Source organism: Musca autumnalis, unplaced genomic scaffold, assembly GCF_047663935.1.
Source record: "Musca autumnalis isolate F117 unplaced genomic scaffold, ASM4766393v1 scaffold_4, whole genome shotgun sequence".
Taxonomy (NCBI): Eukaryota; Metazoa; Arthropoda; class Insecta; order Diptera; family Muscidae; genus Musca; species Musca autumnalis.
The window spans coordinates 154,145,254-154,289,432 of NW_027411977.1; the positions used below are offsets into that span (position 1 = coordinate 154,145,254).

The window sequence follows — 144,179 nt, forward strand, 5'->3', positions numbered from 1 at the left end:
GTCTGGAGTCGTGAAAAAAAGCTCGACTCCGACTCCGGGCAAAATGTTTTTTTTTTACATTTATCAAACGAGTTTTTATTATACCCTACACCACTATGTGGTAAGGGGTATTATGTGTTAGTGCATTTGTATGTAACATACAAAAGGAAGCGAGATAGACCCATAGTTCCTTCTAGGGATATACATAGAATCACTTTCTGAGTCGATTTATGCATGTCCGTCCGTCCGTCCGTCCGTCCGTCCGTCCGTTCGCATTTGTTGACCGATTTCGCTGAAAATTGGGGAATACCATTTTTTTAGCCGTCGGAAGATCAAGTTCGAAGATGGGCTATATCGGTCCAAGTTTTTGTATAGCCCCCATATAACGGTACCCCCCGATTTGCGGTATTTTGACGTTTTTAGCTACATTTTCAGACCGATGTAGCTATAATTTGACAGTTAGGGTTCTTAAATGTCAATAAACTTATATAACAAAAGTTGTGGACATAGGTCCACGTTTTGGTATAGCCCCCATATAACGCTACCCCCCGATTTACGGTATTTTGAAGGTTTTAGCTACATTTTCAGACCGATTTAGCTATAATTTGACATTTAGGGTTCTTAAGTATCAGTAAACTTATATAACAAAAGTTGTGGACATAGGTCCACGTTTTGGTATAGCCCCCATAAAACCCCCGATTTACGGTATTTGGACGTTTTTAGCTACATTTTCAGACCGATGTAGCTATAATTTGACATTTAAAGTTCTTAAATGTTAATAAACTTATATGACAAAACTTGTGGACATAGGTCCACGTTTTGGTATAGCCCCCATATAACGGTACCCCCCGATTTACTGTATTTTGACTTTTTAGCTACATTTTCAGACCGATTTAGCTATAATTTGACATTTAGGGTTCTTAAGTATCAATAAACTTATATAACAAAAGTTGTGGACATAGGTCCACGTTTTGGTATAGCCCCCATAGAACGGTACCCCCCGATTTACGGTATTTCGACGTTTTTATCTACATTTTCAGACCGATTTAGCTATAAATTGACATTTAGGGTTCTTAAGTGTCAATAAACTTATATAACTAGTGGACATAGGTCCATGTTTTGGAATAACCCTCATGTAACGTTACCGCCCGATTTCAGGTATTTTGACGTTTTAAGTCACATTTCTAGACCGAATTAGTTATAATATTACCGATTTTCGGTATTTTGAGGATTCTAGCTAAAATTTTTAACTGAATTAGGAGTTATTTGACATTAAAGGCCTAAAAACTGTCAACATAGGCCCATGTTTTATTATAACACCTATATAACGGTACCTCCCAATTTCTAGCCCACCAAAAATTGTCAACATACATAGTTAGATATAGGCACCATAAAAGAGGGTCTTCCGAATGAAGCATTTTATGTACATTATCTGACATTTTAACGTACCCACTTAAAGTTGGGAACAGGAATGAAAACTAATTATTCCATTTTAGTTCAGAATATTTTATGGTGGAGGGTATGAAAAGTTCGGCCCGGCCGAACTTAATGCTTTTTTACTTGTTTTTTTATGATAGAGAGATTAACTTTATTAACATTTTGATAAATCGTTTATTCATTTTATAGGAAATCTATGAGTAAACTTGTAAGCAAAGGATTTATTATATTTAGTAATGTTCCATGACAAAAGAATTATAATTGCATCTTTCAATATGAATCGATTTCTTAATATACCATCACATTTATGACAAAACTTATATACACTCTGGAATACTAGTTTTAGATCTCGCATATTTATACTTCACAATATAATGTGGAAAAAGTATTATAAGTTTATTTTGTCCACAATTAATTAATCTACCATTTTTTTCCAAAAGATATTGTTTTCATCTGATTTATAATACCTTGAGCTACTTTCAGATTTTTTTTTTTTTTGAAAAATATTGCCACCTACGAAACACTGTTTTTACTAAAGCAGTTTGCGGTGACCACTGAAGCTCGAAAACGAATAAACCGATCAGCATATGTTTTTGTGGGATCATTAAGAACATAATAATCGTGTATTTAAGCGAAACGAATTAAAAAATATGCATTTAAAAAAAGGGAACTGTAGAAGTCAAAATTTCGCTTTCGTAAGATCTGTAAGTAACAAATTACTGTTGGCATACCCATCTTCATATTTCGACAAAATAAAACGAAAAATATATGTGACCCGTCCCACAGAGGGGAAATTTGTGTTAAAAGTTGATCAAAAGTCCTAGAAAGCTCATTTATACTTCGATTGATATAATATTTTGCACAAAGCATATCTTCTGCACAAGGATTAATCCTATAGAAAATAATGAAAATCGGTCCAGATTTGAATGCAGCTTCCATATATATTCGCATCTGATATGAGATAAAAATGCACCAAAATCACTGAAATTTGACACATGCAACCTGAACTAGCCTTAAAAAACATTGAGCCAATTTTCAAACAAATCAGTACAGATGTATATGAGGAAAAGTCAAAATTTTTTAGTTTCCATGAAGCCACTATTATAATACGCGAACTATTGTAGTTTACCAGTAACTATGACTATTGCTGGATTAATTTAGATGTTTTTGTACAAAGCTCAAAAATTTAGCAAAAAAATTTAATTTACGTGGTAGTTACGACCGCGTAAAGGAAAAAACATAGGTAAAAACACGTTGACGCTAAACAGGTTTTTTACATTGCTATTCGATTTCTGATTAAACCATTCAAATGACGGACATCTGTCCAAAGTAAAAGTAGGAGAATACAAAATGAAGATTACACTTCTAATATATCACTTTCCAAAATTTCCATTGCATCCACCTTATATGGATGCTGACATTTTGAAGCCGGATTTCAGGTGTTTTTTTATTTTTTATGTAACTGGGACGCGCATTCGGATATTACGAAAAACCAATTATAAGATTAAAGAACTCGCGATTTCTCATAATCTGATATGTATATTGAGTATGTAGCCCACACAGCAGCAGAGTAAACTACTGCTAAAGGCCAAAATTTAGTGCGATATTTTTTCTAAAAAACCTATTTTTTGGGTACAGTATTTACAATATCGTTTTGAGTGTGCTGGTACCCCGCGATTTTTTAGTTTTTCGACGATCCGGATCATATGAATCACAGATCGTAAAAACCATCTACTAGAACGGCGGAAATGGCTACTGCAAAAATTGAAAAATTTGCGAAAAATGTTTTTCAAAATATCGCTGACTAATTCGCGTTTTATGTGGATCGTTTCCATTTCAATGAAGAAAGTGAATCATCACTCGCGTTTATGCGAAAACAGCGGTTTGAAAAAATACTGTGTGATGCTACATCCACGGTTCTTGATGGATTTTATTGAAATATGTTTAGATCGATGTATTTTTTCACGGTTAATAGTGAAATCGGATGCGCATAAAAAGTATATGCACTTTGTGCAAAATATAAGCGTTATACAATTCGTTGCACACTAAACTGCAGACGATGCTACATCTTAGCGGCCAAAGTAAATCCTGGCAAATGTGTACAAATTAAAAGAGAAGAATTCGCTGTATTGGTAAACCGAATGCGCACCAAGTGATTTTGAGGAATTCGCGATTTACACGCATTTCAAAATGAACATTACCCGATACAATTTTATTTCAAGATTATACCCCATTTAAAGGAACCCAACATTTATTTGAAAGATATCCATATCTTCTGCTAGATGTTAGCGTGTTTTCGAGAAGTGATTAGAATAAAAAATGTGATTTATTGCGTGAAATTTAACTAAAATAGAATAAAAACTCCGACCTATTTTTCTTAAATTTTGTTCAACTAACTCACAAAATAAATTTTAATAAATATTTTCTCTTACAAACATTTTATAAATTTCCTCAATATATTTTTTGTTTTTTGCTATAATATGCAAACTGCTAAACGGATTTGTATAGTTTTGGTTTCATTTGAATCTTCGCGATGTTTAGATTACGTACTAATTTTTTATATATTTTTCAGATGCATAAACAGCTTGAATTTTATTAGAACAAGTTGTAAACTACCAATTGTTTTGAATGCTTTCCTAATTTCCGCGAAAACTTACAACTTTTTCACTAAAGTTATGGGACCTCAGTAAACATATAGTATGTAGGGAGCCCCTAATTAACAGAGTTTCTCAATATAATGATTAGAGTCTTTTAAAGACTTTTTCTTTTTATCAGAATTGAAACCGCCATAACTTTTGCGCGCAACAACCAAAATTAGTATCTCGAACAGATTTAAGAATGGGATTTTTTTCCCAATCTATGTACCAAAAATCGTTCATGTAGCTTAAAAAAAATGTTTAATTTTTTTTTATGGAAAACTAAAAAATTTTGTCTTTTCTTCATATATAGTCCCATATACATACATATATTTCATTCCAAATTTTATTTTTTGAAATTTACTTAAATAAAATTTTTCTCAATTCCCATTAAAAAAGCCGTGAATGTTTCTGAATAATGCAAACATATTTGATAGGTGTTGGTTTAGTTTGATAAATTAGAGCCCCGGTTATAACGCGGAGCAAAATTTAGTGTGAGTAAACCTTTCAATTCCATATGAAAATATTTCATATTTTAGTTGAGAAAAATTAGATTTTTTCGGAATGGCGCAAATATGTGCAATTTTTTATAATTGAATCTGATATTTGAGGCTCAATCGCATAAAACATTAGAAGAAACTATGGTCGGAAAACGACGGGGAAATAGACTTTTTCACTATTGAAATTGTAGTCATCTTAAAAATGATCATAAACAATTTTCATAAGGAGGATATGTATTACCATTATTAACGAGCAAAGATATAAAATCAATCTGAAAATTTTAAACGCTAATCTTGTTCGGAGACTTTACAAAAACAATAAATCTTGAAAAATATTAGTTTTCGCGAAAATAATGTAATTTTAATGTTCACCTAATTTAGTTAGTTTTCGAAAATTTACTTTTTGTTTTCAGTAAGGCTGAGTTCAATCGACTGCTGCATTGGATTGGTTAATCTTACAAAGTCGAGGATGGTTATAGCAAATGTAGAAAAGAGTCTGGTTGCCGTTTATCAACATTTTTTCATAAAAAAACGATTTTCATATTTTGAGTTTTGAGCAACTTTATGCCTATGCTTCCCCTCTGTGCGTCCGTACAAAAAAAAAATTAATCAAACTCGTCAGTTCTACTTGTTTTTGTTTTAAATTGATAATCGGAGGGTATACTCGTACATATATTTCGACAAAATCTACTGAAACTTTCTAAATTCTTTCTGTTGTCGTTGTTCTTTTTGATATAAGATACAGCAGATTAAATACGGAACATCAATTTTACATCGCATTGCATTACAAATTGTCTTAGAGAAAAGAACACATAAGCATATAGGGTCCTAGTATAGGAAAAGTTGAAAAATTTAGCAAATTTTATTAATTTTTAGTGGTATAGAAAATTACCCTCGGAGTCGACTCGGGAGTCGGAGTCGTGACAAAAAACTGGCCTGGAGTCGGAGTCGGAGTCGAAGGAAAAATGGCTCGACTCCGAAACCCTGGTATGAATATAGAAATGCCATTCCTATACCAGGCTCCGACTTCTGACGGGTATTAACATTTTTCCCCTATTAGACCCGACGAATCTTAATTTATTAAAGATATTTTTTTGGTTTTGTTTATTAATAATTTTGTGTAAAAATATTAGAGACCTTTTTCCGAGATATGTGTTAAAGGTACAACCATAAATTGAGTTGGGAAAAGGTGAAACGTGTAGTGATTTCTTTAAGCTGTAAACGTACCGTGTAATGATGTTGAATGCAATGTATATTTTGCGCTGGCTTAATGCATACCTGTTGGCAAAAAGCTCACAGCAATATATTAGTCCTGGAACTAGATAAGTTTTAGCTAAAAGTAATCGTATATTAAAAGAGGTGAAAGAATGTGTACACCATAGTGCGCTTTTTTTCTTCTGTTTTTGTTCATTCTGCTCTTCATTGTCAAATAATCGTCGAAAAATCAGTTCTACCATTTTTTCCCGAAGAAATTTGTCTGGTAGCCTGTGGTAGAAGAGAAAGGCATTTCTGACCTCTCTCTTAAAAATTACTTCAAGTTTTACCACTTTTTGGGGTTAAGGAACGCTTTGCAGGTTAAAAATGGTACAAATGGTAACCTCAGGCAAGTAAAGGAACACAACTAAAGTAAATCTTGTTTTCTTATGAATTACTAAGCACTTGGATTATTGAGGATTTAACAGTAATCCGTTTGCAGTGGCCCAGTTGAATACTTTGGAAAGGTCTTCATTAAGTTTAGTAATATAATTGTGAACATTTTCAATATAATCACTGAGAAACATTTGGATATCATCCGCATACATTACAATATTATTGTGGATTAATTGAGAGGGTAAATCGTTAGCGTACAAAAACGGTCTATTTTGTGTTAAAGATCGAAATTTAGATTTTAAATGCTCACACTTTTTTTTAAATTGTTGTTTTTAAAATTCCCCCGTTTAGAGGCAAGATTATTAAGTAGTTTATAAGCCACAAAAATATATGATGATCGGTCCATTCGTTTTCGAGCTTTAGTCGTCACCGCAAAACGCTTTGTTTAAAAAGGGGATAACCACTTAATGAGATCGTCACTGAAAAAGATAAATAAAATGTTTGTCTGCAAATAGTTGAAGCTGGCACCTTTAAACAGTTGAAGTACTCACTTTTCACAACTCAAACACCAAATAATATCGATATATTTACACTTTTATACAAGTTTTTCAACTTTAACTAAGTACTACAGGCCTGGGTAACTGTAAACACCATATGATCACTATTTACTTTCAAACATATGTGAAGCCATGTTTATTACATCCAAAGCAACATAAAAAATCAGTCTTACGATGATGTTCTTGTCGATTCATCATTAATAGATAAAATGCTTACACTTAGTATTATAAATGTCAATGTCGACCCAAAATTCATAAGGATAATACTTTCCGAACTGTTACGCTATTATATATATTTCTTCAATATAATTCTGACTTTTAGCATTTACCCTACCATATGGAAGCACGCCATGATTTTTCCGGTTCCCAAATCAAACTTGGATTTTCGGCCCATCTCCATACTTTATTACCTCTCAAAAGTCTTTGAGAAAATATTGCATATGCAAATGTCGGAATATCTGCACTGGGAATCATTGCTGTCTGATAGGCAATCAGGTTTTCGTAGCAACCACAGTTGCATCACTGCTCTAGCTGAAGTAACTGAATTACTGAGGAAAGATATTGATAACAATAATGTTGGGTTTCTTGTGCTCTTAGACCATTCTAAAGCGTTCGACTAAGTGGATCATCAACATTTGAGCATGAAACTAAGGGGTAGTTTACACTATATGTAAATGTAATATGACATGAACTTTTCCATCGTTATATATTCGCTAATATGTGTAATATTGGAGATTTTCCTTACGCCATTTACTCTGTGCGTCCACACCAGCAAAAATATAAAAAAACGACGTCTCCACATTGCCTCCGTGGGTAAATATGGAATGTTTTTATTTCGTGTCATATGACATTGATAGATAGTGTAAACTACCTCTAAGATATTTTTTTAACTTCTCATCAACTGCTACTAACTTGATTACGTCGTATCTCAATAACAGGCTACAATCTGTACATATGGGAGGGAAGAAGTCAATGCCAATAATTCTTCCTAAAGGCGTACCCCAGGGTTCAATTATTGGTCCATTACTTTTTTCACTCTACTCTAACGATCTCCCCCAACAGTTAAGACATAGCCAAATCATGATGTATACAGATGATGTACAAATTTACTTGAGTGGCCCCGTTAATAACATCAACAATTCTATCGACAAACTCAACACTGATCTCACACGCGTGTATACATGGGCAATCGCAAACGGCTTAGTATTAAATCCCAAGAAGTCGAAATGCATCATAAACCACAGAAATAAACATTTTCGCGTTCAGACTCCTTCAATTCATCAACAACAAATCTTGGAGTCGTTTTTAACAGCCAGCAAAATTTGAAGGAAGGGATTCTATGCGATGACGTGATTTCATGGCATATTTTGCATTGGTTCAAAGCAAGTCATGAAAGATCCGATCTTTTCATTAGCATTTAAACCAATGCAAAGGAAGTCGTGAAAGATCCGATCTTTTCATCGGCATTTGAATCATTTGTACAGATCACTATAAACAAACAAGTCGATTTGTACATCCCTAGAAGTAGCGACATCAAAACAAAAGAGTATACATTTGCAAAATTTTTGTTATAAAATTACAAAATTACAAATTAAATGTAGGTTCACGAACTAGAAATTCTTAATGGAGTGCTGTTGGAGTCCATGTCGACATCTGAACTGGTGATGAGAAGATAATAGAAAAGCTTTTGTAAGATGAAACAAAATCAGTGGCTGAGCGTGGACGAAGTAAACTCTGTTGCGGTGCAGCGGCGGTGATTAAATTGAAATTTTGGGTGTAAACTTTATGCTGATAAATTAGTTCTAGTTATTTCATGAATTAGTTTGAATTAATAAAGAGTTTGGTTTGTCATGAAAATCATATTTCAATACAGAATTTTCCATTTTCCAAACAAGACATGAAAATGTCATGCCAAAGGGTTGGTGAAAATGACATGTTAAAGCATTGGTCAAAATGACATGCTTAGGATCCGACAATGAATGTCATCTTAAGATCCGAAAATGAACGTCATCTTATGGTGGTCACGCTCATATAAAATTCATGAGTGAAAATGCTAAAAAGATGACATGCCAGATCACTGGCACTCATGATTCAATAGCATCCTTGGCATAGAACATTTTGCTGGGAGCTCGTTGAGTTGGTCTGATCACGTCAACTCAGCCTGCGGCCAAACTTATGCAAAACTAAGAGCTTTGTGGATAACTCATTCCTATACACCGACTAATATTCGCATCCTCTTAGCGAAAACATTGTTAGTACTAGGTCTAATTTATGGTTGCGAACTATTCGCCAACTGCGACTCAATGAGTTTGCGAAAGTTAAGCGTCACCTTTAATAACATTATTCGTTATGTATATGGCCTTAACAGAAGACAACATATCGCACAATTGGCAAATTCTCTCTACGGTTGTAGCTTCATAAATCTCCTCAAATGTAGGGCTTTAATTTTTTTTGCACAAAGTTATTGTTAGTCGAAAACCTAAATATTTATTTGATAAATTAACGTTTACACGTTCACACAGAGGAAGAAAATTGGTACCATTTAGGCGACGAAGCCTCGGGTCCAAATGGCAATTTTTTATATGCACTATATGTCTGTGGAACACTCTACCAAACGAACTCCAAAGCATCATTCCTAGAATCTTCATATGTTCTAAAAAGTTGTTTATTGAAATCTTAGGTACATTTTTGTGGTTGACGGTATCCTTAATTTTTGAGCGGTTGCGTATCTTTGGACCAGAGTCGGAGAAAAAAGTATAAAAATTGGATATTTTCAAAAGATTTTTGCTATTTTATTGCTAGAACCGTTCATAGACATTTCGCATATTCCACAAAGTTGTTTATTGAAGCCTTTGCTACACTATTGTGTTTGATTGTTTTCTTGAATTTTGAACGGTTTAATATCTATGGAGCAGAAGCCGAGAAAAGAGGATAAAAATCGCAATTGTTTTGCTATTTTGACCATTAAGACCTGTTCCTTCAGGGTTCGTATATTCTAGAAAGATGTTTATTGAGATCTGAGGTACATTTTTGTAGTTGGTTGTTTGCTTCAAATTAGATCGGTTTGATATCTGTATAACAAAACTTGAGAAAAAATTTTAAAAGAAATTTGACCATGGCGAATTTGACCTTGCAGATGAAGTTTGGTGGGTTATATGTGTTCACATTTTTTGTTATTTAAGACAAGAGCTACAACTTTGCCTCTGAGATAAATTCAAATTTCCTAATGGTTTGGAAGATATAGTCCTGACTAAATGACCCTTTTTACATCAAAGCCTCAAACCTTTGGAGGCCTATAACCGCGAAAGTTGATGAGATAGGAAAAAACGGCGAGACACGTGTCTTCTCATTTTTGGCGTTCTATCACACTGTGGAGTCAGAATATGGTTAATAAAACATGACTCAAAAATTTACACACAGTGTCTCCGAGGTACTTGGTTTGACCATTTTTGGCCGCTGTCGTGACACTGTGCGGCCTATATTTTACATATTATGCATAGCATAGGGTGCCACCGTGGTGCAATGTTATGCACACCCGCCTTGCACGCAGAAGGTCGTGGGTTCGATTCCCCGGCCAGGCAACATCAACAATTTTCAACGGTGGCAAAATACTCCTCAGTAATGTTGGCGACATTTCTGAGTATTTCACCTACGTAAAACTTCTCTACAAAAGTGGTGTCTTAAGACACGCCGTTCGGACTGGGCGATAAACAGTAAGTCCCATATCATTGAGCTAATATAAATCGGCGTGCACTCAATTGATATGAGAGAAGTCTCCCTTGTCCCGTATGGGATGTTTGTGGAACAATTATAGTGGTCATAAAACTTATACACTAAAAATTTTCAACATAGGTTCATCCTTTGATATAGCTCCCACATTATGGTATAGTCCGATTGAAGAAATTTTTAGATAATTTTTTTGAAGGTGACTGGTTTTGGTCAGAATATTTTATGTTGGAGGATATACTTACTTACTGATTTTTTTACTTGTTTTGATTTCTACGGTATTTCTGCAGAACTAAAATAAAAATCGAAAAATCTCAAATCAGGGGGACCATTATAAGGGAACCTATACATGGAAACATTAGCTTCGTTCCTTTACTTTTTTAATGGTAAAAGTGGTAAAAGAGACAAGTGTCAAAATTGTTCAAAATTGCTCTCTCTTGAACATTTTTACCAGCAAAGTAAAGGAACGGAAAAATAGTAGATCTGGTAGCAATGTCAAAAAGAAACATAACAAATCAATTTTCTTCTTTTATTTCACAGTTTTTAATTTTGTTTTGTCAACGTTCGACTTTTTCTTCTGTTTTTCGTTAATTTTTTTCTTCATTGTGAAATAATCGCCAAACAAATGTCGAAAAATCAGTTCTATAATTTTTTACCTGCAGAAATTTGTCTGGCAGCCTGTGGTAGAAGAGAAAGATGTGGTAAATATTTATGGGTAAAAACGATGAATGTAAGCTACGAAATGTCACCTGGGATAAGTCAAGTAGTAAGGTCCTGTATTAAAAATGTTGTTAGAAACTGGTAGGGATAAGATTCAAAAATACCAGTAACTAGTCCATTTTGTTATTTTCAACAACATTTTACATGCAAAATTAATAAAAGTTTATTATTTCCGGTTATAACTTAAGTGTATCTATTATTATGAAAAGCAAATCTGCGGCCCTTAGTTTAAACATTACCTAAACTTAATCCATTTTAAATGAAACTTACGTTGGTTATCGATTTCTATACTTGTATGACATTGGGGTATAAGAAAAAGAATATTTTCAATTTCTTTCAATAAATATAACCTTTCTATTGAACGTTCAAGAAAAATGTACTAGGTGTATTTATTATTTTGAGCAGATGTGTACTTTAGCCTGGACCCATGTGCATAATTTTTCACAGGAATATCTGTTACCCCATCAAAACCCAAATGTCGAATGGTAGACATTTTTTGAGGAATGTGGCTAAGACCACGGTGTATCTATCTATATATGGGGATTTGTCAAAGCATGGTCCTATATTGAAAATTTGCCAATGGTTTTAAACCCCAAGTCTGTCGTTGTTTAACTTTACTACTAGCCAGACGTGTTACTGCTTAAAACGGCAATATTTCGTTAACAACAATTTCATAAAAAATTGCAACGGTTTATATCTTTTTTTGTTCTATAATTTTAACAAACAAAAAGACAGTGCACTTTCTTGCAGTGCTCCCACTTTTTGCATGCCTGCATTAGTTGAATTGCTAGCAAAACCTGAATTGACCACAACACAACAAATAATAATAATACACAAATATCTGCAATGAATCCCTGTAGGAAATGTCAATAGTGAATCTATACTGACTTACTACTGACATTGTCAACAGTACTACTGACAAACTGTAGACAACTAATGTAATTTCCTATAGACATTTTGTATGAACGTGTCATTCGAAAGTCAGTACTGACAATGGAACTAGTAAGTCAATAGTAAGTCAGTAGTTCCTGAGGAACCATGTGTTGACATTGGAGGTAGTGAGTCAGTATAGACGTTGGAGGTAGTAAGTCAGTATAGACATTGGAGGTAGTAAGTCAGTATAGACATTGGAGGTAGTAAGTCAGTATAGACATTGGAGGTAGTGAGTCAGTATAGACATTAGAGGTAGTGGGTCAGTATAGACAATGGAGGTAGTGAGTCAGTATAGACATTGGAGGTAGTGAGTCAGTATAGACATTAGAAATGACATTTGAAATGCAATATATTTAGTAAATTTACTTACTATACGATAATATAGGTACGCAATAAGGACTATTAGACAAAAAACTTTTGTTTAAATTTTATATTTTATTAAAGAAAAAACATATAATCTTGAAAAGTCTTAAAAGGTACAAATTGCGTATTACAGTCTTTTTTATCTTTATAAAGGGCAAGGCAAATATTCTCACATAAGCACAAAAAAGCCAATATTTTTAAGGCTGGCTAAACCTTTTAACATTTTAATAATAAATTTTTAAATAATAAGTTAATTTTCATTGTCAGAATTATCATCGTGTTTTTGGTTTTCTTTGTTGCGACTTGTCTGTTTAAAAAATTTCTTTTTCTGCCGTTGGAAAGCTGATCTTAAAGTCTTATCAGCTGATTCACTGAATGTTGATATAACATCTAGGAATTGAAAAGAAGAAACATGTACTTATAAACAAAAAAACCATAAATTTGCTTACCTATTATAGCTGTATAGACATTGGAAAAATCACGCAATCTATTTTTGCCAAATAATCCTTCAACATTGTAACTCATTATTATATCATGTCCAAATATCAGATGTAAGTTTCGTTCAGCATTGCCAGCAAGAAGTGTTTTCATCTGTCGTTTCTATAAAATAAAAAACAGAAGATAAATTTTGTTCATTGTCTTGGTACTACAGTAAAGATAAATACTAACATATGGGTCTGCTTGAGTCGATAATATAGTATCAAATTCCTTCAGTTTTTCTTCGGTGTTGATTGGGAAAATGCTCATCATATTGGAAGTGATCGCGTTTAAGTTAGCTATGCGATCCAATAAAACTTTATGTTCTGCCAATATTTCGACTATGGTGTTGTATTGTTTTTGAGTAGCATCTAAAAACATACATATATAAATAAATCAAGAATTTTTACGGACATTGTAAACAAACCTTTATATAAATCGACCTTTTTTGACAATTCTTCACATCCTTGACATTTGGAGTTACCTTGTTTTTTTGAATTATCTTGGAAGAATAGATGTTTGTCATTAGTATGCACTAAACTTTGAGAAAGTAATGTTAAAAATTACCTGGTGGAGAAAAATATTTCAGTTTTCCTTTGGAATGTTGGGGTTGTTCGTTCGACATTTTTGTGGAAGGCAACTGTGGAGAATTGGTATTATTATAAAGTTGGTAGAGAAAGGCAAGCATACATATTTGTACTGGACATCAGACAATAAAAATGTCTCCTTTTCACCAACAGCAAATTAGTTTTAAAAATGCCTAGATCACAGGATTGTAAAGGTTCTTGAAAAAAACTCTCCATGTCCAACAAACGCCGCCCTTCCACATAGACGTGGTCTTCCTTTATTATTCCTTCAATTTTTATAGAAATATCCGATTTCACAGAACACAAATTATTAGGTTCTTTGCAAGAAATTAAGCAATCGTTAACAAAGGCTTCTACAATTATATCTCCTTTGTACTTAAATTTGTCTGTTTGGGTTTCTACATATACTTCGTGTTTCTCTCTTTGTACAATTTGTTGAAGAATGGATGATGGCTTTCGGACATGTTTTTTTAAAGTTTGAAGCTTATTTTCAAAATCATAGGCCGAAAATGACGTGAGAGGTCCATACATCTCGGCACAAGATGCTAAGTGCAATAAATTGTGTACATTGAAAGAAACGCTGTTCGCACCAAATACAATAGGGAAATTTTGAACAAATAACTCCAGAAGTTCGTGAGCTGTGTTTACATTACTGCAAATATGTCTCGGACTACTAAGTAGCCTATATGCGCAATGTAAAATCAAAAATTCATAGTAAATATCGGTATGTACGTTGTTGAAAAGAGCAATTATGCCTGCATAGGCGAGGAATTGATGAAATTCAGTGGCCTTCCAATGGTGAATTTCATCGAAAGATCTAGGTTTCCGTGGGAACTCCTTTGGAAAACAAAATTTTAATTTCACAAGTTCTGACGATATTTTTGAGATATTTTCTTTTGAAGTTTTTTCCTGAGTTTTATTATTGATGATTCGAATCAGCATTTTCTTTGTTACTCCTAGATCGATAAGGTGCATACTGTCTAATGGGGTTTGTGTTACCATATTAAAACCAATTTCTTCCAGTGGAGATTTCTCATATTTAAAAATTTGGCTGTGGTGCTTTGGATATTTACGACATGTAAAGTCTTCATCAGAAATTAAAGTACCACTAGAAGTACTATATGTAAGCACATTGTCAATTTTCTTAGAAACTTGTGTACACCTAGTGCAACCGTGAGCTGAAGTGTTGGATATAAAAAACTACTTGTTATTCAAATAATTTTCAATCATGTCTTCATTGAAAACTTTTGTCAACATATTAGCTTTTGTGAATTATAATTTGTCATGAATATTCATTCTGTTTACGTTTACTTTTGAATAAAGACTAATTGTGATTTTGTAACTTATTTTGGAATTTCTGGGATTCAACATTTGGCGACGAGGATATAAAGAAAAATTCAAGAAACAATGGATATAAACTCTCTTTCGCAGATATTGGTTCAACTACAAGAATCCAATCAATCATTTATGGCACAAATGATGGCTCAAAATAAAGCTGTTTTAGAGGAGGTTTTCACAAGGAACCAGAAACCTTCCGTGATTCCTTCATTTAAGAGCTTCATTCCTGGAACAGATCAATGGTCAACATATCGATTTCAATTGGACCAACATATGGAAGCAAGTTCTGCCACGTGTGAAGACACGAAACGTTCCTGTTTTCTTAGCTGGGTCGGATCTGACATGTTGGAGTTATTGCAAAAACTTTTTGATGGAAAAGCTCAAGAAAAAACATACAAGGAATTGGTTTCCGCATTGGACACACATTTTGTAAGTAAACAGCATATTTTGGCAGCCCGATTTAAATTTTATAATCAGACGAGAATGAAGGAGAATCAGAAGTATGCGGATTGGGTTGCAGATTTAAGGGGAGTTGCTAGAGAGTGTAACTTCGCGTGTGAGAATGAAGACTGCAAACAATCGTACGTCGATAATAAGATAAGGGATATGATTGTTTTATACACACCACATGAAAAAGTTCGAACAGCATGTTTGCAAAAATCGAATCCATCCTTAGAAGAGGTCTTGCAAATTTGTTCCATTTTTGAAGCAACTGTGAAGGCGTCTAGCGAAATCGAAGATGCAACGGAACCGGCCAATGAAGTTCATGCTGTAAAGCGTTACAGCATTCCAGATAATAAGTCAAACAGAAATATTACGTCAAGCAAATTACAGTCTTGTCCTGGTTGTGGAAAGAGTCACCAAAGAGAAGAATGCTATCATTTCAAGAACAAAACCAAATGCAATAGGTGTTCAAAGTTTGGGCACATATCGAAAGTATGTAAGTCACCAGAAAAACTTGGTAACATTCGTCAAATTCAGGCAACGACAGTAGAAGAATCATCAATAAGTCACATTGAAGCAATCGACACTATCAACAACGGGAAAAATGGAAAACTGATGATCAATATCAAGGTAAATAATGAGAAATTGTCATTTCAATTAGACACTGGAGCTTCATGCTCATTGATTGGGCTTGACGTCTATAGAAAATTAAACCAACCTTTGTGTAGTCCTAGTAATAAAACTCTAAAATCCTATGGAGGAGCTACGTTGCCTCTGAAAGGAATGATTAACGTCGATGTTAAGATTGACAATCAAATACGACATTTGCCGCTTTACGTAGTTGATTTGGAAAATGTCACCAGCATATTTGGGTGCGATTGGCTAAAAGAATTCAGTTTTGAGATGAAATGTCCATACAATAATCTGTTGAAAGAAAACTGCTTTCAAGTTTTGAGTGATAATCTTACAGATTTGGAACGTAAATTAGAGAAAGTATTGAAAGATTTCCATGTAGTGTTTTCTGAAGGACTTGGACATTGCTCAACTTTTAAAGCAGATATTAATCTTAAACCAAATTCAGTTCCAAAATTCATGAAACCATATAATATACCATTCGCGTTACACGAAAAAGTAAGACAGGAAGTCGATCGCCTGGTGTCCAATGGCGTTATAGAGCCAATAAATTCAAGTGAGTGGGCCTCACCAATTGTCGTGGTTCAAAAACCCAACGGTTGCATTAGAATATGCGCAGACTTTAAGGCTACTTTGAATCCTCAAATCGAAATTGAAAGATATCCAATACCAAGAATAGAAGAACTTTTTCACAAACTGCAAAGAGGTCAGTATTTTTCAAAAATTGACTTGAGTGGAGCATATCTGCAGATTGAACTTTCCGAAGCAGCACAAAGGATTATGGTTATCAATACCCCATTTGGTCTATATCAGTATAAACGAATGCCTTTTGGGATCTCAAGTGCCCCTGCAATTTTTCAGAGATTCATGGAGGAAATATTAGGAGATATTCCTGGATGCGCCATTTACCTCGATGATGTAATTGTAACAGGCCAGACTAACGAAGAACACATAAAAAACCTGATTAAGGTACTAGAGAAACTGAAGAACTATGGACTTAAATGTAAAGCTGAGAAATGTGAAATTGCGAAATCTTCGGTAGAATATGTGGGACATATTATTGATTGTGATGGTATAAGACCTTCAGGAAAAAGATTAGAAGCCATTCAGCTTATGCCAAGACCGTCAAATATAAAGGAATTAGAGGCATTTATAGGGAAAATAAATTATTACAACAAATTCATTCTTAACTTTTCGAAAACAGCAGCGCCATTAAACGAACTTCGAAAAACAAATGCAAAATTTGCTTGGACTGATCGACAAGAATCGGCTTTCAAAACATTAAAAGAAGATATAATGAATGCAACTAAATTAGTCCATTATGATGACAAATATCCAATCATTCTCGCAACTGACGCATCAAACCGCGGAGTAGGTGCAGTGCTGTCGCACAGATTTCCGGATGGCACTGAAAAACCGATATGTTTTGCTTCGAAAACACTAAATGCTTCTCAAGTTAATTATTCCCAAATAGAGAAGGAAGCTCTTGCCATAATTTTCGGAATCACTAAATTTCATCAATATCTCTATGGCAGACACTTTGAATTAGTAACAGATCATCAAGCTCTCACGACTATATTCCATCCATTCAAAAAACTTCCGGTTATGACACTGCATCGACTTCAACGTTGGGCCATTACATTGCAAGCCTACGATTATTCTATAAAGTATAAAGCAACATCTCATCATGCAAACGCTGACACATTATCAAGACTGCCAATGGGTGAAGACAATGAATTCGATAAAACTGAATCAGAGGTATTACAATATATTGACGAAGTATACAACATTGTATTGCAAGACTGTCCTATAGATTCTGAGACGGTATCGTTGCACACGAAAGAAGACAAAACACTACAAATTATCGTAAATTATGTGAAAAATGGTTGGCCGGAAAAGAACATATTAGGTCCTACTTTAAACCCGTATTTTTCAAGAAAACATTCCATTTCAATAAAAAATGGCGTACTCCTTCTGCATAATGAACATTCGCGTGTAATAGTTCCAAAATCACTTCGTTCAAAAGTTCTGAGTACGCTACATGACGGACATTGGGGCGCATGTAGAATGAAGCAAGTAGCTAGAAGGTATGTATGGTTCCCGAACATCGACAAAGAAAGTGAGGATATGTCAAAGAAATGTTGTGTTTGTCAAGAAAATGGTGTTAGTCCAAGACAAGTATTCTCGGCATGGCCCGATGCTGAACATCCGTGGGAGAGGATACACGTCGATTTTGCTGGTCCGTACTTAAACAAGATGTGGCTTATTGCGGTAGATTCATATTCTAAATTTCCTTTCGTAAGGCCAGTATCGGTGGCCAGTATGAAGGCTTACCACGCACCATTGTAAGTGACAATGGTACACAATTCACGTCAGCGGAATTCAAAAGATTTTGTGAAGCAAACGCTATTGAACATTTGACGACAGCTCCGTTTCACCCAGCTTCGAATGGATTAGCTGAGCGTTTTGTTCGAACATTTAAGACAGCTTTCAACAAGAGCAGCCGAACCAGGAAAAGGCATTATACAAGTATTTGGTGACATACAGATCAACGCCAAACCCACAAACAGGCAAGTCCCCTGCTGAATTACTTCACGGTCGACAGCCTCGTACAATCTTAACTGCAATGTTTCCGGTAAGGAATCAAACATCAAATATTTCGTCGAAATTTTCTACTGGTCAAAAGGTTTATGTACGTAACTTTTCTGGTAAGAAGCGCTGGATAGAAGGAGAAGTAAAAGGAAGAATGGGAAATCTTATGTATTTGGTAAATACAGCGCAGGGAGAAATCAGACGGCATCAAAATCAAATAAAACGCAGAATGGAAGTCAGCTCTGATAACAACTTAAATCAACAATTCCATTTACCACGTAATTATGACGATATTGACATAATAATTCCAGATATGCAAGCAGGTCGAAATTCAAGAGAAGAAACGGGCCATAGTCGCTCACCACCATTCGCACCACCCAACATTGCAAACCCTTCCACAAGTATAGAACTATATAATCACGCTTTAATTCCAACGGCATCAGTGGAAACACATCGAAATTCCCAAAACTCTCAACCGGCTATGCAAAGAACTAACGAACCATTTGAACATGAAAATAGTTTCATAATACGACGCAACGAAAAACGTAGACAGCAGTTTACCCCAAGAAGATCTGAAAGAATTCGTAAAAAATTTAAAGGAGAAGAAAATTAGGAGCGAGGGAATGTTGGATATAAAAAACTACTTGTTATTCAAATAATTTTCAATCATGTCTTCATTGAAAACTTTTGTCAACATATTAGCTTTTGTGAATTATAATTTGTCATGAATATTCATTCTGTTTACGTTTACTTTTGAATAAAGACTAATTGTGATTTTGTAACTTATTTTGGAATTTCTGGGATTCAACATGAAGTATGACCTGGGACACCGCAAATGAAGGCTTTAGCTGGCGTGTCGCATGATAAACAGCGGAACACAACGTTAATTTTCTTTTCGTTCAAAATTAATCCGTTTTTCAGCAAAAGAGCTTCCTGGATAAAGTCTTTACAAAACTCTTTCACACATGTCGGCTTGGTATGACCCACATTTATTCCTACAGGAAATGGTTTCACTTTCTCCGCAGAATTAACTATTTTCAACAGAATTGGCCACAGTTGGATTCTGGAACTTTTGAATAATGGAATTCCATCAATGTTTATGTCCAGTTGAATTTCGTCATACTTTTTTATGACGTTTTCAACTTTTTTCAGTTGATTCTCAATGCCAATATGGCAATAACTACCAGGAAACACTTTTCTAATAGAAACCTGTGTTTTTTTGCCCACTAAAGCTGCTGCTGAAAGCGGAACCTCTAAACCTTCCTCATGCAATATTGCTAGCAACCGCTCCAAGCATTTTCTGGAAGGCGCGGTTTCTATATACCAATTTTTTAATTTTTCCCGCAAAGTTAATTTCGGTGTCAACAAATTTTCAAAGGACGGAACAATATTTTCATGAGACTCCACAATATTGTCGACATCTTCCACAAAATCTCTAATTGTCGATGTTTCACCACATACAGTATCGGCAAAAACTAAAGCACCCCCTCAGTAAATTTTTTTGAAATGATAATTTTTTATGAAAACTAAATTATAAATTTATTTTTTATTTTTCTTTTTATTTATTTATATCTTTATAATTGAAAAATACAAAAATAAGGAGATCAGAATTTAATAAACAAAAGTTAACATTCAAAAAATATTTTAGGTCGCAAATATAAGTGGACAAAACTAAAGCACCCCCCCCCCCCCCTTATCCTCTATTCTGGATGACACAATCACATCTTTTAGGCATAAAGGATACTAAATTATAAATTATTGCAGGCGAAATAATCGGTTTTCGGAAAATTTAGCTTAAATCCTCAAAATACTGAAAATCGGAAGTTACCGTTATATGGGGGCTACACCCAAACGTGAACCCAGGTCCACGATTTTTGGTGGATATGTTTTGTGACCACTAAGAACCCTAAGTACCAAATTACAGCTAATTTAGTAGGAAAATGTGGCTTAAATATCCGAAATACCGAAGATCGGAAGGTACCGCTATAAGGGGGCTATACCAAAACATTAGCCGATATTGTTCATATTCATCCAAAAAAGATGCTACAGCATTCTCTGGTCAAATACTAAATCCCTTAGGTTTAAAAAAAAGCAAAAGAACGAATTGCAAAAGAACGGTAGACGCCGGCTTATTCAGTCGACGACCAGCAAAAAACCTTCTGCCTCCATGTTTTACAGCGTCTTTGCAATATTTAGGATTTAACGGTTGCCCATTTAGTCTAACCATCTGAATACTTTAAATTAAACATAGATTCATCGGAAAACAGTTCAAGTGGGTCTTGGCGAATGCCAGTCTGGCTCCTTCATTTTTAGTAGATATGAAGGGTTTTTTTGCTGGTCGTCGACTGAATAAGGCGTCGTCTATCGTTCTTCTGCAATTCGTTCTTTTGCTATTTTTTAAACGTTAGGGTATTGTATTTGACTAGTAGATGATGTAGCATCATTTTTGGATGAATATGAACAATATCGGCTAATGTTTTGGTATAGCCCCCTTATAGCGGTACCTTCCGATCTTCGGTATTTCGGATATTTAAGCCACATTTTCCTACTAAATTAGCTGTAATTTTGTACTTAGGGTTCTTAGTGGTCACAAAACATATCCACCAAAAATCGTGGACCTGGGTTCACGTTTGGGTGTAGCCCCCATATAACGGTAACTTCCGATTTTCAGTATTTTGAGGATTTAAGCTAAATTTTCCGAAAACCGATTATTTCGCCTGCAATAATTTATAATTTAGTATCCTTTATGCCTAAAAGATGTGATTGTGTCATCCAGAATAGAGGATAAGCAACGAAATATTAATTTCAATAGTTTTTGCCGTACCTCAAATGGGGGGGGGGGGTGCTTTAGTTTTGTCCACTTATATTTGCGACCTAAAATATTTTTTGAATGTTAACTTTTGTTTATTAAATTCTGATCTCCTTATTTTTGTATTTTTCAATTATAAAGATATAAATAAATAAAAAGAAAAATAAAAAATAAATTTATAATTTAGTTTTCATAAAAAATTATCATTTCAAAAAAATTTACTGAGGGGGTGCTTTAGTTTTGGCCGATACTGTATGTTTTCAGCCGTCTCACAATTTCTAATTTGATATAAAATTGCCTGTTTTTTCACTTGTCTTTTATAATTTCTTTTGCTCATACTTGTTGGTATTGAAAATATATATTTTTATTTAAACACTCGGTATTTTACGATTTTTTTTATTGATTTTTCACAAGAACACTTTTTACAAACCACCAAACAATTAAGAAAATGAAAAAATAAAAAGACGCTTTGTTGGGTTATCAGCTGTCAATGTTAAGAATGCTTCTTCTTATTAAGGTAAAAGTATCAATTGTTGACAACATGTTGACAAAGTGTTGACAGAGTCACCATATTAGTAGACAAAGTGGGGACATGTCAACACATGCCCCCAGGCTTCCTACAGGGATGTTACAACAAAAAGTAATGTAACTGATTGCATTGATGATCAAGAAGAAAAGTGGCAAGAAGTGTCAACTAAAAGAAAAATACCTGTGTCCACTCCTTTAGGTAATTCGCCAAAAAGGAAGCAAGCGGTTGATGACAACCAACCGTCTACATCAAACCGATTTAGTGTATTATCATCTAAGGAAAATGAAAACAACATCGATGAAGCAGATCAAGCAGAACCGAATCAAACTGTACCAAAAGCACCACCAATTTTTATTTTTGACGTCAAGCATGTTTCTAAAATGTTGGATAGCATAAATAAAATTATTCCAGTTGAAGATTTTAGTTCTAAATCTCTTCTAAAAGGTGAAGTTCGCCTCATGATAAGAAATGTTGATTCGTACAGAAAAGTAATTAAGTACTTTAAAAGCCTTTTTAATGAGCAAGGTTCACGACGTAAGGAGCGTCCGTAACATTATCAGCAGAAAAACCAAGGAGCCTTTCCCATGTTCTTCGTTGACTTGCATCCCAAAAGCAACAATAAAGAGATTTATAATATTACTGGAATATTCAATAACATTGTTAGTATTGAACACCCAAGAAAATTTGACTACAATGTTTTAGATGTCAAGAATTTGGACACACAAAGACATTCAAGACGAAACGAAACTTATGATTATAACAACGCCATGCCCAGCCAATCTTCAGATAACTTTGGGTCGTATGCCAATTCTCTTAAAAGGTCAAAAACGGGAGAAATAAATTTGTTAAGTAAGATAGAATCATTGCTAACAAAACAAATAGAATTGCTAACAAAACAAATTCTTTAATACATGTATATGATGACGTTGCTAATGTCATAACCATGCAAGTAGATTTGGTCATTTCTGAGTGGAATGCCAATGGCATTTCAAACCATAGAAATGAAATAGAATTATTTCTTCATAAAAATTTTATAGATATTCTTCTGATTTCTGAAACTCATTTTACAAGCAAGTCATATTTCAGAAGAAAATATTATGACACTATAACAGCGAATGATCCAGATAACCGAGCCCATGCAGGTGCAGCTATATTTATTAAATCTAAAATTATATACGAAGAAGCGGAGCCAATATTAGAAACATTTATGCATGCAGCTGGTGTTAGTATAATATGCGACAATTCAAAAGTATCTACTTACTCCGTTTACCTTCCGCTTCGATTTAATTTAAAATGTATACAATATGAAAATTTCTTCAAAAATCTTGGAAATTTCTTCTAACGGTATAAAATGTGTTTTTGATATCACAAAAGGTAAAGAAGATATCCCAAAAAATACCTACCATAATTATTTTTCCCAATACCCTGAAAACACAAAACCGCGTGCATCCGCTATCATACCTATGACACAACTGCCAACTTTTGGGAGATGATAGATCTTCATTAAACTCACAATTTTGCTTTTAACGGATTTTTTCTAGCACTTGTATTTTGCGAGAAAATCGGCGATGGCGTAGCTTCGATCTCCATCACAAGGAGAGTGTAATCCTCTTTCTCCTTCTCGTAGAAGACCACCCATCTCTTCACTGCTAAGGTCTCATCTCGCACTTCAACATACACCGTACCCTTAAAGTACACCGACGCTTTCGTCAGTTGAGAATTTCCTCACCAGCTTCAGTCTACCATCCTCCCAAGGAGTTACCGAGAACTGCAGAGTTTGTGTGTGAGTCCAGGTGGTACAAAAGATAGTTCCCCTTGAGATCACTGTTCTCGATTTTTATTGAGACACGCCCTTGCATGATTTGTTCCAATATTTTGTCGTTGATCGATTTCTGCCATATGGTTTTTAGGTTGCCTTCCAGACCCTTTGGAGGTATCGATCACCGCATAGGGCAGCTCGTCCCTATATACGAATTTATTGTCAACAAAACAAAGAACAGTTGGTGGTGCATATGTAAGCGTTTAAACAACCCTTAAAGCATAGCGGAACACACTGATCAACAAAACTGACAGTCATCGAGGTCTATTTCGTTAATATCAAAGCCTAGCTTATTAACTACTTTCCTAATCTTTAAATAATACTTCATATATTGTATTTCAAACGTTTTTAGCTAGACATAAGTTTTTGTTTGCCAGAAAATTGCCCTAAAAGTACGTTGACTGACAATTTTGAATGATTGTGTGTACCCCGCTTAATGTTCGTACGCGTGACACAGTGATAACATCAACTGCTACAAACCTTTTTTATTCTCCAATTATTGGTATGATTGTTTGGAATCCGGATATCAAGTGGATACTCTCTATACTGATCTTAAAAAAGCTTTTGATAAAGTTCAACATAACATTCTTTTAAAAAACTTTATAAATTGGGAATTCATTCAATCCTTATCCATATCAAATCTCCAGGAAGTAATTCAAAACATCTTTACTACAACAGGAAAGGGTTTTATAGTATTAACGTATGAGTACTCAAATGTTTCTAAAAATTGGCAATACGATTGACATACTTAAGAAAGGGTCTTATGGCTAAAATATGTACTCAGGGTCGGGGAAACGGACACGTTCGTAAGTTTTTCATATATGGCGCATTTAAAAAGTAGGGCACAGGGGATAACCCGCTCCTCCGAAATTCAACAAAATATATAGCCTATTTCCACCAGGGAATCCCTGCATACATATCATCTGAAAATGACGTGGAAATGGGTTCAAAAGTTTTGGAGATATAACATATTTAAAATGTGCCTGGTCGGGTTTTTAGGTCCCAAATAAGACCTATGGTAGGGACACAACCACCATTGCAAATTCATTTTCAAACCGATACGTTCGCAAGATTTACAAAAATTACGTTTGTAAGAAATAGGGCCCAGTGGTGGTGCCCCGGCCCCTCCGAAATTCAACTAAATATTTAACCTATTTTCACCACTGACACCTTTTTGCTTGCTTTTATTGCCTTGTATACATAGATATGCGACCATAAAACAAGGATAACCTTCGTTGATGCAAGAAATCCTGGCGCTAATCGTTATTCGTTCATATGGGAACAAAGTCCTGTGCAAACAATAGCGCTGAAACCAAATAGAGTTTACATACAACATGAATTTTTGAAAACATACATGATTATTTTTTTCGTTTTTTTGTTTTTCAAAATAGTCGGACTTAATCCCATAGTCGTTGTTTAGTATTTTATTAAAACCACTTTAATTTATTAGTAGGAAAAAATTGGTGATGTTTACCAAGAGGTAAGGCAGGGAAGACTACAGTTTCAGATCTCGCCACAGAACTTCATCAGTTCCCTTGTTTCTTGTTTTTCAACAAGAAACTTTTTATATCCAAGTGTCAATTGCTCACTCAAATAGATACGTATCCAATGAAACACTCTGATCGAGAATTTCTCTAGCACGACCTAAACTCGAACAACTGCACTTGTAAACAAAACCAAATCTTTATCACTGCTATGCGTTCGTTGAGTCTCAACGAAAAAAACACATAACTAGTTTGTCGGTATTGCTAACAGCAATAAACCAAACTTTCGACGGTGCCTGGTCTCACAATTCATATAATTTGGCGATGTTTTTCTAGACCAAATTGCGCATATATTTTCCTAGTTGATACGCCCAAAAAGGGCCACAAAATCTGAAACCCCTTTTCACTTTAATTTATTAGTGGGAAAAAATTGGCGATGTTTACCAAGGGGTAAGGCAGGGAAGACTACAGTTTCAGATCTCGCCACAGAACTTCATCAGTTCCCTTGTTTCTTGTTTTCAACAAGATATTTTTTATGCGCTAAGGTCAATTGCTGGCTCAAATAGATACGTATCCAATGAAACACTCTGATCGAGAATTTCCTTAGCACGACCTAAACTCGAACAACTGCACTTGTAAACAAAACCAAATCTTTCCCACTGTTATGCGTTCGTTGAATCTCAACGAAAAAAACACATAACTAGTTTGTTGGTATTGCTAACAAAGCAATAAACCAAACTTTCGACGGTGCCTGGTCTCACAATTCATATAATTTGGCGATGTTTTTTCTAGACCAAATTGCGCATATACTTTCCTAGTTCAAAAATCTGAAACCCCCTTAATACATAATTATTGGGGAAAACAATTTTAGTTGCGTAGCAGGTCTTCGATTCTGTATTGACCATAAAGAAAGTTTCAACACACAGACTGAGGGTATATCTCTGTTGTCAAAGCCGACTGATTCTTCACTTGTTTTTCAATATAAATATAGACATGCATTTGTGTTTTTACAAAATACCCGCTACTTCGTATGCGGAAAAGGAATAACATTCAAATAAACAATGTTTTATATTGTGAACACTGAAATTTTTTATGTACTAATACCTATTTGAATTGATATTTTTTTTCTTTCAAGTACTGTTCGTATACATTTTGTTCGAATCTCAAAAAAGAAAAGACCTCTACACTTCAACAGCGGCATACATTTTAAATTTCAGTCCATGTTTTATTAGAACGATATGGGTATTTTGAAAATTTTATCCAATTTTCCAACCGAATTTGAATTTGTGATATCAAAATGTAGAAAACCGATCGATTCCCCGGTCAGGCAACATCAAATTTTCAACGGTGGCAGAATACCCCTCAGTAATGTTGGCGACGTTTCTTGAGTATTTCAGCAATGTAAAACTTCTCTACAAGTGGTGTCGTGAGGCACGCCGTTCGGACTGGAGATAAACAGTAGGTCCCATATCATTGAGCCAATGTGAAGCGAGGTGCACTCATTGATATGAGAGAAGCCTCCCTTACATTATTTAGGAACCGAATTCGTGTTATCATAGAAACAATAGTACATTATTCAGTACAATATTTAGAATCCAGAACCTTAGCTCACATGTTACAGTTTAAGCTTTACTTGTCCACCCAATGCCAATGGTTTTACATGTAGAAACCTTTCATACATTTAAAGGTGGATTTTAATAAACATTCTGATGCAATCTCAACAGTGATCCTTACAACAAATTTCATTTATCGATTCACTCAATACCGGTGCTCCAATATTTAGTATTACTGTAAATAATATACCAGAAATCCACTTATATTCCTTAGCCCAATACCAAATTTATTGCAATTTTGTACTTTTCACACACTAATTATATAATCCCAGCTTCATTGCTACACCATTTAGTACATTTCGTATTTCTCAATAAGTCAGCCAGCCCTCAGCCTAATTTCAGAATTTGTATGCATTTCGAAAAAACCTTTTCTAAACGACAACACAAACCCTCATACAACAATTCGAAATTCCACCTTTATCGCTTCAAGCAACGCCAAACTGGTACAAAATTCAGTTCTTATAATATGTATAAGTTAAAAAACTACTGCCTTTTATCCAAAACTAAATCCCAACCGCAAATGTACCAAATTTAGTACCGAATTTCACAATTTCAGCTCTACTAATTTACACAATAACAATTTGAACCAAATTCTGTGCCATTTAGTAATTTTCGTACACTTATTGTACGTATATCCACAACCACATCCATATCTCAACCCTACACATCAAGAGAGTCTATAATACCAAATTTCCGAATTCTATCTCTATTCATAATACCTTTAATACTTTTCGTATGAAAGTACGAATTTCAATAACTATCTTCAACAGTAATTCCAAATTTCAAGATTCCATCCTATCCGTCCACCCAAAACTAAATTGTACCAAATTTAGTACCATTTAGTACTTTTCGTAACCATAAGAACGAACTTCCAAAACTACCTTAGTCCTACACTCCAACAGCAATCTTAGTTCCAAATTCCAGGATTCCAGCTCTATCCGTTCACCCAAATCTAAATTGCACCAAATTTAGTACCACTTAGTACTTTCCGTACCCATACGTACGAATTTCATAAGTAATCTTAATTATAAATTTCAGGATTCCAGCTCTATCTGTTCACCCAAATCTAAAATGTACCAAACATAGTACCATTTAGTACTTTCCGTACCCATAAGTACGAACTTCCGAAACTACCTCAATCCTTCACTCCATAAGTAATCCCTATTCCAAATTTCAGGATTCCAGCTCTATCGGTCCACCTAAATTTAAATTGTACCAAATTTAGTACCATTTAGTACTTTCCGTACCCATAAGTACGAATTTCCAAGATTAACTCAATCCTACAGTCCAACAGTAATCTTAATTCCAAATTTCAGGATTCCAGCTCTATTCGTTCCTCCAAATACAAATTGTACCAAATTTAGTACTTTCCGTACCCATAAGTACGAATTTCCAAAACTACCTCAATCCTTCACTCCATCAGTAGCCTTAATTCTAGATTTCAGGATTCCAGCTCTATCCGTTCGCCCAAATCCAAATTGAGTACCATTTAGTACTTTTCGTACCCCCTAAGTACGAATTTCCAAAACTTGCTCAATCCTACGCCCCAATAGTAATCTTAATTCGAAATTTCAGGATTCCAGCTCTATCCGTTCACCCGAATCTAAATTGTACCAAATTTAGTACCATGTAGTACTTTCCGTACACATAAGTACGAATTTCAAAAACTACACTCCAAAAGTAATCTTAATTTCAGGATTCCAGCTTTATCCGTTCACCCAAATCCAAATTGTGCCAAATTTAGTACCATTTATTACTCATTTCCAAAACTACCGTTTAGTACTTTTCGTACCCGTAAATACGAATTTCCAAAATTACCTCAGTCCTTCACTCCATCAGTAATCTTAACTCCAAATTTCAGGTTTCCAGGTCTATCCAAATACAAATTTTACCAAATTAAGTACCATTAAGTACTTTTCGTACACATACGTATGAATTTCCAAAACTACCCCCATATTTCATTTCGACTGTAATCAAAATTCCAAATTTCAGGTTTTCAGCTCTATCCGTTCACCCATTTATTACTTCTCGTACACATAAGTACGAACTTCCAAAATCATTTCCTTATATTAACACCACTTCCCAACGTTGATTCCCATACCAAATTTGAAGATTTTAGCTATATCCGCTCAAAATATACAATTGGTACCAAATTTAGTAAATTGCTGCGCTTTTCGCACACTTATAGGTGGAATTTCCAAAAACCATACCAAAGGGTTCTCTCTCTAACTCTCCATCAATGATCCACGTTCCAAATTTCAGAATTCTATCTCTGCCCGTTACCATGGGTACCATAATTAGTACGAAATAAGTACGAAATTGCTGGGTTCCAGCTCTATTCGTTCAACCAAATCCAAATTTTACCAAATGTACCCGGCGTTTACAAATGCCAGTATTGGCAAGACAATAACAAAAATACAAACCTTTTTCACAAATACATTTATAAATTTTTAAATATGTATAGAGGAAAGTATGAATGTATTGGTGAGAATGGTTTGTAACTTTGTTATTGTCTTGCCAAAACTGTCTGTGTGTAAACGCCTAGTTAGTACCATTTAGTACTTTTCGTAAACATATGTACTAAAACTACCCCATATATCAATCGTACACTTCAACAGTTATGTTAATTCGAAATTTCAAGTTTCCAACTCTATCCGTTCACCAAAATCCAAGTTGTACAAAATTTAGTACCATTTAGAACTTGTCGTACCCATATGTACAAATTTCGAAAACTACCTCCATATCGCAATCCTATACTCCGTCAGTAATCTTAACTCCAAATTCCAGGTTTCTAGCTCTATCCGTTCATCCAAATCCAAGTTGTACTACATTTAGTACTTTTCGTACACATAAGTACGAATTTCCAAAACTACTCCTATATCTCAATTCTATACTCCGTCAGTAATCTTAACTCCAAATTTCAGATTTTCAGCTCTATCCTTTCACCCAAATCCAAATTGTACTAAATTTAGTACTATTTAGTACTTTTCGTACACACCACTTCACAACCTTCATTTCCATCCCAAATTCCCAGTTTCTAGCTAAATCCGTTCAAAATATACAATTTGTACTAAATTTAGTACTTTTCGTACACTTAGAGGTCGAATTTCCCAAAACCCTTTGGTGCATCTTTCTATCTCTCCATCAGTTACCCTCATTGCCTAATACAAAGGATACCATATTTAGTACCTTTTAGTACCTTTCGTACACTTCTAGTTCGAATTTCCAAAAAACCCAGAAAGCTGTGTGTTGCTTTCGGTGTGTAGGGGTGAGATAAGACCCCTACACACCGACAGCAACACACAACTTTCTAGCTTCAGCGGTTTCGTCTGGGCGATGATATACATGTCACTCACTCACTCAGTCATCACTAAGCTCTTTTATATACATATATAGATTAGTAACAATGTGTTAAGAAAGTTTAAAATTATTGAAAGTTGAAGAATAAAAAGGTGATATAAACGAAAAATGAAATCTTTTTAACTAACAAAGGAAACCAAAGTCTCCAATATTAGCTCGATACTTTTTGCGAATTTTTTTATTGTCTCGGTTTGCTCCTTAGTTGCTTTTGTTTGTGATTCAACGGCATCCGACAATCTTTTTAATGTATTTACATTTTCCTTTGCTGTTGTCGCATTCGAATTTATTTGCGCTTCTACAGCATCCGACAATCTTTTTACCGTTCTGGTATTGTTTTCAGCTATTTCCAGCTGCCGCTTTATCAGACTGATTTGGTCTGTATATGTGGGTTTTCAATATTTTCAGAAATCTTCAGTTTTCAATTACACTGTGAACCGAAATTTTGGTTCAGAGAAAATTCGTTTTGGGGATGAAAGCCTTTAGTAAGTATTTTAAGAATCCCGAAGGACAGATCCGCCGTGAGTCAAACTTCTTTATGGGATGACATATCTTCAGTCAAATCGAATGAGGATTATTTTCGTACAGCATTTCGACCTTCAAACCCGTTTCCTTCAATGTCCTTTTGCCCTGAATTTTTTGTAGTCTGCACGACATTTTTCCGATTTGCATAAATTTTTTTAACAACCTTGCTTCTATATATTGATGTTATACCATTTTCCATTCTCCAAGAGAGCGCGTTGGGGGTCCAAACGAATTCAAATTTTGGCAAATCTTTGCCCATTCCTCATCAGATCCAAAAATCGGAATGCCTCTCGCCAGGCAAGGGTTTTCTTCCATGCACCGTACCAAATGATTCAATTGCTCCATGGTTGACTTCCTTGGACTGAAAATAATATACAACATATACAACTCAAATCTTATTATAGATTTTAAGTTTTAAGGCCTCGACCATGGCAGAACTACCAGGTAGTGGTATCACACCAGCTGATCGAATATGAAAAGTCAAATCCCTTTATAAAAAAATAACAACATAAAGAAAGTTTTGACATAACATATTCAAAATTTTACGATGCCACTACCTGGGTAATTGTGCCATGGCCTCGACACATAAGAAGCATGGCATTCTTGCTTAAGTCATATCTGGTAAATGACTAAAGAGCAATTCAAAAGTGATTCTAAAATATTTTTATTAGGTCGAACTTGGTCTTAAGTCTTTATTAGATATGACTTCAGCAAGAATGCCATGCTTCTTATGTGTCGAGGCCTTTACTCACCAGTTTCCTTCTATTTTCACTTCTTATTTTAATTTTCCGTTGTTAAAATATTTTGTTTTTTTTTTTTCAAACGATAACACAATATCAAGTGACTGATTTTGATAGTTACGTTCGCAGTGTTGACAATCCTTTCGAAATACGTGAACTGAATTTTGTAGAGAAGTTACGTTTGCCTTACGTTTTCATGCGACCTATTCTTCTAGTCAATATTATTAAACAAAGCGTTTAGAGAAACCAAAACAGCGTTTGCAAAAGAATGAAAGCTTTCATTCGCTATCCAGAAACAGGCTGTCAGTTACAGTGTTTTATTTATAAATGCACTTAAAACTAGAAAATAATTTTTAATGATGGAATCTTTCAAATACAACGGTTGCCGTTTAATATTGTCACAATTTTTAATTCAAATGCAAGCTTTTCATTTGAGAGATTACATTATGAAAAATTATTTCCTAGTCATGGTGCTCTTGAGTCAAATTTAAATGGAAGGTGCTTACACCTCGGAAGTTTTTGCGGATTCTGAAACTACAATGTTCATTGATGAGAAAAATCAAAAAACAAAAAAAAATCGCCGGAGCGCTTTTTAAATAAATCGCGATTCAAGTTGACATTTTTAGGGGTTGTTTAGGTTTTTGCGATTTTCCTTGGAAAACGCAAGTCCTATCAAAATGGGAATAAAGAAAATGTTGTAGCTATCAAAATTCTCTACAAGATTGACCTTAATGATATTTTCGTAGGTTTTACAACTTTTGAGATATAGAAGTTTAAATTGGGACAATTCAAATTCAATTCTGTATCGTCTCCTTATAAAACAATGTCATGACTGCAATTTCCCAACTTAAACTTATATATCTCAAAACTGGTACAACTTAGGAAAAATTACATAAGCCAGTCTAGTAGAAAATTTTCACAGCTATAAGATTTTCTTAGGTCCCATGCCGATAAGACTTGCCGTATTCAAGCAAAAATCGCGAAACCCTAACAAAAAAAAACCTAAAAGTGTAAACTGAGCTTCTTTATCTCAAAAATTTTACAGCCTGAGAACAAATCATAAACGTCAATCCTGTAGAGAATTTTCACAGCTATAACATTTTCTTTAGCTCCAGTTCGATTTTACTTGCGGTTTCCAAGCAAAATCGTAAAAACCTAAAAAACACCTAAAAATGGGAATTTTGACCGCGATTTATTTAAAAATCCCTACAGTGATTTTTTCTTGTTTTTGGATTTTTCTCATCCATGAACATTGCTGTTTCAAAATTCACAAAAACTTCCCCTGTGTAAGCGGTTTTCATTAAAAGTTAGTTAAGGCGCACCCTTCATGACATTGTTTTATAAGGGGGCGATACAGTCAGTGCATTGTCCCAATTTGAACTTCAATATCTCAAAAATAGTAATACCTACGAAAATACAGTAAAGGTTAATCTTGTAGAGAATTTTCATAGCTACAACATTTTCTGCAGTCTGATTTTGATAGGACTTGCGGTGTCTAAGCAAAATCGTGAAAACCTAAACAACCCCTAAAAATGTCCACTTGAATCGCGATTTATTCAAAAAGCGCTCCGGCGATTTTTTGTTTTTTGATTTTACTCATCTATGAACATTGTAGTTTCAGAATCCGCAAAAACTTCCCAGGTGTAAGCACCTTCCATTTAAATTTGATTCAAGAGCACCGTGTAGTTTTAAGTGCATTTATAAATAAAACACTGTAGCTTAATTTTTTTTGTAATTATTTTTTTTTTTAGCTTTTCAGTAATTATTTTTTTACCACTAAGAACCTAATAACAATCATATCCAATTTAGGCCGAAAATGTAGATAAAAACTTTAAAATGACTGCAATCGTGTGGTAGGTACCGTTATATAAGGGCAATACTAAAACCTGGACTTATGTCCATAATTTTTTGTGGGAATGTTTCTGTACCTTTGGGAACTCCAAATGCCAAATTACAGCCAATTCGGCCTAAAAATGAAGATAAAATCCTTAAAATACGTTAAATCGGGTGGTACCCTATATGGGGGCTATAAGAAAAAAATGACCCATATTGGTTTTGGTTTCATATTCATGTATTGTCATCCATGTCTGCAAAGTTTTAGTTTGATTGGTCAACTGCAACTGTGTGGAAAATGAGTTACTAGATTTGAACTAAACGGGCACCAAAGCAAGTTAAATAAAACACTGTACAAAGTTAAACTTAATTGGCTTCTATTTTACTCTAGACACAGTGTGATATACTATATGTGTGTATACTTCGTATCTTTTTTATGCGGCACTGCATAGAACAGATTCGAAATGCATTTATTAAATATGGAATATGTGTTCTGGTTTGGTTTAAAAAAGTTAAAAACCAACTGATTGCAACTTACACCTTGTTTATTGCACCATGGACATAACAGTTTCAGCACAGATGCCAAAATAACAATTTTGTTTTCGACTCTCTTGAATAACATTTTTCAAACATGCTGAACATCAAAGGGATTTCACCAACATGAATGAGAGTACATATCGAATATCGTATTGAGCTCTTGAACAATTGAATTTTAACTTGTGGCACTTAATTTAGATAGGTACATACATTGTACATGTATGTATGAATGTATTTATTATGGAAAACTACCCAGTCGTTCGGGTAACTAGGGAATAACTAGCAATTTTGCTGGCTACTGGTAAACACAACTAGTTACCACCCAATCTACTCGCAATGCTATATACTGCTGATATTAACATGGGGATGTCATAGGAATGGGTCTATTGCCCCCTCACTGCATTACCAGTAACCACCCAATTCGATAGTCATGTGAAAGCAAATGTCTCTTCATTGCATTACCAGTAACCAGTCAATTCGATAGTCTTAGGAAACCCAATTGTCCCTTCATTGCATTACCAGTAACCAGTCAATTCGATAGTCAGAAATGATAGCCAAAATAAGTAGTAACTTGAGTAGTAACATTTTATTTTATTACATAGAGTGCAAAAATTTTACATAGGATAAGAATATAATCTTGTATACATATGGGTTTGATAGGTTCATCTTGATCCTTGATGCTGGAAATTGTGTGTGACTAGTTAATACAGCGACTTATGTTTATTTGCTCCTTGAAATGTTTCTCTCGTGTGTTCTTCAGAGCATTCAAAAGTTCCGGAAATAAAATGTATAGAAGTTTAATGAAATGAAGCGATAGTTAATTGTGTTAAGATCAGAGTTCGAAAATAAACAGTACACTAACATAGTGTACCGCTCCGAGAACAGTATCACTAAAATATTTTTAGCGTTAGTGTTCCGGAGCACAAACACTAAAAAATATTTTAGTGATACTGTTCCGGAGCACAACGAAAAACGTAGTGTACCACATTTTGGTACACTAAAAACGTTGGGTACCGCAGTCGGAACACTAAAAATCGTTGTGCTCCGCAGTCGGAGCACTAAAAATCGTAGTGCTCCGCAGTCGGAACACTAAAAATCGTAGTGCTCCGCAGTCGGAGCACTAAAAATCGTAGGGTTCCGCAGTCGGAACACTAAAAAATAACGTAATGATACTGTACCACACACGAGTTTATTATGATTTGCGAGGAAAATTAAATATTTATATTTTATTAATTTTCTCGTTTAGAGTTAAGCTTAATGATCTGAAATTATTTGCAAGTGAAAAAGGAAAGCCATGGACTCGAACCCACATAGTCACCAAATTACGTTACCTGGTTTCATTGGTGGTAAAGCAAATCTTCGGACGTATCGACTATGTAATGGCTTCTCTGTCCTAGAACTTATCGTTTTTCAAATGCAAATGTGTTTTTATACATTAACGGATATTTGGCCGTTTTGAAATGTATTTTCTTCACAACAACCGCTTTTTGCGATGCCTTTGAAGTTATGAGTTTTGGCTTTGAACGCTAACACGCCGTGACAACATTTTTTTGATATGTTTTCAAGGACGTGGGTTCAAATCCCAGCCGGGCTCAGCCTATTTTTTATTTTTTGAAATTTTGCCTGTTAGGGCGAAGATCATTTTTTTAATGATTTTATTAATTTTCTCGTTTAGAGTTAAGCTTAATGATCTGAAATTATTTGCAAGTGAAAAAGGAAAGCCATGGACTCGAACCCACATAGTCACCAAATTACGTTACCTGGTTTCATTGGTGGTAAAGCAAATCTTCGGACGTATCGACTATGTAATGGCTTCTCTGTCCTAGAACTTATCGTTTTTCAAATGCAAATGTGTTTTTATACATTAACGGATATTTGGCCGTTTTGAAATGTATTTTCTTCACAACAACCGCTTTTTGCGATGCCTTTGAAGTTATGAGTTTTGGCTTTGAACGCTAACACGCCGTGACAACATTTTTTTGATATGTTTTCAAGGACGTGGGTTCAAATCCCAGCCGGGCTCAGCCTATTTTTTATTTTTTGAAATTTTGCCTGTTAGGGCGAAGATCATTTTTTTAATGATTTTATTAATTTTCTCGTTTAGAGTTAAGCTTAATGATCTGAAATTATTTGCAAGTGAAAAAGGAAAGCCATGGACTCGAACCCACATAGTCACCAAATTACGTTACCTGGTTTCATTGGTGGTAAAGCAAATCTTCGGACGTATCGACTATGTAATGGCTTCTCTGTCCTAGAACTTATCGTTTTTCAAATGCAAATGTGTTTTTATACATTAACGGATATTTGGCCGTTTTGAAATGTATTTTCTTCACAACAACCGCTTTTTGCGATGCCTTTGAAGTTATGAGTTTTGGCTTTGAACGCTAACACGCCGTGACAACATTTTTTTGATATGTTTTCAAGGACGTGGGTTCAAATCCCAGCCGGGCTCAGCCTATTTTTTATTTTTTGAAATTTTGCCTGTTAGGGCGAAGATCATTTTTTTAATGATTTTATTAATTTTCTCGTTTAGAGTTAAGCTTAATGATCTGAAATTATTTGCAAGTGAAAAAGGAAAGCCATGGACTCGAACCCACATAGTCACCAAATTACGTTACCTGGTTTCATTGCAAATAATTTCAGATCATTAAGCTTAACTCTAAACGAGAAAATTAATAAAATCATTAAAAAAATGATCTTCGCCCTAACAGGCAAAATTTCAAAAAATAAAAAATAGGCTGAGCCCGGCTGGGATTTGAACCCACGTCCTTGAAAACATATCAAAAAAATGTTGTCACGGCGTGTTAGCGTTCAAAGCCAAAACTCATAACTTCAAAGGCATCGCAAAAAGCGGTTGTTGTGAAGAAAATACATTTCAAAACGGCCAAATATCCGTTAAGGTATAAAAACACATTTGCATTTGAAAAACGATAAGTTCTAGGACAGAGAAGCCATTACATAGTCGATACGTCCGAAGATTTGCTTTACCACCAATGAAACCAGGTAACGTAATTTGGTGACTATGTGGGTTCGAGTCCATGGCTTTCCTTTTTCACTTGCAAATAATTTCAGATCATTAAGCTTAACTCTAAACGAGAAAATTAATAAAATCATTAAAAAAATGATCTTCGCCCTAACAGGCAAAATTTCAAAAAATTAAATATTTATAATTTTTGAGATAAGCACAAATTAGGATATAAAAACTCAGATACACCTCTTAAATCCATGTGTGTATACATATTAATGAATAACGTTGAGAACTTAAGTAGAAAATATGAAAAACATTGATTCGGTTGTTGTACAATGGCGCACTACAAATTGTAGTGTTCTGACTGTGGATACATGAGTTTATTATGATTTGTGAGGAAAATTAAATATTTTATAATTTTTTTAATAATTACAAATTAAAAAATGAATTTTAATAGAACACGTGAAAAACGCCTGATTTGATTTTTGGACAATGGATCAATAAAAATCGTAGTGTTCGGCTGCGGAGCACTAAAAATCGTAGTGTTCCGACTGCCGGATCACTAAAAATTTTAGTGTTCCGACTCCCGGATCTCTAAAAATCGACTGCCGGATCACTAAAAATTTTAGTGTTCCGACTGCCGGATCTCTAAAAATCGAAACAATGGAACAATAAAAATCGTAGTGTTCGGTTGCGGAGTACTAAAAATCGTAGTGTTCCGACTGCCGGATCACTAAAAATCGTAGTGTTCCGACTGCCGGATCACTAAAAATTTTAGTGTTCCGACTGCCGGATCTCTAAAAATCGAAACAATGGAACAATAAAAATCGTAGTGTTCGGCTGCGGAGTACTAAAAATCGTAGTGTTCCGACTGCCGGATCACTAAAAATCGTAGTGTTCCGACTGCCGGATCACTAAAAATTTTAGTGTTCCGACTGCCGGATCTCTAAAAATCGAAACAATGGAACAATAAAAATCGTAGTGTTCGGCTGCGGAATACTAAAAATCGTAGTGTTCCGACTGACGGATCACTAAAAATCGTAGTGTTCCGACTGCCGGATCTCTAAAAATCGAAACAATGGAACAATAAAAATCGTAGTTTTCGGCTGCGGAGCACTAAAGATCGAAGTGTTCCGACTGCCGGATCACTAAAAATCGTAGTGTTCCGACTGTCGGATCTCTAAAAATCGAAACAATAGAGCAATAAAAATCGTAGTGTTCAGCTGCGGAGCACTAAAAATCGTAGTGTTCCGACTGCGGGTCTCTAAAAATCGGAACGCTGTTAATTATAATTTCTGAGGAAAATTAAATATGTTATGGGTTGTGGGACGAGAAAAAATTAAAAATAAAAATTAATAAATAAAATGCACGTGTTTTAAATTAGTTACAAACGTTGAAAGCTTTAGTAGAAAATTAGAAAAAAAATCATCATCATTAATTGATGAATATTGTTTCTTGTACAAATGACAACAGGTACAATTTCCCCAAAATAATAAGTGTGTGGTTGTATTTATCCCGAAATCATAATGTTGACTTTAAATGTACAATCCTACTTGCGGAAAATCAGCACATTCTCATTGAGTGATATTGTTTGTTGTACAAATATCAACAGGTACAATTTCCCCAAAATAATAAGTGTCTTCAAACGTACAAGTCTACTTGGGAAAATCCACATACTTTCTTAAACTGCATTCACTGAGGAATTTTGTTTTTGGTACAAAAAGTTACAGGTACAATTTCCGCAAACATTGGGTTGTTATCAATATTTTCCGTTCCTTATTTCTTTTGTTCACATTAAAAAAATTAAGTAATTCATGAAGATCAGGAATACAAATAATCTTTATGACACTAAGTATTGTTATTCTGATACGTATATATTGAGCGTCTAAATGTGCAACCACAGTAACGTGTAATATTTTAGATTATATGTAACAAAAAATGTAAAAAATAGTATTTTATAAAAATTTGTACCGCATACATCTTGTCATATTTTCTACTAACGTTCTCAAATTTTGTAACTAATTTTATGTACATGGATATAACATGCTCATCTTAATTTGTATTTATTAATTTTTACTTGACCCAAAAGCCATCAAATATTTAATTTTCCTCATAAATCATAATAAACAGATGATTACCTAAACGTCGAACAGTAAAATTGTTACTGCTCCATTGTCCAAAAACCAGTCAGATGTTTTTCACATTTCCTACTAATTTTCATTTCTTAATTTGTATTTATTAAAAAAAAAAAACATAAAATATTAAATTTTCCTCACGAATTATAATAAACTCACGTGTGGTACATTACCTTATTGTATTGCACGTGGTACACTACGATTATTAGTTATCCGGCAGTCGGCACACTACGATTTTTAGTGATCCGGCAGTAGGAACACTAAGATTTTTAGTGCTCCACAGTCGAATACTACGATTTAGTGCTCCATTGTCCAAAAATCAAATCAGATATTTTACACATTTACTTCTAATTTTTATTTATTAATATGTATTTATTTATCCTAAAAACATAAAATATTTAATAAACACATAATAAACAGACGATTATCCTAACATTATTATTAGTGTTTCGGCTCGTGGTACGCTACGATTTTTAGTGCTCCATTGTCCAAAAACCAAATCAAACATGCATGTAACATTTCAGCTTCATTTTTATTAATCAAATTTAACAAAATATTTCATTTTCCTAAGAAAACATAAGTCCTTTGTTATTTTTTAGTGTTCCAACACGTGGTACACTACGATTTTTAGTGATCCCGCAGTCGGAACACTAAAATTGTTAGTGTTCCGGCAGTAGGAACACTACGATTTGTAGTGCTCTACAGTCGAACACTACGATTTTTGGTGCTCCATTGTCTAAAATCAGATGTTTTACACATTTTCTTCTAATTTTTGTTTATTAAATAATAATTTAATAAATAATTTATTAAATAATAATCGTGGTACGCTACGATTTTTAGTGCTCCGACAGTCGGAACACTACGATTTTTAGTGCTCCATTGTCCAAAAACCAAATCAGAGCACTAACATTTTTAGTGCTCCACAGTCGAATAATACAATTTAGTGCTCCATTGTCTAAAAATCAAATCAGATGTTTTTCACATTTACTTATAATATTTATTTATTAATATGTAATTATTTACCCTAAAAACATAAAATATTTAATTTCCCTCATAAATCATAATAAACAGACGATTACCTCAACGTTATTTTTAGCGTTTCGGCTCGTGGTACGCTAGGATTTTTAGTGCTCCGAAAGTCGGAACACTACGATTTTTAGTGTTCCGCAGACGAACACTACGATTTTTAGTGCTCCATTGTCCAAAAACCAAATGAGATGTTTTTCACATTTTCTTTTAATTTTTATTTATTGAATATATATATATATATATATATACCTTATAGTTTCAAAACGGGGTACAAAACGATTTTTAGTGGTCCGGCAGTCGGAACACGACGATTTTTGTGCTTTATTCCACAAGAACTAAATATTATTTTATTTTCATATTTTTGACCAAATTTTGTAACGTGTTTAACTAATGTAAACATATATGGATGTAACAGTTTGTCTTAATTTTTATTTGATCAAATTTAACCAAATATTTAATTTTCCTAAGAAAAAATAATACATTTATTATTTTTTAGTGTTCCAACACGTGGTGCACTATGATTTTTAGTGATCCGGCAGTCGGAACACTAAAACTTTTAGTGCTCCGCAGTCGGAACACTAAAATTGTTAGTGCTCCACAGTCGGAACACTACGATTTTTAGTGCTCCATTGTCCAAAAATCAAATCAGATATTTTACACATTTACTTATAATTTTTATTTATTAATATGTATTTATTTACCCTAAAACATAAAATATTTAATTTCCCTCTTAAATTATAATAAACAGACGATTACCTTAACGTTATTTTTAGCATTTTGGCTCGTGGTACGCTACGATTTTTAGTGTTCCGACAGTCGGAACACTACGATTTTTAGTGCTCCATTGTCCAAAAATCAAATCAGATATTTTACACATTTACTTATAATTTTTATTTATGTATATGTATTTATTTATCCTAAAAAGATAAAATATTTAATTTCCCTCATAAATTATAATAAACAGACGATTACCTTAACGTTATTTTTAGCATTTTGGCTCGTGGTACGCTACGATTTTTAGTCACACTACGATTTTTAGTGTTCCATTGTCCAAAAACCAAATCAGATGTTTTTCACATTTTCTTTTAATTTTTATTTATTGAATATATATATATATATATATATATATATATATATATATATATATATATATATATATATATATATATATATACCTTATAGTTTCAAAACGGGGTACAAAACGATTTTTAGTGGTCCGGCAGTCGGAACACGACGATTTTTGTGCTTTATTCCACAAGAACTAAATATTATTTTATTTTCATATTTTTGACCAAATTTTGTAACGTGTTTAACTAATGTAAACATATATGGATGTAACAGTTTATCTTAATTTTTTTTCATCAAATTTAACCAAATATTTCATTTTCCTAAGAAAATATAATTCTTTTGTTATTTTTTAGTGTTCCAACACGTGGTGCACTAAAATTTTTAGTGCTCCGCAGTCGGAACACTACGATCTTTAGTGCTCCGCAGTCGGAACACTACGATTTTTAGTGCTCCGGCATGCGGTACACTACGGTTATCGTTGTGTTCCGGTACAGTATCACTAAAATATTTTTTAGGGTTTGTGCTCCGGAGCGGTACACTATCGTACGATTTGTAGTGCTCTACAGTCGAACACTACGATTTTTGGTGCTCCATTGTCTAAAATCAGATGTTTTACACATTTTCTTCTAATTTTTGTTTATTAAATAATAATTTAATAAATAATTTATTAAATAATAAATAAATACATATTTATTTATTCTAAAAACATAAAATATTTAATAAACACATAATAAACAGACGATTATCTTAACATTATTATTAGTGTTTCGGCTCGTGGTACGCTACGATTTTTAGTGCTCCGACAGTCGGAACACTACGATTTTTAGTGCTCCATTGTCCAAAAACCAAATCAGAGCACTAACATTTTTAGTGCTCCACAGTCGAATAATACAATTTAGTGCTCCATTGTCTAAAAATCAAATCAGATGTTTTTCACATTTACTTATAATATTTATTTATTAATATGTAATTATTTACCCTAAAAACATAAAATATTTAATTATCCTCATAAATCATAATAAACAGACGATTACCTCAACGTTATTTTTAGCGTTTCGGCTCGTGGTACGCTAGGATTTTTAGTGCTCCGAAAGTCGGAACACTACGATTTTTAGTGTTCCGCAGACGAACACTACGATTTTTAGTGCTCCATTGTCCAAAAACCAAATGAGATGTTTTTCACATTTTCTTTTAATTTTTATTTATTACAAAAATATATATAAATATTCAATTTCCTCCGAAATCATAAAAAATTCATGTATGGTTCATTACCTTATAGTTTCAAAACGTGGTACAAAACGATTTTTAGTGCTCCGGCACGACGATCTTTATGCTTCATTCCACAAAAAACTAAATATTGTTTTTCATAATTTTGACCAAATTTCGCAATGTGTTTAACTAATTTAAACATACATGGATGTAACAGTTTGTCTTAATTTTTATTTGATCAAATTTAACCAAATATTTAATTTTCCTAAGAAAAAATAATACATTTATTATTTTTTAGTGTTCCAACACGTGGTGCACTATGATTTTTAGTGATCCGGCAGTCGGAACACTAAAACTTTTAGTGCTCCGCAGTCGGAACACTAAAATTGTTAGTGCTCCACAGTCGGAACACTACGATTTTTAGTGCTCCATTGTCCAAAAATCAAATCAGATATTTTACACATTTACTTATAATTTTTATTTATTAATATGTATTTATTTACCCTAAAACATAAAATATTTAATTTCCCTCTTAAATTATAATAAACAGACGATTACCTTAACGTTATTTTTAGCATTTTGGCTCGTGGTACGCTACGATTTTTAGTGTTCCGACAGTCGGAACACTACGATTTTTAGTGCTCCATTGTCCAAAAATCAAATCAGATATTTTACACATTTACTTATAATTTTTATTTATGTATATGTATTTATTTATCCTAAAAAGATAAAATATTTAATTTCCCTCATAAATTATAATAAACAGACGATTACCTTAACGTTATTTTTAGCATTTTGGCTCGTGGTACGCTACGATTTTTAGTCACACTACGATTTTTAGTGTTCCATTGTCCAAAAACCAAATCAGATGTTTTTCACATTTTCTTTTAATTTTTATTTATTGAATATATATATATATATATATATATATATATATATATATATATATATATATATATATACCTTATAGTTTCAAAACGGGGTACAAAACGATTTTTAGTGGTCCGGCAGTCGGAACACGACGATTTTTGTGCTTTATTCCACAAGAACTAAATATTATTTTATTTTCATATTTTTGACCAAATTTTGTAACGTGTTTAACTAATGTAAACATATATGGATGTAACAGTTTATCTTAATTTTTTTTCATCAAATTTAACCAAATATTTCATTTTCCTAAGAAAATATAATTCTTTTGTTATTTTTTAGTGTTCCAACACGTGGTGCACTAAAATTTTTAGTGCTCCGCAGTCGGAACACTACGATCTTTAGTGCTCCGCAGTCGGAACACTACGATTTTTAGTGCTCCGGCATGCGGTACACTACGGTTATCGTTGTGTTCCGGTACAGTATCACTAAAATATTTTTTAGGGTTTGTGCTCCGGAGCGGTACACTATCGTAGTGTACCTATCCACCATGGTACGGTACAGAACGGTACGGTACGATAGTATAGTGTTTATTTTCGAACACTGGTTAAGATATGTATCAATACCACCGATTTATTAAAAATATTCTTCTTAAATTATTAATCCTTTTTATACCCTCCACCATAGGATGAGGGTATATTAAGTTTGTCACTACGTTTGTAACTACTCGAAATAATCATTGTAGACCCCACAAAGTATATATATTCTTGATCAGCGTGCAATTCTACATCGATATAGCCATGTCCGTCCGTCTGTCCGTCTGTCCGTCTGTGGAAATCACTCTAGCGTCCGAACGGATTGACGTAGGTTGATGAAATTTTGGGAAAATATGTTATATTTACGTAGGACTTTTGGTATTGAAAGCGGGCTATGTAGGCCCACGCTTTCGTATAGCCCCCATACAAAATGACGCGTGACGCGTCGTCGTTTTAAGGAATTCTTAAGATATTTGGCCCATTTTACCACTGAATTGGTTGTAATTTGGTACTTTGTGTCTCCAGAGGCCAAAAAATATTCCTACCAAAGTTGGGTTATATAGGTCCACGTTTTGGTATAGTCCCCACATAAGACCCCTTATAAAGTACGCGTCATTTTAATATATTTTGAATGTATTAGACCCATTTGATCAAAGAATCGGTTGTAACTTTGTATTTTGTGTTTCCAGAGGCTAAGAAACATTTCTACCATAAAATGTTTATATAGGTCCACGTGTTGATATAGCCCCCATAATACAATATCTCCCGATTTTCGATGTTTTAAACGTTTTAGCCTCATTATCACACCGATATGGCTGAAATTTGGTATTTAGTCTTCTTTAGGCGTATAAAACTTTCCCCCAGAAATTTGTAGGTAAAGGTCCACGCCATCATATAGCCCCCATAGAACGGTACCTTCCGAATTTCGGTATTTTGAAGGTAGTGGCCACATTAATCCACCGAAAATTTGTGGTGGAGGGTATAAAAAGTTTGGCCCGACCGAACTTAACGCTTTTCTTACTTGTTATGATTTAGTTCGTAACACGTTCTCTTTTTACATCTTCAATTTTTGCACAACAAACGCATCAAAATACGTTTTTAATTATGAATAAACAATTTTTTATTAAGAAAAGAAATAATGTTGAAAAGAGATTACAAGAAACATTGTTGATTACACTATCCATCGGTAGTCTATAAAATAGTCAATATATTACACGTCGCATTACCTGTAACTAGTGAATTGACATGATAGGCAGGGAAGCCCATTTGCAGTGACAAAAGCAGGCTATAGGCTCTTTTGTGTGCCATTTTTGGGTGTAAAGTAACTAGGATCAATGAGTAACTAGTTAGATAACTTTGTCAAAGTAGACAATGGCTATTTCTTGAACAACTGGGTACAATGCAGATACTTATGTATTTTTATTCGAAGTATTAACAATCGACGATTGAATGGTTACGAATAGGTAACCGGCTAAGCATTTCGTCGGTGTCATGCTTAAGTGTTCCATACGCCATTTTTGACATTTTGAGATATATATACCTTACAAGGTTTTGAAACATGCTCTTTCAGATTTTTTTAGTCGGTTATCCTCTATCTCTTATAAATTCTGAGATATTCAGATGCCAATATGTTCCATATCCGCCTTGCGACACCGAAAAATTTATCAATTTGTTCCATATCCATAAAGCATGGCGTATGGAACAAAACAACTTTGAACTTCTTAGTTCCATATCGTTTGCCTTATGGAACAAAAAGAGACAAAAACGAATTGTTCCGCAGCAAAAATGATAGCGTTTGGAACAAAAAATTGCCCAATTTTTTCAAGTTGCGAATAATGTGTCTTATAGAACAAATTGTTTTAAAGGACTTGGTTTAAAAACTGAAGAATAATAGTTTTTAAAATCTAAATATTTTTAAATATTGTACTGTTATATGCAACTAAATTTATTTTCGCTTAATTTTAACCCCTCGTTCTAACACAAAACATATACATTAAACTAAACAAAAAATCGCGATTCTTCAAAGTGACAATAAATAAATGTAAAGGAAACATTTAAAAAAAATATCCAATGTATTTCTTTCTCATACCACTGTTTTATTTAACCCCCTGAATTTCCAGTTCTCAGTAACAATTGACAAAAAGTTGGTTTGGTGAAATGTGACATAACGTGTTCCATTTGAAGCAAACTGCCAAAAACACGAAAAAAGAACCCATGGAACAAATCAGCAATTTTTTGCAATTGTAAAAATTGGCCATAACTTCTAGACTATAACAGATATCTTACTAAAATCAACTTCTGATATATTCTTTGAGTTTAGTTAATTAGAATTGTGCTTTTAAAGTATTGAATTATTGCACCACTTTTAGAATTTATAGACTCAAACATTAACTTGAGTTTTTCTCGAATCAGGCAAATGGCGTATGGAACACTTAAGCATGACACCGACAATTTGTCAGGAGGTGCATATTTTATAATTTGCACTACGTCACAACGTAGCGCATAAAAGTAATTCGAACACGTACATCAGTTTTATTCATTTACTTCTGTTAAGCGAATACCAACAACAACGACGACGACAAACTAGCCATTCTCCCTTTGTTGAATAATTCGTACACGCTACATCCGTCCTTACGGAGATATGTATGTTACTAAATGTACATACTCGTACAAAGTTACAATATAAACGTGTGTATGTACAATGCTTGTAATTCACTAAACGTTCCCATTCATAGTTTTGTAGGAATTTGAAACGTGTGTACATTGTATGTAACTGTGGACATACATATGTATGTATGTATGTATATATGGTGGGTCAGTCGAAAATAAACAGTCTGGATTTTCGATATTTGTTTGTGCGGAACCTTCATATGTTGTGCTGACACTCTTGGCTCTCTGTATCGAAGTCAAAACAGTATTTGCCACTATCGATCGAACTACAATCTCTGTTTCTTTTTTCCCTGCGCCACCGCACGACCGCCACCACCTCATTGTCTCTCCCCGTAAAAACGCTTCCATTTGAGTATTTTGAAACTTGCTGTAGCTGTCGTCTGTCGCAGTAGCTGTGTCTTACCTGCTTTTGCCTTTGTTAACTTCTTATACTCGTTTGCCATTTAAAAAACACCATGCATCGAACTGTTAGCCACGACGTCAGCGTCGACGGCGACATCAGGTTTACTTATGTGTTTCTGCGGATCAGATGTCGGTGCGAAAAATACCATCTTTAGTCGCAGATTGACTTGTTGTTCGATTGGTTTGTCGGTTATATTTGTTTGCAGATTCGTAAATCCGTATTTCGGCCAGAAGTGATTTGAGTAAAGTAAGCAATCGAAGCGAAGTTTTGCGCTTTAACTCCCCGTGAAATCCGTATCAGTGGCGAATGTCACAATTATTTTTAATTTACTGCGATTTATATCTTTTTTCCAATTTTCTTTATACGGTCGAAACATTTTCCTTGCCCGTTGGTTTTGCGCACTTCCACAGTATCCGACTGGAAAGATTGTGCAATTAAAAATGAAGAAAAAACCTCTTGTTACTTGTGTTTGCATCGAATGCGTTTAATTCGTTCCATTGTTCACGAATGTTGATCTGGATGATGAGTCCATGTTTGCAAAATGAAGAACGGGTTGTGTTTGTATTTCCTCAAGGCCCAGTAGTTGTGTAGAATAAACTTGTGGTGGCAGTCTAAAAGGCTCGCATACAAATTGCTAAATGAATCGCGCTCTAGACCTGTTGAATGCTGAGCAGATGCAAATTCTTTCCATAAAATCATTCATATCACAGAAATTAAAAGAAATAAAATCAACAACAAAAGAGAAAAACAAACAAGTTTATTTACGAAATGTTAAATAATACAGCATAAAAATGTATTTACAGTGTTGTGCAAAAATAATCAACTACCTATAATTTTGAAAAATTATTACATGAATACGAGTAAAAATGTTTATACTGCTAACTACCATAAAAAAGAATTTACGAGAAGATTGTCATAATTGTAATTTGTGAACAGTAATAAGGTCATAATTAATGACAATTTGTTTCAGTGACACATTTATAAAGATGCTGCCAACAAATCAAGCACATAATAGTATAAACATTAATAATATACATACATAAATTAGTTCCCATGAACATCTACGGAGTAAAGAGTGGAGAATTCGCTGATATCAACCGGTGTGGCTAACATTTTGCCCGGGCGGAATTCCCACAGCTGACAATGTGATGTTTTGTTTGAACCACCGTCATTTTTTGAGCGAGACGCGCGGTGCAGCAGGAAATATAAACGTATTTTACGATAATGATAGAAAAGTCCATTATAATTTCACTAAACAAGTGAGATGTATTTAATTTCTTGTCGCTACAAAAAAGTAAATTTAATAAATGAAATCCAAAGTTGATGCAAAGTACCTGCTCAAGATGTTTTAATATACAGTATGCAAAGTTCATATTCGTACACCCCTAAAAAAATAATAAAATCGTTATTTATTCAACATTTTTTATGCAAATATAAAACAATTGATGGAATTACTGTGAAGAAGAAAGATTTAAAAATATCAAAACTAAGTTTTTATTTATTCCGTCATTTAGGTATGGACGGCGCTGGATGCAAAGTTCGTATTCTTACACCTAGAATCACTCTATATATGTGGTATTTAAGGAATTTTTAAGCAAAATATCAATAATTTTTGTTCTTTTCGCCTTTTGGAATGTCTGTGATATAAAAAAATGTAAAAATAACGATATTTTTATTGAAAATTCTGCATGAATAAAAGGTCGGACGAACATTGAAAACAATGATTATCGAGGAAATTTTCATCCTTAATAATTTGTTATTCCTCGTTATTTCCGATATGTCTTGACATAACATGATTTTCAAAACTGTATTTTAAAATTACAATAAATTTTAGACCAAATTTACAACGAAATTTGCGATTTTTACGACTTAGAAACCAAATACGAGTATGTCTTTACGTTGCCTTAGCCCGAATTGCGTTTCGTTGCATTTCCAAACGTTGGCAACATTTATTTGCATATGAGACCTCGAATATTGTTGCGGAAGAACTGCAAGTGGCTATTTTCGTCCAAAATTCGGGAAAAAATGCCATAGTTAATCATATCTATCACATTTTTCTTAAGTATTTCGAATGTTTGTCCGACTTTTTATTCATGCAATTTTTTCAATAAAAATATCGTTATTTTTACATTTTTCTACAGAAGAAGCATTCTGAGAGACGAAAAAAACAAAATAAAGTGGTATTACGCTTAAAAAATCCTTAAATACTACATATATATAGTTCTTCAAGGTGTACGAATACGAACTTTGCCACCCACGTTGGCGCCATCTATCTATACCTTAAAAATTAGTTTTGATATTTTTAAATCTTGTTTCTTTGTAGTAATTTCCATCAATTTCTTCAGATGAGCATTTTAATAACGATTTTATTCATTTTCTAGAGGTGTACGAATATGAACTTTGCATACTGTATGTATGTCATGTTATTCATGGAATTACACCATGGAGTGTGATCGAAAGTCCTCAATGGTGGTGACATGCCTGAGTGTTTCTATCATGTAAATCTCTCGACGATAAGAAGGAAGTCAAAAATCCTTGAGCCTTACACAGAGTAAAGGCCTCGGTACATACGGTCCGCTGAGAACCGCAACAACCACATGAAAACTTCAAGAAACAACTAGGCATCACTTACATTTTTTTCATGTGGTTGTTGTTTTTGATGTTGATTTTGCGTTAAACGACACTCAACGGACCGAATGTATTTGGCCCCTAAGGCTACACAATTTTTGATATTGGGGAAGACGTCCCTTGTCCCTTCTGGGATATTCGCAAGAACACTGATCAAGGATTCCGATTGTAGGTAGCTTTAATTGTCGAAGTCTTCCTTACATAATAAAAGAGGGCAAATAACGCCAATCGAGGCTTTGTTTTTTAGAGACGGCTCTAATTGTGCTTGACACTGTTTCCGAACATTTTTTTTAACGTGCAAGCCGCGAGTATGATTTGTATGCATGTGAGTAAGTCTACATATATACTCATACATACATATACATATGGATGAATTGAAGTGACTATAAAACAGTGCAGAACGGTGATACACTCATAATGGTTGAGTTAATTATTTCTGCCTTGCCATCCACCCACCACAGTCCCCTTCCCAGTCTTCGTCGATTCAATCGCAATTATTACCACACAATAAATGGTAACAAGTCAAAATCAATTCTCTACCAACTAAATTTGAATTCACAGTGGTTATCACCTACACAAGTGTTTTTTTAATAGTTAGGTCGCTGCACACTATGAGTGCCTAACAAGTAGACAACAAATATTCGTTTCTAAAACGAATCACTTTCTAATAAAGTCTGTTGGTTGTTAAATTTTTCCACTTGTTCGTAGATTTTCCGCTCGAGAGGGTGTTGAGTGTTAAAGAGTTCCCACATGCCTCACCTACCCTAAGCATAGAAAAGGTATTAAAAAAATTGTCATAGGGGTTTTTGTAGCCTCCACCATAAGATAGAGGGTATAATAACTTTATCATTCCGTTTTTAACACATTGAAATATTCATCGGAGACCCTATTAATTGTATACAGTATATACAACTAAATGTTTGCAAAAAACTCAAACATGTATACATTTTCATATTAATTGTTGTGCAAATCTTTGACAGAATATTGTTTTGAGGATCAATAGCAAGAGATCTTCAAAACAATATTCTGTCAAAATATACCAAGTTTTTTCCGATTTATATATTTATTATGATACCCTACACTACTGTGAATAGATAAAATCTATATGGGAGCTAAATCCAAATGTGAACAGATTACGATATAATTTGGCAAATATATTTCTAGACCAAACACCGTCACACATTCCAAATTTCATCATAATTAGACATACATAGCGTCTTTGGTGCATCAAATACCTTAAATCGGGCGAAAATATATATGGGAGCTATATACAAATCCGAACCGATTTCGATAAAATTTGGCACACTTATTTCTGGACCAAATTCCGTAACTCATTCCATATTTCATTGCGATCGGACTTATGTAACGTACAAATCTGAACCGATTTTGATATAATTTGGCACACTTATTTCTAGACCAAATTCCGTCACACATTCCAAATTTCATTGAGATCGGACATTTATAACGCCTTTCGTGCACCAAATACCAAAAATCGCCCGAAATTTATATGGGAGCTATATCCAAATCTGAACCGATTTTGATATAATTTGGCACATTTATTTATAGACCTAATTCCGTAACACATTCCAAATTCATCAACATTGGACAGATACAGCGAGTTTGGTGCATCAAATACTTCAAATCGGCCGAAAATATATATGGAAGCTATATCCAAATCTGAACCGATTTGCAATAGCGTTCTTCATTAGGCTAAAAACAAAATTTTCCCCAATTTTGAGCCAAATCGAACAATAAATGCGACCTGTACGTTGCGAACGGACGGACATGCATAAATCGACTCAGAAAGTGATTCTATGCATATCCCTAGAAGGAGCTATGGGTCTATCTCTTTTCCTTAGGCATGTTACATACAAATGTACTAACACATAATACCTTTACCACAGGGTGGGTGACAAATAAATGATTGTAAATATTATCAAATTTATGGTTTATTGGAGAATTACCAAAGTTATGTTCCTTAATGAGTTGTCTATCCAGTTTGGACATTCATTGGACCTTTAATGAGCTTAGTTAACCCAAAATTAAAACTCGACATGTTACACTTTAATGGTAATGGTTCGCCAATTTTTAATTTTTACGAATTATCGAGAATTTCGATTTAGCGGGTTTGAAATGCGAAGGAAATGGATTCAAGGGACCTGCAGTTTGTTATGAATTATTGAAGATTACGAATTATCTAGGTACGAATTATCGCGACTCTACTGTAATTGTGCGAAATCGGGTTCACGCAGATAATAATGACTATGTAGACATATTTAAAAGTAGGAAATATTTAAATGTAATTATTATTATAGGATGTAGTACCCAAACATATGGTATTCCAGCTTCTCCAGTAGATATTTAATTTAATGTGTAACAGGTTTTATGGTATTTTACACATTTTTGGGGACTTATTATGATAGTAGAAGGTGCATACTTTTTGTGGCCGATTCGTCCTTGTTAATTGTTAATATGGCCTCATATTTGTTATTCGTATGTACACCTTTCATGACAGCGTTTTATAACTGCATTTTATCATATTCAATACTGGTAGGCCATCATTAACGGCAAAAGTCGCAAAAATGGACAATAGCATTCAAACATTTATTTGTCACCCAAACAGCAGTAGGTAATTCTTAAACTTTTGTATAAACCAGGGGCTGGATTCTCGTTCTATGAACATTTGAAATGAAAAATATTTCCTTTATATTTTTTTCATTTGACATTTATTTCCTTTATAAAATGTTTCATTTCACATTTTCTATAATCAGAATTGAGGCCCAGTATACATTTTACATAATTTGTTGTCATAAATTAACAATTAAAATAAAAAAAATTAGAATTTTGGCTTGCAAATATTTAGTTATCTAACAGTATGTATACTCTGATCAGCATAATTCGATAAAACGATGTCCGTTTGCCCTTTCGTCCGTCTGTTTGTTTAAATCAAGATATAGCTAGCAATAGTTAAGATAGTTTCTATGTTTGGTATTGAAAATGGGTCCACGATTTAATATAGCCCCCATACAACTGTACCTATCGATTTTTGGTATTTTGAATGTTTTAGCATTATTATCTCCACGAAATGGTTAAAATTTGGCATTTTGTCTCCGTTGAACATAATTGTCGGTATAGGTCCACGTTTTCATATAGCGGCACCTCCCGATTTTTGAGATTTTTTAAGGTTTTAGCACAAATGGCTGAAATTTTGTATTTACAGTTTGACAACAAATGTATTGCAAAGGCCAAAATTGTAAAAAAAAAATCATATTAATTGTTCGCTTATGGCAACAAATTATGTAAAAACTATACGGTTTTCTGTTCACAACTCTTGCTGTTGGTGATCCGTCGAAATATACAATTGCAATTTATAACAATTACGGACTAAAATAAGAATTACCTACTACTTTGACGTGACAATAAATGTATTGCATAGGGAAAAGCACTACCACAGTTTATACAGTTGGACACTAAGCCCACCTGATTGATATGTTTGTTGTCAAAAACATTATTGTGATTTAATTCATCCACATCCAAAAGTACAAAGAAACTCAAATCACAATAATGTATAATCTATTATGTTTGTTGTCAAAAGTTGTTAACAGAACTCTGAATGGCCGACCTTCTATAGGCCTTGAGCAGTACTATAAAACTTTAGTCGATAGCCTTAGATGCTAGTGCTATTTTTTTATATAATTTTATTGTAATTTTTTATTATAATAAATATTTGAAATAAATAAAATACTATAAAACTAATCATTCTAGAAAATTTTTGTAGTCATTATGTATTTTTATGACTTTTGCAGCTAATAATGGACTAACAGTATTGAATAAGATAAAGTTCAGTGATAATAAAATCCGTCGTGGAGGGTCTTCAGACATGTAAAAACCGTATAAGACCATATTGACAATAAACAATGACGAGAATTACCAAAGTTATGTTCCTTAATGAGTTGTCTATCCAGTTTTGACATTCATTGGACCTTTAATGAGCTTACTTAACCCAAAATTAAAGCTCGACATGTTACACTTTAATGGTAATACTTAGCCAATTTTTAGTAAATCTTGATCTGTCGTTGGAGGATCTTTTTCGAGTTTTTTTTTTTCTTAAAATGGACCCAAAAATGATATAAGGATTGATATTAGGATTTTGGCCAGAAGTTTTTATCAGTATATTTTTGTTATTGAACTTTTTGATATTTCTGTATCCTTTAGCAAATACAGTAGAATCTCGATAATTCGTAATCCAACGGACCGGCCATTTTATACGAATTATCGAGAATTTCGATTTAGCGGGTTTAAAATGCGAAGGAAATGGATTCAAGGGACCGGCAGTTTGTTACGAATTATTGAAGATTACGAATTATCGAGAGACGAATTATCGCGACTCTACTGTAATTGTGCGAAATCGGGTTCACGCAGATAGTAATGACTATGTAGAAATATTTAAAAGTAGGAAATATTTAAAAGCAATTATTATTATAGAATGTAGTACCCAAACATACGGTATTCCAGCTTCTCCAGTAGAGATTTAATTTCATGTTTAATATGTTTTATGGTATTTTAAACATTTTTGGGGATTTATTATGATTATAGAAGGTGCCTACTTTTTGTGGCCTATTCGTCCTTGTTTATTGTTAATATGGCCTCAATTTTTTATCGGTATGTACACCTTTCATGACGGCTTTTTATAACTGCACTTTATCATATTCAATACTGGTAGATCATCATTAACGGCAAAAGTCACAAAAATGCACAATATCAAAAAAAATTCAAAAATTATTAGGATTTCAGTACTATTCATCCACATCCAAACATTTTTTTGTCACCCAAACAGCAGTAGGTAATTCTTAAACTTTTTTATAAACCAGTATACATTTTACATAATTTGTTGTCATAAATTAACAATTAAAATGAAAAATTTTAGAATTTTGGCTTGCAAACATTTAGTTATCTAACAGTATGTATACTCTGATCAGCATAATTCGATAAAACGATGTCCGTCTGCCCGTTCGTCCGTCTGTTTGTTTAAATCAAGATATATCTAGCAATAGTTAAAATATAGCCCCCATACAACTGTACCTATCGATTTTTGGTATTTTGAATGTTTTAGCATTATTATCCCCACGAAATGGTTAAAATTTGGCATTTTGTCTCCGTTGAACATAATTGTCGGTATAGGTCACGTTTTCATATAGCGGTACCTCCCGATTTTGGGAGGTACAGCAAAAATTGCTGAAAATTTGTATTTATATATAATTTGACAAAGAAGTTTCTAACTACCATCATACATACATATGTTCCCATACAAATCCCGGAAGGGACACGAGAGACATCTCTCATATCAATGAGTGCACGCCGATTCATATTAGATCAATGATGTGGGACCAACTTTTCATCGCCGAGTCTGAACGGCGTGTCTTACGACACCACTTACCGAAAAGTTTTACATGGCTGGAATACTCAGGAAATGTCGAACACATTACGCTGAGGGGTATGTTGCCACCGTTGAAAAGTATGATGTTTTTGTCCGCCCTGGGATTCGAGTCGCAGACCTGATGGGTTCAAGGCAGACGTGCTTACCATTGCAACACGGTCGCACCCAACTGTTTAAATTTCAGCCACAACATCTAACATCATCATAATTTATGGTGGAGGGTAGTCAAATTTTGGGCAGATCAAACTTAAGTCCGTTTTTATTTGTTTTGTTCCATTTTCGCACTAAGGAGTACCCAGCTAGTCACGTTTTGTAGGTACATTATCTTCATTATCTAAGTAATACTTACGTACTTTGTTATTGAAAATAAATGTTAATAAAAAATAATTAAAAAAGTAAGTTTCAGTGTTTTATTTATAAATGCACTTAAAACTAGAAAATAATTTGTCGCTCAGCCTCAATAAGTATATTCGTTCTCATGATGAAACCTCACAAATAAAACGATTGTCGTTTAATTTTGCCACCATTTTTTAATTTAAATGCAAGCGGTTTATTTGAGAGATTCCATCATGAGGAAGAATATACTTATTGAGGCTAAGCGACAAATTACTTTCTAGTTTTAAGTGCATTTTTAAATAAAACACTTAATTTTTTAATTATTTTTTTTTTAACTTTTTACTAATACATTTTTGACTACTGAGAAGTTCATAACCAAATTACATTCAATTTAGGCCGAAAATGTAGAAAAAACTTTAAATTGGAAATTTGGAGTTACAGCAAATTCGGAATAAAAATGAAGACAAAATCCTCAAAACACCTGAAATCGGGTGGTACCGCTATAGGGGGCTATAGGAAAAAATGGACCCATATTGGTTTTGGTTTCATATTCATGTTTTGTCATCCAAGTCTGAAAAGTGTGCAAAGTTTCGATTGGTCAACTGCAACTGTGTTAAAAATTAATTACTAGATTTGAACTAAACGGACACCAAAGCAAGTTAAATAAAACAGTGCAAAACAGAATGGCCTTTAATTTGATGTATAACATAGATTTAGCACTTCTAGAGAGAGATTTTCAAAACTTCGAGGCCCAAGTGGTGCGCACAATAACTCTCGAGCGGATCGACTAATTCGAACCAAATTTTGCACTTCGTCATATATTGTCCAACCTTATTTTCTATTCGAAGATGGGTCATATCGTTCCACCCCTTCGCGTACCTCCCCTACAAAAACTCAACATTTTTCTGTAAAATGGTGAGCACGATAAATCTCGAAGGCAGCAATCGATTCGGTCCAACCTTCCCACATCGTATCATTCCTTGCAGATATAGATCGAGTTCGAAATTCGGAAAAAGTTAAGTTTAAGAGCTCCTCTTGGACGGTTTTGAATTTTTTCAAGAGGTTGTTCATACTTTCTGTGATAATGGTTTAAAAGCTCCAAGAAAACCTGACGCGGAGAATCTCGCGGGGAGTTCTGATTGGTCCAAACATTGCTCATCGTATTATTTCATCCAGTCATGTATCAGGTTGGAATATGGGGTAATTGGTCCCGTCCTTTGGGTACCTCCCACACAAAATTTGGGAAAAGAAAGAGGAAAGAGATAATGGCCCAAAATAACACTGTCGGCACATACAGTGCTGCTCAAAACATTTGCAACTCAGATGCCTATTTCACATTTGGACTATTTTTAAGGACATTTTATGTTTTGAAATATATTTATTTTTACAATTTGATTCTTTATTGACCCAGCTTTCAAGATTTTAAAATGATTATTCAGTTCTTAACACTTATGTTAGAGAAATGTGTGAAATGTCGGAGGATCACGTGTTTTAGCCTGCTCAAAACATATGCAACTCCGTGGTATTGTTTGGCATAAGATGGTTTTTAATCAGAACAAGGGGGCAAAAAGCTTTCATGAGAAATACATTCTATGCCGCCTATGTTTAATTTTAACAGAGAAGTATGCGGAAAACAAGACATTTCTAATTTTTTAATAAAAACAAAAGTTATGGTCCGAAATTTGTATCAAAGATATGAAAAATGTTTATTTCTGAAAATTGTGGATCCAACCCAGTCCAGAAATAAATATAAAAACATGACAATATTTAAAATTGAGCTGTATACCGCGTAAAAAGTACTAAAATTGCGATAAGATGGGAAGGAGGTGAATGTGCAACTAGATCTACTGCAGGGGATAATCAAATAATGATGCGAATTATTAATCAGATCCCTCAGAGGACATCAACAGACGTTAAATAAAGGGTTTACACCGATAAATCTATACAAAACACTCTGATACATACCATAGATACCGGTGTACCAATATGGGCAAATTTTAGGAAAACATTAATTTCTAAGAAAAGTTCAATTTTCCATATAAAGTTTGCAAAAAATGTTTGGAATTGATTTTGGAGTTGTAAAATCGAGTATTTTTCATCGACTTAAATCAATATTTGAGTTATATGACTTGAAAAAATGTACTTGATCACCAAGTCGAATATTAATCAAATTTGTCCCCTTATAAAAAAGTTGACCCAAAACGAAGATGGTGTTTTATATTGACCTGGAGGTATTTTTATGGACAGATATGGTACTAGAGGCATGAGGTCGATATTATAATTATATTGGATTTAAAAACTAACCAGACATATAATATGTCGAAATCGGACCGCGTACACACCACAGATGTCATATAAGAGAGGTTTTTGGGATAATACCGCCACTAAACGTATGTATAACCACGTAACACTAGCAATTTTTTGCAAATATTTTTTGTGTTCTTATCGGACCCGACCAGCTTAAGTGACCTGAATTCATATAAAAGGTTCCGGGACCCTAAAATGGACTCTACACTATTAAATATCTAATAAAACTTTTGTATTTAATAATTATCCTTAGAGACAGGATCAAAAGGATATATTAATTTATTTAGTTACCTGAATACCTTTATGATATGTCCAGATAATAAATAAAAGGCTAAACTCACAATATCACACAATATCAAATTTTCTAAGTTGCAAATGTTTTGAGCAGGACCAAAAGTGAGTCCGAGCTTTGTTTCGTGTATTTTTGTAAAATAAGTACAATTTTTGCCAATTCTTTTTTAAATCTTTAAAAAGGGGTCAATAAACAATCAACCTACAAAAATATTTGCATTTCAAATCCATAAATTACCTCAGAACTACATAAAAAGTGAAATAGTCATTCCAGTTGCAAATGTTTTGAGCAGCACTGTACTTACATCACTAGTGTGCAAGTGTGTAACTCTCAAACTTTGACAAACATTTCTTCCAAACTTAGTTTAACGTAATTTAATGTGTACATACCCCCGATGAATAGATGTGCCCGGCGTTATATGGCCGATATTAGTTCGCTTTTAGATGGCATTAACCGTCTGGTGATAGGGACTTCAATGCTCATCATGAGCTTTGGCATTCCGTCCCAGAGGGGTACAGCGCTGGACGAGCAAATTGATAGCTCCACGTTTTGCACGGTGAATTAAGACCCTCCTACGAGGATTAGAAGAGATTGCCACAGCTCGCCAGATATCACGTGGAATCTGTAGGTACCGTAATGGTGGTCTATACCAAATCTTTGATTCCAGAGTTTTTTATAAATCAAAGATTTGGTACAGGCCACCATTATTCATATAAAACTCGAAGTATTAAATTATGTTAAACTAAGTTTGGAAGAAATGTTTGAATAGTTTCAAACCAGAGTTGTATTACTCAACTTAATAAAAATGGGTTTAGTCAGCGGACCTAAGTTGTATAGCCCTTTGATGGTGTATATACAACCCATGTCCCCTGGCGACATACCAAGCCATGTGATCAATGAAACTACCCAGCGAAAATTCGGATCCGTTGGTCATTATTTAAACCATTACAAAGTAATGTATCAAGCCAAAACTACTTACCACACTCCTTACAAGTAAAGTGTACGGTGACACATAGCGTGTGTGTCCGACTACGAATCCTAGGGTTGTGTGTTCCACGCTCAGCGTCGGCGCGTAGCACAGTGCGTAGTGTGTTCGGCTACAAATAAGAAGTCCGCATGATCAAATCCAGCAAAAAGCAAAACAAAATAAAACTGAAATATTAAGTGGGTTGAAATTGAAAACAAATTCCACCTCAACTGTTCTAAAAAAATAACAAATTATTTTTAGCTTATTTTTCAACTTCTATTGGCCACAGAATAACTAGTTATTTTAGTGGTTATAAAATAACTAGTTATTCAGTGCGGTAATGATTGGTAATTGGTAATGATTCTTTATTTTTCTTTTGCTGGGTATCCACATACGATATACGTACTTCAATATTTGTACTTAAAACAATTATTACATCATTGCTACAAACCAATTAATTATATCATGTTTGGTGTTTACTCCATATTGACGCTTATTGTATGTGCATACCATATCATCTGTCTTTAATATTTGCAGTGTTGAGATGTGCAAATGTCTGTATGTTGAATACTCCAAGTACCTTTGAAAAAATACCTACATATCATTTTATTGTGAAGCATTGATAAACAACACAATCAACAGATACCATACATATGTACTGAATTTTATACGAAAACCATCAACCAACGTCGCCGTAAACTTCAGTTATCATTCGCAAGTGTCATCATTACCGGTTGTAGCAGCACGTTAACACCTATTCATCCAAATAACAACAATATCAATACATTCCAAATTGTCTGCCGACAACAAACATCCAACACTAACTACATACTTCACTGCCATTTATTCGCTAGTCAGTCAGCCAGCCATCCATTCAGCAGTCTACTTGCCTTGCCTGTTGTAAATAAAAGCAGAGCAGCCAGTGAATTATAATTTTTGGTGGTTTAATTATGCATCGATTCAAACAAAACTATCTGAAGGTAAGTTAGAGACAGACTCATAGTACCACACATACACACAAAGAATACCCAATGAATTATTTAAACATGAAGATTTTTATAACACATTCAGACTTGTATACATGTGCACTACGGGCGATATCATATTTGGAGGAATGAATGTGTACAAAAATATTTGCAATTATTGTTATTTCTCTTCACCAGTTACAACAAACACACTCTGTTGGAAGTAATATTGCATGAGATCCAAAATACATAAATATACACATAGTATACATTGGCATGTGGATGAACATATTTAAGTGTACATCATAAAATGCATATGTCTGTACATACAAATGTACGTTCTATTTGTTAATATGTAGTATACATATGTATGTGAAACAGGTTTTAATGAATAAAGTTGGCTTACATTCGCAGAGGAAATTCAGGGTTAGAAAAAAATTTAAAGAATTGAAGAAAACTAGAAGTTACTATATACATACATATCAAGTTACAGTTCAGTTGGCACCATATAAGGCTGTACATAATGTTCAAAAGCAATTATAATAGTGGTCAAATAATCCCTTACAGTGGATAAATAAAGTAATCCGACAAGAATATCTGTTATAGCTACGGTGATCAAAATATTCGGGTCCATTTGTGGCCCTATGCTCCTCATTGGAGTAAAAAGGAATAAATATAAATATTGTCATGCTGAAAATTTTAAATTTATCCACAGGTTTTATCTGTAATCTCTCTTATATTAAATTGTTGAAATCGAATTCTTCTGCTTATTGAGACGTACTCGTATACATATATTTTTCGTTTTTCATTGTTGATGGACAGATCTACGCTTTTTGTACCATCATTTAATCCCGTGTAGACGTTGTTTTATTTCCCGATACTATTTGTACAAAAAAACGTTTTGGATTTCGATTCTATAATGCTTTATTGACTTTATCCACGCAGGACTTTATTTCTCTACTAAGCACAAAGCTTATATCTAGTAAGCACACAGCTTTACTCTATTCAATTTTTTCTTTACTTAGCTTACACTGACGTCTTTAAGTCGCGGTCTGAATTACAACTTCATCGCCCACCCACTACGCCCCGTATTTATACTTGCTTCCGTATGCATAGACTGTTCTAGCATCCTTCATCTGGAAGGTTCTCCAATGTTAATGGGGCATAGGAAATAAATAAGAAGGATTAGGAGGGGTTACAATGAATGACGTCACAATGTAGAAGCATAACTGAATAGTCAAAATTAATGAGAGAGAGTAAAAAGTGCAAATTAAGACTAGGCGATAATTTCATGATTGCAGTAAACTCCATACAGTAGCTGTTGAAAAACTCTTAGAAATAGACTAAATGCTTAATAAAAATGTATGTTACATTCCAAATTCTTAAATTAGCAAAAATTCATCTAAATTTAAATTTAAAGGGCACAGGGAGGGGCACCTCCTTCGAAATTTATAAAAATATATTGATAAATAAAAATAATATGGGATAATTTTCAACATTATCTGCAAATTTCATAAAAATCCGTTGAGTATATAACTACTGAACGGATATAAGATATAACATATAAGTAGTAAGGTAGGAGGCACAAACACCATTGTCTCGCAAATTAATTTTCGTAATTTTTGCTAATAAATTGTTTTTAAAAAATAGGGCATAGGGCAGGTTCCCCACCACCCCCGAAATTCAACAAAGCATATAGCCCATTTTCAATGGCGTGCAACCCTTTACATTCCTTGAAAATTTCAGGATATTTAAAAAAGTGGGCGTGGTCAATTTTTTTTAAGTTGAACTATGACGAACATTTCATAAAAAAAATCAAATCGGTCCAGCTGTTATCATCTGATGGAATTACCAACGAAAGACATTTGATTTTCTTTAATAAGATTTTCTTCAATTACAGGAGTTTGGTAGTAATTCAAACGAATGTGGTTTCGAATCGTCTTACATAGGCCCAAACTTGCTCAAAACTCAAAATACGAAAATAGTTTTTTTTTTTTTTGTGAAAAACTGTTGGTTAACTAACACCAACCTCTTTCCCCATTCGACATAACACTGTGCAACATTTGTAAGGTGATCTTGTGCAAACAATTCGAACTGAGGATTTTTTGAAAGTACAGACCCAAACGACAATAAACCCTAGTTGGGTTTTGTTGTGTCAGATCCAGCTCGGATTTTATGGCCCTATCTAAACATGGTTAAATATTGAGTTTTTAAAGAAATTCGGTGTTATATCTCTGAAACCAATGTGAATCTTCTTCTGACTTCTGAAGCAAATTTGTAGAAAAGTACAGGAATAAAATATTTGGAGAAATAATGAACTAGAATAATGAAAACTACATTTATTGCCTTAAATTTCAAAATATATGCAAAAATTCCACAATTTTTATACATTTCGCACCGTATCTCCAAAACCGTTAATTTTTTCTGAATACTTTCTTTTGGAAAAATATTCCCTAGAATGTAGTACCCAAATCTTCAGAACATGTCATTGTTGTAAAATGTCTCTATGCCGTTGTTTTCAGTACATTTTTCAACGACGATTTAATAAAAATGTAAATAATGTAGTGAAATCCGAAATGCGAGAATAAACTGTTGGTGTGAACTGTGTTTGAAATACGTGTTGTAAATGATACGATACAAAATACCGCTGAAACAACATGAAGTAAGCATTTAAGAGTTTGAGAATGTTCTGAACAATTGCTGAGAACTGTATTTGGAAGATTTTTGCGAAAGGTTACTTGGTTCAACTCCCAATAGTTTAGCTGATACGGACCAGAATTTCAGCAATTATGTAAAATTTTCTATATTTTATCGATTTTTATGCTCTAGATGGAGTTTTTCTTTTATGGTCTGTTCAAAAGATAAGTTCTACTAGTTTAGGACTACGAAGACAGCAAGGCCAAATTCCAAACCGTTTTCCAGATTAAGGCCCGATAAATGCAAAAAACTCTAGTTTTAGTCCGGTTTAGATGAGGCCATAAAATCCGAACTGGATCTGACAGGACAAAACCCTACTAGGGTTTCTGTGTCTCAATATGTACTTTCAAAAAATTCGCATTAGAAGTTGTTTGCATTTTCAGTGTTGCATAGTTTAATCATCCGCAACTTACTAATGTTAACCAATCCAACGCATCCGTCGATTTAACTCTGCCATACTGAAAGCAAAAAAGTACATGTTCGAACACTAAGAAATTTTATATTTTTCAAAATTTATTGTATTTATATACATACATATGTATTCTCTGACCAAGATTAGCCCTTCAAATGTTCACTTTTTGCATCTTCACTCTTTAATAGCTTATTTTTATGATAAATTTCAAAATTGATAAAGACTATCAGGGCAATCATGAATCGGAATTTTCCACACGGAAAATAATTTTGAAAAGTGAAATTCTTATAAAATCAATATTTTAAAACGTCGAAAACTGCTACCCAGCAAAAATTCGGATCCATTAGTCATTATGTAACCCATTACAAAGTAATGTAAATAAAAATTACTTAAATTACTCCTTATTAAGTTATGAGTACAGTGGCACAGAGCTAGTGTGTCCGACTACAAATCAGAGTGTTGTATGTTCAACGTTAAAAAAAAACAATGAACACTTGGTGGTGCATATGTTAACATTGAAACAACACTTAATGTTCGTGTGCGTGGCCTAGTATGTAGTGTGTTCGGCTACAAAGCAGAAGTTCGTGTGTTCAAATCCAGTAAGGGGCGAAATAAAATAAAACAAGTAAAAAAGTATCAGTCGGTTTGCCGACTTAGATATACCCTCAGCCTGTGTGGATTGAAATACTTTTTTCTCAAAAAAAAACTTATGTTTTCAAAATTTTGGGCGTATGAATCGACGAAGGTATGGATAGGATTAAAGCTCAAAAAGTTGCGGGGATTTCGATAGATAGAGCCTTTTTATCACACTAGCCTTCGAAAAACATAATATCGCTGTAAACAGGGTCACTATGAAAACCTTCGGTGAAAATGTCCAAAGGATCCTCGAAAAGACCCTTAACCACACAAACATGTTGAACATTTGTGTGGGTGGTACCACAAGGATTGTACAGATAGGGCCCAAATTCCAAATTTGAACATAAACTAAGTTTCGACAATATTTAGAGATCCAAATTTTGGACCAAATCGGTTGCTACGTCTATGAGAAATCGCATTTTATCGAATATTTTCGATCTTTTGTGGGGGGTACCGGAAGGAGTGGACCTATAAGCACCACCTTCGAATTTCATCTAATATTCGAAGAAATATTACAATATCCAAAGGGTGGACGAACGCAGTATTCGGTTCTCCAGCCACTACATATGGTGCCAAAAGCGTTTTTACAACTTTCGGGCTGTTTCCTAAAGAAGTATGGACTTGCCCCTGAAAAAATTGTACTGTCTTAATTGAGGCAGCGAATGCACGTTGCTTCAACAAAAACTAAAGTGATTCTATAGCAGGTCTTAAAGTGAATTTATCCAACATTTTGTGTGGGAGGTACCCGAAGGAGTGGACCGATTGAGTCCATATTGGAACATCATCTAAGTCTGGTAGAAATTTCAAATCGGTTAATTCCTTCAAGAGTTATCGTGCGCACAAATTTTCCGAACATTTCCGAACTTTTGTGAGGAAGGCACCGGAAAGAGTGGACCGATATAACCCATCTTCGAACTTAAACTAAGTTTGGAAAATATTACGAAAGCCAAATTTTGGACCGAATCGGTTTATCCCTTCAAGAGTTATCGTGCGCTCCAACCAGACAGACGGACGGACATGGTTAAATCAACTCAAAATTGTCTGAAACACATTTCGTCCAAACATACTTGGGGTCTAAAACCATTATTTCGATGAGGAACATTTTGCCCGTATGAAAGTGTATATACCCTCGTTAGCATAAATGCTGAGGGTATAAATATGAAGTGTGTTGAAATTGAAAACAAATTCCTCCACCTAAACTGTTCTAAAAATAAAAAAATATTTTTTTTTATCAAATAGCTTATTTTTCAACTTCCAGTGGCCGTAGAATAACTAGTTATTCTAGTGGTCATAGAATAATTAGTAATTCATGTCGAACATCAGATTCAATCATAAAAAGTTGCGCATGTTTGCGCCACTCAAAAACAAAAACTAAGTTTTCTCAACTAAGCCTCAAAATATTCATCATTAAAATATAAATTGTTTAATATATTTTTGAGCCATTCAGAAAAAATCACAATTTTTTCTCAAATAGAATGCATGGTACAATAATACAGGTAGCATTATCACGCCAGCTGATTGTAACATAATGTGTCAATTGCATGGAATTGATGTCAAATTTTGACATCTTATGTTACCAACAATTGCCGATGCGGCTACCTGTGTATTTGTACCATGATAGAATGTGAATAATTTCAAATTTTTTTTTTGGCAACGGTTTAAATGAATGTTTATACTTTATCTGTCAAAAATAAATACATATTTGCATATAACTTCTTCTTTTGCACACATGGGATGGATGGGAACTTTCAGGACATTGCTTCCTTCTAATGGCAAAATCTAGCTCTCCACCAAAACGCAGCTTTGTGGGAATTTTTGCTATTTCCCGCTATATATACGCATGTCTATTTTGACTGGACTATAAAATAATGGCGTTTGTAAGGAAATACACTTACGAAGAACTGTTTGTTTAATTCAAACACTTTGGGAAGAAAATTTCAGGAACATACAAAATACTTTTTGTGAGATCGCTATTACAAACAAGAACAAGCCGTGGATGACCTGAAATTTATGAAGATAATGCGAAAATTTGGAAAATATGTAATATTTGTACATTTCTGGAGAAAAAATAGCTATTTCTCGCAAACTATAACATATATTGTGTTCATTCTTTAAGATTACACAAAGCAAGCTATAGTTTTTTTCAGGTACTAAATTTTAGAGAAGTACTAACTTCAGTGGACTAGAACTTTTAGGGAGCAACATGGAACAACGTTTCATTTTCGCAAAAAGATGCCTGAAAGTCTCCTCTTTCAGCCTAAATAAACTTTTGTTCCCATCCGGTTCAGTCCGTTTAACACATTTTTAAATATATTGAAATTATATGGATAAAAATATGTATTTTTTACACAATTGAACATTTGTTTGAAATAAATGAGTTTTTATGTTTTTATGAATTTAACAATAAATTTTTGAATTTTGATTGATTGAAACATACATAAAAAACACTTATATTTTGATGCAAAATATGAAAAATTATTAAGGTTAACCTCTAACTCCTCTGCAACTACCCGACCGAATATTATAGCTTTTGATCCACCGGCAAGCTATTTGTGTTATCTGTCAAACAAAAAAATTGTGAATATATCTCCTTCCGTTCAGAAGTTACGGAGTTTTGACTAGGAAAAACGATTCTGAACCACTGTGAGCCGTAGGATACTTTTCCCATCACACAGTTGTCGAAATTATTGATCTAGCGGCGCGAAATTAATAACTTGCAAACGAATTGAGATATGTTTCTGAAATTTTGCACAAACTCAGTCTGGGCCGAACATGAACAATATTGACTAATATTTTGGTAAAGCCCCCATATAACGGTACCTCCCGATTTTCGGTATTTTGAGGATTTCAGCCCTATTTTCCTAGCACATTAGCTGTAATTTGGTACTTAGGGTTCCTAGTCACAAAACTTTTCCACCAAATGGATCTACGTTGGGATATATCCTCCATATAACGGTACTCTCGATTCTCAGTATTTTGAGGATTTAAGCTACATTTTTCGACCATATTAGGTTAATTTGGCATTTGGTGTTCCCAGTAGTCACAAAATTTCTCCACCAAAAATAGTGTACATAGGTCTACGTTTTGATATTGCACCCATACAACGGTACTTATATTCGGTATTGGACTAATCATTACGAATTGGACTAATTCATCTAAAATATATTACACTTAAAAACACAATAATAATGATCATTTCCGAAAAATTTTTGGAAAAATAGTTTTTTTTTTTAATTTTAACAACAATTTTTTTTAAATCGTATGCAGCAAAGTTTCTTGCATTTGGTAGTGAATAACTGAGTGATTATTTACAACAACAAAAAGTAAAAATACAATTTTAGTCAGCAGAATATCTGTAATCGTTACAATGAAAAACATTTCGCAATTTCATAGTTTGATTCTTTTACTTTTGTCCTGCTAGATTAGTGATTTCAACAGTGTGCAGCGTCTGGGTCTTCTAGTTACTGAACGGTTATTTCCTATTTAACTGTACATCACGTATGAGCTGTGAGGGTATACCAAAATCAGAAATAGCTTGGAACACCTTGGACCGTATATGACTGCCGACAAAAAGATACTAAGCATCGATCTACTTGTTTTTAAACTTCCAGGACTTGATATATAAATTGTACCACCATCGAATAGGGTGGATTAGCATTGCCTAAAACCATATTGACATGGGGCAACAATTATTTTAGTCTATATTGTATGTGATGCGGGAGTCTACTCCCAAACTCAATACTTATCCCTCTCAATGTAAGTAAAATATGCAATATTGAATGACCTCAGCAAAACTTCGGATTCGTTAGTCATTATGTAACACATTACAAAGTAATGTAAACAAAAATAATCAATACTAAGTATTGATTACGGTGGCACAGAGCGTGTGTGTCCAACTACAAATCAGAGGGTTGTGTGTTCAACTTCCAGTGGGCATAGAATAACTAGTAATTCTAATGGTTACATAATAACTAGTTATTCAGTGCGACATGCCCTTGTTAAATAATGGGTTAGTAGGGGGTTTTGTAAGGGGTTACGACTACCAAAAAGTACTATAAAACCCATTATTTAGTAAAGATTTTTTTTGCAGAGACCGTAACAAATCCAGTTAAGATATATTCATTTATGTCAATTTCAAGGGTTCATTCCGTAAATGTCACCAAAGCAGGAGTTACTCCCATCATTGTATTATTTTGGACAACGCCAAATCGTGCATGTAAAAGCTCATATGACACATATATTTTCCCCTGGACTTTAGCCGTAAACCTCTCACGTATTTTCACTCACAATATAAGCAACCAATGGCTACGTAATTTATGTTAAAAGTTCTATGTTTTACAAAGTTCGATATGGGTTTTCTATATTTTTAAAAATATACATATATTCACACAAATATTTCAAAGGCTCTTTAAATGGAGCGCACAACATCTTCTGTATGAATTCATAACGAAAAACCATCAATAAGATATCTATAGTGTCCAATCACAACGACAATCTGCGTAAAATTTTTAAAATATGGTCGTAAACCCTATATCACAAACAAGGGCTGCTAAAAATTTTATATGTTATGGTTACAGATTTCTTTAATTCAGAAACTCATAGTGAAATTTAATTGGTAAAAATTTTTTTTTAATAAAACCCCCAAAAATTTAAGGTGTGTGCTAGATTTTGATCAAGTATGAATTTATGTAAAGATAACAGTCCAAAATTGAAACAAATAATTTCATCCTAAAATGCATAAATTTGTAATCTAATTTTCTTAAGAAAATAGTATACATAGATAAATGGTTTGTTTGTTCCGAAACTCATAGTAAAATTTTGTGTATATTTTTTCTTCTTTTGACACTTCTCACCTAGAACCAAGTTTTATATTACTTTCATGTGTCAATTCGAAAAAAGGATCGAAAAAAATTACATAAAAAAATTGGGAAATATGTTCATGTTTTTCAGCAAAATTGATACTCATATTTTCATGATATGTAATGTAAATAGTAATAACTGTTCCACAAACATCCCAGATGGGACAAGGCAGACTTCTCTCATATCAATGAGTGCACCCCGATTCATATTAGCTCAATGATATGGGACCTACTGTTTATTGCCGAGTTCGAACGGCGTGTCCTAAGACACCACTTGTAGAGAAGTTTTACAAGGCTGAAATGGTCAGGAAATGTCGCCAACATCACTGAGGGGTATTTTGCCACCGTTGAAAATTTTATGTTGCCTGGCCTGGGAATCGAACCCACGACCTTCAGCGTGCAAAGCGGGTGGCACCCGATAAAACGTGTTTTTCATTTTTAGGGATTCCTGGCAATTAAATAAGATTTACAGATTTGGTTTGTCTAGGACCTATAGTAAAATTTTATTACGAAAAATTTTGCAGAATATTTGGATTTGATATGATCACATTCTGAAAGATTTTCGAAAAAAGGACCAAAAAGACCCGCATGAGGGTTAACATAAATATTTCGCACATCCTCCTCTGTAAAGTTACCAAAGACACTATATATCTAAAATGCCAAGATTCCAGAATATGTTAACTCGAATCTTTCGAAAAAAACTAGAAATGGCAGAACTTGCCCGCCTACTATGGTTACTGCCCGATGTAAACATAAAAAACGCCCATACACGTGTCTCATTTTTTTAGCGCTACTTTCATAATCTACTCGGTTTTCCTATAATTTTGAAAAAAATTTAATTTTGTTGCACAGTGTAATGAAATGTACTTACAAAAAATAAATTCAACAAAAAAATAAAAAAATAAAAATTCTTAGAGAAATAAAATTTTATGAATCACTGGGGCCTCGAAGTTTCCATAGTAATGTGTACGGACCAAAGGTAATTTTTCGCGAAATTGCCCTGCTGACCACATTTTATGTCCAATAGATGAAAAAATGTTACCAGTTCTTTGTTGTGGCTAAAAAACTAATCCTACAAAAAATTGTGAAAATCAGCTCGGATTTTAATATTATTGGACCCATAGAAACTTAGAAGCCCCAGTGGCACGTGTTAACATATTCCGATTGTGCTCAATTTTTGGCAATCTTCAAATCTAACAAAGCTTAACACTTTAGGGGTGTGCCGCCTAAAAATCCGACATCGATTTTTTAAAAACACCCTATTGTGCACAAACCAATGTGCGTTTGATTGAGACCTTTGTAAAATTTCTATATTCGAATTGCTCGCCATTTCCCACTATTCGATACCATATGAGGCGCTCAGCGCCAAAACGACATGGTCAAAAAAAAAACAAACTGACTATAAAGATCGAATCAGAATCTTTTGAAATAAATACTAACAAAACTCCCTATTGCAATATAAAACACTAGGTTATTCTACCTCCTAAAACAATGCAATATGGATTTTTTTGTATTAATTTCAAAAGGTTCCGGTATTATTTCAAAAGGTTTGATCTTTATAGTCACTTTGATTTTTAACATGTGGGTTAGGCCGTTTTGGCCCTGAGCACCTCATATGACAATACAGGCTTCGAAACAGTTTTGTAGAGACGGTCTTTATTTTCCAAACTTAGTTGAGATTTTGGATAAATTAACCAAAGCATCTTTGTAGTTTTAATGTCGACCTCCTTTCTTCCTGATAGAATGTGTTTTTCTATGTTAAGCGTCGATCAATCCGGAATGAAAGAAACTGCAGACAGTTAGAAGTAGAAATTGCAGCTCCATTAAGAGTGAGGTAAGAAGAAATTTTTTTCCTCAGAGTGTAGGTGACATATGTACGTAGACTTGTTAGGGTTGACTTTAAAAAAATTGGCATTCAGTTTTTTTATTTTTGGCCAATGGCTGGAACGTAATGTTGCAATTACCGTTTTATACCAAAAAGTGGCAAGTGCAGAACATTATTTGCTCTGAGGCACTTACATTATAAAAGACAGAAATAACAAAGCCAACGGTTCAAGTTTTGCTAGTTTTTTAGTACGATAACTGTTATTTACAACACTATGCACCAAGGCTTTTGGGGTAATGGAATATTCCTGGCGATGGTGAGTATATTAAGAACATACAATGAAATTTTCGCCATATGTCGTAAATATTTCATATATTGGACAATAAATTCGGTCTGTACAGCGATTTCGAGAAAATGTTTCTTTGGCCCCTTACAAATTACTATGGAAACAAAAATCGACCAGCGAGCAAGTGTTAAAGTTAACCGATCGCTATACAATTGCATATTTAAGGTTTTTGGAAAAAAAATTAATAAAAGAATAGTTTTTTTTACGGTCTACAGTGCATGGTTTTCTCCTCAGTCTGCATAGTATTTTTTCCTAAATGATAATAAATTACATTTCACAATATGTTCTGCTATTTGAAGACAATCTAGTTGGTACAGGATTTATACAAAACTGTAAACATTTTAAGGTCAAATATTTTTATAATTGTGTGCTATATATAATTAGACAAAGACGAAGATGGGCCTACCCTTCATTCACACAACGAAAGTATTTTATTACAGAAATAACAAAAATACGAACCAAATTGTTGTGTAATGACTGTGGGGGGGCTTACATAACCGTAAATACACCGCATACATATTACCAAAAATTTGGTGTGCGGCATTAACCTTGAATGTGCGAGTATCGCAATTTGACCATCATTAGTTTTTTTTAATCGCTACAAAGTGCATCATCGAAGGGAATTGAATTTCCAAGCTTGTACCCAATGAATATTAGACACGCGTGCGTGCGTTGGCATAAGCATAATGATGTTAGTCCACAACAATATGGACATTTTCGATGACATGGCGAGATCAAAATTAGTTTTATCTTGTTCATATGTATGTATGTACTGTGTAGAATATGTAATGCCCTTGCTCTGATTTCGCATTGTCAAACATCAGGATTGTGTGTGTGAGTACCTCAACGGACTCGACTATCCTTTTGTTTTTTATTCTTCTGCTGCCTGCTTTAGCTCCTCTTAATTCAAACATCTCTTTCAAAGTTCAATTCTTCGTTAAATGAATCAAATCTAGTTTATCGAACTAAGTACGTACATATGTCTTATTTCGGAGCACACTAAACAGACTGAATATCCGTAATACTATTGTAAATGGTTATTACTGCAGCTTGTCGAAAACTATTCGAAACAACGCTAAATAGGCATTTTGTAACAGCGGAAATAGGTATCTTGTTGTTTAATGTTCGACCTTGACCGAAAACAAAATGGTTTTAGGTCAAATGACAACAAAAATGCAGTTGATGGAATACGGTTTTCCTAATATCGTAACAATAAATCAAAGCCCATTCATTATGTGCTCAGATCAATGTCTCTTTTCTCAGCCTCATATTTATATCAACAACAACGACGGTATTCCATAAAACCATTAATCAGTCCAAATGACTAGTGTGAATGAAGATATCATCAGCATTTACTCGCATTAATCAGACTTCGAGAATCAATCAAAAGTGTTTTCCATTAACAATAATACATATGTAGTAAGAAATTTAGTCAGCATAAAAATAAAGCCATATGCATAAAAAACATACAAACATATGTGTATTAGGGTTATGAATTTTTGACCTTTTTTCAAAAACTATTTCTTGTATCAAGAATGAATGAACTTTTGCCTAATAATGTCTAAAATAAAGCTTATTCTATTTGAGTAATAACAAGTAAGAAAGGCGTTAAGTTCGGCCGGGCCAAACTTTTTATACCCTCCACCACGTACTGTATTGAAGTGAATAGGAACAATTAGTTTAATTTCGTTTATGAAAGTTCTAAACTCTTCCTTTTATTGCAGGAGTAGTACATACAGTGTCGGACAAAACATTTGCAACTGACACTTAAAATTTTGTTTTATAGCTATAATATTTGTAAAAAAAAAACAACTTTTTGTTCAGTTTTTCAGCATAAAAATGTTCTTTATACTCCGAACAAAACACCCACAATTAGTTGTTGTACCTTATAACGGTGTACCACTTTGAATAGCGTACTTAAAAAAATATGCAATTTTTGAGCTAGACAAAACAATTGCAACTCACTCCGTCGCTATATATATAAGGCTCAAAATTATCAGGTTTGTGATGGAAAACGATTCGACCCGTTTTGCCATAAATCGAAATCGTATATCTCTAATTTTGGTGAATATTTTAATGAAATTGAAATTTTAAAAATATTATTCAAATAAGGGGCTTTTGCAAAGCAAAACTATATATATCATCAATGACTCTCCGATTATATACCATTTCGATTCTGCAAATCGAGTCGATTCGTTTTTCATCACATACCCGTATGACTTTTTACATACATTCCAAGTGTCATTATATAATCGTAATATTTTTTTCTAAGGTTAATTCCGATAAAAAAAACTAACATTTTTCACTTCTGTCGTTTTAAAGAACCTCCATTAATGGGCTGGTATGGGGCCGTTATTCACAGCAGACACTCCTTTTATAGACTTAAGCAGACTAACCACTCAAAAACGTGAAAAAATGCATTATATTTATGTTGTATGGGCTTCATATTCAACTATAAGCTATTTTTTCATTATTTATTATTATTTATTTATTGATTCAAAAATACCAGTATTCTTAAGGATGATCCTAGATTTTATTATCCCGTTATACGATTTCCCAGGCCTTTTCCAAACTTTTCAAGTGCTTAATAATAATTAAATTTAAATATTCTGTTCCTATTTATAATGTAACTTTTCCAGCTTTATATATTGATTAGGCCGGGGCGATTTGAAAACCTTAATGGGCCCTTCGCGTTTCTTACTCCTGGGATTGATCTGAGCATAAAAGTCCACTAGACCATAGGTCTACGGTGAAAATCGAGCCTCCCGATTTTGAGTTTAAGTTTTTTATCCACGTTTTTTGGACATTTTGGCATATAACAGCCAAACCATTGAGATTTTCGATCCAACACAAGGACAAAAATTGTAGCCAAGACAGTAGTTTATAACTAGACTAGTTCTATGACGGCATGTTTTGATGCAGTTCAAACGAAGTCGTGAAAAAGGCACTCAAATTCCTTACATATTAACAGCATTTGGATGCGATCCAACGATTGACATTCATTTCTCACATTTAAATAGCATCCGGATGCAGTTCAAGGGAGTCGTAAAAAGGCACTCCGTTCGATACATTTTACAAGCAGTTGCTTAGTGATCCCTAGCAAGCAAGCCAATTTGTAGATACCTACAACTACAGAATTTTTTCAAAGATAGTAAAAGTGTGCATCAATTTCTAAAATGTTTATATAAAATAAAAAATACAACCAAAATTTGGGAACATTTTTAAGGTTACTCTCACGAGAAGAAAAAAGGAACCCCTTTAGCAGATGAAGCAAAAACATTTCAGCTTTTATTAAATTGAGAGCGGATGAGGAAATTTCATAATCGGTGTTAATGTAATAAAGTTCTTATTATTCTTGTTTTACGCAAACAATAAATTCTTTTTATTATTTTGGGATAGTTTGCAATTGCTTGCATTTTTATTGCATCGTTGAGCTGCATAGAAACACATTCCGAAGAGTGCTTTTAAATGCAATCCAAAGCACGGCATCAAAACACATGCTTTGGATGCAAATTGCACTGCATCCTATTCTACCCTAAAGGGTTAGTTAAAATGCGATTCCAAAGGGATAGTTAAAATGGAGTGCCGAAGGGTTAGTTAAAATGCAGTGCTAATGGAGTGCATCTTTCAGTAGTCACGCTCTTGTAAAAATCTTGAGTGAAAATGCATAATTTGATGCACTTCCAGATCACTTGAACCTATGATTTAACTGCATCTTTGGAGGCAAACATTTTACTGGGATGTGATACGATCTGTTACCCCTGTATATAGTTGAGGGGTCTAAATTTATTATTTCGGGTAGTGACAAATTTAATACCCCCAGTAGTATGGTGAAGGGTATAAAAAAGGTCACACAGAAGCCACTTTAAAAAAATTTCTTTTTGACAAAATTGTCTGAAATAAAAAAGACAACAACAGGTTATGCTATTTTGGTTATATTCTGCTTATAGTGACTTCGAAAGTTTGTCAAAAAGCTCATACAGAAAAAGTTTAAAATGATTTCGTGCGTGCGCTTTTTTGTACTGAATCACCTTATAATTAAGATTTTATCTACTCTTAGGTAAAAACTCATCAGAATACGATACAGGGATTCGAGGTTTTAAAAAAGTCATAACCCTAATGTACATACATACTTGTGTGCGTATGTATGTAAATGTGATAACCGATCATACTTAAGTCATTAATTTGATTTTATTATACCCTACACCACTATGTGGGGAGGGTATTATACGAGTAAGTTGGTTTTGGCCAAAAAGTTTGTAACGCATCGAAATAATTGTCGTAGACCCATACTTATACAGTATCGGCCAAAACTAAAGCACCCCCTCAGTAAATTTTTTTGAAATGATAATTTTTTTATGAAAACTAAATTATAAATTTATTTCTTATTTTTCTTTTTATTTATTTATATCTTTATAATTGAAAAATACAAAAATAAGGAGATCAGAATTTAATAAACAAAAGTTAAAATTCAAAAAACATTTTAGGTCGCAAATATAAGCGGACAAAACAAAAGCAAAAACTATTGAAATCAATATTTCGTTGCTTATCCTCTATTCTGGATGACACAATCACATCTTTTAGGCATAAAGGATACTAAATTATTAATTATTGCAGGCGAAATAATCGGTTTTCGGAAAATTTAGCTTAAATCCTCAAAATACTGAAAATCGGAAGGTACCGTTATATGGAGGCTATACCCAAACGTGGACCCAGGTCCACGATTTTTGGTGGATATGTTTTGTGACCACTAAGAACCCTAAGTACCAAATTACAGCTAATTTAGTAGGAAAATGTGACTTAAATATCCGAAATACCGAAGATCGGAAGGTACCGCTATAAGGGGGCTATACCAAAACATTAGCCGATATTGTTCATATTCATCCAAAAATGATGCTACAGCATCCACTAGTCAAATACAATACGCTAATGTTTAAAAATTAGCAAAAGAAAGAATTGCAGAAGAACGATAGACGCCGGCTTATTCAGTCGACGACCAACAAAAAACCTTCCGCCTCCATGTTTTACAGCGTCTTTGCAATATTTAGGATTTAACGGTTGCCCATTTGGTCCAAGCCTTTTACCATCTAAATACTTTAAATTAAACATAGATTCATCGGAAAACAGTTCAAATCGGTCTTGGCGAATGCCAGTCTGGCTCCTTCATTTTTAGTCGATATGAAAGTTTTTTTTTGCTGGTCGTCGACTGAATAAGCCGGCGTCTATCGTTCTTCTGCAATTCTTTCTTTTGCTAATTTTTAAACGTTAGCGTATTGTATTTGACTAGTGGATGCTGTAGCATCATTTTTGGATGAATATGAACAATATCGGCTAATGTTTTGGTATAGCCCCCTTATAGCGGTACCTTCCGATCTTCGGTATTTCGGATATTTAAGTCACATTTTCCTACTAAATTAGCTGTAATTTGGTACTTAGGGTTCTTAGTGGTCACAAAACATATCCACCAAAAATCGTGGACCTGGGTCCACGTTTGGGTATAGCCTCCATATAACGGTACCTTCCGATTTTCAGTATTTTGAGGATTTAAGCTAAATTTTCCGAAAACCGATTATTTCGCCTGCAATAATTAATAATTTAGTATCCTTTATGCCTAAAAGATGTGATTGTGTCATCCAGAATAGAGGATAAGCAACGAAATATTAATTTCAATAGTTTTTGCCGTACCTCAAATGGGGGGGGGGGGTGCTTTAGTTTTGTCCACTTATATTTGCGACCTAAAATATTTTTTGAATGTTAACTTTTGTTTATTAAATTCTGATCTCCTTATTTTTGTATTTTTCAATTATAAAGATATAAATAAATAAAAAGAAAAATAAAAAATAAATTTATAATTTAGTTTTCATAAAAAATTATCATTTCAAAAAAATTTACTGAGGGGGTGCTTTAGTTTTGGCCGATACTGTATATACCATAATGAATGCCTCGACGAGCTGAGTCGATCTGGCTATGTGTGTCCGTCCGTCCTTGTAATCACGCTACAGGTCGCAATTTTGATCGGATCGTCACGAAATTTTGGATGTTGATGGGGGCCCCACAGAGGAAGAAGCCTATTGATTTTGGTGATAGTCGGATAATATTTAGGGGTCGGAATGCGGAAACACTCATTTGGAGACAAATTCAAAGTTTTATTCTTTGTGAATATGTCGGCTTCTAGTAAGGGTATTCCAACGGATTATATTCCCTAAAAGAAACGTTTACCAGTGAAAAGCTTATGCACAGGGGTAGTGGTGTAGGGTATCACATGGTCGGCCCCGACTATAGACTTTGCTCACTTGTTTTTATGATTGCATTACTTCTAAAGGGGGTATGAAGAATTAATTCGAGTTAGACAGATCGAAAACAATCATTTTGACAGGTTGACATGAAAATAAAGATTTATGCGAAGGTTGTTTATCCAGTGAGGGAAATAGAGATAATGTGGTTGACATGCACTGTTTTTACTGAAGTGTGAATTTAATGAACTTTTTGAGAATATACATACATTAGATGTGTTCGTTTACGCAATAAATTGTAGGAATTGTTACTGAGTGCTCTTTGTTACACAAATATCCAAAAACCGAGAACATATAGAGAGCACTTTTTACAGTGGTATGATTGACAACTTACAAATACTTGCTGGGAAAAATTGACAATTAAGAACTAGTAAGTTCTACCAGCATCTGTTCATTAACAAGTTACCAGTTGTAAACAAATTTAATTTTGTATACCCTCCACCATAATATGGAGGGTATAATTAAATTTGTCATTCCGTTTGTAACACATCGAAATATTCTGTATATATTCTTGATCACGATAAAATTCGAAATAGCCACGTCCGTCCGTCTGTCTGTTGAAATCAATATACAGGTTGCAATTTTGGAGATAATTGTTATAATTTTGTATAGAATTTTCTTTTAATCCTAGGATGTTTAGTATTGAAAATGGGCTATATCGGTCGTTTTGATATAGCTCCCATAGAACGGTACAGTACGATATTCGGTATTTTGAAGGTTTTAGCCTCATTATAACACCGAAATGGCTGAAATTCGGTACTTAGACTTCGTTGGGGGTATAAAACTTTCCCCATAGAACGGTACCTCCCGATTTTCGATATTTTGAGGTTGTGACCTCATTATCCTACCGAAATTCGAAATTGGTATTATGTATTCATTGGGGTATAAAACTTTCCACCTGAAATTTGTCCGTATAGGTCCACGTCTTTTCATAGCCCCCATAGAACGGTACCTCCTGATTTTCGGTATTTTCAAGGTTTTAACCCCAATATTCCACCGAAATGGCTGAAATTTCGTCTTCCTTGGGGAACTAACTTTTCCACCTGAAATTTGTCGGTATAGGTCCACGTCTTCATATAGCCTTCATATAGGTTTTTTCAAATGGCTGAAATTTGGTATTTAGTTCTCGTTGGGGGTATACAACTTTCCAACTGAAGTTTGTCTATATAGTCTATATAGATCGGTACCTCCCGATTTCGTATTTTGAAGGTTCCACCGAAATGGGTGAAAGTTTGTGTTTAGTCTTCGTTGTTGTATACATTTCGTAATGGAGGGTATAAAAAGTACGGTTCGGCTAAACTTTATACTTTTTTGATTTTTGATTTAACTACTTTAACATTTTGTGAATTCAATGTTGTTTTTTTAGTGCATTAGCTAAACTATGGTTGAGTGCCAAAACGGTCTAACCCACATGACCCAAAAAATCAATCTGACTATAAAGATCTAACCGGAACCTTTTGAAATAAATTCTAAAAAACTCCATACTGCATTGTATAACACTACCTGCTAAAATAATGCAATTTTAAGTTTTTTAGTTTTTATTTGAAGTGGTTCCGGTTAAATCTTTATAGTCAGTTTGATTTTTTTGCGCATATGGGTTAGGCCGTTTTGGCACTGAGCGCCTCATATATACATATGTTAAGGTGACTCAAAAAAAGAAAAGAAAAAAATCAAAACCTACCCCCTACATTTTTCCATTTGATCCAAAAACCCTTATATAATTTTATGGCGATCGGTTAACGCTAACCCGTGCCAGAGTGATCTTTATTTCCATAGTAATTTGCATGAGGGCAAAGGTGCATCGATGAAGAAACTGTACCAGTTCGTTGTTGTGAATAAAAAAACTGTTTCTACAAAAATTTATTATGGCCGATTAACGTTAATCCGTGTCCCCTGGCCTATTTTTATTTCTATAGACGAATTTTTACGAAATCGCTCTACAGGACACATTTATTGTCCAATCGCTGAAAATATGTTAACAGTTCGTCAACGTTAATCGATCGCCATAAAATTTCATAATTAAGGTTTTTGGATCAAATGGAAAAAAATTCGGGGGTAGGCCTTTCAAAAAAATAGTTTTCTCCTTTCGCACGGAGGATAAAAAACGCCTCTCTAAAAGCTGAAACACATACAACGTTTGGGTAAAGTTTTGTGTCGTTTTGGCCGTTTTTACACTGTTGGGCATGATGCCGAAAAATTCAAATTCATTTGAAATATATGCCGACAAACAGATAAACGCTGGACTTTGGTGTCGTCGTCGCCCTGTTGTTGTTGTTTTTTTCTCGACGCCCAACGCAAAACTTTAATCAAACGTTGTATCTGTTTTCAGCTTCACATATGTTTGGGTGCAACCAAATTATGTGTTTGGGGTCAAACAAATTATATATTTAGGTGCAAACAAATTATATGTTCGGTTGCAAACAAATACAAACCCAAAAGCCACAAAAAAACAAACATATGCACCAGTGGAGTGGGCGCTTTCTGAGACAAAGGGAACGTAAATTTCAATGCGAAACACATTGAAATGTATGCTCACTTGCTCTCAGCGCTCACTGGCTATCTCAAACATATACACACATTTAGAAATGGTGGTGATTTATTGAAAAGCATAGAAAAAAAGCGAAAGCAACAACAGACACATATGTACATAAAAAATTCCAAAGAAATACATAAAGACTTTAATAAAAGAAAAACTGAATGAATTAATTTATAAAAAACCGCTCTTTTAAAAAGAAAAAAATATATAGAAACATCGTTGAACGCTTCTCCATAGTTGTGAAATAAAACACATTTTCCTCAAAGTTGAAATCATCAGCGGGAAATCGGCATCCGGAATCAAATGATTATATAATGTAATAGATAGGTGCATCCATATTTCAAATATACATATCTATGTATATGAAAAATGTATTGATGTAATTACCAATATTAAATGCGCCTTTTTGATTCAATTATAAAATGTATCGAGCATTTAATTTACTAAAAAGTAAAATTTCTTTAAGAAAAGACAAAACACTCACTTCACACTTTCACACACTTCACACTTTCTCAACGACCATTTTTTCTTTTCCTCTTCGCTTGCTACGTTGGTTAACAACAACAAAGCCCGAAACACACGTGTTCTATCGCATACACGCCACCAAAGATTCTACGTCTCCTATTACAAAATCCTTTCTCCAGCAATTAAAAATATGTTCTAACATAAAAAATATGTTGGCACCCAAACAAATAAAATTGAGATATGTTACATAATCTTGCAAACATATATTTGTTTGGATCCAAACATATATTTGTTTGCAATCAGTCCCAAACAAATATTTGTTTGGATCCAAACATATTTCTAACATATATTTTTCTTCTTTCGATCACTCAAATCTTATTTAAATATCTGAGAATCGTTTTATTTGGTGAAATAGAAGTGTTCTTATCCATTATCAGCTAAAATACTGGAATAACAGATATTTGTTGTAACTGAGAAGCTTTTAATATTCTTGGGACACAGCAAATCCAGTTTCAATTGTTATTTATTTTGCGTTATTACGAAAGTTCGTTGTAACCTCCACAAAATTCACAGAATTTCGCTATCGTTAATTTGCGCCAAACTTGTTATTTTATCAATCAGCTGTTTGTTATCTTACTAGTAGTTTGCTAGATGCTGTTCATTTATATAATTGTTCCACATCATAGTAAAATGACCTAAAAATTAGACATCCATACAAGAAGGTTATACCCTTCTGGGATGTTTGTGGAACAATTACACCGGCTTCAAAATGTCATTTCGAGAAAAACGAGTTTTAAGTTGCGCTTCTACACACAAAACACAATGGGTTCTTCAATTTGAACGGTCATATCTCAGCCAATTTTGCTCCGATCGACTTGAAATTTTTTGCTACCAGTAGTGGAATTCTGTAACTCATTTTTCTGTAACTCTTTTTTTTGAGTTACCGACAAAAATCGGTAAAATTAAAATGCTTATATTTTTATTTTTGCCTTATTAAGGCGAAGGTATTCGGTATTAAACGAAATTTTTCGTTAAGTTAACAACCAAAATAAAGCTGTCGCTAAGTCCTACCGATAGCAACAGTGTTGTCAACTTTTATTAATACTTTTCATTCTTTATTTTGCGTTTTAATTTTACCGATTTTTGTCGGTAACTCAAAAAAAAAGAGTTACAGAATTCCACTACTGTACTTCACAATAAGTCAATAAAACTTTTTTCGTTTTCCTGAAAGTGATAAGTAGGAGTAACTCCTTAAAACGATTCCGCACAAACCACTTTCAAATCATATATTTGAGAGCAAATACTACGAAATGAAAAAAATCTCAACAAATGATTTCCTGTTGCACGAATGAATGGCCTTTTACCTATTAATGACTAAAATAATTTTAATTCCATTTAAATATAAACAAAACTACCGAAGTGAATCTCAAAATAATAATTTAAACAAATATTTAAGCTATATTCAGCAAAACATACCTGCAATTCTTCAATATACGCAATATACCTATTAGACTGTCCCAAAACAAATATGGAACTCCCACTCCCTAAATTTGTTTCCATTTGATCCAAAAACCTTATAAATATATGAAATTTTATGGCGATTGCTTAACGTAAATCCGTGCCACACGAGCGATCTTTGTTTCCAAAGTAATTTGTATAGGGCCAAAGGTGCACGAAAATTCTCTAAAAGCCGCATTTATGGTCCAATCGATGAAAATTTGTTACCAGTGGCTAAAAAACGAATCGAACAAATGGAAAAAATTAGGGGGCAGGAGTTCAAAAAAATTATTTTTGGGTCAGTCTAATATCTGCTACTTCAAAAGCCTTGGCAAAACATTGGAAACTTCCATAAGCCTTCTAAAGTACTTACGGTTAAAGGTTATTTTCCAACGTCCATTTTCAATACAGAATCAATGTCCCATTCTCTCCTACATGTTATACTTTCATGGCATAGGAGTATAGTATATCCCATGAAATAATAGCATATGGGCCATTGATTCTGTATTAATAAGGCAAAGGACGTTGGAAAAATAACCTTTAACCATAAGTACTGGAGAAGACTTATTTTGTTCTTCAATAAACCCTCATTTTCTTGTATCCTTTAAGATGATATTGGGAAAACTTAAGTTTTACACAACGATTTTTAATAATATAAAAATTAGCCAATATGGGACATCATTTGTTAGAAATAATTTAAAAAAGATTATAAAAAAATTATTATAATTTAAAAAAATTGTTACGATGTTTGGCGTACAGAGAACAAATGCACCTCAAAATTATAATGGCGACATATGAGACAAATTTGGACAAAAATTATTTGAGTCCAAAATCATTCAAAATGCCAAATTTTTATTTAGGCTGTTAGTAAATAATCCTTTTGACAGTTGTGGAAAATTAATATACATACACTCCCGCTCTCTTGAATAGAACCCCCCTGCAAAATTTGTTTCAACCTCCATTTTTTCTGAATTATACAAGATATAAAGTTTTGAAGTTTTATTATATTTTGCTTCATGTGTTTGGAGTATTCTTAGTCATTCATTTGAATTCAAATCCAATTTGTATAAGAATTATACAAGAAAAACCAAATAAAGTCAAAAATTGAAGTACAAAATTTGGCTCATTTGAATAGAACCCCCCTTTAAAACTTGGGAATGCAGAAAGATTGTATTAGAATATCGATGCATATTCACTCTATATTGAAAACGAAGTACTTTGAGTAATATTCAGTAAAAGTATATCCCTCCTGATTATGGATACAGGCGTATATCCTGCTTTGGCAAGGATTCTTTAAATAATCAGGTGTAATGCCCAACAAAGCTTGCTTTTTTCTTTCAACAAGTTTATTTTTGGAAGCGTTCTGTCTCCTTTAGTCGTATATTTTACGCATAAGTCATTCCCATACTTTTTAGAGAATATTTACCACTGTAGAATATGACGGCCCCTCCAGGATATCGGCATTTCTTGTCAAAAATGTAAGTTTTAATGACTCGAAGTGTACAAAGGTTTATAAAATCGTGGTGAAATTTCCACTCGGGATATCCGAAAATGCTTCTCACTACTGGAAATGTCTGTTTTAGAACTCCTTTGTAAATTGTCGTGCGGATTTAGGGCGAAATAAATTGACGTCCAAGTCCTTCATAATAAGTAATGCGTTCCAGCACCATAAAAACACATTCATCGCTACAGAAACAATTTAGAAGATGGTCTTCCCTTCAATAGACGCGAAAACAATTGTTATATAGTTATGCAATTGTTTACTTAATGAGGAGAGTCCTTTATAATTATGAAGGATTTGGGCGTCAATTTATTTCACCCTAAATGCGCACGACAATTTAAAAAGGTGTTCTAAAACAGGCATTTCCAGTAGTGAGAAGCATTTTCAGATATCCCGAGTGACAATCTCATCACGATTTTATAAACTTTTGTACTCTTCGTGTCATCAAAACTTACATTTTTGACAAGAAATGCCGATATCCTGGAGGGGCCGTCATATTCTACAGTGGTAAATATTCTCTAAAAAGTATGGGAATGACTTATGCGTAAAATATACGACTAAAGGAGACATTACGCTTCCAAAAATAAACTTGTTGAAAGAAAAAAGCAAGCTTTGTTGGGCATTACACCTGATTAATTAAAGAATCCTTGCCAAAGCAGGATATACGCCTGTATCCATAATCAGGAGGGATATATGTACTTTTACTGAATATTACTGAAAGTACTTCATTTTCAATATAGAGTGAATATGCATCGATATTCTAATACAATCTTTCTGCATTCCCAAGTTTTAAAGGGGGGTTCTATTCAAATGAGCCAAATTTTGTACTTCAATTTTTAACTTTATTTGGTTTTTCTTGTATAATTCGTATACAAATTGGATTTGAATGCAAATGAATGATTAAGTTTACTCCAAACACATGAAGCAAAATATAGTACATAAAACTTCAAAACTTCATATCATGTATAATTCAGAAAAAATGGAGGTTGAAACAAATTTTGCAGGGGGGTTCTATTCAAGTGAGCGGGAGTGTATAATAAAAATGTTACGGGCCGAAGAATTGGACCTTGACTTTAAAAGTAACTTCAGACAAAGAAACCATAGATGTCCTAAAAATTGCATATGTATTTTGTATAAATATAATTTATAATAAATTATAATTTATAATAATTTATAATAAATTATAATTCATAATAATTTATGAAATTATTTACATGTTTGAATAATTTTTGGAAATTATGCCATATAAAGGTCAATCTTCTATATTATGTACATATTAAATTTTTTTCTAAAAACATCCTAAGGAACACTAGAAAATGTGGATTTCTTGAAAAACGCAATTCAAAGAGAGAATGGTCCATTGATTCAACTCTGACTTTGTTCTGTATTTATAATGTAAAAAAGGTGGGAAAATAACTTTTAATACTTTAGTGGGCTTACAAAAGTTTCCATTGTTTTGCCATGGCTTTTGAAGTAAAGGATATTTTTCAAAAAACATTGTTAAGTATAGTGTGCTTTGCAAAGCGTACATATTTATTAAATTTATATTTGTCTTGCATTAAATTTAATTTAACCCTTTGAGGGTTACGTCTTTGGGCATTTCTGGTGACGAGGGTATTTTCAGAATGTGGCCCTGTTTGGACATTTGAACTTGAGGATTAAAATTGAAGTTCAAAAGTGTTGCGGAGGAGGTACTTGATGGAATAGACCGACATAGTCCATTATGGAAGTGGATCTTATTTTGGGAGTCATATCTTTACGATAGATACCGCGCCCACTAGCCATTTCAGTGGGTCAACGTATAACTTTTGGACCATTATGCCAGGAAGCATGGATTAGCCCACGGAAACCATAATATCGCTATAAACGGGACCACAACGAACAGCATCGGTGTACATTTCCAAACGACCTTCGAACAGACCCTAAACTGCACTTACACACAAATGTTGAACTTTTTACCCTAAGGAGGAGACCGATATGGGCCATTTTAGAAGTTAAATTAAATTTGGACGAAATATTAGGAGATCCAGAGTTTGGACCAAAATATTACGAAACACAAATTTTGGACCGAATCTTTAGATGCGTTCGAGAGTTATCGTGCGCTCCAGCCAGCCATACAGACGGACGGATATGGCTATATCAACTCCAAATTGTCTGAAACGGATTTCTTCCAAACATACTTGGGGTCGAAGAACATTATTTGGAAGAGGAACATTTTGACCGTGTGAAAGTGTATATATGTACATTAGGGCTATAACTAAAATAACGAAAACGCGTATTTTAGATCGATTCGGTGAAAAAAGTTTCCGCACCGATTGCGATTACTAACGCCCTTTTGATATTTTTTTCAATTTAAAAATTTAAACGTCCTTTGTTTGAATAAATATTTATTGAAAATAAATACGATTCTCACAGGCAGAGTCATTAAAAAGCAGTCTGTAACATTCGCGAATTCGTTGCAAATGACCACAAATTCTCTTGTACGATAGGTACAATAAAATTAAACATATAATTCGCGAGTTTATGAAGAAAAACAAAAAATTGCGAAATTGTCAAGTTATACATTAAATGCTCTGAAATATCGCGATTTGATAACAAATTGGTCCAGAATGGATTGATATTGATTTTAAATTAGGTTAAAACTATTAATAAGTTATTACAAAAGGCGTATATGCCATTATAAGAAATAAAACTAAATAATGCATTACTAAACTTCAATGCATTTGGTGCGGAAACTTTTTTCGCGATAAAAACCATAGTGGTTTTTAATGCTCTAAACGGCTATGCGGTGGTATATTTGATATTTGCAAAAAATGCAAAAAAGTTATAACCCTAATGTACAAACCTTCGTTAGCATAAATGCTGAGGATATAAAAATTAAAACGTTTTAGTTACATTAGTTTTATATTTGGGTTTTTAATTAAAGCTGAATTGCTTCGAATTACTTCTAAAAATGGTGAAGTAGATTCTTGCAGGTTCTGGAACCGAGCAAGTATGGTCATATAATGTGAACTAAACGGAATAGGTTCTTACATAAAAAATACCAAGCCAGATGAACTGGAGTATATATATTATATATTCTTTTTATACCCTCCACTATACTAGGGGGGTATATTAAGTTTGTCACTCCGTTTGTACTCGAAATAATCATTTTTAGACCCCACAAACTATATATTCTGGCGTGCAGAAATAAGGCCCCATGAAATAATACCCCAAATTGAAAAAGAAAATAGGCCCAAACAGGTATATGGAAAATAACAACAAAACTTTTGGGTCCATTTTTCATTCAGCTGTTGTTTGTCTTCATAACAAGTAAATCGAAAATTTTAAAATGAAATTTTAATATTGGGGTCTAATTGCATTTTCCATTGAGGCCGTTTTGCACATGTTTAGGACGCAAATGCAATCCAGTGTTTAACAGAAAAAACAAATTGGGGTAAATTTTCGAAAGTTATTATGAAGAAAACGAACAAAAATTAGGGTGTCATTTCATAAATTTTATTAAGAACAAAAAAACTGTGCCCGGATATAACTCCCAAAATTCGTTGAGAGTTATATCCGTGAAGCAAAGCGGACATAACTACAAAAAAATAATGCGGACATAATTCCCAACGTTTTTTTTTTTTCTTCTTAATGTCAAAGTTATTTTTTTTTTTTGCTTTTCGAAATTTTCCATTATTTTCTATTGATCAATGAACTGTTATAAATTTTAGAGAATAAGTTAGAATAGAAGCGGAATTGTACATATGGCAAGGCTAAAGTGCCAAACAATACCGAAGTCTCCACAAAATCTTCCAGATTTCATAAAAGTATTTAAATATTAAATTATATCTAAATTTGTCTTTTCGTATATACGAGTTTATTTATTATTTAAATTACAAAATAATTAAATCGCGTAATTTTTTATGTGTTTGCATTTTTTACAAAACCTCTCTACTTTTTTTAAATAGCAAACATATTTTTGTAAAAAATCGCGCGATTTTTTTCAAAAATAGTTTCCCCTACTTCGCTTTTCGGTTTTATAATAGTATTTTCAATTTTTTAGAAAAACTTTGTATTTTCTAAAATTGTGAAATATTTTTGTACAAAAGCGCTCGATTTTTCAAAAATATTTAAAAAAAAATATTTTTAATATATATTTTTCCTCTGCTACTCTCCAAATCAATTCGAACAGAATTAGAAAAATTAGAGAGTAGAAGTAGTTTCAATATGTTAAAATTATAAAACAAGTATAGCCATTAATTAGTTAGTTACAGTAGAAGCTCGATAATTCGTAACCCATGGGACCGGCAATTTTATACGAATTATCAATGATTTCGAAATAGCGAGGTTAAAATGCGAAGGAAATAGTTTCAAGGGGCCGGCAGCTTATACGAATTATCGCGATTCTACTGTACTACAAACTATTGTATGAATATCTTTAAAAATCCTTTTTGCAAATACACCCCAAATTTGTTGCTTGATTTACACCCCAAATTTAAGTGAATAAATATTTTGGGGCGTAAATGGATAGTCTGGGCCTAATTGTATTTTCGGTGTTTGGGGTGATATTGCATTTGCCAAATGCAATTTAAAAAATGCATTTTGGCCCCAATGAAATTTTGGGGCATAAATGTATTATTTTTTTGGAGCAAAATTTCCTAGTTTGGGGCCCTTTTTATATTGGTGCCATTTTTCAAATTGAAAAAACACCCAAAAATTGGAGACCATTTTCATTTCCGTTTAGGGTGTTTTTTTTTCTACATCGATATAGTCATGTCCGTCCGTCTGTGAAAATTACTCTAGCGTCCGAACGGTTTGAAGTAGGTTGATGAAATTTTGGTAAAATCTATTGTATTTACGTAGGCATTGAAAACGGGGCGGGCGGGTCCACGTTTTGGTATAGCCCCCATAATTTAGTATTTTCTGTTTCCAGAGGCTAAGAAACATTACTACCAGAAATTGTTTATACAGGTCCACGTTTTTCTATGGCCGTATAGCGCCCAATTTGTAGTACGTGTCATTTAAGGATATATTGAATGTATTAGTCCCTTTTGACCACCGAATCGGTTGTTATTTTGTATTTTGTGTTTCCCGAGGCTAAGAAACATTTCTACCAAAAAATGTTTATATTTAATATATCCCCCATAGGACGATATCTCCCGATTTTCGGTATTTTGAAGGTTTAAGCTATATTATCCAACCAAAATGAATGAAATTTTGTATTTAGTCCCCCTTTGAGCTACACAACTTTTCCACGGCAATTTTTGAAAGCCTCAATATACCACTAAAATGGCTGGAATTTGGTATTTAGTCTTCGTTTGAGGTATAAAACTTTCTACCTGAATTTTTCGGTATAGGTTAACGTCTTCATATAGCCCCCATAACACAGTGGTGGCACTTACATGGGAAGGTGTGACAAAAATACTTCTAGATGGTATATCGAACTGAAATTTTTATCAATTGGTCCTCGTGAGCTACAAACACTCCAACAAAAATATTGGAGACCTAGGCCCATTTAAGAAAGGATAATAAAAATAATTTAAAAAATTAAAAAATATAAATACAGGTGCAACGCTTCAATTTGGTACTAGTGGCCATTCTTGCGTATTTTTGGAAAGTGACTAAAACTTTAAGGAAATCCATACATCTATATTAAATAATTTCATTTTTACCAATATTATAACCAAAATATTTGGCAACCCTTGCAATTTAGAGGCATTTTCATAACTAGAAACATGAAGCTTAGGCAATTTACTAACTGATTCAACTTAAGTTAAGGCGTTAAAAATAGTCCTTTTTTTCATAAATTCGCATAGAATATAACTATTTTTTCTCATTTTTAAATACAATTTTTTCTTCAAAATTATTCATGTTTGTGAGGCTTTTTCTCCTTAAGAACCACGAAAAATGGAAACAATAAGTAGAGTTTCGAAAAATTTGGAATGTTTTAAAGCGATTTGCATCTTTAAATTTTTAAAATGACGATATGAATTTTTTGATTTTTGTCGTTAGGCGCATCCACAGTACATAGAACGGTACCTTCCGATTTTCGGTATTTTCAAGGTTTTAGCCTCAATATGCCACTAAAATGACTGAAATTTGGTATTTAGTCTCCGTTAGGGGTACACAATTTTCCACCTTAAATTTGTTGGTATAGGTTAACGTCTTCATATAGCCCCCTTAGAACAATACCTCACGATTTTCGGTAGTTTGAAGGTATTAGCCTCAATATACCACTGAAATGGTTGGAATTTTGTATTTGGTCTTCGTTGGGGCTAAAAACGTTCCACCTGAAATTTGTCGGTATGGGTCAACGTCTTAATATAGCTCCCATAGAACTATACCCCCCAATTTTCTGTATTTTGAAGAATTTAGCCTAAATATCCCACCAAATGCCTGAAATTTGGCGTTTGTTGGTATAGGTTCACGTCTTCATATATCCACCTTAGAACAGTACCTCCCGATTTTCGGTATTTTGAAGGTATTACCCTCAATATACCACTGAAATGGCTGGAATTTTGTATTTAGTATCTTTGGGGCTAAAAAACTTTCCGCCAGAAATTTCTCCGTACTGGTCTTTATATAGTCCCTAAGAACGAAACTCTCGAATTTTCGACATTTTGAAAGTTTTAAAACATTTTAATATGTCCACGTTTTGCCAAAGGCCCCATGTAAGGGTACCACCCAATTTAAGATTTTTTTGAAGATTTTCCTATCGGATTGGAATTTTGTGTTCCCAGAAAATACAAAATTTACTCGCAAAAACTACCCATTCACATATGTACATATATGTAGGATAAGTCTAATCTTCATGGACCGGTATTGTCCAATTTTATGTATATAGAGGGGTTTTTGTCAAATTTGCGAACAGAGATTGCTGTAATTTGGCATTGTGTTTAGTCAGAAGATAGAAGAACAACGACCAGCTCTTTTAATGAGTGTTGCTACAGTTTCCTTCTTAAGTGGATGTAACTTGGTATTTTTTGATCTCACTGGGTAGAAAAGAAAAAAAAAACTGGGTAGAAAAACCCCACACAGAAAATTATCTGTATAAAGTGATTATTTAACGTAAAGAAAGAGCTTAGTAGTTACTAGTTGTTTATATTTACTTCAATACAGTGGTGGTGGAGGGTATAAAAAGTTCGACCCGGCCAAACTTAGCGCCTTTCATACTTGTTTTGATTCAGTTTAATCCACATTAGAATTAAAAAACCAGTAAGGAAAGGATCAAAGTCGGGCGGGGCCGACTATATAATACCCTGCACCACTGTGAATATGTAAAATATATATGGGAGCTAAATCCAAATCAGAACAGATTTTGATATAATTTTTCACATTTATTAGTAGACCAAATTCCGTCACATAGTCCAAATTTCATCAAAATTGGACATAATAGCGTGCTTGGAGCACCAAATACCTCAAATCGGTCGAAAAGATATATGGGAGCTATATCCAAATCTGAACCGATTTCGATATGATTTGCCACAGTTGTTTTCATACTAACCACCGAATTTCATTGAAATCGGACAAATATAGCGTGTTTCGTGCATCAAATACCTCAAATCTGCCTAAAATATATATGAGAGCTATATCCAAATCTGAACCGATTTCGATATAATTTAGCACACTTACTTCTAGGCCAAATCCCGGCAAGCATTCCAAATTTTACTGAAATCGTACATATATAGCGCGTTTCGTGCATCAAATACCTAAAATCGGCCGAAAATATATATAGGAGCTATAGCCAAATTTCAACCGATTTCTATATAATTTGGCACACTTATTTCTAGACTAAATACCGTCGGACATTCCAATTTTAATTGAATTCGGGCATATATAGCGTGTTTCGTGCACCAAATTCCTTAAATCGGGCGAAAATATATATGGGGGCTATATCCAAATCTGAACCGATTTTTACCAAAATAAATAGCGTTCGTCCTTTACTGTACGACCAGTACTTTGTTTACAAAAATACATGGACAGACGGACAGACGGTCAGACGGACAGACAGACGGACATGCGTAAATCGACTCAGAAAGTGATTCTATGTATATCCCTAAAAGGAACTATGGGTCTATCTCGTTTCCTTTTGCATGTTACAAACTAATGCACAAAGACATAATACCCCTTACCACAAGGTGGTGTAGGGTATACGGCAAGTGTTAATGTTTTCCTGATCAAAAGTGTGCCGGTTCTCATTGACCTAAAAAAACATACCAAAATACTTGCGTACATAGTATGTCCGCTAGTTTTGATTTCTAATGAGGTCTAGTCTAAAACAGCTTACTTATACAATTTCCAAAATAACGACGTCGAAGTATATGTAAATGCATAAATACATTCATATGTTCATTTGTTTTTCATTTCAGGTGCACGTCTGACGACGAAAATGCCACTCTCTCCCTTGTAAAATAAACGCACTTCTGTAATTGGCAACAAACACACCGAATTTGTCCACCACCACGAATTTGTCCACCACTCAATGGCATATACGACGTCCACGACTGCGACCCTGAATTAACAACTCAACAGTGAGAGTGATTGGCTGACAAACGCCCAGAAAGCAAAATAAAAACGCGCGCAAGCGTTAAATTCAAACAAAATCTGACGAAGGTCTGTGCAGTGAAAAAAATCTATGGACTAAAATGGATTACAGTTATCGACTTTTATGGCTCTTTTGCATTTCATTCGGTAAGTGATGGTTGTTAGTTAAAGAGCGACTTTATTACTCACCCAAAACGTACATTTTTAAGTACAATCGAATACATACAAATGTACATATGTATGAACTATCATACATTTGTTTTCAAATATACAGTGTGTAGCATGACACATTAATATACACGATCTACTAACCTAAAAACATAGATCGAGCCGAACAAACGTTTCAATTAGTATTCAGCACAATAACACAGTACATACATAAGTATGTATGTACATATGTATATATATATACGAATATAGGTATAAGATACGGCGGTGGTCACATAATTAACTACTCTATTTTTTATTTATATTTGCTCCAATTCACACCAAATTTTTAAAGAAGTAAGTAAGATTACACCTACATGCATATGCGAAGGAAAGACCTTCACACGTACACTTTACTTGATTTATCCAAAACCAATGCTACATTATGCGTTGTTGCATGACACAACAGTGCATGAAATTACCCAGTAAGAATAACTCATTCTCAGGAATAAAGTTGTATAATTCATGAACGAACTAGTTCAATTGAACGATTCTTTGAGAAGAGCGTATGAACTAGATCAGTCGATATAGTTCATTATAGTTCAATAGCTCAATGAGCGCCGACCGAAAGATCCACGAAGAATGATCAACGAACAATCTAGTTCAGCATGTCATTCACACATGTATAAAGTGACGTCGTCATCTGTGCTAAGTGATGCCATCGTGATGTAATGAGTTTTGTCTATGTTTTGGATCAATGTGAAGTGTAAAAAAGTAACTTCTAAATAAAGAACATTTTTAACATAACACATCTCAATATATCGAATCCATTACTATTTAATGTGACTTGTTTTGGATAGAAAAAAGGAAAAAATAAAAAGAAACATACTCTTGTGCCAGACATTGAAAACAACACATGAAAATATTTTAGCTTTTAGAGGAGATCGGATTTGAAGGCGCTCCCTGCAAAGTTAATCTTTCTTTATTAATGGAATAAAAATATCTAAATATAATATTATTGTAGTTTAATTGTACTATTCTAATGTTTGTTCCTATTTGGTGTACGTGTTTTCATCAAGCGAACGATTAAGAGCCCGTGCACGATTCTGATCCGAATGATTGAACTGGATAGTGAACTATGAACTAGATTACTGAACTAGTTCAGCTGAAAGAGCTGAGCTAATGAACTAGATCATTCAAATGAACTAGATTGTACAACTCTTCTTAGGAACTTCTTTCCACAAAGGAAGCGAGTTTTTACTTTCTTTCGCAAACATATTTGTAAACGTAAACATGTTAGCTTAGGCCATGTTAGCTCGATTAATCCAATTAATTAATTAAAAACTCTCATAAATAATGACCTTCGTCCTAAAAAGACAATAATAAATAAAAAATCTTCACAGCAGAGCCCGGCTGCCCTGGCTGAGGTTTGAACCTGGGTCCTCTCCAACAAACAGACAATGTTGTGGAGATCTCAGCGTTCTAAGCCACTGCCAATGTATCATATCAACAAACTAGTCGACATGATGCCAATGTATCATATCAACAAACTAGTCGACATGATATCCAAAACTTCAAAAACTGAAGGCATTACAATTCATGAAGGAAACCCCTCTTCGATTGTATATGTGTATGTATTGAGAAAATGATTCCTAGACAAGACACTAGGGTGACTTGATAAAGAAAAAGACTTCAATAAATACTTCATAATTACAAATTTGTAAAAATGTTTGTATAAATAGAAGTTATCAAAATCAGCCTTTGTCTTCTAGCCATTAGCATTCAAATACGCCTGATAAGCCTGGCTTAAACCACCAGGCGAAACGATCGTAGCGTAATGGTTGAGTGTGTGGTATTTCGCTAGAATTCATTTTTCAATACAAAACTCCTTAGGCCATGTTAGCTCGATTAATCCAATTAATTAATTGTAAACAGCAGTAATTTGCAAGAATTCAACCGTGATGCAAAAATGGCACGAAACAATGCAACAAGAAAGAAGTTCGGCTGGGCCTAACATTTTACACCGTCCTCAAGGAATTGTATTGAAGTAGAGTGGAACGATATGGAAGTCATATAGTCATACCATCTTTACAATACGTGCACAACCTCACATCGGGCGGTATCGCGGTAGCGTTCTATGGTGGCTGTATCCAAACGTAGATCTATATAGAATATATACTTAAATACCGAAATTTGGGAGGTATCTTCTATGGGGACAAATCAAAACGTGGGTCTATACCGACCAAAAAAAAAAAAAAAAAAAAAACATTGTTCCACAACATCCCATACGGGACAAGGGAGACTTCTCTTATATCAATGAGTGCACCCCGATTCATATTTAGCTCTATGATATGGGACCTACTGTTTATCGCCGAGTCCGAACGGCGTGTCTTAAGACACCACTTATGGAGAAGTTTTTCAAGGCTGAAATACTCAGGAAATGCCGCCAACATTACTGAGGGGTATTTTGCCATCGTTGAAAAATGTTTGATGTTGCTTGGCCGGGGAATCGAACCCCCGACCTTCTGCGTGCAAGGCGGGCGTGCATACCATTGCACCACGGTGGCACCCAATACCGACCATTCCCAGCGAAAATGCTTTGCTACCCCATGGGAACCTAAATTCCAATAATAATATGAAAAATACCGAAAACCGGAGGTACTATAGGACTGATATAGCGTATTTTCAATATCAAACATCCTAGCGATAAAAGAAACATCTGTACCAAATATATAGTTCTATCTCAAATATCCCCCATATACAGTCTGTCGCAAAAATTAGTATACACCGTTGAAACCAAAATGTATTAGGGATAAATATCACTATAACTTATTGAAAACAACAAACAATTAGTTTTATTAAATAGACAAGAAGGTTGTCTTCCGTAATAACAATTAAAAGTGCGCAATATTTGCATACATTAGCAAATGTACGGTTCGAATCCCAAAAAGACCAAAATTTATGTCGCAAAAGTTAGTATACAACGGAGAATCCTCGTGGAACTGTTTAAAAAATTCTTGATATTTTTGAACAAAATGAAACTAAATCAGTACTTAAGATCATAAAGAGTATATTAATTGGTTTTAATGGCAGTTATAGTACTTATAGTGACAAGTCCAACGTACACTGGATCGTAAAATCCACAAAAATTGGTCATCTACAAATACAACAACTGTAGCGGCAAAATTCCGAGTGTTATGTCCTGTTTATGAATTCTAAAGCCATGAAATGCTCAGAAAAGCTCTAAAGTTTCAATTTGGGGTGATCTTGATCGAGTTTCGACTTGCCCTGTTTGAAAAAACGGAAATTTCTTGAATGAAATCCATACTTTTGAGGCCATTGTCATTTTGAAACATGTAATAATCCTTAATCCTTACACAAAAAAACTTTCCTTTTGAGTCAATTTTCTCACAAATATTGCCCCTTTTCATATTCCCACCAAAAGTAAATAGTAGGAGAACCTCAAGGTCCGTTGTAAACCCTACAGTTATACTGTCCTACCGGCCTTTCAGCAGTATCGGGCATGCTTCTCGTATCTCTTGTGTATAATTTACTACTAATGTCTAATGAACTACTTCTAACTGATCCATTTAGTTGTATTTTGATCCTAAGTGAAGCGAACACAGCTTTTCAGAACGTTTTTGCACAATCCATGCGTTATAACAGCAGAGAAAGCTCTGTATTAAAATTTTAAATCAGGTATCATATCCTTCTGTGGTGGTGGAGTATCACTGTAGAGCTTACACCAGAACTTGAGGTTCTCCTACTATTTATTTTTGGTGGGAATGTGAAAAGGCACATAATTTGTGAGAAAATTAACTGAAAACGAAAGTCCTTTTGAGTAAGGATTAAGGATTATTACATGTTTCAAAAGGACAACGGCCTCAAACGTATGGGTTTCCTTCAAGAAATTCCCGTTTCTTCAAAAGGGACAAGTCGAAACTCGATCAAGATCACCCCATATTGAAACTTTAGAGCCTTTCTGAGCATTTCATGGCTTTAAAATTCATAAACAAGACATAACATCCGGAATTTTGTCGCTAAAGTTGTTATATTTGTAGATGACCAATTTTTGTGAATTTTACGATCCAGTGTACGTTGGACTTGTTACTAAAACTACTATAACTGGCATTAAATCCAATTAATATGCTCTTTATGATCTTAGGTACAGATTTAGTTTCATTTTGTTCAAAAATATCAATAATTTTTTACACAGTTCCACGAGGATTCTCCGTTGTATACTAATTTTTGCGACATAAATTTTGGTCTTTTTGGGATTCGAACCGTACATTTCCTAATGTATGCAAATATTGGGCACTTTTAATTGTTATTACGGAAGACAACCTTCTTGTCTATCAAATAAAACTAATTGTTTGTTGTTTTCAATAAGTTATAGTGATATTTAACCCTAATACATTTTGATTTCAACGGTGTATACTAACTTTTGCGACAGACTGTATGTATATCTCAAATATTGCGAGCTGTAATTTGTAATTTCCAATTTAGTTGCAATTAATATTTTTCATGCACTTATAGTACGAATTTATAAAAACCTCCTCCTTTTTTCATTCCTGTACAACAATAGTGACCTTAATACCTCTCCCAATACCAATATTAAAACCAATTTAGACTTTACGTGCACAAACAGATCTGATTTCAAATCCACTTATATACAGTGGTTGACACTGAAAATGATGCAACGTGAACTAAAAAATGTAAACGTTGATAACTTCGAAAGGAGTTGAGATTTTTTAACAATTAAAAAAAACAACAAGATACCGAATATTTTTCCAAACAACCCACGATGGGGCCAATAGCAGGTTTTCGAGGCAAAAAGTCAATTTGTGGAGTGAACAATTTGAAAAAAATAATAACGGATTTCGATTGCCAACACTCTGAATCACTAAAAATTAAAAAAAAAAAAATCAATCTGGTAACATCACATAGCGACATACTGATCTGGCAATGGTGACATATTTTCTTGTGCATCATTTTCCGACATTCATTATAAATAAGTAGTGAAAGCATTTTAGGCGCCAAAAAGAACATTTCAACAATTTTATATTTTTTAAACATGGAAAGCTCTTCAATGGGTATGTAAAATAAGATAGTGTTAACAAATAATAAAAATGTTATGTGTGGTAAATGTATTTTTGAGTTAAGATGTTATGTCTTTTTTGGAGTATTTTGCTTTGTTATCCATGTGTTCTCTGGAGTATAACTTTTGAGATCTAGGATACTATGTATATGTGGTGAAAGGTATTAATGTGTACTATCATTTTGTGAAAAAATTAGCTGCGCCCAGCTGCGCCTTTTCATAAAAATCTGATTTCAGATGTCGTAATAGTTAAAAATATGGACATTTTTATGTTTTGGTTGGAGAATAATCGGAAACCCATTAATGTTATCAATTGGATTTCGAAAAAATTTAATAAATGTATATAATAATAATATATAATTTCTAAGATATCGCAGACAAACTTTGGCTTTTGTGGCGGAATCTTAGCCGATTTTTACTAAATTTGGAACCTTGTTTTATTAACTTATAACAAACCACAGACAAAACCATGAAATTTGAACATATGTATATAGGGGAGCTATTTCTATACCTGAACCGATTTCAATATAACTAGAAAAACTTATTTGTAGTCCGAATTCCGTAACATTTTCCAAATTTTATTGTAATTTGATGGAATTTGCATGCTTGGTCAATCATTTGCCTGAAATCGGGCGAACATATATATGGGAGCTATATCCAATTCTGAACCGATTTCAATATGATTTCCCAAAAATGTTTCTATACCAAAATCCGTCACACATTTCAAATTTCATCAAGATTGGACATACATAGTGGGATTGGTGACCAAATACCTAAAATCGGGCGAAAATATATATGGGAGCAATATAAAAATCTGAACCGATTTCAATATAACTTGGCAAACTTATTTGTAGTCCTAATTCCGTGGTATTTCCCAAATCGCATAAAAATTGGGCAGAATTTACGTGTTTGGTCCATCAATTGCTTGAAATCGGACGAACATATATACGGGAGCTATATGCATGTATGAACCGATATGAACCAAATTTGGCATATTAGTTTCTAAGCCCATTATAAAACTCTGTATAAAATTTGGAAGGTCTAGCTTGCCCCAGTGATTTGTTGCCTCGAAAACCTATCATTGGCCCCATCGTGCAACCTAGGAATGGACCTAATTCTTCCCATTTCTTCCCAACAGAGGATGATCACATGAAGAACTTTCTCCCGAACATTATATACAACAACAAAATTTTCAAATTCGTCTGGCTATTGCGGTACGACAATAAATAAAATGGAAGGTTGAATATGGCTATGTTTGAAAACGAATGATTTTCATATGAATAACTAACTATACGTCGCACAGTGTTGGCGCTTCCTATAAAAGTGGACAAAAATAGAAGGCGTTGACCTAGGTTGATGAATTTTTGCGCAAGTACTTATGAGGGCACAGAAATGAAAAATATCAACTTTGGTCCTATCGGTTCAGATTTGGATATAGCCCCCATATATATATTTTTTCCCGACTTTGCTAGAACTCGTTCAATTTTAATGGAATAGCCTTAAAATTTAATATGTGTTATTTCCTTAGTCCCCTGAATAGCTACACCGATTTTCACAAAAATCGGTTCAGATTTGGATATATCCCACATATATATCTTTTCCCTATTTTGCTACAACTCGTTCAATTTTGGTCTAATAGTCTTCAAATATGTGTTATTTTCTTATGTCCCTGAGTAGCTACACCGACTTTTACAAAAATCAGGTTCAGATTTGGATATAGCTCTCATATATCTTTCCCCGATTTTAATCGCTCAATTGTTGATGAATAGCCCTCAAATTTAACATGGGATGTTTCCTCAGGCCCCTGTTCAGTTTTACCGATTTTGATTTGATTTCGCAAAAATCGGTACACATTTGGATATATATATATATATATATAATTGTTCCACAACATCCCATAGGGACAAGGGAGACTTCTCTCATATCAATGAGTGCACCCCGATTCATATTAGCTTAATGATATGGGACCTACAGTTTATCGCCGAGTCCGAACGGCGTGTCTAAGACACCACTTTTGTAGAGAAGTTTTACATGGCTGAAATACTCAGGAAATGTCGCCAACATTACTGAGGGGTATTTTGCCACCGTTGAAAAGTGTTTTGATGTTGCCTGGCCGGGGAATCGAACCCACAACCTTATGTGTGCAAGGCGGGTGTGCTTACCATTGCACCACGGTGGCACCCCATTTGGATATATATCTCCATATATATCTTTCACCGATTTTGCTTTAAATCGTTCAATTTTTGAAAAATAGCCTTCAAATTTAACAAGGAATGTTTTCATAGGCCCTTTTTCAGTTTCATCGATTTTGATAAAAATCGGTTTAGATTTGGATATAGCTCTCATATATATTTTTGTCCAATTTTATGTATTCGATGCACTTAACACGCAATGTATGTGAAATATTGATTAAACAAGTAAGCAAAGGTTATAGTCGGACGGGGCCGACCATGTGATACCTTACACCACAACCTCTAGGGATTAGCAATGTGCAACCGCCTTGCACGCTGAATGTCCGGTTTCGATTCCCAGGCCTGGCCATATCAAATTTTCAACGGTGGCAACATATCCCTTAGTAATGTTGGCGATATTTCTTGAGTATTTCAGCCTTTCGGATTCGGCGATAAAAACTAGGTCACATATTAATGACCTAATATGAATCCATTGATATAAGAGAAGCCTCCCTTGTCCCTACTGGGATGTTTGTGGAACAATTATATAAACTATACATTTCCAAAATTGGAAAATTCACATTGATTAAGCATATCCTGCTACATCTTTAATTTGTCTTTAAATACCAGGTTCCTTTTTGGAATACATCTAATATAAATAAATATGTATATATATACAATGCAATTTGCCATATCTCTGAAATTTGATATTTGGGAAAATTTTAAGTTGTTTGAAGATCTATCGTCCAAAAAAAAAAATTTGTGCACTTGTGGATGAAATAAGAGGATGTACAAAGTTCGGACCAATCAGGAAATCCCTTTGAGAGTTATCTTGCGTATTTGCCATTTTAGTTAGGTTTCTTGCTTGTTTTTCAGGGTTTCTTGGAGCTTTTCGGACATAATGTCAGGAAATATGGACTTTTCATTGCAATTGTACCATCGTGAAGGAGGCCGCAAAGACAACCTGTTGAAAAAATTCAAAACGATTCGAGAGGACTCTTAAATTTCACTTTTCCGAATTTTGTGTGAGATGTACTCAAAGGTGTGGACCGATTAGTCTTACCCAATTTACATCCGGAAGGAATAATAATAATATATGGAAAGCTTGGACCAAATCGATTGCTCACTTCGACAGTTCACACAAATTTTCAGAAAAATGTTGAACTTTTGTGGAGGATGTGCCCAAAGGAGTGAACCGAAATTTTACAAAGTGTAAAATTTGGTTGGAATCGCTAGATCAGTTCGGGAGTTATCGTGCGCCCCAGCCAGCTAGACAGTAAGAGAGGCAGATGAACGGGCAGGGCTAAATCGACTCCAAATTGTCTACAACGAATTTCGTCCAAACATACTTGGGGTCTAAAACCATTTACTTGATAAGGCACATCTTTGGTCGTATTTTGTATATATTCCCTTTACCCTAAAGGCTGAGGGTATAAAATAGGTGGCGAGGCAACTCCATGCTGCAATACATATTTTTATAAAAAATTCAATTGGACAACTGAACTGAAAATTTCGCTGTCATGATAGAGACAATCCCATGTAGCATGGCAGGAAATTGAGGTTCTCTACACAAAACCCATTATATATTAGGCAGTAGGCCCGTTATCAGCAGACACATTGTTGCAATTTACATCAGGGGAAATATCAGTAGTTATTTTTCCATATGTAAGCTACTTTGCCGGTATATGCCCTCCAGGAATTAAAATATGGACCAAAAATAAAATTTGTATATTTTTCATACAAAAGTAATTGTCTATATCACCCGCTAAATAATATCAGATCATCATGCACACTTACCTGGTGCAAAATTTCGTGACTATTGAGCTATAATTGCGACCTCTAGCGTGTCTATGATAACACTACAAACAAACAAGTAAGCAAAGGCTATAGTCGGACGAGGCCGACCATGTGATACCCTACACCACAACCTCTGGGAATTACCTATATGGAACTGCCTTGCACGTTGAATGTCCGGTTTTGATTCCCAATCCTGGCCACATCCCATTTTCAAAGGCGGCAAACTACCCCTTAGTAATGTTGGCGATATTTCCTATTTATTTCAACTTCTCTACAAGTGGCAACTTAGGACACGCATTTCGGATTCGGCGATAAATGCTAGGTCACATATCAATGACCTAATATGAATCCTATGCACTTTTCCCAAATTTTGTGTAGTCCATATTCCAACTTGATACATAACTGGATGAAACAATTGGATGTGCAAAGTTTGGACCAATCATAAAATCCCCTTGAGAGTTTTTCTTGCAGATTTGCCATTTTAGTTAGTTTTCTTGTTTGTTTTTCAGAGTTTCTTGGAGCTTAATAATCTCAGGAAGTATGGTCTTGCCATTGTAATTGTACCATCGTAAAGGGGACCGCAAGGAAAATCTGCTGAAAAAAATCAAAACGATTCGAGAGAACTCGATGTAGCCCATATACGAAATTAAACTAAGTTTGGGCAAAATATTACGAAGTGTAAAATTTGGTTCCAATCGGTAGATACGTTCGGGAGTTATCGTGCGCACCAGCCAGCTAGACAGTAAGAGAGACAGATGAACGGACAGGGCTAAATCGACTCCAAATTGTCTGAAGCGAATTTCGTCCAAACATACTTGAGGTCTAAAACCATTATTTCGATGAGGCACATCTTTGGTCGTATTATATATATATATATATATATATATATATATATATATATATATATATATATATCGCTATTGGGTCGCTTCGCCAACTATTTTATACTCTCAGCCTTTACGGTAAAGGGAATATATATATATATATATATATATATATATTCCCTTTACGGTAAAGGGAATATATATATATATATATATATATATATTCCCTTTACCGTAAAGGCTGAGAGTATAAAATAGTTGGCGAAGCGACCCAATAGCGAAGCAATATTTGTATAAAAAATCCAATTGGACAACTGTGGTTCTCTACACAAAACCCATTATATATTAGGCAGTATGCCTGTTATCTAGCAGGCACATTATTGCAATTTAATTTAATTTTATTTACTTTTGTCTACACAACAAGATGGTAATCTTATAGTTACAGTGTAGATTTATGAGAAAAAAAGATATCCAACTTAACTAGTAGGGTCACAAAGAATATGGGGGGATACATACATAGTTTTTGCTGGAGTATAATAATTGATAAGAACAAAAAGATATGGCAAACAAATTATATTGTAATTAATTTGTAAAATATTGAAAAATACGTTTTTTGAAGGTAAGAGCGTTGTTGATGCTTTGGATTTGGTGAGGTAGAGTATTCCAAAGACGTATACTATTGATATAAAATTGCTGTTCCGACACAATACTGCGCCTTCTGAGAGAATTCAATTTCCTTCCTCCGACAGATAACTCGGCTTTTTCTTCACAATTACTTTTTGCAACAGAATTAAGGATCTAATGTTGAGAAGATCGTTGAAACTAACTCCGTAGAGCGAATTGGCAAAAGGGGAGATATGCTGGGATATTTTCAGACCATACACATAACGAATTATACTGTTGTATGTCACATTTAATTTGCGCAAACTCGAGGAATTGCAGTTGGCAAAAAGCTCGCACCCATATATCAGACTAGGTACAAGAAACGTTTTTGCAAGGAGTATCCTTATTTTTAATGGCGTGAACGAATGTGCAATCCACAATGATCGCAATTTTGCATATGTCTGACCAGCAACATTATTAATATGATCTGGCCAACCTAGATTGCTATTGAGTGTTACACCTAAATTCTTTATTTTTGATACAAAATCTATTTTCTGATTATTAATGTTAACGTTTGGATGTGGAATGGAGAAGTTTTTATTTTTGTGTATAATTAGACACTTATATTCCATTTAGATATGACACCATTAGCCGGATTTAGCGCATTATCAGGTTTTTTTGCTAAATCCAGCCAAAATCTACCAGATTTCCCATACAAAAATAAATCCTCCTATTGAGTGGATTTGTTTTAAATCTGGCATAAATCCTCGTATACAACTCTGTTTTTTGCAACATGTTGCTAGAAAATACAAGCTAGAATTGCAAGCTGGCACAAGAAACAAGGTAGATGCATCGGTGAATTGCTACACTAAAAATAATTTAAAATGTAAAAATTTGTAAACAAGGCGGAAAAATTAAATTTGTTTTGATGTACAAAGTTGATTTTAATCAACCAAGACTAATATTTATGATGTCTAAACGATAAAATAATTCGTTTATTTATTTTAGGTGGGCAAACTGCGATAAAATAATTCTTTATTTGCTCTTTAGTTAGCATTAGTAGCATAATGTGCTAACATTTTCAGTATTAAAGAATACCTTTGTAATTTGACGTATGTTTTTTGACACGAATTCAATTTTCAAAAAATTCTTTTGACGTTTCACATTCGCTCAGATGGGCTGATGCATCTACCTTGGTAATTGTACTATGAACAAAAATCAGCTGACTGACATTTAAATCCTCCAAAATGTATATCTAAATGCAATGAGATTTGTACTGGATTTATTAAATCCAGTCGAGGATTTATGGCTAGTCTAAATGAGCTATTAGATTTGGTGGGGTTTAGCAATAAACCATTTGCAGTCGCCCATGAATATACTCTGGATAAATCGGTATTAAGTTTGTTAATGCATTCATTAATCTCGTCAATGGTGCAACTTATGAAAATCTGCGCATCATCTGCGTACATAATGATTTGACTGTCAGATAGTTGTTGCGGTAAGTCATTTACGTATAGGGAGAACAACAATGAACCAATGATTGAACCTTGAGGTACTCCCGTAGGTACAAGTAATGGTTTGGATTTTATATTTCCAGTGCATACTGATTGTTGAAAATTGAAAAATCTCCGCAGCTTCATACATAAGTTCAGGTGATGAACAGAGTCGAATGCTTTGGAGTGATCTAGCTATAGAATTAAACTTAATTTGTTCTCATCAATTTCACTTCCAATTTCCTCAACGACTCCTTTAAAAAACTTTAGATAGATGACAAAGGATTGAGATAGGTCTATAGTCAACGTTAGATTTTGGTATAGGAATGATTTTGACATGCTTCCAGATAGAAGGATATACACTTGAATATAGTATAGTATTGAAGAGATGAGTAAAAGTAAAATAGTGTAAGAGACGTGGAAGCAATATACGAACAAATCTGGGATCAATGCCAAACCAATTGCGTTTGATTTAACACGTATAAAGCTATTATTATAATTACTTCTTTTTCGGTTGTAACTCTGTTATCTGATCACGTACATCAACATAATTGACATCAATGGAAAGGTCAAACGATTGTCTTCCAAGTATAACTTACTTGCCCGAATGTCTCTTCCTGGAATAAAGATATAAGCTGTATATTAGTAATGTTCACAATTTTCACACAAAAGTTGTAGCCCATTTAACCTTCTAAATATTATCTGATCCATCTCATATTGCAAGCTTCTTCTCTGTCATATACTCTTACCTTATTTAAAATTTCGCGTTCATCGGACTATTATTGCGACCTACAGAGCCGTTACAAAATTGGATAAATATTATGTTTTTGGTCCAATAAATATTTCACGATCATCACCAAAAAAATAGGGATCTATTCTGGTATGAACCCGACCTCCATACAAAATTTCGTGACGATCGGTCCATAATTGTGGCCTGGAGTTTGATTACAATTTATAATGGACAGACGGACGGACGGACACACACCTCAAAATCGCTTTATCTCGTCGAGATATGAAGATTGGTATACGTAACAAATAACAATTTGAAATGTGCTATTGAAATGAAACGGAGTGTATACCAGGTGTCTTTTCGCGTAGTTTAATCATAATTTCATCTGGAACTATAGTTCCGCTTGCATAATTTCATCTGGCCCTATAGTTCCGCTTGCAAGATGAACTAGTTCGGCATGAGTAACTCGTCGATTCTTAGGGTTACAGTAACTAGTTCCACTTTAGACCCCTCACAGTGCTATCAACTGTAAACTTTAACATGGGGATGTCATAGGAGGTAACCAATTGACTTTTTATACATTACCTGTAGATAGTATTGTACTGTAGTTCCAAGTTTACAGTCATATACCAGTATGTTCATCATTCCTCTCTTCTGTTGTTGTTCAAAAAAGTGGTGGATTTAATATAAGAGTAAATAGTCGCAACTGAGTCCCAATTTACATTAGGCGAGTTTACTTGCGGCAATTGTCAGTTTGTGGGTGAGAGAGGGCGTTGAGAGGCAAAGGGTTACCATATACCTCACCTCTCTCTCCATCAAACTGACAATTGCCGCAAGTAAACTCGCCTAATGTAAATTGGGACTGACGCCTCGTCGTTTACTTGGGGATAAAAAGGTGTCAATTGGTTCCCTTCGCATTACTTAATGGTCATTTGTGTACTAGTACCGCTTAGAACTAGTTCTGGACCACTTAAATTACAGCAATTGGAATTTGCATTGCAAGCAGGTACTGTAAATAAGAGAGGAGAGGACATAATTGTTTGGCCCCTGCTTTGGTATATGTTAGGGCACAAATTTCTGCATTATTGTACAGAGTTTGAAAGATTTTCATTAATTTCATTGGTACGCCCTTCGATTTTAGTGCGTTCCATATTTCAAACATTCTTACTGAGTCAAATGCTTCATTTACGTCTACGAAAACTAAATAAAGATGCGTTATCCATTCTAGGGAATATTCGTACCGTGTTTGTTTGATCCAGACAGTTTCTATGGAGACGAAATCCTTCTTGTTCGTCTCTGAGCATTTCTTCGATGGCTTGCTGTCTATCTGCTGTCTCTTTCGATGGCCTACAGCATAGAGCTGGCAAAAAATCGACGGCACTATCGATAAAATCGATTGTTTTTTTTAAAAATTAAATATCTATAGATAGTTTTGCCTATCGATATTATCGGAACAAAAACCCCCAACAAAAGATTTATTGAAATAAATAGAAATTTCGCTGTTTTTCGGTTTTGTGTGAGTGAGAAAGTAAGCCCGTAGTCACACGTAGACATTTTTCGGAAAAGTAAAATGTATTTTTTTAATATTTTTATAAAATAAAAGCAATTGTTTATTCTCCTTTACATTTCTAAGAACTACTTGTGCAAAATGTCAAGAAAAGCATTGACATTTCCACCATTTTCATCTCCAAAGTAATGGTGTTGGCAACTTAACGATAATATCGATAGCAATCGATATTTTAAAATATTATATCGAAAATATCTAATGTTGGGAATATCGATGGTTTGCCAGCTCTACTGCAGCATCAGCGTGACCGCTGGAAATGTTCAAAAAGTGTCACAAAAAGTATCTTTTCTGAAGAAAGTGACACATGTCTTTCGAAAAAGTGGCACAAAAGGTGGCAAAATTTGAAATATTTCAATTTGAAATATGTATATGGTAATATTCAAAAATGTTTTACAATCGTTGAAGTTGAGGTTCACCATTTAATAAGTCGTGAACTGTCAATATTTTTTATATAATATTAATATATTTATATTAATTGAAGTGTTTTAGCCGGGGTCTCATAATATAGACCATAATAAATATATTACGGGGAAGCTGTGTTGGTGGTAATATACAAAAATGGGTAAAAATGTGTTGAAGTCAGCAAGTTTTTTTGTGTTTTTTCTTGATTTCTGGTCAAACCAGGGAAAATTCAGACCTAAGCTCAAAGAAAGAATTGAAGAATACCCCTTGGGCAACATGGTTCTAATGTATGACTTCTCGATATATACAGTGCATCCCCCTTAAATCGATGCTGACATTTTGAAGTTTTGAAATCGGGGTTTTTTGAATTTTTCTTATAATTGGAGGGCGCAACCAGATAGTGACCTAACTTTTTATTGGATTGTAGAACTCGTGATTCCACGTCGTTTGATGTATATCTCATGAGTGTGCTCCGTACAGCTCCCTAGTAATAGGAGTCCAAAGTCGAATTTTTGGTGCGTAAATTTTCTTTAAAAACCTATTTTTTGGCTTCAAAATTTACAACTGTGACTCAGGTACCCTTGAACCCCGCGTGATTTTAGTTTTTTTCCGCGCCGGATTTAATGAGCCCTACCGCGATCGAATCCATCCACTAAAACAGCTGATGTAGATACCCTGAAATTAGGAAAATAAGCAAATTTTTATTTGGACTAATCCGCATACTAAACCGCGGTTTCCCTTAAAATTTTTTACATAAATGGAATCCTTTGTACGCGATTATAATATTTGTCAAAAAGGTGTGTCATAAATTACAGAGATTAGGGAGTAGTATTCGTATTTAACCAAAAATAGAATCAGGTAGCACATCCGCGGTTCTTGACGAATCTGTATAAAATTTGTCTTATTGACGTATTTTTAACAGAGGGTCACTGAAATCGGATGCGCCTTATAATCATATAAACATCGCGTTATTTTTACCCACATGAAGCATTTTGGTGTAGTAAGATGCACATGATGGCACACTTTGGTCGCTGAATGAAACATGGAAAAATGCAAACATATTGACAGAGACGCACTCGCTCTATGCGAAAAGCACATGCGCCTCAGCTGATTTTAACTATTTCGCGCGTTATACGGTTTTTAACTTTTATGTTTTTTCTTTGATGGTAATATCAATATCACTCTTTATTTCCTAATTCTATTGCTTATCACATTAAGCAAATATACTTTCATGATGATAAACTATTTTCCTTGAAGAGCTTTTAGCAAAATAATTCAGGTTTTGTTTGGAAATTTAGCGAAATAGTAGAATAACTCCTAAAAAATGTTCTCAAATTTTTCGTATTAAACAAAAAAATATATTCTTGAAATAACGTTCCAACAATAAACTTTTGTCTTTTGTTGTAGCTGCAATATGCAATTTAAAATCCTAATCTATAAAATTTTGTTCTCACATTTTTCTGGACATTGTCTAGATTCTGTACGTATTTTTAATTTATTTTTTAGAGATTTTCATGGACTCTGAGTTAGCATAAATAAAATTTACTCCAAGATTCCTTCATTATTTTTTGATTTTCCGCTTAAACGAAAATAAATTTAGCAAATATTTAGGCGTCTACGGATAGATATTAAATGTTGTTACCGATTTATATATACATTTTGGTGTTACAACACAAAGGGAATTTTTAAATATTTTTTCTTTATAAGGGAATAAAACCCCCCATTACTTTTGGGCGCAGCATCCAATTTTGTGAACGCGAACAGATTTGAAACCACGATTTTTTTCTTAACCCATGTACCAAAAATCGTGAATGTGCTTGTAAAAAATTTTTTAATTTTTTTTCGATGGAATTGTAAAGGAAATTTGAAATTTACCATATGTATTTTCTTTTTGTATTTTTGAACGCACACGTAAAGTTTTAGGTTTTGACCTAAAAACAGAAAACAATATAAAAACTTAACAGAAACAAATTATAGTTGTGTTCCTTTTCTTGCCTAAGATTACCATTTTTAACCCCAAAAAGTGGTAAAATGGTAGCAATTTTTAAGAGAGAAGGAACAAAAATGTCATTCTCTTTTTACCACAGCCTACCAGACAAATTTGTTCTGGTAAAAAATGGTAGAAATGATTTTTCGACGTTTGATGATTATTTGGAAATTATGAAAAAATTAACAAAAACAAAAGAAAAAAGCGAAAACTGACAGAACAAAATTTAAAACAGGGAAATAAAAAAGAAAATTGTTTTTTTTTTGTTTCTTTAAGACATTGTTACCAGATCTACCAGATCCTTCACAATTGTGGTAAAACTGGTCATGAGAGAGCAATTTTGACAGTTTTCTCTTTTACCACTTTTACCATTTAAAAAGTAGAGGAACAGATCTTGTATAAATAGTATTATATTATAATTGTTCCGCAAACGTCCCAGGCGGGACAAGCGAGACTTCTCTCATATCATTGGGTGCACCACGGTTCATATCGCTCCTTTACTCAAAGAGTGGCATTTTCCATTTAAAAAGTAGAGGAACAGAGCTTGTATAAATAGTATTATATAATAATTGTTCCGCAAACGTCCCAGGCGGGACAAACGAGACTTCTGGCATAACTCAAAAAATGCGTTATCTGAGTTAGCAGTTTCTATTTTTTATAAGACTTTTACTTTATCTTGTGTTAAATTTTCATGCTGATATCTCTAAAACTCGACGAGTTACAGCTCATTTACTACGAGTTGCCAATAATTCAACACACAAGTTTTACGAGGTTATGAAGCACTAAAACACTTCTGATATCTCTAAACCTCGACGAGTTACAGCTCATTTACTACGAGTTGCCAATAATTCAACACACAAGTTTTACGAGGTTATGAAGCACTAAAACACTTCAAATCATGATCGATCTTGCACAGAAATTTAGCACTAATTTCTAGCTAGCTGTTTGCAAAATATGGTCCAAGTAGTGATTTTAGTTTTTGTGTAATAATATTTTTAAGTTGGGAAGTCAAATTTCAATCGCCAACATTTTTCTCGAAACTGGATTTTTTGAGATGTGTCACTCTTTGAATAAATAAGCGATATTAGCTCAAAGATATGGGACCTACTGTTTATCACCGAGTCCAAACGGCGTGTCTTAAGACACCACTTGTAGAGAAGTTTTAAATGGCTGAAATACTCAGAAAATTTCGTCAACATTACTGAGGGGTCTTTTGCTACCGTTGAAAATTTGATGTTACCTGTAGTGCAATTCTCTACCATATTTTTTGAGTTACCGACAAAAATCGGTAAAATTAAAATGCTTATAAATTCGGTAATTAACGACATTTTTCGGTAAGTTAGCGACCAAGAGAAAGTAGTCGTATAGTTCTATCGATAGCAACAGTGCTGTCAACTTTTATTTTAACTTTTCATTCATAATTTTGCGTTTTAATTTTACCGACATTTGTCGTTAACTCAAAAAATGAGTTAGAGAATCGCACTACTGGCCAGGGAATCGAACCCACGACCTTCTGCGTGCAAGGCGGGTGTGCATACCATTGCACCACGGTCGTGGTAGTAATATACAATATATTAAAAAATGCACTAAATCATATTTTCTTTGAGTTTCTAAGAAATTAAATATAATATTGAATGACAATTATTTATTAAATAATTACTTGCAAAATGTTGGGTATTTTCCTTCTAATAAGTAGACAGCGGAATTTTATGCAACCCCTACTTTTGGTCCGATTCAGCCCTTTTGGCGGGATATTGAGGCCACAACCTTCAAAATACCGGTAGTCGGGAGGTACCGTACTATGAGGGCTGTATGAAGACGTGGACCTATACCAACAAATTTCAGGTGGAACGTTTTATACCCCCAAGGAAGCCCTAATACCAAATTTCACCCATTTCGTAGGGATATTGAGGACACAACCTTCAAAATTCCAGAAATCCGGAGGTACCGTTCTATGGGGGCTACATGAAGGCGTGAACCTATACCGAGAAATCTCAGGTGGAAAGTTTTATACCCCCAAGGAAGCCCTAATACCAAATTTCACCCATTTCGTAGGGATATTGAGGACACAACCTTCAAAATTCCAGAAATCCGGAGGTACCGTTCTATGGGGGCTACATGAAGGCGTGAACCTATACCGAGAAATCTCAGTTGGAAAGTTTTATACCCCCAACGAAGACTAAATACCAAATTTCAGTAATTTTGGTGGGATATTGAGGCTACAACTTTCAAAATACCGAAAATCGGGAGGTACCGTTCTATGGGGGATATATGAAGACGTGGACCTATGCGGAAAAATTTCAGGTGTAAAGTTTCATACCCTAACGAAGACTTAATACCACATTTTAGCCATTTCGGTGGGATTTTTAGACCACAAATCTTTGTATATATTTTTGCATATGCTCATTTTATGCAAATATGTAAAAATATGTCAAAATATAAACGATATGCAAAATAAGCAAAAATTTCTGGGCCTAATTCATTTTATTTTGTGATAAAACGAGTGTCAGTCTAATCGGATTTTCTCTACGACCATCCTAACCACATATGCATTTGCATAGGATTCCGCTGTCTACTAATAAGAAAGCCACACAACTATTTTTTTTTTTCAACTATACTAAGTGCATTATCCATAGAAATTGCTCCAAAATTCTTCCACGGAAAGTTATGTCGTTCTAGTGTAGATAATGTAGCCGTTATGCGTATCAAACTGTAATACAAAAACATGGCGCATGTTATATCAACACCCTATTTTTCTATTCATCATTGTGATTTATGTAGGGAGTTTATATTACAATTTATTTAATTTAAAAATAATGGCACAAGGTATGACAAAAGTGCCACAAAATTCCAAAAAGTGGCACATTTGGTATCAAAATAATAAAGTGGCACAGAAGTGTCAACGCCGATTAAAAGTGTCAAAATTGATACTTTAGTGGCACAACGGTCACACTGTGCAGCGTTTTGCATGGGTCTTCCCATGTTCTTTCTAGTTTTACTTACGAATCTTTCAGTAATATTTTGCTCAACCATCCTTCTCTTTGTTTCATATTTGAGTGAATGGAGATCTAAGCGTCTTTTGCCTTCCTTTTGCTTGGAGTATTTTTTTAATTTTATCCTTATTCTTGCTACTTATAGCTCGTGATCATTGTCCATGTCATATCAAATTAGCTGATATAAAATCCTGGTGTAATTATTCATTAATTATGTCACATACACATTCTTGTTACAATGGATTTAATAATATGTATATATAATATATTTAATATTTATTTTCTTTACATTTTAGGGTCAATTTTGTTTTCGTACGTGTCGCTCCAGGAAATTGCAAGTCCTGTTTTTCAAAACCACAAAACGAAAGAATGGACGAATTTAGATAACATTACATTCTCATTTGATTGTACGAAACGGCCAGTTGGCTTCTATGCTGACATGGAATACAACTGTCAGGTAAGGTTAACTTTAAGGGGAATACACACTATCATTCAAAAGTGACAGTCAACGTACTTTTAGGACAATTTTCCGGCAAATAACAACTTTTATTTAGCAAAAAACGTTTGAAATACAATATATACGGTATTATTTAGAGATTACAAAAGAAATTTGTCAGGTAGTCTTTGATATTCACGAAATAGACCTCGATGACTGTCAGTTTTGCTTGTCAGTGTGTACTATACTTTACTGTTGTCGACCATGAATTCGGTACACAACTCTTTCCGTTCTTTTCTTTTAAGATTTTTCATATGTGCGACGAAGAGGGTAACCGTATACCACACTTGTGTGCCAATGAAACATCGTTCAATCAGGAGTATAGAATTTGTGATTGGGACTACAATTTTAACTGCACCGAATCGCCGGTAAGTGACCAAACCACGCCAAAAATGTCCACCATCATAATAATGTTGCACTACTTACTATGTCTGTTATGTATGTTTTCAGAAATGGTTTTACTTGAACGAACTCACCTATGCCACAGAACCCCCAGACGAAGACGAAGAATATTAATTGACGCCAAATATTCTTTGGCTTTTCCGAACCCAATTAAATTTGTTCCTGATGCAGTACCCAATGCAAGGAATGACCCAAAGTAATATTCCAACGGGTGATTAACCAAACCTGTAAACAAGTGTATAAAAGAATATAATGTATCAATATGTATTGATGTATGTATAAATGTTGTATGTATTTAATGTGTGTAAGTTTATTTTATTCTACGTAGCTTTTGTAAATTTGTCACTATCATATTTTCTGTTTAAACCTACAACTGTAAATCGAAACTCAACTGTTTTGTAGTGTAAGTCCTTTGACACAAAGGAAAATGTTGTTGATATTTTAGCCAATAAATAGTGTGTTGAAAATGTTGTAAATTTATTGAATATTAACAACTCCTCTATTTTGTTTCTATACACTGTGGTACCGTATATTATGTGTAGACAGCGGAATTCTATAGGTCTGTTCGATAACTTCGCAAGTAAAAAGTATTTGCAAGTTCTTGCTAGTAAGTCTGTCTGGTTACCCCAAAATTTGTACCAACTTGTACCAATTGTTACTGGAAGTCGTCTGTTAACGCAAAAAGTCAGCAAAAGATAACGATTCGAGAGAGACATTTTCTTTCACTGAGAGTTTGCAAATTCTTGCTGGACAAATTTCTTCTAGCAAGCACTAGCAACTCTTCTTCTTCTTCTTAAAAACAATCAAATATCTGTTTTTATTTTTTCGTTGATTTATGTTTGTGGAAATTAAAAACAATATTATTGTGGAAATAGCAAGACCAATTGTATTGCTTTTTGGAGAACAAAGTTGCAAAGTGTGAAAAATAATTTTTTGGGTCAGTTTCTTTATTATTTTTAAAATACAAAATTTTTGTTTCCTTTGGTTCCTTCATTTTCGCACAAATTGTTCTGTTTTGGTAAGTCAGCTGATTGCTTACTGGTTTTTGCTGGGAAGGTGTCTGCTTACTTTTTACAATTTTCTAGCAAGAGCGAATAAAAACTCCTTACTATCTGAGAAAGTTCTTGCTGGACAATTCTTGCTGGGAAAGTAACCAGACAGACCTAGTATTTGCAACTCCTTCTTATTCCTCTTTTATTGAACAAGTTTGTTATCGAACAGCATTTTGTAAAAGTTTGTACAAATTTGTACAAACTTTAGGGTTATCGAATAGACCTTATAGGTCATTTAGATTTGACTTCATTAGCTGGATTTAGCGCATTATCAGGTTTTATTTGCTAAATCAAGCCATAATCCACCAGATTTACCATACAAAAATAAATCCTCGTATTGAGTGGATTTGTTTGTTTTGCTTTGAAATACAAAGTTGATTTAATTAAAGGGGTCGACTAACCTCCCAGCAAACCCATCGTACCGACATCGTAACGAAATCGGAACAAAATTCGGACGATACGTCCGATATCTGATCCGAAATCGTAACGACATCTTAACGAAAGTTGTATGAAGTGGTTGACATAATTTCGGAACGAAATGTCGGATCGATTCGGTCCGATTTCGTAACGAAATCTGAAGAAAATCCTTGGGAAATTCGGAAATGAAATTTCTTTCCGACATTCGTTCCGAAATCGGAACGAAATCGGTACCAAATCTGAGTTATTCCGTCTCCGAAAAATCGTTTAGTAATCGCAACGAAATCTGAACGATTTTGCTTCAGAAATTGTTCAGACGTATCGGACATCAGACATTTGGTTTGCTGGGCTATCAGTCTGCCCGACAGCATTTGTGATAGTATGTGTACATTTTGGAAAATTTGAAAATGTATGTGTGAGTTTTTCAGGACTGATGAAAATCAAAATAGTTTTGGTTGTTATATGGTTTGGTCGTTATATGCCAAGATATCAAAAAAACGTAGATAAGAAACTTAAAGTCAAAATCGGGAGGCTCGATTTTCACCGTAGACATATGGTCGAGTAGACTTTTTTGCTCAGTTCAATCCCAGGAATCAGAAACGCGAAGGGCCCATTAAGCTTTTCAAATCGCCCCGGCCTAATGTGTATCTCATTTTTCGCAGTTCGCCCTTTTACTACTTTTATCTAGTATGTTCGGTAGAGACTCAAAAACGGCTGAGCCGATTTTCTTAAAAATTTCAGAGAACACCCGTGGTAAAAATGGGCTATATAATTTGTTGAATTTCGGAGCGGGTGTGGCAGCTCTCCTAGGCCCTATATTTTAAAAACGCTATTTTTGCAAAACTTACAAACGTTTCGTTTAGAAAATACATTTGCGAGGCAACGGTGGTTGAATCTCCGACCTAGGTACTTATTTAGGACCTAAAGCCCCGACCAAATACATATGTTTTATCTCTGAAACTACTGAGTCGACTGAAAATTTCAGAGAATGTACAGGGGTGCCCCTGCGGAAAATAGGATATACATATATATTTTGAATTTCGGAGGGAGCGGGGTACCCCCCTAGGCCCTATTCTTTAAAACGCTATTTTTGTAAATCTTGCGTACTTATCTGTTTAAAAATAAATTTGCAATGATGGTTCTGTCTCCTACCCTAGTTTCTTATTTGCACCTAAAGTCTCGACATGCCTTTTTTAAATACATATGTTATATCTCCAAAACTTCTGAGCCATATATTTTGTTGAATTTCGCTGGAGCGGGGTTTGAAAATTAATTCGATAGACAGTGGTGGTTGTGTCTCCGATGCTAGGCATTTATTTGTGGCCTTAAGACCCGATTACGCCCACTTTTCTAAATATGTTATATATCCAAAACTTCTGAACCGATTTCCATGTAATTTTTAAATAATGTACAGGGATGGCCCCTGGTGGATACGAACGTGTCCGTTTCCCCGACCCTGGGTACATACATATTTTAGGCATAAAACCCGACCACTCCCAAATCAATGGAAGTGCCAGATATTATGCATAACGGAGCTTTGGTCTTATTGGAAATCAAGTGTTTTGATCGATAGCTATAGCTATAGCTTCATCAGGTAAACAAAAAAAAACATTGTTCCACAACATCCCATACGGGACAAGGGAGACTTCTCTCATATCAATGAGTGCACCCCGATTCATATTTAGCTCAATGATAAAGGACCTACTGTATATCGCCGAGTCCGAACGGCGTGTCTTAAGACACCACTTGTGGAGAAGTTTTTCAAGGCTGAAATACTCAGGAAATGTCGCCAACATTACTGAGGGGTATTTTGCCACCGTTGAAAAATGTTTGATGTTGCCTGGCCGGGGAATCGAACCACCGACCTTCTGCGTGCAATAGAAATTATCATCTGGAACGAATGTCACTCTCACTTTCTTAAATATGTTACAATGGAAATATGCACAAGATGTTATGCTTAACGAAGCTTTTGTCTTATTGGAAAGCAAAATATCGATCATTTCTTGAGTTACCGACAAAAATCGATAAAATGTTTATAAATTCGGTAATATAAGGTTAGTTAGCGATGAAAAGAAAGTAGTCGTAAAGTTCTACCGATAGCAACTGTGTTGTCAACTTTTATTTGAACTTTTCATTCATAATTTTGCGTTTTAATTTTACCCACATTTATCGGTAACTCAAAAACTGAGTTAGAGAATCGCACAACAGATAGGTATATAAACAGATTAAAGTTGCCACTGGACATAGAAGTTATCATCTGGAACAAATGTACGAATCAATTCACGTTTAGATTTCAGACAAACACTTCCAGTTATACTCGTTGAAAAAATTAGATATTCATGCGGGGTTTTCTGCAGATTGGTCTGTATGGATGCCAGCTATAAGTTTAAATTTGAATTGATACTTATGTGAAGAAAAAATTTTGGAAAAAAAGCACTTGGAATTGTATTTCTTCAAAAAATCGCCTATTATTTGGTTTATATCTTTGAAGTGGGCATTAATTTTTATATGAAACTTAAAATGAAAATAAATTAAGATGTTTTCCCATCTTGCTAACATTTTTTGTGTTGTCCTATGCACCACAGTACCTTCGTGGTGAGCCAAAAATGTCAGCAATAGCTACTGTTTTTAATTACACTGTGCAACATTTTTAAGGTGATCTTGTGCAAACAATTCGAACTGAGGATTTTTTGAAAGTACAGATCCAAACGACAAGAAACCCTAGTTGGGTTTTGTTGTGTCAGATCCAGCTCGGATTTTATGGCCCCATCTAAAGATGGTTAAATATTGAGTTTTTAAAGAAATTCGGGGCTATATCTCTGAAACCAATGCGAATCTTCTTCTGACCTCTGAAGCAAATTTGTAGATAAGGACAAGAATAAAATATTTGGAGAAATAATGAACTCGAAAAACTACATTTATTGCCTCAAATTTCAAAATATATGCAAAAATTCCACAATTTTTATATATTTCGCACCGTATCTCCAAAACCGTTAATTTTTTCTGAATATTTTCTTTTGGAAAATGTAATACAGAACTCTTCAGAACATGCCATTGTTGTACAATGCCTTTATCACGTTGTTTTCAGTATATTTATCAAAGACGATTTAATAAATATATCAATGATGCGGTGAAATCCGCAATGCGAGAATAAACTGTTGGTGTGAACTGTGTTTGAAATACGTGTTGTAAAAGATATGATGCAAAATACCGCTGAAACAACCAGAAGTAAGCATTTTAGAGTTTTAGAGTGTTTTAAAGAATTGTTGAGAACTTTCTTTGTAAGATTTTTGCAACAGGTTACTTGGTTCAACTCCCAATACTGACCAGATATCAGCAATTATGTAAAATTTTCTATATTTTATAGATTTTGATGCCCTAGATGGAGTTTTTCTTATGTGGTTTTTTTCGAAAGATAAGTTCTACTAGTTTAGGGCTACAATATTGCTAAAGACAGCAAGGCCAAATTCCTATTCGTTTCTGAGATAAAGGCCTAATAAATGCAAAAAAGTGAAGATTTAGCCCGGTTTAGATGAGGCCATAAAATCCGAACTGGATCTGACAGGACAAAACCCTACTAGGGTTTTTTGTAGTCTAAATATGTACTTTCAAAAAATGCATACTAGAAGTTCTTTGCATTTTCAGTGTTGCATAGTAAACTTCTCAAAACAACAGTTATAACCCTCTACTCTCCAATAGTACCTACAAATGTTGTTTTTGATTGGAGAGTAGTAAAAACAGCGGGTTAAATTTTTATGCGTGGATATATATTTTATTGTTTTAGGTTTTAGGAAAAAAGGTATACAACAAAAAAATAAGTGTTTGTACAAAGGAAGTATGCCGTAGTTTTTTTGAATTTTTACTGGCTTTTCCACACAAATCACATACATATATCCCTTGTTTTAGTATCTTCTTTTCTGGTTTTTTCTAAACAATAATTGTGAAATTTTCACTAGATTTGTAATGCAAACACAAATTTTTATTCAGCATGTCCCATATGTCTCTTATATCTGCTGCCATATGTGCAATAATTCTTTGGTTTTGGGTATTAGCGTCGTCAAACCTTATGAACCGCAATATTGACCAGAATCTGTTTATACCCATAGTTGGCCGATATTGAGGGTAAGATTTTGAAGACCATACATCTTTTACGTTGTCTTTATTGGAATGATTTGCCCTAAATATTCCGATAAAAGGATACATTTCCTCTGCGGTTACATTCTTCCACACACGTTCCTCATTTTCTTCACTTTTGTTCTTGTTTGTTGTATACGTTTGTATCATTGAATTTTTATTTGCGTTGCGTACAATAATAAGGGCGTTTTCTAAGCTTAGGAAACATTTTAATGTACTTGCTTTTGACATCATTTCAATTTTTTTATCGGAAAAATGAGGTTTTTTCACAGGCGAAATATCCACATATTTATGTATGTGGGCGTATTACATACAGATGTTAAATTCAATCCAATCAATGGCGTATCATGCACTACACTATGTGGCCCCCATGGGTAAGATGTTCCATCGATGTTTATGCCAAGGGCGATGGTGAAATAAATGATCAAATGAGTGCCTAAACTTCAATCTTTTGCCTGGACTTCATGCTATTTCAATAAATCTTTACAGGAATTAAGATAATTTTTATTGTTGTTTTCATGGTAAAAAGCAGTATAATTTATATGGGTTTATGCCAATTGTTTAGAGGGAATTGATGCTTTTATTAGAATATGATTTCTTATGTTTGTTGTTGTCACAAGAGCATTCCAAATATGTGTTTGTAACATTGATGGTTGGATTTGATGAGGATTATCACCCACCTTATGTGTTTAGACCTCCACTCATTCGATAATTTCTAAATGAACATAAGAGACTTGCATCAGATGATGTACATAACATTCGATAAGGAAATAAATTCACAATCACAATTCGTTACTATTTATTTTTATTTATTTCTATATGACGTCTGACATTTTTTATTCTTGACTATTTAATTAACTTTACTATATTTTCCGTTCCTGTACTTTTTACAAATATGTGTTCAGAGAGCAAATTTGTCAGTTTTCTCTTTTACTATTTTTGCCATTAAAAAAGTTCTGGAACGAAGCTTATATGTGTATTTTTTCATGCGAATGGGAAGTCATGTGTCGCTGAGTAGGGAATATCATGTACATCATTCTCAAGTGAAAAGAAAATAGCCTTATATTTAATTATATGGATCATTTTATTGTATTTTTTGTTTCTTTGTGGTGCCAGCGCCCATGTTTGTTGAGCAAATTTTTTTAAGTTGACTGACGGCTTGGCTTCCAACATGAATGATACTGTGACCGCTCCGTAAAACCCAACAAAACTGATCATTATTTGCGCAACATCGTCAGTCAAAACTGACAATATGTGTGTTCGTTTACTCATAATTTGTACGAATTGTTACTGGATGTTGTTCGTTTACTCTACAGTACAATGCAAAAGACCTTAGCCAATTACAAGAAGTTACTGAACTTGTACATATTTGTACAAATTGTTGAGTAAACGAACACACCAAATGTGTACGCACTTTATTACTTTCTATACAGAGAGTAATGTTTACAAAACGTACTGACAGCCTGCAAAATTTACTGATCGCTACCAATATCATGATTTCATCCCGGCAAAGGGAAGAATCAATTGGCTTTTCAGTTTTTGAAATGGTGATTTTTCTAGTGAAAACCTGAACTCTTAGGTCGAAGGTCACACTAGAGTGGTTTCATTGAAACTTTTAGGGATTCTTAAATCGAGTTCCCCACTACAGTAACTTCATGATTTTACTCTAGTATGGAAATCGATCTTGGAACCCTGGATTTCACGAAATTGTTTCAATGAAACCATCTAGTGTGACCTTCGACTTAAGCATCGAGTATTCTCATGTTAATGAGAATGATGTTCACTTTTCGGCTTTCCCAAAAAAACAAAATATTTGAAAGCTGACAGCACGATTCAATTAAGAAATCACCGATTTCTTTAAAAATGGCGGACATTTATTACAAGTACTTCACAGAAATATAAAGGAGAAAAAACAATTGCATTTGTTTAATAAAAGAATAAAAAAATACAAATTACTTTTCCGAAAAATTTGTACGTGTGACTACGGACTTTTTTCTCACATCCACAAAACCGAAAAAGCAGCATAAGCTCTGTTCCAGAGCTAAAAAGTTTTTACAATTTTTACCACTTTTACACATTTTGCGTTCCCGTTTACGACTTTTACCACTTTATAAAGTACGGGAACAGGCCAATAATTTCTATTTATTTCAATAGATTTTAGGTTAGGGATTTTTAATACGATAATACCGATAGAAAAAACTATCTATCTATTGCATTTTTAAAAAATAATCGATACTATCGCTGTCGCCATCGACTTTTGCCAGCTCTACCACAATACCATGCCACCGATTATTTAAGTCCCGGTCCACACTAGAGTAAATTTCATTAAAAAATTTCATGAAATTAGGTGTTCTTAGGCCGAATTCCCCATTACAGCAATTTTATCATTTTACTCTACTATCTCTTATGTTTCACGCTGAAACTTTCATACGAAACTTTCCCATTATTTTGGCGTTCTTAGGTCGAGTTCCCCATTACAGTAATTTCATAAAATTACTTTTGTATGGAACTCGATCTATGAACGCCAAAATAATGGGAAAGTTTCGTATGAAAGTTTTAGCGTGTAACATAAGAGTATGGAACTCAATCTAGAGACTCATAATTTCATGTTAAAATTTCAGTGAAATTATTCTAGTGTGGCCCGGGACTAAGCAAAGCTGTCAAGATGAGAACACAATAAGAAATTCATGCTTACCCAAGCCTCAATTTCTGTAAAAGATTAAAGAAATCCAAGATCGCATTTTAAATAGATAGTACCTCTCTTTTATTATTTTACATGAAAGTGAGCGTGAAGCGACAAATTTCATTGTGTTTGCACTAGAGCTGGCAAACCATCGATATTCCCAACATTAGATATTTTCGATATAATAGTTTAAAATATCGATTACTATCGATATTATCGGTAAGCTGTCAACACCATTAATTTGGAGATGAAAATGGCGGATATGTCAATGCTTTTCTTGACATTTTGTACAAGTAGTTCACAGAAATGCAAAGGAGAATAAAAAATTGCTTTTATCTTATAAAAATATTAAAAAAATACATTTTACCTTTTCGAAAAATATGTACGTGTGACTACGGGCTTATTTTCTCACACACACACAAAACCGAAAAGCAGCGAAATTTCTATTTATTTTAATGAGTTTTGTGTTGGGGGTTTTTGTTCCGATAATATCGATAGGCAAAACTATCTATCGATATTTAATTTTTAAAAAACAATCGATTTTATCGATAGTGCCATCGATTTTTTGCCAGCTCTAGTTTGCACCTTCATTCAAAACCGGCAAGTGGTCTGTTCCAGTACTACACATTTTTACTCAGATAACCGATTTTTTCTTTATGTTATCGAAAAAAATAGTAAAAATGTGTAGAAATGTGCAGTACTGGAACAGACCAAAGGTGTACCCAGCTTTAAGTGGGGTACACACGATCAGTTTTGACTGTCAGTTTTGCTCAAATAATCGGTTGCTTGCCTGTGTGGCCGTTTACTTTTGTCAGTCATCAGGCAACCACAAAATATTTTGTGGTTGCTGGACTGTTTGACAGTTACCGATATTTACCCATGGTACAATAATACAGGTACAACGGCAAAAAAAGCTGATTATCACATTAGTTGTCAAATTGCATTATTGTGAATAAAATTGCATACAAAAGGTAAACAAGTAATTCACAGTAATGCGTTATTTTGACGTTTGGTGTGGTAAATGGGCCGTTTATTGTTATCGATGTAACACCTTCTTATTCCGCCATAGTATTACCCATGGCACAATAATACAGGTACATGGGCAAAAACAGCTGATCTTCATTCCAGTTGTCAAAATGCATTATTGTGAATAAAATCACGTACAAAATGTAAACAAGCAATTCACAGTAATGCATTATTGTGAGCAAATTTGACGTTCTGTATGAATTGATGTAACATTACAAAATGTTTGTTTATTGAACCCATGGTATAAAGCATAGTACACACGGTCCAACAAAACTGAAAGTCAACGTACTTTTACGGCAATTTTCTGGCAAATAAAAACTTTTTGTTAGCTAAAAATGATTGAAATACAACATTTAAGGTATAATTTAGTGATTAGGAAAGTAATTATTCAGCTAGACTTTGATATTAACGAAATAGACCTCGATGACTGTCAGTTTTGTTGGACCGTGTGTACTATGCTTAAGTAAAGAGGTAGATTTAAATGAAAACAATCTATAGAACCCCTGTTTTTCATGAATTCCTAATAGCTGGTTTACATTACGAAATCGATTCGATTTCAAACTGTCAATTCCTTTGCTCAAACGTCAAATAAAATCGAATTGATTTCATTTGAGTTTTCATTTGACGTATACGCAAAGGAATTGACAGTTTGAAATCGACTCGATTTCGTAATGTAAACCAGCTATAAAACTTCAAAATTAGTAAACACAAAGGCAACAAGTGGGTTTGTTTACAATACCTTTTTTGAGCATTTTATAAAAAACGCGAAAACTGAATGCAGTGTCAAGGTTTCTCTACATAATCGAGTTGTGGATATGATGAAATGATTGTTTAAATGCATAGCTGACAAAATTTCTTCCATACAATTGTTCTAAAAACAATTTCAAAAATTGTATTTAAAATTGTTTGGCAACTGTCAATTCCTTTGCTCCAACGTCAAACAAAATCGAATTGATTTCATTTGAGTTTTCATTTGACGTATACGCAAAGGAATTGACAGTTTGAAATCGACTCGATTTCGTAATGTAAACCAGCTATAAAACTTCAAAATTAGTAAACACAAAGGCAACAAGTGGGTTTGTTTACAATATCTTTTTTGAGCATTTTATAAAAAACGCGAAAACTGAATGAAGTGTCAAGGTTTCTCTACATAATCGAGTTGTGGATATGATGAAATGATTGTTTCAATGCATAGCTGACAAAATTTCTTCCATACAATTGTTCTAAAAACAATTTCAAAAATTGTATTTAAAATTCAAGTTCAAAATTCAAACAGCACACACACATACACAGATTGTGTATATTATTTTGAAGTTTTAGGAACACTCTTTTAAATGACATAAAGCTTTAGCTAACCTTTCTTATTAAACCATGATTGAACCAAAACCCAACAAAACTGAAGCAATCGATTTTTTTTTTTCGAACGTTCCCACGCCTCACTTTCCCACCCCTGCCGACCGAGGGGGCGACCTCCCTTTTACGTAGGGATCGCGTACACACCATGATCCGCATCATGGTGGGGTATGAGAGGGAAATTGAAAACCAGCTACAGAATTTACTTCATCAGCTAGTTAGTTACTTACTAATACATTTTTATATACTATTCATTTAAAAATAAAATTATGTTAGATTTTATAAGGTCAAGGCTCATGCCAAAGTCTACATTACAATACATGGAATTAAAATCTACACACATTTTGTTAATAGGATCTCCCATAGAGTAATTCGTGCGGTGGAAATCTCTAAATAAGGGTTGATAGTTTCTAATTGTTCTACAAGGAACATTTATTCTAATAGATGATATTAAGAAATCCGAGGGAATATTACCCATTAAAATTTTATGCACCATCATAGTGTTTAACATTGTGCGTCTACTTTTTAATGTAGGTAATCGAATTAATTTTAACCTGCTTGTATATGAAGGCAAGACAAAATCGCTATTCCAATGTAAACCTCTCAGTGCAAAAAGCAAAAATTGTTTCTGCACTGATTCAATTTTATCAGAATACATTGCGTATTGAGGGTCCCATACAACAGAACCATATTCTAATATAGGTCTTACAAGTGACGTAAATAGTTGTTTTGTTATATAGGGATCTGAAAATTCTTTGGCCCATCTTTTTATAAATCCTAAAACTCCATGCGCTTTATTAACAATAGAAATTACATGATTATTAAATTTTAATTTTCGATCCATCAAAAGGCCAAGATCAACAAATGATGCTATAGTTAATAATTGAGAACCGTTAATATTGCCTTATTAAAGAAGAAGATCTGGAAAAACACATATGTTTACATTTTTTTAAGTTTAAGTCCATACAGTTGATTTTACACCATTGAAAAAGGCTATTTAAATCACTCTGGAGAAGATCAGCTTGCTTTTCCGATTTATGAGTAATGAATAGCTTGACATCATCAGCGTACATTAGCAATCTAGAATGCATTATTGAGTTTGGCAGGTCATTTATAAATAAAAGAAAGAGAACCGGTCCGAGGTGACTTCCTTGCGGAACACCCGATGGCACGTCAATCGATTTTGAGACACATCCATCAAACAAAACTGTTTGTGATCTATTTTGTAAATAAGAAGATATCCATCTCACTAAATTAGTATTAAAGCCCATATAATCTAATTTATAAAACAAAAGCTTGTGGTTAACCCTATCAAAAGCTTTGCTGAAATCTGTATATATTGTGTCAGTTTGACTACGTTGAGTAAATCCTTTTATTACAGTCGATGTAAATTCTATAAGGTTTGTTATGGTCGAAAGACCACTACGAAAACCATGCTGATATGGACTTAGCATGGGTTGAATTTTATGGGAAATTACAGAAGTAATTAATTTTTCGAACAATTTAGGAATTGCACTTAATTTTGCAATTCCTCTATAATTGGATACATTAGTCAGACTGCCTGACTTATGTAAAGGTACAATATAAGACTTTTTCCATATAGCGGGGAAATGGCCGAATTGTATTTTTTTATTTTATTTTGTAAAAATATAAAAAAATACATTTTACTTTTCCGAAAAATGTCTACGTGTGACTACGGACTTACTTTCTCACATACACAAAACCGAAAATAAGCGAAATTTCTATTTATATCAATGAATTTTAGGTTAGGGGTTTTATTCCGATAATATCGATAGGCAAAACTATCTATCGATATTGAATTTAAAAAAATCGATATTATCGATAGTGAAATCGATTTTATGCCAGCTCTAGTGTGTACCCCGCTAAATTTTATTACTTTTCCAACCTAAAAGTCGATTAATCGAAAGTCGACTTGCGTATCCCTAGTTGATTCTTTTTTTATTTGGAGCCTTTTTATTTTAGTTGGAGCACGTTAGTTGGTCTGAATGGTTGTCGGTGTTTTTGTTGTTGTCCGCGTTTTAATAGGTGCTATTATTCGTCGTTTTCGAACAATCGTGATACTTTAAAATACAACCTTTATCAAATAAATGACACGTCTTAGAAGTTGGAGTTTATAGAATCCATCCATTACACTTCCGCAGAAGCAAATAAACATTTATTTTCATTAGGAGACGTACATCCGGAGTTTCAATTGTAAGCAGACAGACATGACTGGTGGGGTCAAACCAATACGCGTTGGCTCTAGAAAGAGTGAGGTAAGTAATACGATTTGCAATTCATTATTTGATTTGACTTAATTAATTTTCAAGTGCTTCAAATATGCATACACACATATCACGGACGGTGAGCTCTGAAGTCCGCAGTATTTCTCGTCTGTCTTAGGTACCATTTTCTGTTTCTTAGCACATACTTGCCTATAAGAGCTGTTGTGTTATACAACATGTAACCAAAAATTCAGTATCTGTTATGCGTGATTGTACCCAAAAAAATATCTATCAACAAATGCAGCAATCCATTGAATTTGATTCCACACGCATAGCCAGCCAAGGTTTTACATGTTTGGAACTAAACATTGTTGAATGGCTTTGAATGTGTGCATGAATGGTGGTAGAAGTTTAATTAAAGTCCGGCTGAGTTCACAACATGGAGTAACAGGTTGCAATCCAGTGAAAAGTGTGAATGGTGATTCGGTGATTCAAACCAAAAAATTTGAGAACGCACACACTCTCTAATGAATATTTTTCGCACACAAAATAAATTAGTTAAATTCGTTCAAGGTCAATCTACAAAGAAAAAAACCAACATAAATAACCAACATTTCATTGCATAGTTTCACATCTGTTATGAATGTATCAAGTACATACAAAAAAACTCTTTATTAAAACCATATATTCCGATACTAGTAATTTAATTTAGCTTATTCAAAGCTGTGTTATATCTCTTATCAAAAAACATAAAGCAAAAACCATGCTACCTTGTCATACAAATTTTGTTTTCGAAATATTTCGAATTTTGATCTCTTTTGGTAGATTAGTCAGAAACAGTTTGTCAAGTAATTGTTTTCACACTAATGACAAATAGTTGTGATAAAAATGTCGGGTTTTCTGCAAAAAATAGTTGGTCGACTTGTTGAAGACCAGATTGAATGAATAAAGGAGCAAGTTGAATGTTTTCATAAGCTCGGATCGGGACCAAATTTTTTCACAGATAGGTCTCGTCATCCTGATCACAAATATATATAACATTTATTGCGGAAGTCCATACTTCCCGAGATATGGGCCTTTGAAGTTCCGAAAATTCCTTTGTATGTACCTATATTCGCTATTTTTGAACGGATAATGATAATATGGGCACTATTGTAAAGCTTAAGGAATATACCATCATATTTAAGGAATATACTATCATATTTATATATTTTAAGGAATATACTATCATATTTAAGGAATATACTATCATATTTATATATTTTATTATAAATAGACGGTCTTCGGCCGGAGATTTAAGACTTTTCCTATGGACAGGTGCAAATCTCGGGAACGGCGGCATTTTCTTTAAAATCATAAATTTTCTCTAAATAGCCGGCCTTCGGCCGGGGATTTAAGATTTTCTTCTATGGACCGGCGCAAATCTATTTTCTTTAAAATCATAAAAGTGTCTCTAGGGAACGGGAACAACATTTTCTTTAAAATCATAAATTTTTCTCTAAATAGCCGGCCTTCGACCGCGGATTTAATGCTTTCACCCATGGACAGGTGCAAATCTAGGGAAAAAAACATAATTTCCGTTAATCTATTTTCTTTAAAATCATAAAAGTGTCTCTAGGGAACGGGAACAACATTTTCTTTAAAATCATAAATTTTTCTCTAAATAGCCGGCCTTCGACCGCGGATTTAATGCTTTCACCCATGGACAGGTGCAAATCTAGGGAAAAAAACATAATTTCCTTTAAAATCATAAATTTTTGTCTAAATAGTCGGCGTTTAACAAGGGAATTTTCGGAACTTCAGAGGCCCATATCTCAAAAAGTATGCACTGCCGCAATAAATGTTATATATCGTCACCATAAATGCCCGAAGACGTAACCCACAAAACCAAAACTTTACAGGAGAAGCAAAAAACGTTACAAAATTAAAAACTGTTTTAGGGAATATTAATCTTATAAAGGCGAGTATATGGGATATATCGATCATATACGAAGGGGAATAAGTAGTGAAACCAAAACCGCTGAATTGCTTAGTTTTGAGATGCTCCATTACAACAAAATCTGCGATATTATCCCATTTTCCGAAATGCCATTTCTTGAATAGGATCGTTGTTTTTGAACGTAGAAGCTTGAAATTTTGCCAGAGCAAGTATTTTAGCTTTATGTATCAGATTACGTCAAAAAAACGAATTTCGATTTTCATGTCGGTTACGTCTTCGGGCATTTATGGTGACGATATATTTGTGATCAGGGCGACGAGATCTACCTGTGAAAAAATTTGGTTCCGATTAGAGCTTAATGAAAACATTCAACTTAAGCCAAAATATTTTTCAAACGTATCGTCGTTCGTACTCAAATTTGGTTTTTATAAAAAATTGATTATTGATTATTGATTGATTACGAAATGCTTTGTATACCAGTGTTTCCATTATGTTAATTATTAAATTTTTTTTTAATTGTTCTCTTTGAAAAATATTTTCCTTGTGGCAATCCCAAAAAATATTCAATATACACACAAATTTGGAAAAAAAAATGTTCAAAGAATGTCAAAATACATTTTGGAAAAATTGTGATACTTGGCCCGTATGGCGGATTTTTACGTATATGAGTAAGTTAAAATTTCGCTAAATCAATTACCTATCATATGCATGCGTTTTCAGCGAACTTCTGTAACAAACAACAAAATTTCAGCTCAAAACGTTGGGTATCTATTTATCGTCTTTTTCAGACGTTTTCGTTTGTATTTTTTGTTATGAAAACCAAATATATGAGGGAAATCAAAAGTTTCTTTTGGTTTACACACACATACAATGGATACAAAAACCAAAATGTGTTTTTGTGTTGACAAACACGAACGAATCGGAAAATTTGTTTTACAAAAACAGGGGGCCCATACCTATATACGTCCGTATACCCAGGGCGTGTGTGGTGAAAAAAGTAGAACACATGTATTCTTATGAGAACTACCGAAATACATGCGTCGAGCGTATACTTTTTGTAAGTTGAAAAAATTTAACTTTGACAGAACGTTATTGTTTGTATGTGTTTTGTATTTTAAAAACAAAAGCCCAACAAAACATGAAAAACAATTCATTGCAAAGGAAAGTTTTTTGTTTTACGAATGAAAACATTTAAGTAAGTTTCGGTCGCGGATTTTGTGTTTTAAATGTGATTTTGAACTCAACGTATTTGGGTAATACTGACGCTCAGAGAGCGTTGTTGTGGTAGGTTGGTGAATAATTTTTGTACGTCGCCCTGAGAGGTAGGTATAGCTGTAAAAACAAGTATCAACAATATTGGGAATGAAATATCCTTACTAAGATGACGTTAATCAAGATACATCTGAAATTGTTAATCGAATTTGTGACCTCAATCTTTATCAAATAAATGATATACTGAATAGTTACAATAGAATCCTTGACTTAGCATATGTAAATGTTACTCACTATTTTGAAATAATTAGAATTCCACCCGTATCTATTCCTGAAGATATTCATCATCCTTCATTATGTATAACCATGACTCATAATCATTTCCTTGTTGACAATCCATGTAATATGCTAAACACGGTCCTTTATTATAAAAAAACTAATTTTCGAATGCTCAATTCTCTTATTTCTTCTGTTAACTGGACATCTTTATGTCTTTGTAATAGTAATACTGATCTTGATCTTAAAATAAATACATTCTATGATATCCTAAACAAATTTATGCTTGAATGTGTTCCAACTATTAAAGTTACAAATTCTAATAAATATCCATGGATTACACCTGAACTATCAACTAAAAAAAATTCTAAAAATAAACTTTTTCGGAAATATAAAAAATCAGGTTCTTCGATTGATTATGCCAATTATTCTGTTGCTAGGTCTAGGTATACGCTAGAATCTCATAGATTATATAATGAGTATCTCAATAAGGTCCCAGCAAAATGTTCGATGCCAAAGATGCTATTCAAGAATGGGTGCAAGTGAAATGGAATGTCATTTTTTCAGCATCTTCACTCATTCTTTTTACAAGAGCGTGACCCCCAAAAGATGCAATTCATTTTCAGATCCTAAGCATGTCATCTTTACTAACTCGATGGAATGGCATCTTCAACAATTCTTTGGAATGGCATCTATACCAATCCTTTGGCTTGCCATCTTAACCAATTCCCAAGAATAACATTTTCACTATTCTTTGGCATGTAATTTTCACCAACCCTTTGGAATGTAATTTTCACGTCTTGTTCGGAAAATGCTGTATTGAAAAATGATTTTATTTTTTTTTATTTTATTAATTCAAAGGAGTTAATGAAATAACTATAATTTATTTATCATCATAAAGTTTACATCTATATTTGCAGTTTGTTCTCGTTGTTGTAACAGTAGTGTTTGTATTCTCATTTTTCTGCTTAATCTGACTCTTGGTCTATCAGTCGTAAGAATGTGGCTATTTCGCTATTTATATGGTTTGTAACCACAAAGCTGCAAACTTAAGTTTCTTAGCAGGATTGGTAGGGCAATTGAAAAGGAGCAGTGTGTCGTGGGGGCATGTTTTCCACGGTGTCATCAGTACTTGCCCTATAGGAATTTTGACGGCTGCACCATCCCGAGCGTATTGACCCAAAACTACTCTGGTTTGTCCTGACAGCTGGCGCTTCTCAGCTGCGATAGATGGTGGATGTTCTCCAAGGACCGCATTCACACGATAACTGTTTACTGCATCTGCGACTGCATTCGTGTGAATGCTACTTAAACCTGGTTGAAAGGTTTGTTGATCGAGGTTCTCTCTTGTAACGTTAGACTTCTCTTTCTAGATTATGAAGAACCCCTGGCTGCCTGGGCCTGTGGTCTGAATTCTGCTATCATCGACCATGACATTCAACTCTATTGTTCCCAACTCGGCCGCCCAGGTAGTGAAATGAGAAGCCGTAGATTTATTGGCTGGTACTTGCATATTCCTCGCGTGGAAAAAATGGTAAGATCAGACAAAAAGGAGCTCAGTCTTTCACAAATGTCGTCAGGGAAGGCACCTGACGCCAAGATAGTACAATCATTCGCATACGTTACGTTCTCAATGCCGTCTGCAGCGTTTGGAATTCAGAAGAGGTTTTCTTCACTCTACGGGTCTTGGACTTCTTGATCCTAAATTCTACGTACTACTGTCATCCACACTTAAAATTTATTATCCAACGTTTCAAACTTGGACAGTGCGTAGTCTGCTCGATGACATCAAACAACGAGGGTGCTTGACAATATCAAAGGGCTTTGCTAAATCAAGTGTCACTATCACTGTTCTATCGCACACCTTGCTCTGAGTGAGTCTTCGGCTAATATGGAGATGGCCTTCAGCGCAGTTGTTGTGCTGCTTATGGATCCTATGCTATTGATCGGCAACTGGAAACTTATTTCTGATGGTGGAAGAACTAAAGCCACAAGGGTCCTTGCTACGGGCGACAAAATCGGCCTGTAAGATTCAACTTTGCTGGCATCCTTTTCGGGCTTCAGTAGCTGGCCTATTTTCCAGACTTCGGGAACGATGTGTTTGGCAAGCGGCAGGTTGTAAATTTAAGTGAGAAACTTGACTTCCGGCTGTCCCAGCTTTGGCAGTCTAAACACCGCCGCTGCACCGCAACAGAGTTTACTTCGTCCACTCTCAGCCACTGATTTTGTTTCATCTTACAAAAGCTTTTCTATTATCTTCTCATCACCAGTTCAGATTTCGACATGGACTCCAACAGCACTCCTTTAAGAATTTCTGTTCGTGAACCTACATTTAACTTGTAATTTTATAACAAAATTTTTGGAAATGTATACTCTTTTGTTTTGATGTCGCTACATGTAGGGATGTACAAATCGACTATTTTTTTTGTAGTGATCTGTAAAAATGATTCAAATGCTGATGAAAAGATCGGATCTTTCACGACTTCCTTTGCATGGGTTTAAATGCTAATGAAAAGATCGGATCTTTCACGACTTCATTTGAACCAATGCAAAAGATCCAGTGAAATCATGGCATCTCATGGAACCACTTCCATAAAATTTTGCTGGGGTTAAGGATAATTTTAAATCCAATCCCAAGTCCTTCTATGATTTTGTTAATTTGAAAAGAAAAACATCGTCTAAACCCTCCTTACTGAAATTCAATAATCAAGAATTTACTAAAAACAATGATATTGCTGAATGTTTTGCAAATTTTTTGCTAGAACTTATTCAAGCGCATCCTGCCAAATTAAGAGATACATACCCTTATAAATTATCTCAGATTGATGAAATTTATATGCCTTTCTTACAATACCAAGACGTTTCCAAAAGTTTGCGAAGTTTAAAATCCATAAAAAGCCCAGGTCCTGATACCTAGTCCAGGTCCAGGGATACCTAGTATAATTCTTAAGCATTGCTCGGATGCATTATCAATCCCTTTAACTCTATTGTTTAACTCTTCCCTTAAGTTTGGTAATTTTCCCGCATTTTGGAAAAAGTCTTATATTGTACCTTTACATAAGTCTGGTAGTCTAACAAATGTTTCCAATTATAGAGGAATTGCAAAGTTAAGTGCTATTCCTAAGTTGTTCGAAAAATTGATTACTACAATAATTTCCCATAAAATCCAACCCATGCTAAGTCCATATCAGCATGGTTTTCGTAGTGGTCTTTCAACCATAACAAATCTTATAGAATTTACATCGACTGTAATAAAAGGATTTACTCAACGTAGTCAAACTGAAACAATATATACAGATTTCAGCAAAGCTTTTGATAGGGTTAACCACAAGCTTTTGTTGTATAAATTACATTCTATTGGTTTTAATTCTATTTTAGTGAAATGGATATCTTCTTATTTACAAAATAGATCACAGACAGTTTTGTTTAATGGATGTGTCTCGAAATCGATTGACGTGCCATCGGGTGTTCCTCAAGGAAGTCACCTCGGACCGGTTCTATTTCTGTTATTTATAAACGACTTGCCAAATTCAATAGCGCATTCTAGATTGCTTATGTACGCTGATGATGTCAAGTTGTTCATTTCTCATAACTCGGAGAAGCAATCTGATCTTCTCCAGAGTGATCTAAATAGCCTTTTTCAATGGTGCAAAATCAATTGTATGGATTTAAACTTAAAAAAATTTAAACATATGTGTTATTCCAGATCTTCTTCTTTAATTAGGCAATACAATATTAATGGTTTTCAATTATCAACTGTAGAATCATTTGTTGATTTTGGCCTTTTGATGGATCAACAATTAAATTTTAATAATCATGTAATATCTATGGTAAATAAAGCTCATGGAGTCTTAGGATTTATAAAAAGATGGGCCAAAGAATTTTCAGATCCTTATATAACAAAACAGCTATTTACGTCTCTTGTTAGACCTATATTAGAATATGGTTCTGTTGTATGGGATCCTCAATACACAATATATTCTGATAAAATTGAATCAGTGCAGAAACAATTTTTGCTTTTTGCACTGGGAGGTTTACACTGGAATAGTGATTTCGTCTTGCCTTCGTATACAAACAGGTTAAAATTAATTCGATTGCCTACATTAAAAAGTAGACGCATTATGTTAAACTCTATGATGGTACTAAAAATTTTAAAGGGTAATATTCCTTCGGATTTCTTAATTTCATCTATTAGAATAAATGTTCCTTTTAGAGCAAGTAGAAACTATGAACTCTTATATATGGGGAATTCCAAGTGAAATCGGACAGTTCGGAGAAAAGTAATTTTTGATTTCAATTGTTTTTGGTTCAATTTATGCTCCTAGCCAACAGAACATTTTAGTATATTTTAAAAATATTTTTTGACCAACGGTACAGAGATATCGCCTATTGAAATTATCGAATTTTTAAAGAACTATGTTCAAATAAATACTCATAACTTCTTTAATATTGGTCCAAATGGGACCATCTTTTTTTTGATTTGTTTGTTTTTTTATCAGCTATCGAAAGAAATATTTAAAATAAGAGTGCACAGTGGGCTTCAATGCAATTTTCGGGATTTAATATTTAAAATCAATTTTTAAACATGATTGCACCCTTCGATTTTTTCAAAAAAATTTTATGTTAAACTACGTTCAATTACAAAAATGTTAAGCCCTATTTGGTAATGGGATTCGGACAATTACTATTTTTTCTGAATTTTTTAAAATTTGTCAATACAATTTTTCCTTAATACCTTTGTCCAAAATTTGTATTTCCTGTATTTTTGAAGCTAAGAGTACATATTTATCATTATATATTATATATTTATCATAAAAAATAGAAAAAAAATCCACAGTGGACTTTAAAGGAATTTTCGCTGATGCATTTTCAAAATCGAAAAATGACGCAGTTTTTAAGATGTTTGAGATAAATTCATAAATATAAAATCAAAACAAATATTTATAAATGAAATTTTTAATTTTTTTAATAAAATAATAAATTTTGGACAAAGGTATAAAGGAAAAATTGTATTGAAAAATTTTAAAAAATTCAGAAAAAATAGTAATCGTCCGAATCCCATTACCACATAGGGCTTAAAATTTTTGTAATTGATTGTAGTTTAACATAATTTTTTTTTGAAAAAATCGAAGGGTGCAATCATGTTTAAAAATTGATTTTAAATATTAAATCCCGAAAATTGCATTGAAGCCCACTGTGTATTTTTCTTTTAAATATTTCTATCGATAGCTGATAAAAAAACAAACAAATCAAAAAAAAAGATGGTCCAATTCGGACCAATATTAAAGAAGTTATGAGTATTTCTTTGCATGTAGTTTTTACAGAATTTGACTTTTTCAAGGCGCGATATCTCTGGAACCGTTAGTCAAAAAAAATTTGAAAATATACTAAAATGTTTTGTTAATCAGCAGCATCGCCACAGCATAATATAAAGGAAATCAAAAACCTCATCTTGAAAAAGTGTCCGATTTCACTCAGAAATCCCCATATAGACTTCCACCGCACGAATTTTTCTAGGGGAGAACCCATTAATAAAATGTGTGATGATTTTAATTCCATATACTGTAATGTAGATTTTTCCATGTCACTTGAACTTATAAAAACTAACATAATTTTATTTTTAAATGAGTAGTGTAACGCATGTTTTAATAATTAACTAACTAGCTGATGAAGTAGATTCTGTAGCTGGTTTTCAATTTCCCTCTCATATCCCATCATGATGCGGATCATAGTGTGTACGCGATCCCTACGCAAAAGGAAGGTCGCACCCTCGGTCGGCTGGGGTGGGAAAGTGAGGCGTGGGAACGTTCGTAAAAAAAAATAAACATTACCATCATGAGAAAATCTCAAATCCCTGTCGAAGGGCGGATATTTACGACAAAAACTTAATTTTTTAAAACTTTCTGTGGAAAAAGTTTCAAATCCAGCCACTAAATTCAACTAGTTCCAGTTTTGTAGCGAGGAATGCATCAGAAATAATAAAACAGGAAAATAACATAGGGAAAATTCAAATTAAAACGTTTTAAAAGTATGCCCATATTTACAATAAGGCAATTTTCCTTGCGGCAATTGTCAGTTTGTGGGTGAAAGAGGTTGTTGAGAGGCAAAGGGTTACCATATGCCTCAACTCTCTCTCTCTCTCCATCAAACTGACAATTGCCGCAAGGAATATTGCCTAATGTAAATATGGACTATACTCGTACGTTTGGAAGAGCTGGCAAACTATCGATATCCGCAACATTTGATAGTTTCGATATTTTCATTTCATACTATCGATATTATCGATACTATCGCCCTTTCGTTTCAACACACATTGGAAAGAGGCGAAGAAAATATTTCTAGATCTGAAGTTTCCAGTATTGGATCCTGGTGAAGTAAACCCATTAAAGCTGTAGGACCGATTTTATATAGTTCCCAAATAATGATTCCACATGCTATAGGGTATTTTGAGATGTCTAGACACATTTGCACTTTCTAAAAATATGTCTGTTCAAGATATTCAAGAATCTATTATTTTTTTACTATTTTTTAAATATAAAGGACAAAAATGTTCTCGTAGTAAAAATTAACAATTGCTCTACTATTTTGAAAGACAAATTAGTCAATTCAGTTTAATATCGATTGAAAAAAACTATCAATCAAAATAAAGTATCGATATTATCGATAGTGCCATCGATTGTTTGCCAGCTCTAACGTTTGGTTGAACTGAACTTACTGGGTTGATAACTCGTATTTTAAAGTTCGCTTTTGGAATTTATGGCCTTATCTAACCCGAACTAAAATTAGCTTTTTCTTACTTATTAGTGTTTTATCCCTGAAACAAATCCTAATTTAGTATTGCCTTGAAATATAACACCGGTTTCATTTAGTACCTTATATAAATTTATATCCTAGAGTCAAATTTTCAGAGAGCGTCGTAGGTGTATTAAAAAGAATAAGACCCAAAAAATTTGTGTGTGCTCAATTGGCTTACGGGAACAAGTGACTCATTGATGATCTCAGTGATCCACCCTCGTATTTAAAAAAAAGCCGGGAATCCCCGATTCCCGGGAATGATGATTTTATGATTCCCGTTCCGCGGGAATGATTATATGCTCTTCTAATATCATGACAAGACCTTTCCGATAAATTTTATGCCGGCCGTACACTATGGGCATGCAGGACAGCTATCGATGAACCCTTGTATACGTGTGTGATTGAATAGTGTGTGGCATTCCTTCAATCCATATTCCAAAAATGATGAATTTTCATCCAAAACTCGAGTTTTGGTTGAAGTTTTCCAATTTTTTTAATTTCCTCACAAATAATATTTGTTGTTTTTAAAAATTATTTGTTGGTAACTTGAAAAATAAACAAAATTCATCGGATTGAAAGGGGTACATTTACAAACCCAACCTTTACCCAACCTTTACACATGCCAGTGACAGTTCGAAAAATTCATACATACACAATATTTTACTACCACAATTACATTTTTTGAATTGTCGACTCCACTGGCACTAGATTTTTCATGCCAGCAAAATTTTGATATGTCGAAAATGAAAAAAGAGTTGCCGAGACTATTTTTTAATCCATGTACATTTTTGTTTCTTTGAAGAATGCAAAGATTTAATGCATATTTTCAAAAAGATTACTAAACACAAATAATACGTCTTGGCAGCTGCAATATATTAGTGGTTAGTAAATACATAATTTTGATGTTTTTCATGCAAATATAGGTTGATAAATAATTTCCCCTCTGGGATTACACTATGCAACACTGAAAATGTAAACAACTTCTAGTGTGCATTTTTTGAAAGTACATATTTTACATTGTAGCCCTAAACTAGTAGAACTTATCTCTTGAAGAAACCACATAAGAAAAACTCCATCTAGGGCATCAAAATCTAAAAAAAAAAAAGAAAATTTTACATAATTGCTGAAATTCTGGTCAGTATCGGCTAAACTATTGGGAGTTGAACCAAGTTACCGTTTGCTAAAATCTTCCAAATAAAGTTCTCAACAGTTCTTTAGAACATTCTGAAACTCTAAAATGCTTACTTCATGTTGTTTCAGCGGTATTTTGCATCTTATCTTTTACAACACGTATTTCAAACACAGTTCACACCAACAGTTTATTCTCGCATTTCAGATTTCACTACATTATTGACATTTTTATTAAATCGTCGTTGAAAAATGTACTGAAAACAACGGCATAGAGGTATTTTACAATAATGACATGTTCTGAAGAGTTGTGTATTACATTCCAGGGAATATTTTTCCAAAAGAAAATATTCAAAAAAATTAACGGTTTTGGAGATACGGTGCGAAATGTATAAAAATTGTGGAATTTTTGTATATATTTTGAAATTTGAGGCAATAAATGTAGTTTTTTGAGTTCATTATTTCACCAAATATTTCATTCTTGTCCTTATCTACAAATTTGCTTCAGAGGTAAGAAGAAGATTCGCATTGGTTTCAGAGATATAGCCCCAAATTTCTTTAAAAACTCAATATTTAACCATGTTTAGATGGGCCCATAAAATCCGAGCTGGATCTGACACAGCAAAACCCAACTAAGGTTTCTGGTCGTTTGGGTCTGTACTTTCAAAAAATCCTCAGTTCGAATTGTTTGCACAAGATCACCTTAAAAATGTTGCACAGTGTTATACAATATTGAAAAGGCGGCAATATCAGATTCATTATGTTTATGACTGAAAACATTCTTTTTAAAACGAAATAAAATAAAAATAGTAAAATATGTTGTGAATTGTGTTTTAAATCTGAAATATAATGCAATTTTGTGTGTTATATGCGGCTTAAAAAAATTTTGGAATTGAACTTGTACTGGCATGTGTAAACACACAAGAAAACTGCATGCCAGTCGAACACTTTTTCGGCATTTTCGAGTATAATACATGTACTCAATTGGCACCAATTTACTGGCATGTGTAACGGAAGTGAAAATCAAAACTATTTTGATTTCAATCCTGTTTAAAATACTCAAACATACATTGACAAAAACTTCAAAATTTAACAATACTGTTAAGCGGGCCATACACAATCAAATTTTGATGTCAACATTTGTAGCAGTATGTGTAAATATTTTAAAATGTGAGAATGTGTGTGTGAATTTTATGGATTGAGGAAAATCAAAATAGTTTTGATTTTCAAAATGAAACCCAGTCAATCCGATGAATGTGGTTTATTTTCAAAGCTGTCAAAAATAAATTTTGAAAAAAACAAAACATAGTGTTTGTGAAGATTTAAAAAAAAAATTAATTTCATTAATATTTAGAGGAAAATTTTAAGATTTCGGTTGCAGATTGTAGGCTGCTTGAATGCTTTGCTACACACTTATCAAGCACACACGTACAGAAGGGGTTCATCGGAATTTGATAGTGTATGGGCCGCTTTACAAATGTTGCGTGCATGCCCACAGTGTATGGGATACTTTATAGATTTCAACAAATAGTTTGTACAATTTCCACTTTTCCGATTTTCGTCCAATTTGTTTCAAGTAGACGAAATACATCTTCCACAATCTCAAACCAATGTTTGACCGATCAACCAATCCCAGATTTATGGGACTACTGCGATAAGCCGTTTATGGGACTAAAATCATTGTTAAAAAAACAGCGGGTGTATCTAGACTTCTAAAAATTCATGAAACATTTCATTCCATATTAACTCCCATTCTATTGTTCATAATTATTGAACGTATTTCAGCGCGTCCCATCATTATCTCACAACATTTTCTTCAAAATAACTTATAAAAAATTTACTACTTTTTTATAGCCACAAAATTTCCAACTTCTACCACTCTTGCTCTGTTCCAGTACTAATTCGACAATTTTTCGTAATTCAGGTTACGAGTAATGATTACTTAATTGGATTCATTCAAAATGTAATGAAAAATCAAATATTTCTTGTCTTAATTTTTATCAATGGAAAAGAACCAACAAAAAATTACTTATAAAGCATCTCATTAATTTTCGTGGATTGATATGCATTTCTGTTTTTTAGATATTTATAAGCATCAATGAACGCAAACAAACATAACGATTCCCGTATCAATCACACATAGTCACAAACTTTTCAGTTTCCCTGAATCGTTTCGTCCCAAAACAATTGGTTTGTTCCAGTACTGCAAGAATCTACTAATTTTTACTATTATTTTCGATAACATAAAGCAAAAAATGTTATCGTAGCAAAAAGTAGTAGCTTTTTGCAGGGTCTGGAACAGAGCAAATACCACAAACTTTTCAATGCAAAAATACGAAAACCGTACGATTACTGAAATATACATTGGCTATGCTTTGCCGAGTTGTTTCATTCACCACCGAAACAAAAAGAATTTTTGGCAAACATTTGCTGTGCGAAATGATTAATGCCACACTCTCACACACACATTTGATTGCTTAACAACCCTATCAGCTAAGATCAACATACTTGGAACATCCCAGCAAACCAATCGTACCGACATAGGAACAAAATTCGGACGCTACGTCCGATGTCGGATCCGAAATCGTAACGATATCTTAACGAAAGTTGTATGAATTGGTGGACATAATTTCGGAACGAAATGTCGGAGCGACATCGTATCGATTTCGGTCCGATTTCGTAACGAAATCTGAAGAAAATCTTTGGGAAATTCGGAAAAAATTTCTTTCCGGCATTCGGTCCGAAATCGGTATAAAATCTGAAATATTTCCACTACGAAAAATCGTTTAGAAATCGGAACGAAATCTGAACGATGTTACACCCGAAATTGTTCAGACAGACGAGTCGGACATCCGACATTTGGTTTGTTGGGATACTACGGTTGATGTTTTCAAACATCAAACGAATCATTCAATAAATCGTTCATGTTTAGAACTTTTCGCTATTCGTTTTGTTCGCACTCACGAATGTAAACAAAACGAAAACGTGGTTATGTTTCGTTTTGTATTGTTTCTATGGAAAATACGAAACGAAACCATTGGAAATCTTTCATAAAGTATTTTTACGTACGCTGATAAGCATGCAACTTCTTATACTACTACAACCTATACTCATTATCAATATGTATAATTTTCTTAATAACATCACCCTATCAATTTTCTATTTCAGTTGGCTCTTATCCAAACTAAACATGTCATATCACGATTACAGAAGCTTTATCCGGATAAAAAATTTGAGATACGTAAGTAGTATACATATATATTTTTATGCGATGTTCTAGAACCTTCAAAAATGAAAAAGTTTTGCTACATTTACCATTTTTCGTTTAAAATTGTTACAAGTTTTTGTGTAACAAAATTCCCATTGATAATATCAAAGGTCACATTAAGACCAATAACACCCTGACTGACTTTATGTAAATAAATATTCTAATTAAGCAAAGAACATTATTGGCGGAAGGAAAGTATCATGCAATAATTCTTGGTTATTGATTGTCATAATTCGAAAATATTTTAATGTATACAAACACCAACTAGGAACGCTCCGAATACTTTTATGCATAAGCATACATATAATTCATATTCATGGTTCATGTAGAAACAATTGAAGAAATAATGAAACTTAAAAATTGATTACTCACGCAAAAACTCAATTTCAACGTCAGAAATTTGAGTACTTTGCTGATAAAATATTTTTTGTTTGTGTCAAATTAGGGTGATAAGAATAGCATGATCTGCATAAAAGAAATAGTACAATTCAGTGGAATGAGAAATTAATAATAAAAATTTTGAATCCTTTTACAACGACACTTGTATTAAGACCTATATTAACCTACTTAACATCAGAAATTTTTTGAAAAACTTAAGGTGAAAGTGACAATCAGATGGTTTTTTACTTTTTTATAAACCAAATAGTCAAAAGTAATTAAGATGCACCCAGAATATTTCAAAATTAATTAAGATCCACCCAGAATATTTCAATTTTTTCCTAATTTAATAAATTGATTTCTTCTCTTTTTTGTACAGTGCCGCATAAAAAAGATATGAAGTATATAAAACATATCACATTATGTCTGAAGCAAAATCTTAGCCAATTAAGATTAAAAGCCTGTTTTTGTAATAAATGGAGGAGGCGAAGGTGGTACATCTCTCCCTTCTTACCCAAAAACTGAAAACATTTTCATGAAAATGTTCAATCTGGCACAAGACTTAGTCCCAATTTACATTAGGCGAGTTTACTTGCGGCAAGTCTCAGTTTGTAGAAGAGACACGTTAGGTGTATAGAAGTGGAAAAAAATTGCTCGTACTGGCAATTTTCAGCCAAGTCCTTTTATATTTTTCCTTTTTGGTGTTATTTCCAAACTTGCCGAAACAGAATTGTTTGTATAAACGCAAGAGGCAAATTTTAAAGAGAACGAGCATGGTAGAACAAATATAAGGTAAAGTTAATACTACAACAAATACAACTCGAACAACAACCACAAAGGAATTTGTTTTTGTTTGTAACGTTACTGCCAGTTGTATTTGTAAACAAAATAAGGAAATGTCTATAAATTATTGGAATTTAAAAAACTAATATTTTTTCACATTTGATTGAATATTTTGGAAAACATGAATGAAATCTCATTAGATTTTCAATTTGAATGTTTCCATATCATTCCACTAAATTCATTATTTCTCGCAGAAAGTATAATTATTGCAAATATGTTTGAGGTCGCTGGAAATTCAATGAAAAAGGAGAAGCTGTTTCAATGTCTTGCTTTTGAAGTCAAAAAACACATGTTTATTAGGGCTTTATTTTTTCAAACTTATCAAAATACCACACCATATTAACAAATGTTGTACCGCCACTATAAGCGGTGTTTTAGTGCGCGGCACGTCGTTCGGACTTGGAGAAGGATACATGTCATTTATATGAAGAAGTCTTTATTTTATTTTTTTTTTCGAACGTTTCCACGCCTCACTTTCCCTCCCCTGCCGACCGAGGGGGCGACCTCCCTTTTACGTAGGGATCGCGTACACACCATGATCCGCATCATGATGGGGTATGAGAGGGAAATTGAAAACCAGCTACAGAATTTACTTCATCAGCTAGTTAGTTACTTACTAATACATTTTTATATACTATTCATTTAAAAATAAAATTATGTTAGATTTTATAAGGTCAAGGCTCATGCCAAAGTCTACATTACAATACATGGAATTAAAATCTACACACATTTTGTTAATAGGATCTCCCATAGAGTAATTCGTGCGGTGGAAATCTCTAAATAAGGGTTGATAGTTTCTAATTGTTCTACAAGGAACATTTATTCTAATAGATGATATTAAGAAATCCGAGGGAATATTACCCATTAAAATTTTATGCACCATCATAGTGTTTAACATTGTGCGTCTACTTTTTAATGTAGGTAATCGAATTAATTTTAACCTGCTTGTATATGAAGGCAAGACAAAATCGCTATTCCAATGTAAACCTCTCAGTGCAAAAAGCAAAAATTGTTTCTGCACTGATTCAATTTTATCAGAATACATTGCGTATTGAGGGTCCCATACAACAGAACCATATTCTAATATAGGTCTTACAAGTGACGTAAATAGTTGTTTTGTTATATAGGGATCTGAAAATTCTTTGGCCCATCTTTTTATAAATCCTAAAACTCCATGCGCTTTATTAACAATAGAAATTACATGATTATTAAATTTTAATTTTCGATCCATCAAAAGGCCAAGATCAACAAATGATGCTATAGTTAATAATTGAGAACCGTTAATATTGTATTGCCTTATTAAAGAAGAAGATCTGGAAAAACACATATGTTTACATTTTTTTAAGTTTAAGTCCATACAGTTGATTTTACACCATTGAAAAGGCTATTTAAATCACTCTGGAGAAGATCAGCTTGCTTTTCCGATTTATGATTAATGAATAGCTTGACATCATCAGCGTACATTAGCAATCTAGAATGCATTATTGAGTTTGGCAAGTCATTTATAAATAAAAGAAAGAGAACCGGTCCGAGGTGACTTCCTTGCGGAACACCCGATGGCACGTCAATCGATTTTGAGACACATCCATCAAACAAAACTGTGGGAAATAGTTTTTTTCTGATGAATATATTTTTTCTTCAAAAAATATATATCCCTAATATACATCGAACATAGAAATAAATATAACAAATGTCGTAAGGAATTTGACACTAACATTATAGCCCAGTTTAGTCAGCTGGGTATTGCTGTTACCTTTTCTTGTTCTACCATGGGGAACGAGAAAAGTTGCCGTAAATAAACTCGACTAATGTAAATCGGGACTTATAAAAATGAAAAATGAAAAAATGAAAAACATTCGTTTGATTCCGAAAAGGGTTTCCATTATGTTTGTTTTTGAACATTTTTTTGAATTGTATACCGTTAGAGTAGTTCTTAAAGCGCCCCATACACTATCAAATTTTGATGTCAACATTTGTAGTAGTATGTGTAAATTTTTAAAAATTTGAGAATGTGTGTGTGAATTTTATGGATTGAAGAAAATCAAAATAGTTTTGGTTTTCAAAATGAAAACCAATCAACACGATGAATATGGTTTATTTTGAAAAATTTCAAAAAGCAATTTTGAAAAACAACGTTGTGTTTGTGAAGAAATAAAAAAAAATTAAGTTCATTCATTTTTTTAGGAAAATTTTAAGTTTTCCGTTGCAGATTGAAGACGGTTGCATGCTTTGCCATACACTTATCAAGCACACACGTACTGAAGGAGTTCATCGGTTGGACAAGCCAATTTGATAGTGTATGGGCCGCTTAACTCAAATTAACTAAAAATCAAGGTGTACCATTCATATTCATTCCCTATAACATACACTCTTAAAGGTGAATTTACCATTAAGATCCATATTTATAAAAAACTAGCGGACCCGGCGAACTTCGTCTCGCTATTAAAGAATAAAATTTCATTAAAAAACTCAATTTTCGATTTTTCCAATTTTCCGACTTTTCCAGAGAGATTTTCCAAAATTTTCTTCCGTAAAGACCTTCTCCTCGAAAATACGAATAACTGACAAAAAATTTTACAGAAATCGGCCTAGCCGTTCTCATTTTATGAGTTACTATACATTTTTTACACCATTTTTATATATATATATAGATTTTGAAACTTAAAATCTAGTGTTGTACTACTTTTCTACACAAGCAACCAATTGTACTTTTGTATTCGATCTTCAATGAATTTCTATACATATTTTTAAGATACAACTTTTATAATTATTGTTATTCTTTTATAATTATTATTACCCTGGAGTAGTTACGCTTACGAGCCAAACCTATAGCTCTGCGTGTTGCGTGTGCGTTCAAAAATACATAAACAAAATACATGTATTTCAATTTGAATTACATGTATTTTGTTTTTGTATTTTTAAACGCACACGCAACACGAAGAGCTATAGGTTTGGCCCTAAAATTTCATTGTTATTGCATGTTATTAAATAAAGTAAATAAATAGCTTTCATTGAAAATTGTGTTCTTTGTAGCAATCCCAAAAAATCTTCAATACATAATTTTACATATACACATGTATTTTGAAAACAATTTTAAAAAATGAAAAAAACATTTCTTGAAAATTATTATATTTGTCCTGCATGACGCGACTTTTCATGTATCATCTGTAACAAATAACAAAATTTCAGCTCAAAACGTTGGGTATCTTTCAATCGTTTCTTTTTGAGTTTTTCACAAAGCTTTTTTTTTTTTTGAGTCGTCTTTTAGAAGGCAGTGGCACTAGCATAAATTTCTAAGGAAATTTTGTACACACATACTATGCTCCTACAAACATCCCTGAAGGGAAAAAGGGAGACTTCTCTCATATTAATGAGTGCACCTCGATTTTTAGTAATTCAATATTTTTTTCACCGAGTCCGAACGACGTGTTTGAAGACCCACTTGTGTAGAAGTGTTCTTACGAATGCACTACGGTAGCAACCAAATGCAAAAAATGTGTTGTTTATAATTATGGATAAAGTGAACTTCATTTTCATTAATTTTTACTACATATTATATTTTATGTATTTAA

General features: G+C 33.8%; 3 protein-coding genes across 4 annotated transcripts in view; 2 read left to right on the forward strand and 1 right to left on the reverse strand.

The window, feature by feature from the left end:
* Window positions 1-12,368: 12,368 nt before the first annotated feature.
* LOC141402375 (uncharacterized) lies at window positions 12,369-46,652 on the reverse strand. The gene is made up of 6 exons (XM_073983428.1): window positions 46,644-46,652; window positions 13,486-13,558; window positions 13,346-13,420; window positions 13,111-13,289; window positions 12,891-13,041; window positions 12,369-12,831 (listed from the first exon to the last, which is right to left on the reverse strand). Exons 2-6 carry the CDS (start codon window positions 13,541-13,543, stop codon window positions 12,692-12,694), a joined length of 603 nt encoding a protein of 200 aa, XP_073839529.1. The 5' UTR covers window positions 13,544-13,558; window positions 46,644-46,652; the 3' UTR covers window positions 12,369-12,691.
* A 116-nt stretch (window positions 46,653-46,768) lies between these two features.
* On the forward strand, window positions 46,769-112,369 carry ckd (cracked). 2 transcript variants are annotated; one of them, XM_073982337.1, is made up of 6 exons: window positions 46,796-46,889; window positions 59,148-59,590; window positions 90,994-91,315; window positions 111,277-111,437; window positions 111,722-111,844; window positions 111,927-112,369. In XM_073982337.1, exons 3-6 carry the CDS (start codon window positions 91,270-91,272, stop codon window positions 111,990-111,992), a joined length of 396 nt encoding a protein of 131 aa, XP_073838438.1. In that variant the 5' UTR covers window positions 46,796-46,889; window positions 59,148-59,590; window positions 90,994-91,269; the 3' UTR covers window positions 111,993-112,369. The 2 variants fall into 2 exon arrangements, with proteins under 2 accessions (XP_073838437.1, XP_073838438.1); XM_073982336.1 differs by lacking the exon at window positions 59,148-59,590 and having other exon boundaries at window positions 46,769-46,889.
* Window positions 112,370-124,446: 12,077 nt separating this feature from the next.
* Hmbs (porphobilinogen deaminase-like protein l(3)02640) overlaps window positions 124,447-144,179 on the forward strand; it is a 25,251-nt gene continuing 5,518 nt past the window's right edge. Inside the window, exons 1-2 of the mRNA XM_073980714.1 lie at window positions 124,447-124,819; window positions 139,287-139,359. Of these exons, the coding sequence (XP_073836815.1) occupies window positions 124,772-124,819; window positions 139,287-139,359 (121 nt within the window). The 5' untranslated portion in view covers window positions 124,447-124,771. The remainder of the gene's footprint in view (window positions 124,820-139,286; window positions 139,360-144,179) is intronic.

Bases quoted from the DNA above. Each gene is read 5' to 3' on its own strand.
- LOC141402375 (XM_073983428.1), bottom strand. From the start codon at position 13,543: ATGTCGAACGAACAACCCCAACATTCCAAAGGAAAACTGAAATATTTT. The intron at 13,290-13,345 runs GTTTGTTTACAA...GTATGTTTTTAG, and splicing joins AAAGGTCGATTTATATAAAG to ATGCTACTCAAAAACAATAC. The intron at 12,832-12,890 runs GTAAGCAAATTT...TTCAATTCCTAG, and splicing joins TGTCTATACAGCTATAATAG to ATGTTATATCAACATTCAGT.
- ckd (XM_073982336.1), top strand. From the start codon at position 91,270: ATGGATTACAGTTATCGACTTTTATGGCTCTTTTGCATTTCATTCG. The intron at 111,438-111,721 runs GTAAGGTTAACT...TTTTCTTTTAAG, and splicing joins ACATGGAATACAACTGTCAG to ATTTTTCATATGTGCGACGA. The intron at 111,845-111,926 runs GTAAGTGACCAA...GTATGTTTTCAG, and splicing joins TTAACTGCACCGAATCGCCG to AAATGGTTTTACTTGAACGA.